General features: G+C 37.2%; 3 protein-coding genes across 3 annotated transcripts; 2 read left to right on the top strand and 1 right to left on the bottom strand.

The window, feature by feature from the left end:
* Positions 1 to 30,404: 30,404 nt before the first annotated feature.
* LOC149793684 (aminopeptidase N-like) lies at positions 30,405 to 75,893 on the top strand. Its single transcript, XM_089969039.1, has 5 exons — positions 30,405 to 30,940; positions 35,684 to 35,812; positions 36,265 to 36,547; positions 57,936 to 58,091; positions 75,728 to 75,893. The coding sequence occupies exons 3-5, from the start codon at positions 36,429 to 36,431 to the stop codon at positions 75,891 to 75,893; spliced, it is 441 nt and encodes a 146-aa protein (XP_089825165.1). The 5' UTR covers positions 30,405 to 30,940; positions 35,684 to 35,812; positions 36,265 to 36,428.
* Positions 75,894 to 78,579: 2,686 nt separating this feature from the next.
* LOC149793682 (aminopeptidase N-like) lies at positions 78,580 to 130,086 on the top strand. The gene is made up of 17 exons (XM_089967658.1): positions 78,580 to 78,696; positions 106,874 to 107,028; positions 109,825 to 109,938; positions 110,464 to 110,604; positions 112,930 to 112,995; positions 114,094 to 114,159; positions 114,481 to 114,653; positions 115,558 to 115,655; positions 116,339 to 116,472; positions 117,463 to 117,518; positions 118,252 to 118,399; positions 121,850 to 121,917; positions 123,219 to 123,329; positions 124,946 to 125,113; positions 125,914 to 126,054; positions 127,657 to 127,738; positions 128,570 to 130,086. The coding sequence occupies exons 1-17, from the start codon at positions 78,645 to 78,647 to the stop codon at positions 128,720 to 128,722; spliced, it is 1,926 nt and encodes a 641-aa protein (XP_089823784.1). The 5' UTR covers positions 78,580 to 78,644; the 3' UTR covers positions 128,723 to 130,086.
* LOC149793683 (uncharacterized) lies at positions 83,744 to 97,370 on the bottom strand. The gene is made up of 5 exons (XM_089967657.1): positions 97,306 to 97,370; positions 93,307 to 93,514; positions 89,157 to 89,284; positions 86,042 to 86,202; positions 83,744 to 85,773 (listed from the first exon to the last, which is right to left on the bottom strand). The coding sequence occupies exons 2-5, from the start codon at positions 93,502 to 93,504 to the stop codon at positions 85,220 to 85,222; spliced, it is 1,041 nt and encodes a 346-aa protein (XP_089823783.1). The 5' UTR covers positions 93,505 to 93,514; positions 97,306 to 97,370; the 3' UTR covers positions 83,744 to 85,219.
* Positions 130,087 to 133,316: the final 3,230 nt, after the last annotated feature.

Here is a 133,316-nt window from a genome sequence, read left to right as displayed (position 1 = left end):
CCCTGTTGTCATCGTTAACAACAAGCACAGATAGTATACAAACTAACGTTAACGGTCAGTTTACATGGCATATAGCATCACAACAAGGTGTTTCTGCACCACGGCATATTTTTATTGCGCTTCAGAACTATGATCGTTTAAATAGTCAAGAACGTACTCATATGATATTTGATAAACTAGGTATCACAGATATTTCCTTACGGATAAACGGACAACAAAAACCAACGGAAAATTTACAACTAAATTATGAACAAAATCATATAGGACGTGTATATTATCGTTTGATGTCATTCATGAGACGTAATCAAAATGTAGATACTGGGTTGCAAATATTACAACATGATTTCAGAGCTCTGTATCCGATTTATTATTTTTCACTGGAGCATCTTGATCTATCAAAACAATCTGTCGTTGATATACATCTTAAAGCGATGATAAATACAGGTGGTGTTGATTATAGAGCAATCGCGGTTATACTCAGTGATAAAGCAATGTTACTTGAAGGAGGTAGTGGTCGAATGAGAGTCGTTGATGCACCAGTAGAAAATCTTTAATCATTATTTGGAGCGTGGTAAGTATTTATCATAAAATGTCATACAGTCATGTTAGTGTTGTTCTGACTCCCGGTCAGGTAAAAAAATTACAATAAAAAAAACGGCAGCAAATGCGGAACAAAAATATCACAAAAGCGAGATCAAATTTCTAGTGGCGGTCCAAACAAATTATCGTTGACAAATAACCAGATTAAACATCTTAATAAAGCCCTAGAATCAAAAACCGGGGTTCAATTTCATCTTTCTCTGAGCGCCATCAAGGACATGGTTAAAACAGGTGGTATTTTTCCACTTCTCGTGGCTATTCCAGCGTTAATAGCTGCTGCCTCTCCAGCCGTAGAAAAGCAGCCGCATTAGGTGCTGTTGGAACAGCTGCTGGAATGGCTCTAAAGAAAGCAACAGGAAAGGGATACAAAAAAATGGTCGCGGCCAAAGATTGCCAGGATCTCGTTGGGGAAGAGGTCTGAGGCTTCCAGGAACACGTTAGACGTTCCAGCATCAAATTTTGATTTACTTGATGCTGCCAAACGATCAAAATAAAAACCTCATAGGTGTTTTTATGCGAGATCAATTACCGAAACAACCGAACAAACTCGAAACGGGTATTATTAATCTTGACTCAAATTCAGGACCCGGTACTCATTAGGTATCATATTCGGTTGATCCACGTGGAATCGTTTATTTTGATTCATACGGGTTAGCTCCACCCATTGAATTTATCAAGTATGTTGCACCACTTCACGCGCAAGTTTGGTATTCAACGCTACCCACACAAACAATGACAGATCTGCCAATATGCGGCCGTGAGGTAATTAATGAACTTAACGTTATATCAAAATCATCCAAACCACCACATAAAGTCGTGCATGATTATACAAGCAACCGCTTCGTTTTAAACAGATCTTAGATCTTAGATCTTATATAATGGTTGATATTTACGGAAGAAGATCTTCCTACGTTAAGAAAAAGTCCGATGACATTGATCTGTCGAAGTACGCGACTAAAGATGAACTCGCCGATATTATGAACCTGGCTGGAGTTGACCTAGATGAGGTTGTTATTTTTCAGGTTCGACATGGTAAACTAAAAACCAGCAATATCAAATGGAATGATATAATTTGACGAGTACTTGGCGCAGTTACGGATGATATCCCTGTGTTTATTGACAGCGGAAAAATCAGGGATTCGAGTATATCGTTTACAACCATCAGAGATCAAATTACAGCAAGTGTTGTAAAATCGCGTGAAAAATACCGGTGACACAATGATGGGAAAACTCAACATGAACGGGAATAAGATAGTAGTTTTAGCGGATCCAACATCCGACGACGACACAGCAACAAAAAAGTACGTTGACGTCAACTACAACACCGCAGATGGTAAATTATCCACGTTGCGGGCCGAGTATGACGTTCACGTACACGGGTTCATAAATCTTCGCAGAAACTTTAGAAAAATTAATGAAACCGCAGATGTATTTTTTGGTACTCCGCATACCGTTGACGTAAAACTCGTTGATATCAGGACGAACATCGACACGATCAAACAAACACAGCAAAACATCGTAGCGGAGATTCCTGAGATCATTAATAAAACCAGTTTGATTAAAATTCTCGGCGGGGTTACTCCCGGGCATATTACCAACATCGTATACACAGTATCATTTGGATTCGCAACATGGTCGCAGCAGAATAATACTATTAAATATACCGCAATAGTCACTGGCGTGTACAGGCTATCTGTGTTCAGTGCTGCAAAATTTGAAATATTTACAACGTATCCATGGTGTCATTCAACTGATAAGTTTTCCGGGGTTATATCTGTTGTATTAAATAGCGGAAACGAAGAAACATTTATTATGGAAGCAGCTGATAAGAAATTAACCGCAACATCTTACTGGCGGTGTTTGGAATTTGTAGCTGAAACGCCTCAATTGGTTACTGCATAAAATATAATGAGTACCTCAATCGACGTTCAGAAATTTAGTTATAATCAAGCGCGTGAATGGAAGGCATCGTTAAAAGATCGAGTCGAACAATATACGGTAAAAGTAAAGAAATATCGACGACGACTAATTTTCGTCGACGTGATCGTTTATTCAGTTTCCGCTGTTGTTGCTGAAACCGGTGTGATATTATCAGCTGTGACAATGATGGCACCAGTAGTCGTAACTATTTGTATTTCAGCAGCAACAACTATTGCAGGTGTGCTTAATATCATTGCAAGAAAAAATATGCACCTGCATGAATGAAAAATTATCCGATTACATGATACAATTACACACAGCGAAGGTCGCATACTCGAAGTTATCTTCGTTGTTATCAGCAAGCCTCAGTGATGAAACGATTTCTGATTTTGAATTTTCAGAAATGATTAAAATATACAACTGCGCTGGTATTAAAGGTACGAGTATTAATAATGACATCACAGGAGCTACTCCAGCAGATCGTGACAAACACAACCCCGCACAAGACCACGATGATCTCGGTAAACTCGACTGATCCCGAATTTAGTGTTAATTTTCCAACTGCGATTCGCACGAATGAAATCGCATTAGCACAATTACGAGTATATTACAGCTGGCCAAACATCAGATCGAAATCATTTGATGGTACACCAGCAAATAATTCACTTGTATTTGCTAATAAAAACAAACCAGATGGAACACCTGACTGGAACGTTGTTGGAATACCAACTGGCAGTTATGAAATCGAACAAATCAACGAGGAACTTGCGCGTAGAATAAAATCAATAACAGGAAAAGAATTAAAAATATCAATTAACGTTCATGAGCCGATGCTATCTTCTGCGGTTGAGATACATTCTCCTGATTACGTCGTTGATATTTATCAGTCCACGATAAGATCCGTACTAGGTTGGCCTGATATTGCGCCAGTGCATGAAGGACCACCAGAACCAAAATGAAATCAATTTTACACTGACGATGCCAAGTTTATAGCAACTCCAGAATACCGAAATTTGTATCCATGGACTGTTAAAGGGGATACTCGTGTTATTCGTGATGGAAAATTATATTCTATGGTACCGTTTTCTATCATTGATTTTGATATAAAAACTTAAAATAATATTGTTTATGAAAGAGATTTCAAATCACCAGCTAATGGAATTAAAACTGAATACACAACTACATTAACGACATTAGCACATTTATTTAAAAACTACATCCTGGAGTATCCCAATATCAATCTAAAACATCAGATCATGGCAACGATACAATATTTAAATCAAATTGTATTAGATCTTAAATACGCTAATCAGACTATTATTGAGGTAATAAATGCTAATAATTATATAGATAAAGAAGAAAAAAATAGCATCAAACAAGCATATATTGATCATTATAAAATAACTGAAGCAGATTTATTAAATTTTACACTACCAGGATTTGAAACTGGCGAATTAATAAGATCACTCAACGATCTTATCGCGAAAAACTTTTCTGAAATACTAGCTGTGTGGAGAAAAATAGCTCCACCAGCAACCGTTTTTAGATATAATAATGATCCATATGGAAGCGGCAGGCATGTATCCCCCGGAATCGTTAATATAACATCGACAATCGCGGTTAATCTTGTTTGTGACGTAATCGATGGCAGCTTTCAAATAGATCTCGGAAAATCAAATCAGGCTCAACAAGGATACATCTTATACACGTTCACACCACAAGTTCCCCCTGGCGATTTGATCGTGCAAGTACCAATCAATCCTGTTTATCTACGTACACATAATCAGTATTTGTCACGAATAAATTTCAAACTCACAGACCACATAGGACGATTAATTGACCTGCCTAATGAGGATTTGATTGTCAATCTACATGTAAGATCTTAAATACTTTTATCGTAAGATTTCTGTCTTAAAGACTTTTATCGTAATGATATTTGATCATAAATCTTTGATCATAGATCTTTGATCAGAAACATTTTATTTTATCAGAAACATTTTATTTTATCATAGATCTTTGATCTTAATATTTTATTTTTTCTGAAATATTTCGACATTTTTAGTCAAATTTGCTTTTTTTTTCAGCTATTTTAGTCTATTCGTCGAGGAAAATTTATCAAATTACAGTTTTTCGTCAGGTCAAACCTCAAGCGGTTCTCTAATTGATTTATCGATAAATCGTTAAAAATCCTCGTTTCAAAAGAAAATTACCAGAAAAATTAACCAAATCGCATGAATAATCTCATTTTTTTAGCTAATTTTACTGATTTTTGGCTATTTATCGATAAATCAAGTAGAGAACCGCTTGAGGTGTGACCTGATGATATTGGAAAATTTGATCAATTTTTCCTGAAAAATCGACTAAAATAGCTATAAAAAATAACAAATTAGACTAATGCTGGAATATTTCTGAAATATTTTATTTTTTCTGAAAATTTGATCATTTTACATAGTCTGAAGTACCAACTAGCCCATCAAAATTACGAAATTGATTGGTTTGCATGATTCTGAGTACCAATTAGCCCATCAATTTCAGAAAAATAAAATATTTCAGAAAAATAAAATATTTCTGATGAAATAAAGATCAAAGATCTAAGATAAAATAAAAATGTTTCTGAATAAAATAAAATATTACACGTGCTAGGTCGTTTCACCAACGAAGTTACTCTGGATCGTTTCACTAACGAAGTTACTCGCTAACATAATTTGTCTTAATTGTTTTATACGAGTACTAATTATTTGTTTGCCTCGTATTCGTGGGATAACTCCAATCTAATTTTTTCTACTGCGGCAGAGAGATGGGCGAGTTCCTTCACTTGATCTTCTTCTATGGTAGCTAGCGACTGAAACATCGCCGCTTGAATCTGTTTCATAAACTTGTATTCAGATGATAGTGTGTGTATTCCTTGGTTCTTACGTTCTTGTAAAATTTCAATAATTTAATAGCAACAATTACATCATTAATATTTTCGTAGTTCATTATTTAGTATATATTTATTTAAATAAAAAAATATATCCTCGTGTTAGCTCCAAATCGAGTATTTTAGCGAGCTCACGAGGATGTTTCAAGGTTTGCACAAACATATATGATGAATGATTGAACCTCTATTCAAGTGTTTTAGCAGGTTCAGTAAGTATACAATAAATGAAGGACGGCACAAACATATATGATGAATGATTGAACCTCTATTCGAGTGTTTTAGCAGGTTCAGTAAGTATACAATGAATGAATGACGACGGCACAAACATATACAATGAATGAATGAAATGAAATATAAACGATGAATGAAACATTGATTAAGGACGTCACAAACATATATGAGGCCATTTTCTACGCTCAGCAGAACACCCCCCAATAATCAGCCTGTGGATGATACAAAACATGTATCAACCACCAGTGACGTGTGGTTGGAGGGGTTCTGTTGGGCGCTGAGAGGGCTGGCGGTGCCCCAATTAATTATAAAAATCGCTAATATGCGTAACCACCGACGGTTGTCAGTCATGGGATTCGATCCTGATACCGTGAGTGTCACGGTTAGGTACGTTATCAACTGAGCTATCGAATCATATGTTTCAGAAGTTATTATATAGCTACAGATCGGTTTAAGAATAGATTGTAAATATTTCTGCATTAAAACAGCGGTTTCTGAATAGATTGTAAATATTTCTGCATTAAAACAGCGGTTTCTGAATAGATTGTAAATATTTCTGTATTAAAACAGCGGTTTGTAAATATGTAAATGAGAGCAGCGTGTTCTGCTAAGATTTCACGTAATAGATTGTAAATATCTGCATTAAAACAGCGTGTTCTGGCATGATAAAATATATTTACAATACTACCAGGGCACCATCAAACGTTTTACTACCTGCAGATCGGTTTAAATATTTCTGTATTATAACAGATTGTAAATATCTGCATTCAAACAGCGTGTTTTGCCTCGATTTCTTATAACAGGTTTAAAAATAGCTCGCTATATTGTACGATGTGAAATACGTTTATTTTTCTATTTTGTAAGTTGGAAACCATAAATATTATTCTTTGGTATAATTATTGATATTAATTACGACGTAGATAATTAATCAACTAATTACGACCATAAAAATCGGAAATCTACGAAGAAAACTATATTACAGAAGTAATCTTCCTTTCGCATGATCGAAAAATAAGTAGTATAAAAATGGTAATTTCTGCCTAAAAGGATAAATAATAAAAAAAAATAGTTAATAAATATAATTCTACGTAATTGCTTCATAGTGATGATGGTTTATCTCACTAACAAAATTGTAATATGATTTTCTGTTTATATTTACTGGAAAAAGTGGATTTGGTTATATTTTCCGCGACTTATTTTACCACACGCGAGTTAATATCAAAGTATTTTGCAGCAGAATACATTGATTGAAACGTTTTCTCTTCGCCAGTTTCTATGTTTGTGGATTTTACAGCCCTCCTTACAATTGTTCTGTCATATTTACCAGTACTTCCCCGTACAGAGTTCTCGCTCTGTGTAACAGCTCGAAGATTGGATAAATTATTGTCAATTTTCACCCCGTTGATATGATCGATCACAAGACCGTCTTTGATCAACCCCTTGTGACACTCGTATGTGAAACGATGACAAAGATAAGTTTTCTTTCTAACAGTAAACTTTAGATATCCAGTTTTACTAATAACACCAACTGATCTCTTCAACCTGCAATTTCTAATCATACCATCAATATTTGATTCGTATTTTGTTATTATAGGATGCGGGCAAATTTATTTTGCACCATTATATAATAATATCATTTGTTTAAATCATAATTTGTCTGAAAACTTAGTTAGATAATCCTCCACGGATTTTATAGCTCCGTCACTGACATCATTTTTTTTTATCATAATATCTTTTAAGCTCTCTGTATCGTTTATCACCACAACATGCACACAAAACTGTTTTACCTCGTACTCCAACACCACATCGTAGACATGGTATTGGTCCTAAGCTTCCACGGTGAACATTTTGCATGTGTTGTCCGCAAAATTCCCTTTTACAGGATTTATTGCAACGAGTCAATGAACCCACCATGAGCCATTTGCATCGAGACATTGTATACATAATATTTTAATTTAAATACTTGTTTGAAATATAATATTTTAATTTAAATACTTGTTATAAATATAATATGAACGAATTCGATAGATTATCCCGAATCAAGCCTTGGAGCGCAGATAAATTTAATCTCGACAGAATATCTCCTGATTTGCCAATAAAACATCTAGTTGATAAGAAAAACAAAAGTTTGATTAATAAAATTCACGACGCCAAGAAAGAATTTCACGCAGATGGTGCATCTCATGTCTGGTCAACGTTCAACGTTATACGCGACAAGGATATCATCGACGCTACGACGAATGACAAACGAGCAGCAATTATCATTAACTATCTTGATAATCGCAAATATCTTTTCATGGTAAAATTTGTCGTGTTGACAGAAACAGATGATTGGATTATCCATGACAAATATGATCCTGTCCACGGTGATAAAAAAACTGTCATACTAAGTAGAGATTCCAAACCAGGTCTCGTGACCGGTATTGACAAACCGTATTATGAACGAGCATATTCTGTGACCGCGGTTATTTATGGAATCTATGTGATAAATGAAAAACCTAACGTTCATAAACTGGCGCCGATGAAATTTTCAAAAATAAATTGTGTGGCTGAACGAGTAATAGAACATTTTACAAACGCGGCCCGTGGAAACGGTCTAACGGATAAAAGACGCAAAATAATAAATACGTGGGGAGAAACAGTTAAAGATACCGGGGCGTCTATCAAAGATGTCGCTGAGTTAGGAAAAAGATTAAAATTTCCAATAACCGTAGCGACGATAACAGGAGAGATTTTGTATGAATCAAAATATAAATCAAAAGGAGCTTCGATCGAAATTATTGATCATAACGCACACGCGTGGACTAACGCAGTAACAGTGTTTCCACGAGATCGAACTGTTAAATGTTATCCCGGAGATATGTTTGATTTTATTAACGAAATAAGTAAAATCGATCCTGTGTCAATATGGTTATTTCAGAGTTTTAGCGACGAATCATGCATAGAGGAAATTAATAAATTTGATCAGTTTGTAAGACCAAATGGTGTTATTTATCGAACAGATCTTCTCCACGAAAAAATGAAAAATCTTGCACTGCAATATACAGATGACACTGACGAACTACTGAGCAACTGTTTTACTGTTCCGTCACTTGCGGCTCATTTTGCTAGAAAGAAAAATTTGTGGAAGCCAACTCGGTGTGATTTTCTCAATGACATAATATCTAGTTGTGTCGAATACGGACACGGCGGACTATGGAATACTAAATACGATCATAAAGATGTTATTTCAGTTGATATGGTTGCATGTTATTCGGGAAGTTTTCTTGGATACGGAGATTGTTCTGTGTACTTTGAGCGATTCGGTCATCCGCCGCACGAGATGACACGAGTATCGATAAATGGACCATTACCGGATTTTGACCTAACTGGATTTGCTTGTATCGAGTCATTTGAAATGTCTAAAGAGCTCCATGCGATTTGTTATACCTGGTTTGAAAACATTTTTCAGAAAAAATGTGGGCACCAATAGTACTGTTACGGTATATGCTCGATTGTGCGATGTTAACACGGTTGATTGTAAGTGAAGCAATTATATCATAACGGAAACAAGCCGAAGTTTGGTTATCATAACAAAAGGAGTATTCGGATGAAACCGATTACGAGAATAAAATTACAAAAGATCTTGGTAGAAAAATAATTGGCAAGTTTACCCAAGGAGGAGCATATGATCACAGACGACATTGTACAAGATTGACCATGGACGATGCTTAGTTAGATTTTATAATCGCTGATACAACGAATAGAAATACGTTTATAAGTCAAGAAATAGCTTTCTTGTCAAATGGAACTAAATTGGGTACAATTGTAAGTTACATGGACGGTGAGTCACCGCAGTATACTCATTTAAGATCTTCAATGATCGCGTACGTTTCGATAAATCTATTATCTATGATAAATAAAGTTTCTACACTCGCTGTCAGAGTTGCTACTGATTCGTTTTATATAAGTAAAAAATATTCAATACTGTTAGAAAAATTAAGCATATGCACTTGTGCATCGTGGGGTTCGTGGAGAATAAAAAAGGAATATATACTCGATTATTCCGAATCCGCTGATGTTGCGGTTAAAGATATTTACCTGATAAAATCAGGCAGAAATAATCAGATATCTTCTGCACCATCGGTATACGATCCAATAACTAGACACAAAACGGTTTATCTAAACGGACCTGAGGGTTCTGGCAAAACCACTCGAGCGATCGAACTATTTCAGAACTCGGATATGATCGTGCTGACACCTACACACAGACTCGCGCGAGAGATGAAACAACGAGGAGTACAATCGTGTATTTATCATGGCTTCTTCCGATGGAAGGGTGATACATGGACATCTTTAAGGATGGGCGAGAAATACATTCCAAGGATTATAATATGGGATGAAATATGCACGGTGCCGTTAGAAACATTAAAAACGTTTCTAGATTGGTTGTTAACAAGAAATACTGCTGTGATAATGTGCGGCGATCACGGTCAACCACCACCGTTTGTTGGACCATCTCCACATGATTGGCTGAAAAATTTCGCTGATTACTGTGAAGAAATAACTGATGATCATAGAGCGCTTGATGCAACGTTGAAGGAATTTAAAAAATTAATCAGACTACAACCGAATAAAATTCAGTGTGAAGTAATGCGTGGAATAATTCCAGAAACACCCATGAACGACTTTCTACAAACGTGGCGACCAAATGATCTGATAGTTGCAAGTAGAAAGGTAGTTCGTGATACATTTCAACGAGAGTTATTTCAGTTACAACGAGAAATGTTTCCGACGCTGCCAGTGCCGTTGTGTTATCGACCATCAGATACGCGACGGCAAAATATTGACGTTGATATACCAGGACAGACCGAGAAACAGAATTTAGTATTAAATGATATTATCACAGTTGATGTTGATGTTGTTGAAGATGCATTATCGTTGAACAAATATCCGTGGACACTAGGATATGCAATGACAATACATTCATCTCAGGGATTAACTATTACCGATACAGTTGCTTGAATTATAGATGATCGTCTCGAGTGGTCAAACTTAGTTTATCTCGCAGTGTATAGAGTCAGAAAAATATCTCAATTGAAACGAATTGTCCTGGACGAGTCAGTGACTAGTGATGATGTTGACGGTGACATAATAAGAAAAAAATTAGCTGGTTATAAACAAAGCGATAAAAAAATAATCGAGAATTTGATCTTGATGTTGAATTTATCAACGCGCTGAAACAACAACAGAATAATCATTGTGCAAGTTGTATTTGTATAATGTTATGGCGGTATCTGAAAAATGATCCAAGTCAATTTACCGTAGACAAAAAAAATAACAATCTTGGTCATACACGAGAAAATATCATGTTGACCTGTTTTGAATGTAATCGACGTCGCGGCGCTGGCACCAGTGCTAGTTAAGTGATTTGGGTGGTAATTGTGTGTCCTCGGGAATTACTTGTAATTGTTCACGTACAAATCCACGTGGAGGAGCAGTTGAATCTAATCTGTAGATTGCGGGTCTACCTGAGGATCTTGTTATGTTAGATATCTTATGTGTGGTAACACTCCAAATAGGATCAGTCGCTCTTTTTTACCGCCTTCAAGTTCACCTCGTTCATATAAATACCTGACAGTTGTATTACTTAATACTGGTTGCGCTGAAAAATCACGTCGTTGTGTAGTTATACTTTTTTTGTGACTGCGTTAATAGGTTTCACATTGGTCGTTCGAGTTACTTTATTATTTAACGCGGCTATATCACTTGGTAATCTTGCAACCCATTCACGAGATCTCGTATCCTGAATAAATTCCTTCGCATATTGATATCCAAATAACCGCTCAGCGAGTGTTCGATTAAATCGTTTAACAATTGCCTGATCACGATGAATCGCAGTATGTCCTCGTCGTATTTTGTTATTATGTTGTTTCATCAGCGATGATACTGGACCAAGAAATTCCTTGCCAGGATCAACCTGTAGCAGCTGTGGCCATCGTAAACCACCTCGTTGATAAATTCGTTTAAAAGCATCGGCTACCTCAGATGCTGTTTTCGTTGATAGCGGTTCTGCATCTTTGTATCTACTTGCAACGTCAATGACAGTTAACGCGTATTTGTATGTTATTTGACGTCGACCAATTTTAACGGTATCATGTAGTAGAAATAATATATCAGCTTGATGAACTTCATTAGGAACACTGACATTGAAATGTGCAAATCGAATTTGCTTAGGTGGTGGTAAATAAATTTGCCATATTGCTTGTTTGGATAACCACGCTTTAGCAGTATAATGTTTAACCGCTGCTGCATCAGCAAGTTTACTAATTGCTGCTTTACCTTTCCAGTATCCAACTGGTGAATAATAAATCGATTCCATCTTATATATTACCAGTCCCTAGCGCTAATTTACCTTTCATCGCGGATCTTACTAACCAATTATCTAATTTTTCTTTGATGTTTTTTATTTTTTATAGAATTTAGCGCATGAATTAATTTCACATCTGCAATATGCCTTTGGTGTAGATCATTACTTTTATACGCAACATCATGAGCATGACATGCTTTATCAATAGCATTTATTGGTTCCTCGCCTGGTTTAGGTTGATCTTGATTATCAAGCCTGACATCGAGTCGAGTACCAGGACCGCAATAATTATATCCTGGCAGATGTTTTTCTCCTGGGTATTTAGCCCACGGAGTCCCCGGTAACTTTGTTAATCTTGCTGCAATATCACCTCCTCGTTGCTTTTTTTTAACGCTGACATTGCCCCTGAATTATCACCGGGAATAAATTTAAATTTCTTTGTACCACACCGCGTACACTTACCCGCAACCGCTGATCTGTTATTTTTTGTGGTGATAGTTGTTAGTGTATCCATCGGGGTAAGCGTCCTGCACTTCACACAATATAAATCCATGGATATTTTATACAGCATGGATATAATTGATTTCTCAGCGACAAAGAAACGAGAACCTGTCAAGCACCACCCTGCGTTACCGAATTCCATCAGAATGATAATAATAGGACCATCTGGAAGTGGAAAGACGCAGTTTTTACTTAATCTTATAATGAGATGGTTAAAGTGGGATAAATAGTATTTGGTAGCCCCGTCAGTTGATGATCAACGATGTTATGATGTACTTAAGGATTTTAATGAAAACGCGCAAATAGATAAAGATAACGATGATATCGAGTTTATAACCGATATTGATGAAGCACCATCAGCAGATTCCATAGACGGATTTATTAATAATTTAGTTGTATATGATGATGTCATGCTGGACAAACAATCAAATCCAGCCAGGATTTTTTTCTCGAGGTAGACATAAAAACACCGATGTTATTTATGTTACTCAACGATACACACAAATACCAAAAGTGATCAGAGATAACTGTAATATTTTAGTTGTGTTTAATGGAGTTGATACACACACGTTGCGAAATATTCATCAAACTTGGTGTAGCGGTGACATGGATATAATTAAATTTAAAAACTTCTTTTCACGAACGCAAGCTACTCTGCATGGATTTATAACAATAAATTTGCACGATCCTAGAACAAGATATCGTATTGGACTTGATAAAATATTTGGATAAATTAATAGCAGCACAGGGAGGGTGGGACCTCACGAAGACGTAATTTTGTAAAGCGCGTACATAATAAACTAGAAAAAATCACCAACGACAATGGAGTAATATTAACTGGAAATTCCATAGAGATTTTCTCAGTAAAGTATCAACGCTTTTTCAAAAATTCTGTCGACGCTTTTTTATATTTCGATCATTCGTAGGAAGGCTTATTTTCAACATTAGGACGTTCCTACAAAGTGGTCTGTTCGCCCTCCCTGCTGCTTCATCATCATCATCATCATCAAGTACCGCGTACCATTCAGAAATTGTGCTGTGTTTAACTGATCTTATTTCCATCGTCATTCAGTACTGCTAAACAGTCGAAATGAGACTAGGGTGCTCCAAATATGGTAACTCGAAAGTTGTTGAAGGAATACACATCTATTCAATGTGTTTGGTGATTAGATGAGGATCAAAATTAATTTTACTTTATATTATCTACATTTGTTTCTTAGTATTGAACTTTCCCTTGTGTCCAAATGAAAATAAATAATATCAAATTTTTAATTACCTTCAAAGATGGTCTCATGGTGATGTTCTTCTCACAGGTCATCCGGGTTTTTTATTTTTTATTTTTTTTTTGTTGAGAGGCTGGGCTATAGAGAGCACGTGGTAACATATTTCACTGCCAGATCATAATAAGCGTCTCATTAATCACTGCGCACGGTCGCCGAAATGCACACAGACAACCATACCGAAAAATAAAGAATTACCTTTCTTAAATCAATAATATGAATGCCTAAATCAAAACTCTTGTAGCATCGTTCCGGTGGCAAGTGTATTTGTGGACCCCCCCCCCCCCACAAACACAAAAACACACACACGCGCGCGCGCACGCACGCACGCACACACACACACTTGTATCACCAAGAATTGGAAAGAGGAAACAAATGGTCTAAAATAGCGCTGGAGGTGATGTTCTTGGAAAGGTGGGTTTCTATTGTTTCATCAAATTAGGAAGTACGTATGTCAAATTGGGTTTGGCTGGCACCACCAGGAACGGATAAGTAGAAGAACTTGAGGCTACTGGAGACGCGGTCACCGTGGCTGCATGTCGTGGTTTGCTAATGTAAGGTTGCGTTCTAGCCGAAGTGCCTCTCTTGTGGGTAGAAGCTGTTTTCTGGGTTCTTTTATGTGGAGTTTTCTTTTTCTGAGGCTGTGACCTGGTCTTGACACCGTTGATCTTTTTCTTCTTTTTCTGGGTACGTCGGGGAGTGGTTGTTTTCTTGTTTAGGACTTTGTGGGCACTGGGATCACATTTTAAGAGGGAGCGAATGTAGACACCTCCTAGAGAACCGTTACCTCCTGGTTTCAAAATGATATGCTTTTTGGTTTGCGTGTCAATGCGAGTATTGGCCAGTTGCGTAAAGGCTACTTTATTTCTGTCAAAAAAGGGTTTGGTTTCATATGGAATGTGAAGGATGCCTTGCATTAATTAACATGCTGTCACCGTAAACCATCGTAATACTTCTTTGAGGCTTCTAAGACACGACCAAGTGTATTTGTGGATTTTTTTTCGTGACTGATGCCATACAAGGTACGAACCAATTTGACGGGAAGATGAGACTGAAGGTACGTCATGTTGACGCTGTGTGCGACAGACCCAAAGTGTCCAACGATTTTGGTGAAGTCGACGGGGACGAGTACACGACAGGCCCTCCGTCTTAGCACCAGTGTCGAAACAAATTCGTACGAAATCGCAAATAATTGGAGGTGGTGGGTGTTAAATCCACGAGGCGTGTGGGGTTTGAGCGTCGTCGTCGTACGCGTGAGTCAGCTTAGGCGTTTTTAACTGTTTGGCTAAGACTTACACTTGAGATTTATCTCTGGGGCTTTTAAACAAGGCCATATAATGAGCATTGAGACTGATGGTGTTATGGGCTTTACTTTGTTGAAACAAATTGTGAGTGATGTATATGACACTGTCATTACGATAATGCTTTTTGCAGTAAACCACAGTTTAATTTCTTTTTCGTCTTTTCCTTAACATGTCGTCGAAGATGACCAGATGGGTTTGACTGAGGTCAGACACGATCGCGTCGCTTTCGCCAGGAATTGTGTAACATCGCACGATCCACTGAGGTGGACGATCGATCAAATGTTTATGTACGATCAAACGTTTGATAAATTCGATTTTACCTGAACCGCTAGTTTCGGCAATTAATATGTTAAAGGGATAGCGAAGATACAAGGCCTCCCAACGAGCACCATCTAAGTGTTCGTCGTTGACTTTGAAAGTGGAGGAAGAGGGAACCGAGGTCACCATAGTGTAAGGAATGTCACTTTGACACTAAGACAGACAAAACAAGAGTTTTTATACTTTTTCAGGACACGTTTATTGATTTTTTAAAGTGGAAGAACACGAAAGACAAAAATACATAAAAGCCAAATGGTTAAGTACAGCGATAAAATACACATGAAAACGATCAAAGTGGATGATAAACATGTCTCTATACAACATGTTTTTGGTAACCAAGGGATCATAGGGACAATGTGTAATGTTCTTACGGTCTCTATATTAGGTAGAGTCACACAGGTGACCTCCCGGAGTGGTCTTTCGGGAATGTCCACGAGAGTCCAGTCCTGAAGGGAGTGGTTTTCCTCGGTGACGGGTTCATCTTCTGACACTGTCTATAACACAGGTTTTAAAGTTACATTTTGCACTGGACGTCTGAATGCAGGATCGCAGTTCTTGGGTATAATTGGCCACTTATTTGTTCCAAGATTAGAAACCCCAACTTTTCCAATCACGTACATCGATCCAGTGAGGGTGTACGCACAAGCTATACACACATCATCGCACATATCTTCGGTACCTAAAAGTTGACAAATCTTTTTATTAACGTCGATGTCGAGAAGTATCCAGATGAAAGCGCAAGGCGTTTAACAGAATGAGTCTCTCGTGGACATCTGAAGGTAGCACTTTCATGTTTTTTGGTGGTACCTCACTGTACAGATCGTACAGAGCCCACAAGGAATCGGCTGATAAAAGAAATCCTAGAAACAAAATCACTAGGACACATGCTACACGACGACCTAAATTCATGGGATACAGTGCTCGTAAGTGTTGGTAATCCTCCACTTTCTGAATACTGTCATTGATTTCATTCCACGACAATCGTTGCATCACGAGTGATAAAGGTCGTCGCATGGCATTCCGTTTTTATACCTCTTTTTGTCGGAGGTAATAAGTGTACGTTTTGCACAAAACTGATCGTACTCCGTCGTCTTACCCAAATCGTTTAGCACTATCTAAAGGTCAAACACCGCACAGAATTTTCATCTACAGATAAAATTTGATAGCTTCAAGATTTTGTAATCCTTTAACTCTTCCGTTGTAATTCGATGTAGTATCACTACATTGTAAGTAGTAGGATGAGTAGCCAACAACGTCTTCTGGTCCTCGTCCAGTTCAACAATGTATGACCGATGGAACTTTTTCAAATGAATTAGTCTTCGTCTACCATTCAGGCACCATTAATTCCAACATCGGTGAAGTTACGAATGCAATTGTTCTTTGAGCTGGACTTGTATCTTTACCAACTCTCAGTAAATGTGTTCTCCCAGTTCCAGATGTAGATTCTAAATGTCCTTTTTTAAACTAGACATTTACGGCAATGTCATTTTTTTGATTCAGGTAATAAGTGTACTTTTGCACAGAACTGATCGTACTTTAGTAGCGAATCGAAATGTTTTAGTGACTAGTTCGAATCACATCGCAAAGAATTTTCCTCTACACACAAAATCTCATAGCGTAAAAGTAAAACATTTTGGTAATCTTTTACCTCTTACTCTGTAACTGGTTGCGGTATGGTCACCCCGTAAGTAGTAGGATGAGTAGCCAGCACTGTTTTCTGGTCCTCATACAGTTGAACAGTGTCTGACCAATGAAATATTTTCAAATGAATCAGTCCGCTTATAGCATTCAGGTACCAGTGGTTCCAACATTGATGATATAACGGATGCAATTGTTTCTTGCCTTTCACTTGCATGTTGACCAAAATCTCGGTAAATGCGTTCATTCAACTCCACAGCAAACCACGAAGGTTCTCTTGAAAAGTATCCATCCAGAGATTACTAAGGTCGTACCACTAAAGTTAGGTAATGAAAATCCGTAGACCATCGAGCATGTTCAAGGTAAGCCGAATCTTTCTGCTCCCACTGAATTTATACACCACAACTGAAATACTTGGCTTTATCCCCTTCGCCCAAATAGATAAATCCAGCTCTGTCTTATTCTTCAGGGGTACATCCTCCCATATATTTAGGCCATTTTCCTCGGAAAGTTTGGAATCAACTTTCAATGTCACATTATTCATGTAAACATAAAGGGAACAAATATTCGTCTCTAACAGGTTCACTTCGATGACAATACTGTGACAGGAGTTTACTTGGGATTGGATGACATCTGTAGGGTGGTAGCTGAATGGTTTCACGTGGAGGTTGACATCCAAAATGAAAACCATAATAAGTCTACGATAACGAGTGGCATTGCTTTCGCATCCGTCAGGATTGACACGCACATTATTACTTTCCATGGTAGGTGTATTTGTAGTAGTAGTCCTAGTAGTATTCCCTTGATGTCCTGCTGAAGTAGCCATAGCAAAGTTCCCATGATGTTGTAGTGAATCGCTGCGGTCACAGCGTACGGAATCTCTGCAATCGCAAGGTACAGCATCGTACTCGAGTTTTGTCTCGCTTGATACTTGATGTGTGAAAGTATTCATCTGTCATACTTAATGTTTGTACTCACAATGAAGTATCGGTCTTGGTAGTTTTCCTCTTTATATGCTAGCCAATATCGGGGTGTCCGTACGGTAAAGTGAAATGATTGAGAAGCCGCACTCGCTTCTGGTACACGATTTGAAACACGTTTTTCCAAAGGCCGATTGACGATTTTGGTGTGTGACTAAACTTACAATCTTGTGAGGTTCGTAGGTGGTCACTTAAAAATCTTGTTCCTTTCCAGAATGCAAGGCTTCTTTCAGTACGCCAAAGTTTACCACTTGACTGGTGCGATAACTGAGTCAATCCTTTCACTTGACACTCGGTATGCACTTCTTGTTTGTCCCGGTATTCGCAGCGTAATGTTAAGGACCACCACTAGCAAAACTTAGAATCTTGTCGTCGTGGTGCTCGTCTGTCCAGGCTCCTAAACGGTCTCCTTTGATGTTAGGGTAACAGTGACTCAGGCGATAAATGTGTGTCAAAATACAACACACGATCTCCTAACAGTTCTAAAACTTCGTACAATTTTAAGCGAGCATGGGCTGTCACGTAAGCCGCAATAATGACATTTCCAAAATTCACCAGCTTCTACAAAGCCCAGTTCTTCTTCGTAATTGACTAATTACAAGTCCTCACGAATGACGTAAACGTGTTTCATTCTTTTGTTTTTGTCGTGAATCATCTGAAAGTAACGGGAAGGTTCGGTCAAATACTCCGTCTTGGGTAAACACGGTGGTTGTGTCATTTCGCCTTGCAAGCAATGTAACATCACTTTGGCAAACGATCGCTTTCCTTTGTTTTTCTCCACGTGGTCAAAAGGGATGCATTCCTGTTCCAAGTATTTCTCTATGAATTGCTTTTGGTCTTCGGGAAGGTGACACCAGGAAAAATAGCCACTGGTTTCTTGTTTCAGTTTCATAAAAGCATCCACGTGGTATTTTTCTGTCTTGGGAAAGTGGTAAATTTCGTACACTTCTGACAGTTGGTATTCCAGATTCAGAGCCATAAACGATTCCACGCTGACCCACGTTCCCGTCAGGGAGCATTCTTCCTGGGTGTGCTGACAAAGTCGCTCCTGGCTACACGTTTCGGGACAAGTACGGTACAAGGGAAACATCAGTTTTCCTTGGCAATGGTGAGCTAAAACGGGATGGTACAAGTCCGTGGGAGGAAGACTTTGCACTTGATCAGTCCTTCGTTTTGTCGAATGTTGTCCAGATTGATGTGTTCCGTCCCCAACTAAGGTGCCCAACGGAAAAGTGACAATAGTTGCACACGTAAGGATACAGAGAACACACGTCCAAATGTTTGATTTTGTTCTTCTCGGCGTGGTACAGTAAGCAGGTAGCATTCGTCCGTCCTCCATACAAGTTATCTCGTGGCTTCAGATGGTCCACCAAAATGTAACTTTCCATGATGCGTTTAAACTCGGGATAGGTTTTCAAACGATGGTCGTACTCGTGTTCTCACATTTACACCACATGGTATCCTTGCTGTCTGTTCTAACATCAAGCGCCGCTGACAAGTGGCTTCGTACAAGACTTCCATGGTACGTTGTAAAAACTCATTTTTAGTGCAATGTTGAGGGTAGCAGATGGGACATCCGTTAAATAATCAACCATTAAACTCGTACCCGATCTTGGGGTTTTCTAAGTCTCAACCACCCACGGAATACCTTCCGATGGTCTTTTGGCATTTTCCGTTTCGGGCAAGCAGGATCCATTTGTCTTTCTTGTCGCACAAGTAATGTATTCAGCGTAGGGCTTTGACCGAATATTGACGTTTGGGAAAGTTCGTCGTTTGAGGGCATATGACAGCCAGGGTGTTTTCGGGCATGATTCGCTGGATGTACACTAAGGAACACGCTTTGGAAATGGTGCATGCTTCTTTCAAAGGATAGATCCCTTCCTGCTCAATGAATATTTCTCAAACTTTTGACAGCAATGCGGTAAAACGTCCACGTCAGAACGACAATACTTTAACATTTCTTCCTGAACGTCGAAGGGGTCTGATGCGTGAGTCTGGTACCAAGCGTAGAAAGCTTCTTGTTGTTCGGTGCGCATGTTATCGGAGCGTAGTAGTGAGCCTCGGGCGAATGTGGTAGAACGGCGTGTTGATTAGTTTCGGTATTGAAAAAGTGCAGAAAATAGCCTTTGGTCATTTCTGTAATTCCAAACGTTTTAGGCATACGACTCATAGGCATGGTCAAGTAACACATCTGATCTATCAATCGTACTTGTCCCACTTGCATGGGGATGAGTTCAGCTCCGTTCAAAGTGACTTTAGGACGTTCGGTGCCTTGTTCCATATAGTATATGAGAAGAAATTGTCTAATGTAGTCCGAGAAATTGTGAGCCACCACCGTGCTATGGCGATAACAATATCCGTAATGTTCAATGTACCTTTGACTCCACGTCTCGTCGATGAGGTCTAAGATCCATTGGGCGAAATCGGTTAGTGTGTTCGGCCCCCGAAAGATGTTTTCACTTCCTCCAGGAATCTTGCTGCAGTGAGGACAATGACTAAAGATAGGCTCTTGGAAGCACTTCTTGCACGCTCGACAAGCAACGAAGAAATTAGGAATGTGAATGCTGGTCTCTTGCATGCATTCGAAATAGAAACAGAGGAAATTGCCTTTTTTTCTGGTCACCTTTCTCATGATGTATGGAATGGTACTTTTCGAATGTACCATTCGTGTTGGTGACAAATGTGACATCGTTTATTTCCTGAACATACATGTGCCTTGGCATTGTTGGTACGTATGTCATGTCCAGAAGTAGGACACAATCTCAGGAGTTGGCAAGCACGTTTCCGCTGAGAACTTTGCGTCTTCAGATGTTGTTGGTAACAAGTAGGGCTGACAAAAGTGCGCTGACAAGTTGGGCAGTGCTCTCAATCTTGTCCTTCGTCGAGACAAGCTTGAGAATCCAAACATCCCTCACATTACGCAGTAATAACTGTATCCCACGAATACAGTGACTTGGTAATGGTATCGAAATGTTCATCGTGATAATAGACGTGAATGTATTTCCAAATTTGAAGTTTTGGGCTCGAAACAATAGAAGTCCACGTACTTCTTGAGGGTGTACTTTCAAGGTGTAGCGTGGAGCCAAGACGTCTTCCAATTTTGCATTTTAAAAATGCCATAGGGTGTGTCTTTGGATAGCCCCGCTTCCTGTAACAGGAGTTATACTTCTCTTCACTGTTTGGCTTGTTCCGATTGTTGAATAGTTTTCCAGGCTCTTTTCCATTCTACCGTGTCGTTCTTGTCGCATAGGTTCGTCCCACCACAATGGCACGTGTTTAACATATCTGGTCTTGAGGGTTGATGTTGCGAAGGTCGTCCACCAATAACTCCTAAAAGGGATTTTAAGTTTTAATATTTTTGGCAAAATGAATACTATCTCTTTGCGAGAAAAGTGGATGGTTCTTAACTCAGGAACGGGACGCATTCAGCTTTAACAGCCTTAAGCCTTTGCAACGGACTTGTTCCTGTCGATAATTTGGTAGAAATCACTAAGGCTGGTATTTCGTTTGTAGTAACAAAGGTGGGCTGTTTGGTTCGTGAAGGTCTTTTTCTCATGGGTCGTAATGAAGAAGTCTGATACATTTATTTCAGACTCCTTAATTCTGCCAAAATGTCGAAGAGTACCCTCACTGACTTTCACTGCCCTTCTTCTCTCATAAACCTTGCTTCTTCTCTACTGCTTCTTCTTCTTCCTGTCGTTTCCTTGTTCTTGCCTTTTCTTCTTCTTGATGTCGCTGTTGAGGGAGAAAAGCTTGTTCTGCTTCTTTCTGGTGCGGTAAAAAACTCTCCGATTCTTCTTTCTGTCTCTGTTTAATATCCTCGGCGTTTGATAAGGAAGGAGAAGGTGGCAAATGTGCTGTTACCGGAACAAAATCTTGCGAATTCCACTACATCCCAATTAAAATCGGTCTCTTCTGGAAGTAGGACTGTGTTGACTTTTGTAGAGCTGGTATGCCATCGCTTCTTGTCTCTAATGCCGGTTCATCCCAATTCATCGTCTTCTTAGTTTTCGTCAAGTCTGAAAGCTCTGTCACATTTTGATTGACTGCACACAGACGCTAGCGCATCTATATAGGAAATGTGACGTCGCAAGCAGCTCTCTTCGGATTGGAAGACAGACTCCGCACTGTGACTGAATTTTGTAACGCGTATTAGGATTGGTGAAAAAACTCAATCCGTTTCGATCCGCGCTTCCACTATAAACTTCATTCCCTTCACATGTTCTTGTCACAAGATGAGGACTAACGCTTAATCGTCTACTCTCAAATCGTCGATGCTGTTCCGCACGGACTAACCCATGCATGTCAGATCATCACAGCCAATCATCCGGATCACCGATACGAGCGTTTGGAAAATAAGGATGTACGTGGAGAGACAAGGTTGTCTGAAGAGAGTCCTCATCCACGGTCCAGAAGTAAGGTGAAAGTTTGAGGAAGAGAAGAAGACATATGCGAAGCCCTCTATATTAACGGAATGATATTTAAAAAAAAAATACCAAAAGCCCTTTTCAGGGTCACTCATTTGTTTCGAAATGATTTGCTCTCCTGCCATTTTATATTTTGATATTTATATTTTGTACGTTATTTTAAGTCGCTATATTGTCACATAATATAAGGGCATGATGGTTCATATACCAGAAATGACATGTAAAAACATCACCGTCATTGACTTCTGTGCGCAGTAACAACATCGGACACCAAATCACCGTTAAATGCTTAACGACTCTTTTCGCTTTTTGATCATTGGCCCGGCCATATTAAAAAGAGCCATGTGTTGCAGAATCTAAACATGTGATGGTTAATTATAAGATCGGTTGTACAGGTTTGCCCAATCCATAGACGATCGGAAGGATACGCACGAATTTCACGGAAGTGCTTGCGTTGTTGAAGAAATATTTCTCGTCCGCCATTGAGTTGTTTTCTGGGATCAAAGAAACGCCTGCGAATGAAGACCTTGACCCTGACCACAATAATCTTGGCGTGCACTATGATGTGATTCCTGATCGGTAAGACAACCACAATAGATTATTTTCACAAGAACGGCACAAAAATGCAGACTTCATCTATGTGACAAAACCATATGCCAAAGTGATCCTCGACCAGCGTAACATGCCGATGATATTTCGTGAAGATTGACACGCGTGGTCTTAAAAGCATTCATTGACCTGGTGTGCTGCCGACCGATCACAATGAGACTTTCTCCAACAACATTATTTGGAGATGTCCCCGTGTGGCTAAATCAAACATACCTTGGTCATCTTATGGGGCCAAACGAAAATACACTAACGAGATATAAAAATTATTAAAGTATACACATATAAAAGAACAGTGGCATATTTCTATTTATTGCGTCAATTGCCGTGTTCTTGGTGGCTGAAGTTCCTGTGGTTGCAAAAGCATCTGTGTTAAGAAGCGTAAGAACTACATTCAGAATGACTCTGAAAAAGGCGGTTGGTGGATATATAGCATCTCGTAGACGAATAAAATAGAAAAAGGTCTTCAAATGCTATGAAAGACTCGCACAATATCCTCAAGGAAAGGTCTATGATTACCAGAGACGACTCGCAAAGGTATGCAGTTGTAACCTCGCAGTTGACAGCATTAAAGCGCGTCCAGTGGCCAGTTTTGATTTACTCCTGAGTCATTTCCGTTTATCCAACAAAATTTCTGCTGTCGTGCGGAATAAATTTGCGTGGATTACCCACAACTAGAAAACCGGCATCGTCAGCCTAGATTGGACAACAGGACATGGGACCGTTTGGGTGGCAGACGTTTAAACATCTAGTCATCTTTCATTTATTGGCTTATACTGGCTTACACCTACAAATGAAGAGTTGATTATATTGCATCGTAATGTTTCCATTGATTTAATCACCTCTGCCGTTACCAATTCGGATGGATGACTCAATATGTGGACATGTTGTTAAAGCAATGCACTTAATCGTATATGAAACATCTGTTGACATTTACAGACGCGAGATCTCAGCGATCCGACGTGGCAGACATGTGTATTTGATCAGGCTTGCCACTAAATCAGATTGAACTGAATTTATCAGCCAGGTAATTGTTCATCTCGACACGTGTGAACAAACCGATAAACTTTCAATGTCCAACCTGGTCATTAGCAACGTTATTTTAAACCAGAATTCACAATTTCGAAAAGCATGGCAGAAATCGCCGAGAATCAGAGAATAGGAATCCCAAGATCGTGTGGGAAAGAAGGTGATTTGTACATGGGGCTACAAACTAAGACAGCAGAAATTTTATTGGATAAACGGAAATGACTCAGGGGAGAATTGATGAAACGGACCAGCCAAACCACAGAGGCAGCCAACAAATCTTCTCTGTACTGTAAAAAAAAAACAAACAGGGAAAACAGAAGAAGTTGTTAAAGCCATGGGCAGATATAGGTTGGAGACCTTAGGAATGGATGAGGTTCGATGGGCAACATCGGGCCTGATCACTTTGGCATCAAGACAACCTCTCCTTTATTCATCACTGCTTGATGAGAACGACGACCGCAGAAGTGGAGTTGGATTGACGGAGAGTAAACCAGTCAGTGAGGGGATTTTGACACGTTACTTTCGGTCAAAAATTCCCAAAGATAACCATTCTGCAGAGCCGTGCACAAATGAACTAAGCAGACCAGGAAACCAATGAGGATTTGTATGAACAAATGCAGAGCGTGTTTGATAGAGGATCATAAAGGGATGTCATGCGTGTAATGGGCGTCATGAATGAAAAAGTATACAGCAGCAATATCGTAGAAATCGATATAAATTCATCATTGGAACTGTGTATCAGCTCTAAATCAACCTGGAATCATGGCAATAGCACGCGAAAACCCCTGTCGCAGACTACACCACCAGCTGAGAAACCATCCAGGGATGTCTTCTACAACGAGAGAGTGGAATTCACCAACATATCCACTGCGACGATAATTATATTACATTACCAACATTGACTATGCTAGGAAAAGACTGATATTCATCAAAGATGCTATTGTCAGCATCAGCGCAGATGTACTCGACGGTCACAATTAGTATGGCTGAGTGTGAAATTGTGATGCATGAAATAGAAAATCACTGTCGGCTACGTGGCGCCAGCGACCCAAAACAGGCAAGCGATTTACCATCAGTAAATACCTGCAGCATTGTACTGATCTAACATGGGTGCCTCGTGGAAACTTCGTTTGGGTGCTCACACGGGTTGCAATCTTAGATACAAGTGTTTGTGAAAAATCACGAATGGGGAAAAGTGATTGGGGATATAAAAATGACTTAGGGATTAGAAACCGTGATTAGTCGACAGATCTCACACCTCTATTTTATATCTACTATACAGCACTTGCTTTCTGTTACCAGAACAGAAAAACAAGTTCAGTTTTGTTGTGAAAAATATTGGCTTTATCTACATGAGGTTAGTAATTAATACCAAATGTCGTACTTGCCTGCAAATACAATAAAATGCATACAATATAAATACACATAATACAAATATACATAACTATACAAATATGCATAACAAGAACGTCATTAGCGCGTTACTGTTCTGAATGTACATATTGATTAATCTCCCAGTACATTACATACGAGTGACATGCTACCTCTTATATTTATTTGTTTAGTTTTGTCGTAACATGAATTTATTGTGCATGAGTTTGGTAACAAATGACAAATGTTGTGTTCCTTCTGCTTTATTATACCTTTATCATATGGGGCAAATGTCAAGGTCACATTTTTTCTATGAAACTAAGTCATCAGGCACATTTCCTTCTGCAATCCTATCAAAAGCACACTTCACAAACACTCTACTGGACTCACTGTTTATCACCATTATGCTGATCATGCTATAAAGTTTATAAAGACAAGTTGTAATCTGACCAATCGGAAAGTTACTTGTCCTGTAATAGAACAAATTAGCATTAACAGTTATCAGGGTAGTCTCTTTCCTCAAAGTGATCGAAACTTGAACAGGTAATCCTGGTTTAAGGTTGCCTAATTGGCTAAAGGTGTACCAAGAAAGCAATTACTGTAACATATGGCGCTCACCGAGGGACTTATTGTGCAGAAGCCGAGGTCGTATATAGATGCAGCTTGGAAGTAAGACTGGATCAAGTGCAAGATTTAATTCTCTTCAGTGTCACACTTGCCAGTGGACGTGCACGTGTCTGAGCATTTTGAAAGATACACTGCAGATCATCTGAACCTTGTGACTGACAGTGCTATTCATCTGGTGTTTATATAAACTAATATTGATGTGTATTGACTCCGTAAGAAACTTTATAATTGGTGCCTATAACCTTGACTAAATTATACTTTCATGAAGTAGGTAAGATTGTTTAAGAAAGGTGCAAGTTGATTTAATTTGTACTTGTCACAGATACAACTATGCATAATTGAGCTTGCTATATGTTTTTATGGATTTATATCTGACGTTTATTATATAGTAACCCATCGTAACAAATACCCATAGTAATGGAATATTCTTCCTGAACAATAATTTTGTTGACTTGCTTAATTTTGTTGCCATTCGTTTTTTCTCTCTTAGTATACTTTTACTACGTTTGTCACGTTGAAAGTTGTGATCTTTTTTCATCTTAAAATCTGCATTATCTCAGGGTAAGAATACAGTTTTTGCTGGTTAACTTGATTCTACTAGAATTATTTTCCCATAGATTGCATTTTTCCAATAGTTCAATATTTTTACTATTGAAAAAATAAATGGTTCTTACAAATGAGCCTTCTTTGCAAAATTATTGCTAATGGGGCCTTCTTATTTTTTCTTTTATTTCCCCAACATTTCTTAAAATCCTGAACTTTGTGGTAAATATACTCATATTACAAGTATTACCCAATATATCTGTTTTACAAATACTATATTGCGCTCTGGTGGTGTAAATGACTGGGCGGGACTTGATGCTACATGCCTGCAGCATGATAACCTGGTACCCTGGTGCTAGACATCACTATAAACTGCCACACTGCAGATATCGTAGTGATATGACTGAATTTGTTTTATAAAAAGCTACGTTAAAAATCCACCTCTCTCTCTCTTTCTCTTTCTCTCTCTCTCTCTCTCTCTCTCTCTCACACACACACACACACGTCATCTATTGAAGAGATTCATCTAAGCAGAGCATGCTTCCTTTGACAACCATGTGCCAAAACGACAGGGCATGTACCACAATAATATTAGTGTAATATAATAAAGTCACCAAAACAAGCGCACTGTCATCTTGAAGAGTCGATGATTTCGAAGGCTCCACCACTAAAAAAGTGAAAAGAAACAAGAAAAAAAGTAGATCGGGTCTACATTGGATCCGTCGAAGTAAATGGTAAAAAAATATCCAACTCGCCAACTTTCAGTAAACGACAGTGTTTCATTTCAAAAGACAATATTGTAATTTGCAAGCTTTAAATACAATGTATTATATCCACTATGATCGCGTTACGGCGTACAAACACGCGCGTCTAAATTCTCACATTCCTATACTCTTGACTACGTGGTGATAATCACCAATCCGTCTCGTTCCATTTATATTTTCTCCATGCTTCAATTTATACATACGCATCTGTTTAAAATTTAAATGTCAATTAGAACTGACATCAGCTCGATCTTCTGACACTTCCCTCTGGTTCTCAGAATTCGAGACTAAATATGTTTTCCCTCGGCAGACTTGTTAAACTAGAAAAACGGATCCATTATTTTAAGCAAACCATCCATTTTTGACTCAAACTCCACAAGAAACAAAAAACAACAAATAAACAAAATACAACCAAAACAACAAAATCAGGGGTCCACCATGTCAATATAGTTACAAGATTAAACATTGTATGTGTTAGTCCACTAGATGCTATATAACAAGAAGTTATGGACAATCTAACTCACAGTAACCCCGATGTTTTCTTAGGGAAAACATGATGTAAATGTGCTTTAACTGCATGTTACAGCACTTTTTGTTCCCAAAAGAAATAAAAACAAGTCCAGTTTTGTTAATAAGTCCTTAATGGATGCTGTTGAACCCAGTCTCATTGCAATCCGTCAAACTTCTCCTCAAGGAACGTCGGATGGTATGAGATACATGGTCTTGTTGATATTTTTCTTCTTGTAAACTTGTAGCTTCTTATCTCCGTAAATCGTATGAAGTTTCGCTCTTCCTGTCTCCTGAAAATACCGATATCCTCAGCTCGTGTAGTAGTGTGATATATATAGGACGACGGGCAACGGATGCCGCTGTATGGGGTGCTGTCAGCTCTTCCTTGACAGGAGATGCTCCCAACAAAGCGGCCGTCCAATGTATGAACTCTTCAGGTGTGTCAACCTCAGGCTTGACCTTTAAAGCCTTAATAGCTCCTACTATCTTTTGAATAACTTCTTCTGTGAACGTCATTTCTGATTGTAAATTGCACGAGCAAAGTCACGAAATTCATGAACTTTTGTGCAATATAGTGTGTGTGTGTGTGTGTGTGTGTGTGTGTGTGTGTGTGTGATTTGGATTTAGCGTAGCTTTAACGATTTTTCAGTCATCTTGCTACGATGTCTTCTGTGTGGCAGTCCATAGTGATGTCTAGCACTGGGGCATCATGCCGCAAACATGTAGAATCATGTCCCACCCAGTCACAAGGTCGGCCAGTCCTAACACTAACCTCTTAATGCTGAGTAACAAGCGAGGCAGCTGCTAGCACCATTTTTGTAAGTCTTTGGTATGATTCACCCAAGGTTCGAACCCGCCACATCGGAGGCGGACGCTCTAACAACTTAGGCCACCGGAGGGGTATATGACTGCAAATAATATATCTAGAGTTTGCGATTCTGAAGCGATAACAAATCTTGTGAAACATTTACAACAATAATCACATTAATGTTGCTACTCAAATGAGAATGACCTCATAAATATGTAAAATAATACTTATTTCCTTTTTTAAATAAAAGTAATGACAGTTTTCTCATAATTCAACACCTCCTGTTTTTTTTAAAACGGAAATTCCAAGGTCACAATTCAATTAGCGAATTTTAAATTTTTATAACTCTTCTCTAATGCACGAAGGTAGAGACAACGGGAGGCTGTTGATGTATGCATTTATCCAGTAAAATATTGTTCCGAACAATTTTCAGCATTGACTTGGATCTAAAAAAGACTGCGTTTAAAGTTACTGTGGGGGACAGAACTAAACTTCAAATCAGGGTAAACGCAGACGAAAGAAAAGAAGAAAGAGAGATAAGAAACTAAACGTGAAAGAGTGAAATTGCTTTAAAATTATTCGAGTCTTATTTCATAATGCCGGATCTATAGCGGACTACTGGCTGTAATTGTGTCCTAATTTTGTTATCAGAGCGTTGTCTGTACATGCTTTGTCATTGTCCTCGTCAGGTGATACCAATGGAGAAAAAATAATTACCTACTGACAGTAACATTATCAGCATCAGAGTATGGTTAGATCAATTTAACGGAGAATACATTAACCAGATGGATACGCCTTTACTCCATACCATATACTACAAAAGAAACTGTTCTAGAAAAAGAATGCACGGTGTTGCTGCCAACTCTTAAAACACATGATAAATGGCACGTTTGAAAGATTTATTTCATTTTATTTTAAGCAATGTTAAATTGTCACCATACATATACTGGAAAATGAAAGAATACACTTATCTGCCATGTACATTTAACCTAACGAACTAGAGCTCTAACTTATACTTCTGAGAATTATGAATATATTGCTTGTACCGCCACATTCTTTATGTTCGTGAAATTAATATAAGTTTTGTGTTTAAAAAATATATATAGACGGGTGAAGTTGGGTCATATAATGCGCCTATTCTTGCTAAAGAAAGATACAATTTTTAAATGATTAAATAATGGAGTGGAGCAAATGTGAATTAAGTTGAATAATGGAGCGGATCCATGTGAATTAAGATTGAATAATGGAGTACTGCCATGTAAATTAAGATTAAATAATGAAGTGGAGTCATGTTAAGTAACACTGAATAATACAGTGGAACCATCTAAATACTGCGACTTTCAAACAATCTTTGTTTATCTTCGATTGTACATAGCAAAAACGTAAAAAGGAATAGAGAAATACGAGAATATAGATTAAAATGGAATATATAAGTACAAGAAAACAGATCGAGTCAGCTTCATAATATAAATTTTGCCGAGACTGTATTCATCTACAGAAACTGAGCAACATTGAAAAAAGTAATACTTTCTCCCACTTAAATACAAGTACAGATCATAACATTAATTGTTCACATTTGAGGGCATCGGTACCCTGACGCAAGCATAACTTGCCTAGAATATGTTCAGCATGAAAAAGCGTTGGTTCAGTCTATAGTTTTGCCTTTTGCTGTGGAGATTCGTCATCCTTGCATACTAAGGTCTCGTCGTTACCATACGTGCGGCTAGGACCAGTTACTTTTCACTTTACTCGAAATAATGCAACTTCTACTGCGATGTTTGACCAGACCTTTTCTTAGATGTGAGATGTGCATCATCATATAGCGGAATGTGCTGTGTACATGTGCATACTCGAATGACAGAACGTACTGTGCACACTTGCATACTCGAATGGTAGAATGGACTGGTCACATGTGCACATTCGAATGGCAGAATGTACTGTGTACATGTGCATACTCGAATGGCAGAAAGTACTGTGTAGATGTGCATACTCGTATGTCGGAAGATACTGTCTAAAAGTGCATACTCGTATGGTGGAATGTACTGTGTAATCGTGCGTAGTCGAATTACCGAACGTACTGTGTAAAAATGCCTACTCATATTGCGAGGGGAAGGGGACATATTAATTCTTTGCATATATTTTCTAATTTTGCATTTTACATTTTGTCAATGACGATCTTACAAGAGTTGATATCCTAATACATCAACGTTGCAAGTATGAGGACTTTGAATTCATTTGCATCCATTGATTAACTACGAGGAATTTTAATTAATTTGCATCCATTGATTAACAATGAGGGATTTGAATTCGTTTGCATCCATTGATTAACAATGAGGGATTTGAATTCATTTGTATCTATTGATTAACAATGAGGGATTTGAATTCGTTTGCATCCATTGATTAACAATGCGGGATTTGAATTCATTTGCATCCATTGATTAACAAAAGTAGGGTTCATTGCATCCATTGATTAACAATGAGGGATTTGAATTCATTTGCATCCATTGATTAACAATGAGGGATTTGAATTCGTTTGCATCCATTGATTAACAACGAGGAATTTGAATTCATTTGTATCTATTGATTAACAATGAGGGATTTGAATTCGTTTGCATCCATTGATTAACAATGCGGGATTTGAATTCATTTGCATCCATTGATTAACAAAAGTAGGGTTCATTGCATCCATTGATTAACAATGAGGGATTTGAATTCATTGCATCCATTGATTAACAATGTTGGATTTGAATTCATTTGCATCCATTGATTAACAATGAGGGATTTGAATTCATTGCATACATTGATTAACAATGAGGGATTTGAATACACTGCATACATTGATTAACAATGAGGGATTTTAATACATTGCATCCACTGATTAACAATGAGGGATTTGAATACATTGCATCCATTGATTAACAATGAGGGATTTTAATACATTGCATCCATTGATTAACAATGAGGGATTTGAATTCATTGCATCCATTGATTAACAATGAGGGATTTTAATACATTGCATCCACTGATTAACAATGAGGAATTTGAATACATTTGCATCCATTGATTAACAATGAGGGATTTGAATTCATTGCATCCATTGATTAACAATGAGGGATTTGAGTTCATTGCATCCACTGATTAACAATGAGGGATTTTAATACACTGCATCCATTGATTAACAATGAGGGATTTGAATTCATTTGCATCCATTGATTAACAATGAGGGATTTGAATTCATTTGCATCCATTGATTAACAATGAGGGATTTGAATTCATTGCATACATTGATTAACAATGAGGGATTTCAATACATTTGCATCCATTGATTAACAATGAGGGATTTGAATTCATTGCATCCATTGATTAACAATGAGGGATTTTAATACATTGCATCCATTGATTAACAATGAGGGATTTGAATTCATTGCATCCATTGATTAACAATGAGGGATTTGAATTCATTGCATCCATTGATTAACAATGAGGGATTTTAATACATTGCATCCATTGATTAACAATGAGGGATTTTAATACATTGCATCCATTGATTAACAATGAGAGATTTGAATACACTGCATCCATTGATTAACAATGAGGGATTTGAATTCATTGCATCCACTGATTAACAATGAGGGATTTGAATACACTGCATACATTGATTAACAATGAGGGATTTTAATACATTGCATCCACTGATTAACAATGAGGGATTTTAATACACTCCATCCATTAATTAACAATGAGGGATTTGAATGCATTGCATACATTGATTAAAAATGAGGGATTTTAATACATTACATCCAGTGATTAACAATGAGGGATTTGAATACACTGCATACATTGATTAACAATGAGGGAGTTGAATTCAATTGCATCCATTGATTAACAATGAGGGATTTGAATTCATTGCATCCATTGATTAACAATGAGGGATTTTAATACATTGCATCCATTGATTAACAATGAGGGATTTTAATACATTGCATCCATTGATTAACAATGAGAGATTTGAATACACTGCATCCATTGATTAACAATGAGGGATTTGAATTCATTGCATCCACTGATTAACAATGAGGGATTTGAATACACTGCATACATTGATTAACAATGAGGGATTTTAATACATTGCATCCACTGATTAACAATGAGGGATTTTAATACACTCCATCCATTAATTAACAATGAGGGATTTGAATGCATTGCATACATTGATTAACAATGAGGGATTTTAATACATTACATCCAGTGATTAACAATGAGGGATTTGAATACACTGCATACATTGATTAACAATGAGGGATTTGAATTCATTTGCATCCATTGATTAACAATGAGGGATTTGAATTCATTGCATCCATTGATTAACAATGAGGGATTTTAATACATTGCATCCATTGATTAACAATGAGGGATTTTAATACATTGCATCCATTGATTAACAATGAGAGATTTGAATACACTGCATCCATTGATTAACAATGAGGGATTTGAATTCATTGCATCCACTGATTAACAATGAGGGATTTGAATACACTGCATATATTGATTAACAATGAGGGATTTTAATACATTGCATCCACTGATTAACAATGAGGGATTTTAATACACTCCATCCATTAATTAACAATGAGGGATTTGAATGCATTGCATACATTGATTAACAATGAGGGATTTTAATACATTACATCCATTGATTAACAATGAGGGATTTGAATACACTGCATACATTGATTAACAATGAGGGATTTGAATACATTGCATACATTGATTAACAATGAGGGATTTTAATACATTGCATCCATTGATTAACAATGAGGGATTTGAATACACTGCATACATTGATTAACAATGAGGGATTTGAATTCATTTGCATCCATTGATTAACAATGAGGGAATTTGTTTCATTTCAAAGTCCTCATTGTTAATCATGGAATACAAATGAATTAAATTTCATCATTGATAATCAATGAATGCAAATGAATTCAAGCTTGCATGATTTTTTAAACTATGATTTGGTATTTACAGTATGCATGTTAAAAGTTAGCATCACGCAAGTTAGCATAACATAATTATCATTATGAGAATATATTGCTCTTTGATGTAGCAGCTTCCACTGGAATAGAATAATCTCTCTCTCTCTCTCTCACACACACACACACACGTAAGAGAACCAATATAAAGATACTACCAGAAACATTTCTACATATTCCCGAAACACACTCGATCTGCCAATATACTCTAAACAAACGTCTGTCCACACGCCTCTTTGAACTTTGCTATCGCTACATTCAAAGGAGAAGAAGGATGATAAAGATGTGCCACAAAAAAACATGAAACAGTAAAGTTCGCCAAGCAGTCGAGTTGAATTGTTACCCTTAAATCCATACCGTAACAATTCTTTCGCATATCATATTACAGGAGAAGATATTTAGAACTTGACAGAAAAGTTAACTGGAACCGAGTTTATCTCCCTATGCGTTCATTAACCTCTCTCGTGTCTTTCTTAATTAGCGAAAAACGTGCGTGTGTTACTCCTTATGAACAAAACAAAGTTCGAGATTGAGCAGTAAAAATAAGTTGTTACTATGGACAAGATGTTGTGGATGTTTATGTTTTATTTTAGTTACAACACAGGTCTCTCTCTCTCTCTTTCTTTCTTTCTTTCTTTCTCTCTCTCTCTCTCTCTCTCTCTCTGTTGCCTGTTGTTGTACTTCTGCCACTTTCTTGTACGAAGTTTAATTAATTAGTATAGAATAACAGTTACCTTATAAAAAAAGAGCCTATTTGGTAGATACACTCATTTGTTATTGGATGATTCTTTCATCAAATTATACTTTTTATGCTAAGATGTTTCATGTAATATTGACTTTATACTAAGATTTTGCATGTAATATTGACTTTATGCTAAGATTTTTTCATGTAATATTGACTTTATGCTAAGATTTTGCATGTAATATTGACTTTATACTAAGATTTTTCATGTAATATTGACTTTATACTAAGATTTTTTTTCATGTAATATTGACTTTATGCTAAGATTTTTCATGCAATATTGACTTTATACTAAGATTTTGCATGTAATATTGACTTTATACTAAGATTTTTTTCATGTAATATTGACTTTATACTAAGATTTTGCATGTAATATTGACTTTATACTAAGATTTTTTTCATGTAATATTGACTTTATACTAAGATTTTGCATGTAATATTGACTTTATACTAAGATTTTTTTCATGTAATATTGACTTTATGCTAAGATTTTTCATGTAATATTGACTTTATACTAAGATTTTGCATGTAATATTGACTTTATGCTAAGATTTTTCATGTAATATTGACTTTATGCTAAGATTTTTCATGTAATATTGACTTTATGCTAAGATTTTTCATGTAATATTGACTTTATGCTAAGATTTTTCATGTAATATTGACTTTATGCTAAGACTTTTCATGTAATATTGACTTTGTGCTAGGATTTTTGATGCAATAGTGACTTTATGCTCAGATCTCTATGCACTTCTTGAACCTGCGATTAGCTTTTAATATACTCTAAACAAACGGATTAACTTAGCCGATGACAAATTTCAGCAGAATGTTTGCAGTCAACGGATTTGCACCATTAATGAATCACACAGAGAAATGCGTTCAAACTGCAGCGTACGGGATGGGCCCGCATCTGTCAATCGTGAGACTACAAAAGACATGAAATATGCAGAGGATAGGGTGGGACGTTTAACTTTTACTTCTCTGGAAACCTAACTGACCTTCCTGGCACCGTTATATGTGTGTGCGTGTGTGTGTGTGTGTGTGTGTGTGTGTGTGTGTGTGTTGGTTTTCCAGGTCGGTATTTGTCTACTGATATTTAAGTCTCATATACCTTGAAAAGCACTTTACACTCTTCTAAACGTTATCTTTCTCTGGTATATAAATTAACATTACATTTTGTTTCAGAAGTTGGCGGGTCTACTGCCAGTAATAGGTATGATTCCGTGCGGTTGCCGTCATCCCTGATTCCTTTACATTACAATCTAGATATTACACCTCATATATATGGATCCAAAGAAGATTTTTCCTTCGATGGTATGTTATCTAGAGTGTATTAACGAAGTGAATGGCAATTTTGATTTATCAATTTTTTTCTAGATTCAAAAGTTTCACAACAGAGACGTAACTTTTCTTTACATATCCGTCTTGTTCTAATCATTGTTTTTTGTACATAGGAAATAAATAAAAGAAGTCATTATACAATCTATGTATACCTTGATTCAGCCATATCTTGCAAAACTGAAGGAGAACATCAGAGCCTTAAATCTTGAACATTGTATTACTGTATAGGTTGTATATGTTGATTTGGTAACTATTCTTTGAGTATATTAGTAAATATAGGTAGATTAAAAGACAATGTAGCACCACAGCCTCTGCAGCTTATCTCCGTTAAATGCTCATGGAGTTTTCTATTACTTCTCTCATCTTTCCCTCCCAATATATTCAAACTAATTTCGATTTCTTTTATGTTTTCATCATAAAAACAGGATTTGTCCGAATCAAAGTTGTGTGCAAGGAGAAAAGTGACAGTATTTGGTTACATTCTAAATCGCTAACTCACTCTGAGATCCGAATAACAGATGGCGACGACCGAATCATCCCTGTTATTAGTTGGGACTTGGAGGGCAAGAGGGAGTTCCTAATTATTGTGATGGGAGAGTCACTGAGTCCAGGAAAGACGTACTACATAGAAATTAAGTACCACGGACGAATTCTCAATGACTTGAAGGGTTTTTTCTACAATTCGTACAAAGATGGATACGTAGAAAAGTAAGTTTCAAATTATAATAAATGAATATAAAAATAGTCAAAATACGTTTCATGACAGACTCAAACGAATCTGCTATACTAATGTAATATTTGCTTCATTAGTTAGTGGTAATCACAGTTTATGGTAATACACATTTCTGCCATGGTATGGATATATGTTTGGATAAATAGTGTTTGGGTTTGAAAATAATTCTCATAAAATGTATACGCACGTTTAATGTATGTTATTACTTATACTGCGACATCTTTGAAACGGCCGGCATTCTCTGATTGAATCGCTATTACCAACCTAGCATGGTTGTCAAAAGCAATGGTCGTTAAATCTGTGGACCATCGCGACAACGAAACATCTTTTTAAAAAAATAAATGAATACGAATTCTAGAATTGTCAACTCTAAAAGTTACTAGACCATTCAGACTCAAGGGTAATATTACAAAAAATAACACTTAATTATTAAATAAATAAAAAATGTAAAATTAATGCACTAGTCAGATTAAGAAGACAAACAGAGAAGCGATAGAAGCAATATGTTGAGCTTTGAGCTTGTTTGTGTTCACATCATGAATTGTGACAGTAACTGACGTCTACTCAATGTATGCCTGAGCTGCGAAAGTGAAAGCAAAAAAGGCAGTATATATATATATATATATATATATATATATATATATAAAATTTTAGCCTTCATAAATGGAAAAGAGACAGCATATAAAAGAATATGACGATTCATCTTCATTTTGACCACCTAACATTTTCAAAGTCGCATCAGAATTTTAAGTTTTTTATTAAGGTAAAAGTCTATTTCTGGTACTGTGAATTAATCGGAATATTTTTTTGCTATATATTGGCCAATGACTTTCTGTTTACCTTTCTAAATTTTCACTTGTACTCTCTGGTGTCTCCTTCCTTTCGTTTTTCTAAAGTTTGCATTTTCTGCAATGTTTACAGTTTACAGTAACCACAATTTTTGTATTGAAAAATATTAATTTGTTGTCAAGGTCTTCACGCAGAGGAGATGTTATGAAATCCATTTATTTTATTTGAACCATTAAAATCTATTTGATTTAACTTTACAAATTATCATGAAATTTAATGAAACGAGAACAAGGCAATGAAAGTAGAAAGGCCAACAAAGAACATAAAACGTTGCCTCAGAATGTCAAAAGATCCTAATTAAAATAAACATGGCAGAGAAAATATTCCCAAGAAATCACAAATTAAAAACTGAACTTAAACAAAATTAGAAACGTCGAAGATTGTACAAAGTACAACATCACAAGTCAAAAGAAATGATACTAGTTTTACAAAGCTGGACCTTGTCGATTCTCCGACGCTTAAAAAGTCTCTCATTTGAAAGATGCTGTATCTTCTAGATGTATTTTTGAAAGAAACAAATAATTGAAAGAAAAGAAAGCAAAGGTATGTACGTGTTATAGTTGACGAAACGGCAAAACCTGTAGAAGACTTTTTCTACGTACAGACCAGTTCTTCAAATGCTTTCTTAACTCTGAGAATGTTTCCATAGTGTTAACATATGTTTACTGAAATAAAAATAAAAGACAGAAAGCGAAGTAACAACAGAAATCTAACTGTTCGCCAGGCAGTACCTAAATACAATATCACTATAGACCACATAATATGTTTGAAGTTGTTTTAAAATATGCATAGATCATCATTAAATATGGAGATTTGAAAACCTTCAAAATTAATTAACACATTTCCATACATTCAGTTCACAAGCATGAACCTGATAGAACATTGAATTTTACTTGATAACATTATCTCTTTACAAGCGACCTAAAACTTTTAATTCTCTACCATAAGACACAATATTTACGTACATGTTAATATTGATTTAAATCAAATGGCATTATTTACACAGATCACCATGCAACTTTCAACTCCGCTCTTATTTGCTCTACTGGTCATAGGCCAGAGGGGCATATGGGATGGTCTGTCGTCCGTCCGTCCGTTAGCACAAGGTTGTTATCATTGCGCACCCTAAATTACTTGGAAGATTGCCTTGAACCTTAAAAATACTGCCGATGTGATGTCCAATATAGCTGCCATGAGAGCCATCGCAAAATCAAATCTTGTGATCACAACTGTTCTGGAACTGAAAGTCCTATTCATCTTTTGAGTTTTTATCATGCCCAGTTGTTCCTAAATGAAAATGGTGCCGGTATCGCCACCACATCAGTCATCCTGAAAATCTTTTATAATGCTACTCATCCCAAATGGAAAGCCACATCCTGAAAATATTGTTATCTCTGCTCCTCTCCAAATGGATAGTATACTAACATGGGGTTTTCAAAACTAAACTTCTTACGATAGATAGTTGGTCCTCAATGAAATTGGTGCCAGTGGTACAACCAAAATGGCTGCCACGACTAACATTTGTTGTCACCACAACCTCTATATGCATGATCATTATGACAAGATGTCTTCATCAAGTGATAAATGAAAATAGTGCCAGTCATTCATCCAATATGGCTGCCACAATATCCAAAAAATCTTGTTGTCACTACCCCCAATTAATGGATGATCATTATGACATGGGGTTTTCACCAAAAGACTTCTAATGATGTCTACTTTGTCATACATGAAAATTGCTCCGAGCTGAAGTGCAATATGTGTAATACAACAGCTAACGTTATACTCTTGTTATCGCTAAAGAATATCAGAGATGTCTTCAACACTCGACGGTGAAAATAAACAAATGGTCTTATTTGTTGCCTCAACTTGTTTTGGAGGATCAAATGTCAAACACGGATATGAATTATTTCTGAATGTAATTATTCTGCTGAACAAGGTTGTTACCCAAGAGATAACGTGAATTTTACATACGAATATACTATTGAGCGTATGATGCAGCCTTTATTATGGTTGCTGCACAACACAGTACTACTTCAAAGAAAGTTACATTTATGTTTTGCAAAGCAAGCCAAAGAAAAATGTTAAAACCTTAAATCATGTCTAAACCAACGTTATCTAGAAGTACAATGCAACAGCACAGCACAGTCCGCCAAATGTGAATATTAAACATGCTACCTCTGCAAAATCTAGTCTACACCTTTATACCTATCACTGTCGAAAAACAATAATGGTATCAATTTCAGGTCGCAAATAAATTAATTACATTAGAAATAGCTCTGTTAATGAGATCAGACACTGCAAGGTAATAGAAAGAACTACAAAGTAAAATATATGGCTTTGTATTCGTTGCAAGATGTCATGGTTAAAGTCTTAGGTTGCATGCGAATAACAGAACAGAATTATATTTTGCAGCAATTGCGACTGTAGCAGTAGAAATGTCCTGTAGATGATGGATCATTCTGGGAGAAAGTTTGTATGCACGTGTCATATGACAGCTGGGAGAAACACTGCTCATTAGTTCGTTAAAATGTCTTTAGCTTTCTTTTTCAACAGGTTTGATGTATTTTCGCTCAGTTCGGTTATTTCTCCATTTCGATATTTCATAAACGTTTACATATCTATAACATTTATTTTGATACTCCTATTTTTGCCCGACATATTTCAGATCAGCTGTTGTATCTAACTTGCATTCTCGTGGTTTATCAGCAGCAGGGGGGGCGAATCCGACATTTTGTCCAAACGTCATTTGGCTTAATTAGTACTTTCTGCACTCAGCGGATCCGGTGTCGTCAGCGCCTGGTAAAAAAAAACGACGTCGTCGTCGTTGTCATCGTCGAGGGGCCAAATCGACAATTGTCCGGACGTCATTTGGTTTAATTAACACCTTCTGCGCGCCGATCCCAGCGTCGTCAGCGTCCGGTAAGCACATCGACGACCGCGTCGATGTCATCGCCCCCCCCTGCTGCTATGATCTTACAAACAGAGTGATCACTAACTCCTCCTCTTGCAGATCAATTAGGTTATTTGACTGATCGGTAATTCTAAAATTAATTCTCGTTAAAAACCGATCATGGCATCGCATATAGACCGGATTAATCGGACTCTCAACGATTAAAAATCCCGGAGGGGCTGTTGGTGAAAATGAATAAAGGATATATCCCTGTTGAGCCTGATTTGATTGCTTGGTATCCACCTGGTAACTCCCTTCGATAACATCACATACTAGATTTATTGCTATCACCGATGCAATATTTACGTTGTATGGAGCAATATGCCTACCACCATCTCCGTTATCGTATCTGAGGATAGTTGATGGGGGGGCGTCCGCGGGTGGATTCTTAGGCCATCCTAGTATGGTTCTTATTGAACTGTTATAAATATCAACCATATACCCCGGTGTGCTTATTTCAATCGTCGACGATAACGTCGGTTCATGAACCGTAATAGCGATTTTTGATTCTTTTCCTGTGATCGATTTTATCCTGCGTTGAAATTCTTTATTGATTTGCTCTATTTGGTATGACCCAGTTGGTATTGTAACCTCCTCCCAGTTTGGGGTCCCATCGGGTTTATTTGTCCGTGCAAAAACCAGCGAGTTATTAGGTTGTTGTCCGTTAAATGCGTTCGCTCGAATATTAGGCCAACTGTGATATATTCGCAATTTTGCCAGCGCTATTTCCTTCACTGGAACCGGCGACGGGAAGTTCACACTGAATTCGGGTTTCGTTGACGTTATCGATATCATATTTGTTTGTACCGGAGTGGTGTTCTCCGCGATCCGTTGAAGCAACTGAAACCCTTCGGGGTTCAGCGACATTATTATTATTCGTTGTCTTTAGTGTCTAATTTCAGCAACCAGGTGGTTCCGGCTTCCAGTTAAAAATCCTCGATTTTTGACATCGCGGAGCTATACAACTGGACCATCGTGGAGAATTCAACATCGGATACGAACAAATTATCAATCGATAATGAGATCAACCCGGATAATTTCGAGTATGCGTCGGATACTATTTGATGTTTTACTGTATACTCGTTGAGTTTTTTCTGAAAACACGATGATATCTTTCTAGTGATTGCGTTGGCGACTCCAGCAACTGTTGTCATCGCGGAGACAGCGATTGGAACAGTGATCGGGGCTATCGTGGTCACCGTGGATAAAATAACACCGGTGCCAGCTACTATACCCGACACCGAGTACACGACCGCGTCGATGGCGGTTATTTTACGACGGTATTTTTTTATTTTTGCACGGTATTGTTCGGAAAGCGTTTTTAAGTTCGCGGAGAATTCTTTTGCGGTATCGAATCGATATTGATGTGACGTCGGTGATACCTCTGATTCAATTACCCTGGTGGTCATTTTATTCTAAAAGAGCTAGTGTTTTTAATTACTTAGATTCGCTACAAATTCCACATACCATGTGATGTTTGCCCGGGCTAAATTTCCATCAACGGCATAAATTGTAAACTGTTCAGTTGCGTTCCTGTCTATAATTGTTGATATTGTATTGTTAAACCCAGATGAACTCGACGATAATATATTAAACTGCATTATTGAAACCAGTGTCAATCGATAAATGCCCTTAACAGTTGCGGTAGTATTTACTGTATTCTGTGTAGGAGTCCAATCGAATGATCCATGCCGAATTGTGTATACTGTGTTGATGATGTTCTCATGAGGAATTTTTATTTTTTCGAATTGCTCTGCTACTCTCGGTAGTCCGTCTTTAATCGCTTCAACATCAGTTCCGATTATTTCTATTCTCCGCAAATTCGCGTCTATATTATTCTTGTTCGCTGCAACCCTAGTAATGAGTATATCTATTTCCTGTATATGCGCGTCCACATTTTTTTTGTTCGCTGCAACCTTAATAATGAGTGTATCTATTTCCCGTGTATGCGCGTCCACATCTTTTTTGTTCGCTGCAACCTTAGTAATGAGTGTATCTATTTCCCGTGTATGCGCGTCCACATCTTTTTTGTTCGCTGCAACCTTAGTAATGAGTGTATCTATTTCCCGTGTATGCGCGTCCACATCTTTTTTGTTCGCTGCAACATCAGTTTTGACTGTTTCTATTCTCCATTCATGCGCGTCTATATTATTCTTGTTCGCCACAATATCAGTTTTGATCGTTCCTATTCTCTGTTCATGCACGTCTATACCTTTTTTATTCGCTACAATATCAGTTTTGATCGTTTCTATTTCCCCTGTATGCGCGTCTATATTTCTTTTGTTCGCTGCAACATCAAGTTCGATTGTTTCTATTTTCCCTGTATGCGCGTCTATATTCCTTTTGTTCGATGCAACATCAGTTTTGATTGTTTTTATTTCCTGTCCATACACGTCTATATTTCTTTTGCTCGTTGCAACATCAGTTTTGATCGTTCCTATTTCCCCTCTATACACGTCTACACCCTTTTTGTTCGCTTCAATATCAGCTCTGATTGTCATTATGTCCTGTGTATGCGCGTCTATATTCCTTTTGTTCGCTACAATATCAGTTTTGATTGTTTCTATTTTCCGTCCATGCGAGTCTACATTATTTATGATCGTTGCAACATTAGCGCCGATTATTTCTATTTCCCGTTCATGCGCGTCTACACTCCTTTTGTTTGTTGCAACATCAGTTTTGATTGTTTTTATTTCCTGTCCATACGCAGTGATATCATTTATAGTTGTTGTAATCTCATCCAGCTTGGTATTTTTTTTACCAAAGAATTTATCAAAGTTGTCATCGATCCTGTTAACATTTTTTCGCAACGTGTAAAATTGGCCCGACAGCGTTGCAAAATCCAAAATAGTATTCCTTATTGTTGTAATATTCGGTTCGGTTACCGTCGGGGTCCCGAAAAAACTAGCGGTAGTGAGCTGTATATCGGTGATAGATTTTTTCACCTCGGTGGCAGATTTTTTCACCTGCGCGTCGAGTTCGGTCACCGATCTATCCAACCTTATAAAACCGTCTTTGACTAATGTTACCGCCGATATATGTTCACCCGGTTTGAGTCGTCCGTCGCCGGTATACAACGCGATAGTGTCCTCGGCGGCATCACGCTGTCGTGTTAAAACATCATCCAGGGACACATTACTGGATTTCAATTTACCCTGGCGGTCTTGAAATACGACTATTTCACCTGGGTCAACACTGGTTAAATTCAACGTATCGGCGATTTCATCCTCGATTAGTTTTTTTATGTCATCGGTGGCGAGCGTTTCCGTGGATTCCTTCAGCGCCGAAACCGGTCGTCCCCAAATATCAATCATCGTTATTGTAAAAAAAAACGGCGTTTCTAATTAACCCGCCGGGCCTCTACGACCCCACTAGTGTATTCGTTTACAACTACATGAGGTGGTTTTCGCGATGATGAAATCGCCGCGAGTACGTTCAATGCCTCACGGCCACATATCGGTGGGTCACTTAATCGCTGTGTTGGCAACGTGGAATAAAACGCCCGGGCTGAACACGCCCGGATATACCGCATGAACTCGTTTGGCGGGGCTAACCCGTATGAATCAAAATAGACGATTGCACGCGGATCAATCGCGTATGCAACCCAATGAGTTCCCGCTCCGGAGGACCCATCGAGGTTAATTATGCCTGTTTCAATATTCCTTGGTGCCGCCGGTAATTGATCCCTCATAAAAACACCTCTGAAGTTTTTTATCGCATGCGCGTTTGCGGCGTCTATTAAATCAAAATTAGACATGGGAGTCATTGACTCCCGAGTCAATAAATGGTTCCCGGTAGTCTATAACCCTTTCCCGAGTACCATGAATACGGGGTTCCCGGTAGTCTTAGACCCTTTCCGGCCACGGATCGTTTTTTTTTATAGCCTTTCCCGGTTGCCTTCTTCAATGCCATCCCCGCCGCGGTACCAACGGCTCCTAACGCCGCCGCCTTCGCCACTGCTGGTGCGGCCGCGGCAATCAACGCTGGAATCGCAGCTAACAACGGAAATATCCCGCCGGTCTTTTCCATGTTTTTAATCGCTGCGGCCGAGAAATCTACCTGAACACCCTTTTTATTCTTCATCGCATCATTGAAATGTTTTATTTGACGCGCCGTTAACGATATCTTATGATTACCACCCGCCATCTGTGACGGCTTCAGCGTTATTGTGGTCCCGCACTGTTTAGCCGACTTTGATCGTAATTTCTTGACTTGACCATCAGTCAACTCTACACTGACGACACTATACGACATTTTATTGTAAACGTGTTTGTGCTTTCAATTACATGTTTTCCACTGGTGCATCAACGATTCTCATTCGTCCACCAACGCCTTCTAGCAGCATTGATTTATCGCTGAGAATGACAGCAACCGCTCTATAATTAACACCAGCCGGGTCTATACGAGCTCGGAAGTGTATATCAACGACGGATTGTCTCGTTAAATCAAGATGTTCCAACGAAAAATAATAAATCGAATACAGCTTTTTAAAATCAAGTTGTGATATTTGCAAACCGGTGTCGACGTTTTGATCACGACCCATGTATGACAGCAATCGATGATACACACGTGCGACATGGTTGTCGCCGTAATTAAGCTGTATATCCTCGGATGGTTCCTGTTGTCCGTTTATTCTCAGCGAAACATCCCTGACTCCTAATTTATCAAATATCATATGGCTGCGTTCTTGACTGCCCAATCGTTCCCTATTCTGTAGCGCTATAAAAATATGACGCGGGGCTGAAACACCCTGTTTTGATGCCAGGTGCCATGTAAACGTATCGGCGACGTTATCCTCTTTAGCATCAGTTGTTACCGCTAGCCAACTCAACAACGATTTTCCTCCCTGTTCCATAAATGCTAACAATCGTGCTTCCGTGGTAACTGATGGAGTCAGCACCGGCATCCACAATGCCATTTTAGTTAAAATGACTTTACCGGCAGCGACGCCAGCAGCATGCCATATTGCATTGTTATCATCGCCCCTTCGCGTCAGCGCGATTGTATGCTTAGCCCCATAGATAACCCTCCTGACATTTCTGCAGAATCCAAATATGTGATGGAGTGGAATCGCGCATGAAAACTGTCGGCGTGGTCTTTGCAACATTGTTACTCGTGCTGCGAATCCCATATTGTAATTATCGTTAAGACTTTTTATAACAGTGAAATTAGCGTCTGGTCTTGCTCTGCGGTCTGGGTTATTTGCTTCAGCCTGTGGGTCAACTGCGGTATCTCTTTCCACCAGCACGTTAACGTATTGAAGATGATCAGCGTTATCGGTGGTGTCCTTCGCAAACATCATAGATGGGCCCGTCGATCTCGTATAATCGTCCGAGTATCTCGCTAACCCAATTATCGTCGTTGCAACATCAACCTCGCGTTCTATTGATTCAATTTCTCGCCCGTCAATAAGATATCTGGCGCTCTCAAATAACGCCATGATACCGTTGTTAACGAAGCCAACTCGAACACGATCGTTATCTGCGTATGGTGCATTATCGGCGGCATTTGTCACGAGTTCTCCCTCAATTTCGATAAACGCTTCACATGGCAGAAAGTATCTACTGGTATCTTGGACTTGAAGTTCAATTCGCGATCGTAGGTCGGGTTGCGCTGCATAATAAGAATAATATTGATAATCACGGACAGAATCATCCCTGCGAACTGGGGCATCCATATCAAACGCGGGATCAGCGGTTCGCGCAAACATTTTATTATTTATCATGTTGATGTTTTCAATTGCGATTTTCTTTGAATTCTGTTTAAGACCACTCCCCCGCTATTGTGTTCATGGGCGCGCTGGTGGATGACTGAGCCGCCAACGACTCTAGTTTTTCTTCCACGGCGTTATTTATTACTTTACTGACATTTGCAGGCATCACCGTCGTTGATGGCATCACCGGTGGTTTCTGTTTTTTTTCTTGAAAATCTCTTGGATTTCACCAACGACATTAGTTTGTCCTTTGCTGCAGAAAGCGCCTTTCCGGCAACATCTCCAATAGCACTAATACCCTTATCACGAATAACATCAATAGCCTTCATTCCTAATTGTTTGGCTAACGGCGCTACTTTTGGAGCCATTCTTGTAAATAACCCCGCAATGGTGCTACCGAGACCATCTCCATAGTACGCGCGGTAAACAGGCAATCGCGAGTTTACCACGTAGACGAGTACTGGTTTATCGTGGTTGTAGTGTATGATCATCTTTATTATAAAAACACCGGTTTTTCAATTAGTGATTGTGATCACCAGTGATTGTGATCACCCTTTCCCCTTTCCCACCGCCGTGTGGAAAACCGGAATAAATTTTATCAAAATTTCCTGAGGTTTTTGCCCTCGATAAAAATCCGGTTTTTTTCCGGTTTTTTCCTGATTTCTAGTCATTTTTGGTCGTTTTTTGTTGCCTATAGTCGTTTTTTTTCGATTTTTCAGCAAAAACATCGATTTTCTCTAAATGATTTCCTGGGGTTTTTGCCCTCGAAAAACGGTCAAAAATGGCCAAAAAACGGTTAAAAACAGTCAAAAAATGGCAAAAAATGGCCAAAAATAGTCAAAAACGATAATAATTTTATAATTTTATAATTTTTTTAATCATCCACGAGTTCGTCTATGAGCGTTCGATACGCACTAACGTCCATGATACCGCCCGTAAATAACCGCTTGCAAATATCAGCGGCCTCATTGATTATTTCCGTAGAGTTATTTCCGGCTCGTTTTCCTCCGATTAGTACCTCTAGCCGTGATATATCACTGAGAACACTGCCAGGACAAGTAACGCCGTAGGATTCTTTACCAACAGAGTATCCTTTTCCTTTTTTTGGTATTCTACTTTTTACTTTATTGTGGAATGCGTCGTAATCGGGGCCATCACCACGTAGTAATGCATTCTCGTGTTCACTCGCTAAATACACTATTCTTGTCCAATCCTTTAACGACTTTATACTTTTCTTGTAACCGCTATTGATATGCTCCTTATCTCGTATGCTCTTAGCAAAATTGGAGGCAGTAAAATCAATTAATTCTTCCCTCCTGTCCCTGAGGTCTCTAATTTGATCTATTGTGCTCTTCTTAAGTACATTACGGGGTATATTCCTCTCTTTTTCTTCTTCTGGTATTTCTTCTTCCGGTGTTTCTTCCGGTATTTCTTCTTCTGGTTCTCTTGCGGTAGCACCTAGTTCTTCTTCGTCGGCCATTGTAACATAAGGTTCTTGTGGTTCGGTTATAGCGAGTGGCGGTGGCCTCCGTGTTGTAGCAGCCGCTAGTGTTTCTAAAGACCTTTTTGTTTGTTCGGTCTGAGCCGCTATCTTTTCAAGCGCATCGAGGACGGGTACAGTTGCCTCCGTAACATCTTTGGTCGCTTTAGTTACCGGGGCAAAGAGTTGTTCGCTTCCAACAGTAAAATCGGTTTGTAGTTGCTGCCGCGTTTGAAGTTGCTCTCGGACCCTGTCTCGTAACGGTATGAACTTTTTAAGCGCCGCTAGCCGCTCTCTGGCTAGCCGAGTAGTAAGTGATTCGCCTACCATTATTGCAATTGCGAAGCAATTTCTAATTTCTCGCCGGAGTTTTCGTCTATAATCCTTCTAATGTTTTTGATCTTGCTAGAAATCTCCCGGCGTCGTTCATAAACACGTCCGAGTTTTTTTCGTATTATTTCAACGGCAGTAAATAGTCCAATGAATGCATTTGCGTCATTGTGGTACAAGTTTTCATTAATCGTATGTTGTAATCGTTTTACAAAAAAGTACTCGCGGGCCAGGGTAAAACGTCCCCGTTTTGATTGCTCGTTAATAATTTCATAATCGGATAATATTTTTTCACTGTCGAGACCATCAGATAATTCAATTCCTTGATTTTTTAATTTTGAAATCTCGGCTAATATATTATTGATGTCTTCGATATTCATTATTTCTATAAAACATCTTGTTTTTAAATAAAAAAAAATGAAAAACCCGCGTATCAATTCCGAAGGTGTTTAATAATTCGTTTTCTTCCGGAATGGACAATTTATTGTCATGGCGACTTCGTCAGCGCCATAGGCGCCGGTGACTTCGTATCTACATATGAAAATCGAATTCTATGCCCGGTCTTTTTTGAGATTGCTGTTTGATATACTCGTTCTGCTACTTTTCGTATTGAGGCGATACAAATGTCAAAGTATCTACTGGCTTCATTCATCGACTGAAATATTTTTTCCTCGTGAGTTGTTGTATCAAATGACTTTACGGGTTTTGCTTTCTTTGGGTATTTACCGGTTTGGCCTTTTTTGGTATTTTGACTCTGCGAGACAGCTTGCAAGTTTATAAGAGAATTATCAGTCTTATTATTATTAATATGATCAATCACAAGTCCATTTTCGATTAATCCGTTGAATACCTCAAATACCGCCCTATGAACATGGTACTTCTTCTTTCCGGCACCAAACACCAGATACCCCTGATTACTTACGGTACCAACCGGCTTCTTCAGTTTGCGGTTTCTAACAATGCCGTCGCGAGAAGCCTCGTAATTGACGAGCACAGGATGCGGCTGAAATTCTTGGTCCATTTGTATAATAATACTATTTGTCTAATTTATTATTTGGTTTAATTATAAATCTTTCAACGTAGTCTTGGGGGGTTTTGATGACGAAGTCGGCGGTGGGGTCAATGACGGCGTTTTTAATTCGCTTGTCATAATAGCGTTTTAGTTCCCTGTATCGCTTTCCGCCACAATTGATACACAACTGCGATTTTCCTCTTACACCGACGTGGCAAACCAAGCACGGGAGGGGACCAAGAGAACCATTACGAACGCTTTGTAAATGGTACCCGCAGAATTCACCTCTACATGATTTATTGCACGGGGTTGTCGACCCAATCATCAACCATTTGCATTTATTCATTATACTATATTCTTTCATTTAAATACTTGTTTTAATTATATGGATGAGTTCGAGAGATTAGCAGCAATTAAGCCCCGGAAAAATATTAAGTTCAATTTCGATAGAGTCCTCAAGGACACACCAAAAGCGTTAATAAACGATAGAACCCTGTTGAGTAAAATACGCGATTGTATCGATGAATTCAAGCGTGATGGTGCATCTCATAGTTGGTCAACATTTCGAATTGATGGCGTTGTTGATGCTACCATGAACGACAACCGCGCAGCAACGATAATATCACAACTTGACGGTAAAAGGTATTTCTTCAGAGTAAAATTCATTGTCCGGGTGGAATCAGGTGATTGGATCATACGTGATAAATTTGAACCAGTTCTCAGCGAAAAGAAAACAGTCATTGTTAGCCGCGACTCCAAGCCGGGGTTGTTAACCGGAATTGACAGACCATACTATGAACGAGCGTATCCTGAAACAGCAGTTGTTTATGGAATATACCCGTTAAATAAGAAACCTGATATCGGAAAACTAGCGCCGATGAAACAGTCAACGGGGATAAATTGTGTAGCAGAACGAGTAACAGAGCATTTTACAAATGCGTGTCGAGGAAACAAGTTGACTGATTTACGACGTAGCAAAATCAACCGGTGGGAGGAGACAGTGCGCGAGCGTGGAGCAACCATCAGCGACATAGCGAGATTAGAAACGTCGTTGAGATTTCCAATAACCGTTACAACGATAACCGGTGAAGTATTATACGAATCAAAGTACAAATCAAATGGGGCCCCAATCAAAATTATTGATCATAACGAACATGCGTGGACGCCCGCGATCACAGTGTTTCCACGGGATAGAACGGTAAAGTATATCCCGGGGGAATTCCTGGAAGAGAACGGGTTTCTCGCGGAGAGTAAACTATTTGATGCTATCGCTTATTTATGTAAAAACGACCCTGTATCAGTGTGGTTACTTCGCAGCGCTGATACCTTTGATCAGTTTGTAAGACCAAACGGCGAATTATATCGCACTGAAGCGTTTCACAACAGGATGAAAAAAACCGCCATAGAATTTGAAGAGCATGATGAACAACTGCTAACAAATTGTTTTATGATTCCATCGGTTGCGGCTCATGTTGCAGCGAGGAAAAATGCGTGGAGTCCAACACGCAAGGAATTTCTACCGGATGTACAATCCAGTTGTTTGGAATACTATCACGGTGGACTATGGAACACTGAATACAACCGCGACGCTATGATCTCGGTTGATATGGTTGCCTGTTATCCAGCGAGTTTTCTCGGGTATGGATCCGCCGCTGAGTACTTTAGACGATTTGGACACCCCAGACATGAAATGACTCGTGTTGCTATTAATGGACCACTGCCTGATTTTGATTTAACCGGATTCGCTCGCATAGTATCATTTGAGTTCGCGGCAGGACTTCATCGCTGTTGCTATATTTGGATCGGTAGACACATGAATGAAAAGAAGTGGTTGCCAATAGCGCTGCTACGGTATATGATTGATTGTAAGATGCTAGTTTCGTTGATTGTCAGTGACGCGATTATATCATACCTAGCGCAGACTGAAGTCTGGTTACCAGAACCGGAGCGTCTAGATAGCATAATTGACGAGTCCAAAAAACACATTGATGCCGACGAGGAATATATCGTCGAATGGTCCAGGAGGATATTCAACCAACGAAACCGCGAGGCAAAAGATCTCGGTAGAAGAATAATCGGTAAGTTCACACAAGGTGGAAAAAACTGCGATTACAAACGATATTGCTCACGGCTGATTATAGATGACGCAGAATATAATTTCGTAATCAAGGACGCAGTGGCGAAAAATAGATACGTGAACTGCGAAACAGCTTTCTTGTCCAATGGAACAAGGTTGGGTACAGTTGTTACCTACAGCGATGGAGACAGCCCAGCATACCCGCATTTGAGGGCGTCTATGCTGGGTTACGCCGCTATCAATTTATTCTCGATGATAAATAGATTCCCCGACACTGCGGTTAGAGTAGCCGTTGATTCGTTTTATGTTGACGTAGCGTATAAGGAAAACGTAGCTGGGTTTACTAGTCCGGACGAGAGTTGGGGTACATGGAGAATTAAAAATGAAATACGACGCGATTATTCCCCGTCAGCAGATGTCACCGTTGAAAACAATTATCTACGCGGCGATAAATTGTCAGAATGGTCTAATGCACCACCGTGTTCTGATCCAATTTGTAGACACAAAACAGTTTATTTAAGCGGTTGTGGCGGGTCAGGAAAGACGACTCGGGCAATTGAATTATTTCGAACGCGGGCAAGTATAATCGTGCTTACACCGACCCATAGACTAGCGCGAGAGATAAAACACCGAAATGTTGACGCCGTTACTTATCACAGCTTTTTTCGATACAGCGGCGGCGAGTGGACTCCTGATCGAATGGGTGAAAAATTTATTCCTGAAGTTATCATCTGGGACGAAATATGTACTGTTTCGTTAGATGTTTTACAAATGTTTCTTGAGTGGTTACTGCGCGCGAATACAGCGGTGATCATGTGTGGCGACCATGGCCAACCACCACCATTTGTCGGCGAGGGTCCACATAATTGGTTGAGCGGGTTCGTGGACTATTATGAAGAAACCGATACTGATTACCGGGCACTTGATGAACAACTGCGCGGGGTTAAAAAATTAATCAGATTACAGCCGGATAGAATTCAATGTGAAATAATCCGCGAGGTGATTCCGGAAACGCCGTTAAATGAATTCTGGGAAACATGGAAACCAAACGATTTGATTGTAGCGAGTAGAAAGATAGTCAGGGACACACTTCAGCGGAGGTTGTTTACGTTGCATAAGGAAAGGTTTCCAACGCGTCCAGTGCCGTTATGCTATAGACCCGCGGATACACGGCGGCAGAACATTGAAGTTGAAATCCCGGGCCCGACAGCGTCGGGGACAAAAAAACAAATTCTCGTGCTGAATGATATCGTGCTCGTCGATATCAGCGTCGTCGAGGACGCGCTACGTGCTGATAAATCCCCGTGGACGCTAGGATACGCAACGACAATACATTCCTCGCAGGGACTAACTATCACGGACACAATTGTTTGGATGGTTGATAATCGCATCGAATGGTCAAATCTAGTCTATCTTGCGGTGTCCCGAGTACGGAGGATAAATCAGCTTCGAAGAATTGTTATTGACGGAGTCAGTGACGGAGTCACCGACGGAGTCACCATCGATGCAAGCGTCATTGATAGAAAACTCTCGGGTTACCGCCAACAGGATAAAAAAAAACAACGGCGTTTTGATATTGATGCCGAATTAATAATTGCGTTACGACAACAACAGAATAATCACTGCGCGAGTTGCAATTGTATAATGAGTTGGCGTTATTCGGATAAAGACGCTCGCCAATTTACCGTGGACAGGATCGATAACAGTCTCGGTCATGTCAAAAACAATGTGAGGTTGACCTGTCTTGAGTGCAATAGACGCAACGGCGCTAGTTAAGACCACGCGGGGGTAATTGAGTATCGTCAGGTATCACTTGTAGTTGCTCGCGTGTAAACCCCCGCTGTGGGGCAGTTGGATCCAGTCTATAGATCGGTGGTCTATTAGTTGATCGTGTTATCGTTGATATGTTATGTGTGGTAACACTCCAGATAGGATCAGTAGCTCTTTTTTTACCGCCTTCAAGCTCTCCTGGTTCATACAGATATCTAACAGTAACATCGCCGAGAATCGGCTTGGAAACGCTATCTATTTTTGATCTTCCGGGTACATACTTTTCTTTAATCGCGTCGCTGGGCTTCATGTTGATTGCTCGGGTAATCTCGTTATTTAACGCTGCAATTACGCCTGGCAACCTTTTGACCCATTCACGAGATCGTTTTTCTTGGATGAATTCCTTCGCGTATTGATATCCAAATAACCGTTCAGCAAGAGTCCGATTGAATCGTTCAACAATTGCCTGATCACGATGTAGCGCAGTATGACCTCGTCGTATCGCGACGCTATGATGTTTCAGCGTTGATAAAACAGCGCCGCGAAATTCACTACCAGGATCAACTTGTAATAGATTTGGCCAGCGCAGAGGACCTCTTCGATAAATTCTTTCAAACGCAGCGGCTACTTCAGTTGCTGACTTTGTTTTTAACGGCTCCGCTTGTTTGTATCGACTCGCAACATCAACTACGGTTAGCGCGTATTTGTAACCGTTGTCATGCGGCAGAAATAGTATATCAGCCTGATGAACTTCATTAGGTACGCTGATATCAAAGCGCGAGAAGTTGATTTGTTTAGGCGGTGGTAGATAGATTTGCCATATAGCCTGTTTGGATAACCAATTAGCCGCAGTGGCCCTCGTTACTTTTGCAGCGCTTGCAAGCTTACCAATTGCGGCCTTCCCCTTCCAGTATCCTCTCGGAGAATAATAGATGGATTCCATGTTGTTATTATAAACGCTAGCGTTTTCAATTACCAGCGCGAGAAGCTCCGCTTCCAATCATTAATTTACCTTTCATAGCCGATTTTACCAACCATGAGGCCAATTTTTCTTTGACGGATTTATCAGGAATAGCATTTAACGCGTGAATTAATTTTACGTCCGCGATATGACGCTGTTGCAGATCGCTACTTTTGTAGTAGGCAACATCATGAGCATGACACGCCTTATCGATAGCGTTTATTGGGTACTCACCGGGTTTGGGCTGATTTTGATCATCGAGTCTAATATCTAATCGCGTTCCGGGGCCACAGTAGCTATATCCTGGAAGGTGTTTTTCTCCTGGATACTTTGCCCACGGGGTTCCGGGGAGTTTTGATAACTTGGCTGCAATATCACCTCCTCGCTTTTTTTTAAAACATCTCCGGGTCTAATAGAAAAAAATCTAAATTTCTTTATACCGCATTGTGCACACTTGCCAGTAAGCGCCGATCTGTTATTTCTTGTTGTAACGGTTGTCATATCATTTGTGCCAGTACGCACTCTACACTTTACACAATATAGATCCATAATTTATGTATAGAGACATGAATATAATTGACTTTTCAGCGACTAAAACAAGAGAACCAGTTAAGCATGTTGCAGCGTTACCAAACTCGATCCGGATGATTATCATCGGACCATCTGGATCCGGCAAGACGCAATTGTTACTCAATTTAATAATGAGATGGATGAAGTGGGATAAGTTGTATTTGGTTGCTCCTAGCGTAGATGATCAACGATGCTACGAGGTGTTGAAAGATTTCAACGAGAATGCATCAGCGATCGCTAAAAAAAATGTCATCGAGTTTATTACAGATATCAATGATGCACCAGGTATCGATGATATTGATGGCGACGTTAACAATCTAGTCGTGTACGATGATGTTATGTTAGACAATCAAAAAAACCCAGCTAGGATATTTTCCAGAGGCAGGCATAAAAACACTGACGTGATATATGTCACTCAACGATACACTCAGATTCCAAAAGTAATCAGAGACAACTGTAATATTCTTGCTGTATTCAACGGCGTTGATACACACACGCTACGAAATATTTGGCAGACATGGTGCGGCGGTGACATGGACTTTAATGTTTTTCGAAACTTTTTTAGTCATGCTCAGTCGACCCCACATGGATTTGTAACGATAAATTTACATGACCCTCGGACACGATATCGTATCGGACTTGACCAAATATTCGGTTAAATTTAAGCAGCAGGGGGGGGCGATGACATCGACGCGGTCGTCGATGTGCTTACCGGACGCTGACGACGCTGGGATCGGCGCGCAGAAGGTGTTAATTAAACCAAATGACGTCCGGACAATTGTCGATTTGGCCCCTCGACGATGACAACGACGACGACGTCGTTTTTTTTTACCAGGCGCTGACGACACCGGATCCGCTGAGTGCAGAAAGTACTAATTAAGCCAAATGACGTTTGGACAAAATGTCGGATTCGCCCCCCCTGCTGCTTTATCTACATGATCACATGGTGTGTTGAAGACATATTTCACAGTTTTATCTAAATTGTATTTTCATGGTCTGTGTACACAATCAGAGAGCGTGTTCAACATAGATTTCACAGCACAAAAATCTTTGTTTCACATTGATGCAAATTTATTTTTTGTTTTAGTTTCTTCCGTTGTGTTCCTAATCTATTCAGGCAAATCTATGCATGAACTTAATCTTTTCAGTTGATAATTATGTAAAATATTAAAGCCTGGTAAACATTCATTGTGTACTTTTGCTAATTTTCGGTCCAAATTTCTATTGAAGTACTTCAAAGCAGGTTTTATTGTACTTTGAATTTTACAATTATTCAATATATTTAAATACCATGTTCTGTGGTAAATATAAGTTTGTACTTAGCTTGATATACTTCCTTGGTCGGGTCTCTTCATAAGAGGAATTGTTATATCTACCTGTAACGTTAGAGAACCAAACTTATCAAATGATAATCTTCAAAATTTGGATCATTGCCATTGAAGAATTGTCAGAAAACGTAAATTTTATCCCAATAAAATATGCACTAATTGGGCGATTTACGAAATGAATCTCTGAGTATTTAATTCTGTTTAAATTACGTCTGTTTGCATGTTATTTGTTTTCTTGTTCAATGATATGTAAACGGGGGTTGTAATTTGTATCTTGCGTTTTGTTTTCCTTTCACTTTTAGGTAGGAGCATTCGTGCAACAATTATGAAATTATTTCTTGTTATTTATTGAACTCAAAAAGATAAAAAATATATTGAACTGTTATGTATGTTCAGTGTTTTACATCATTGTTAAATGTGAACATGTCATCAATTATTGTGGGGTCCCGAGTTGCCGAGTGGTCTAAAGCGCTCACCGTTCAGGATCACTGCCATCTCACCTCTGTCTGCGTTGGTTCGAGTCCAAGGCTCGGCTAGCGTGGGTACGTGGGAAAGCCTGTCAGCAACTTCTCGTGGGTCGGTGGTTCTTCCCTGGGTTATCCAGGGTTCTTCCTCCACCAGTTATACTGGCCGCCATGTATAGCCTATCTTGTGCTGAAAAATGGCGTTAAACCCTAGAACAACAACAACAAAAATCAATTATTGTGTACATATACGTGATCGTTAAATGAGCAGATCTCATGAACACGCGTCAATGGACAAAAGAATTCTTCGGAAATATACTAACGCTTTTATCTAAAGAAAGTTTTATACTTTTTGTCGAGTTTCAAACCACATACATTTCGAGCTGTATTTCTACGACTTCCGTCCACACCACGTGTCATTGCTATCTAACACATGTGATAACCAATATCTATTGACTATAGAACATGTACGACAACTTATGAAAATTTTAATTTTAATTTTCAATATTCTCCTATCTCATGACAACACGAAAATCTGACAGGCCTATACATTTCATTGTGGTATTCATTATATAGTTCATAATGAAATTTTGAAATATATCAGTGGAAGAAAAATGATATCGATGCACTTTTGTAACTACTTTATTTTCCTATTAAGAAAATATATCTGCCTTTATGTAGGTTATTCAAGCTAGTACTTCCATATTTAGACCTATTTCATTTTCTTCTTTAACTCCCCCCACCCCCATCTCTCCATGCGGATGGGGATAGATCTTACAATATATTTGAAAAGTGTAAAACCCCTAGTATGCATATATGTAATCGATGAAGAGACGCCAGTAAGAAATGCTAAAAATTGAACCCAGGATAGCAAACTGAAGACTTAGTGTTACCCATGTGTATATTTAGTTTCCATATGAATCGTGCAAATTGTCAGAGACTGAACTTGTATGATATCTTGAATAAATATAATGATCAAATTGTTTAAGTAGTGATTTTAACCCTCATCACAACGATAATCATGCTTGAAAATGATGGAGAAATCGAAGATAGTTGTGTGATTACTGCAAAGCGATATTAGGTGACAATCGAAATAAACAAACTTGCCAAGGTATCATGATTTACGTTTAAGTGCAGAAAGAAACAAAATTAAGCACCAAATTACTTACGAGCAAACTCACAGTCTCTAAAAGTTTGTTGTTTAAAGATGTTACGTTCCAAAGTCGGATGAATACAACTGCTCTGTTATGTTTCTACAAAACCCACTCACCAACAATGTTCAATGTATCGATCCGCGCTAGTGATGTGTTGGCAAATTTAAAAAATATCTTTTTTTGCATGAGAACAGTCATAAATTTAACAAAATCTACAATCTGATGTACTATATTTACGATATAAATTTATTAGAAGTCAAAATTCTGAACTTTTAAAACCGATGTAATCATGCATCCGTTAAATTCAATGGCACAGAATGGAGAGAAAAAATCTATGCATATTGACGGTTTTTGCCCTAAAATATATAATAAAATCGAAATCTACATTGGTTTTTTTCTGTTGATATAATGAAACATTTCACTCGCGAAGTGGGAACATTTTGTATTGTCAATTGCGACAATACATTGTGTCCACCTCACTCGTGAAATATTTCCTTATATCTCCTCAAAACTCGTAGATATCCTCTGTATATTTTAGTAGTTCTAGAATTAGAATTTGTCAGTGTACTATTTCATTTATGAAAGATGTCAAGTCGCATTAAATTTTGTTATGGTCCATAACTGTGATAATTGTTCCATACCACTTCAAAGGTAGGCATGCCCTTAGACAGTATTTAATTATCGAATTTTATTTCCTCTTTCCAGGTATATATTCTCTACTCAGATGCAGCCTACAGATGCTCGTAAGGTGCTCCCATGCTTCGACGAGCCAGCACTGAAGGCGACGTTTAACGTAACGATTGTCAGGCGTAAAGATTTGACGTCATTATCCAATATGCCCATTTTGCGGTCTGAAGAAAGGTATGTAAGGTTACTAGTGGGGGGACTGATGAAGGACTGATGTGGAATACATTCTGCTACCGAATACAAAGAGGAAGGAAAGGAAGAAGATACACCAGATAGCAGTATCTCTCATGTTTTAATTTTGCCAACTCCATATTCCATGGATTAGGCATTTTATCACATACCCATATAATCTTACATAGTTGACTTGGCTTGATGTGAATATGCAATCCCATGTGTCGTTATCACATACTCATACTACGACTATTTATTTATTGTCGATATTTGTTGATTCAAAGAAATCAAGCTTTATGAATCCGAGTTTATTTTTAAATCCATGAAACAGAACAGCAGCAGAGAGGGCGAACAGACCCAAGAATTCCGACAAAAAAAAAAAATAAATAAAACCTTCATGGAAATCTAATCCGCAGAAAGGTCCAGATTTTTACAAATAAACGCTTCCTGGGATGTTCTATTTTTGTAATGGCCGATTATATTAATAAAACCTTAGTTCGAAATAGTAACTGAAAAATAAAGTACTCTACATGTTTATTTATTTTTGTTTTTTCCACCAGACGACCAACATTGGTAGGCGCCCTCTCTGCTGCTATCAATTAAAAAATTGTTATATTAAAAAATAATGGTACATCCGGAATCTAATACTGCAAGAATAGCACGAGAACGATTAGAAGCAATTAAAAAATTTCTTCCTGTCAGAGACTCATTCAGAAAAAATTTACAAGCGCAGCAAGAAGCACAAGTTGAGTACGAAGAAGACACTAAAAAACTGTTTAAACCCGTCACTGCAGCTACTGAAAAAGTTACAACTGTCATCAAAGAAGATCTTCTTCCGGTATCAAAACAAACAGCAGAACAAGCTGAAAAAATAGCAAGAAGAACTAAACAGACAAAGAAGATTTTACGAGATCTTCCAGCTGATATAGCTGCGGCTCAACCTCTACCTGCTGGTGAGGAAATACTTAAAGATATTGGAAAACTTTATACTGAAGTCACCGGCGTGAAGAAAGAACATACACCTGAACCCTGGCCAGTAAAAGAAAATATAAAATTAATTGCAAGATTCAAAGAAGGGGTTGTTGAAGAAATTAGAAATACTGAAGGAGAAAAATTACCCGAAAAAATATTAGATTATATATCTGACAAATCTGGTATTTTAAACCCCCCTTATGAAAAAACAAAAAATGATGATCTTATTAAATGGATATATCGTGTATATGCAAACAAAAAACATGCTAAAAGTGATGATTTGGAATACAACACTCTTCATGAAGAAGTAGAAATACTTCATAGAGAGAGAGAGAGACAGATAGACAGACAGACAGAAACAAAAAGAACTTTCCCAGTATCAACTTCCTCCACCTCTGCAACGAACAGAACAAGCACAATCTTATTCACCGATGATATCGAAAATTAAGATGTTTGGAATGACACCACCTGACAAATCAAAAAAAGAAAAAGAAGTATGGGGGAGTGGTCTGGGAAATAATTTTGTTTGTCCTGATATCATTAATGATGTGTCACGGTTAGAAGTTCTCATAGGAGGAAAACGTGCCGGAAATAATTCACCAGAAATAATTAATGAAGCATCTGATATTTGTCGACGATTATTTCAATTCGGCATCATGGATATCGGCGTTTACCGAGAACTTATCGATGAACTTATTGATGACTAGTTGTTAGATAAATAGTAAATAAAATAAGATGATAGTACACAATAATCTTTGTAAATCCGTATCGGTCAGAGTGGTAAACTCGCGATTACCAACCTATAGAGCAATTTACGGAGATGGACTTGGTGATGTTATTCAGGGGTTGTTTAGACGGTTAGCCCCCAAAGTAGCGCCTGTTGCAAAACAATTATCGATGAAAGCTATTGATGTTGTTCGTGAAAAAGCTCCAGGTGCAATTGTTAATGTTGCTGGTAAGGCTTTCTCGGCAATCAAAGAAAGACCAGCACGATTATTGCGACGAAGATCACAACCGGTAAAATTACCAAGTACTGAAATTATGCCCGCAGATGTCAGTAGAATAATAAATCAGGCTGCAAATAAAAAACTAGCGGCGTTAGCAGATCAAGGATTAGGTGAATCAGGGAATAATATTTCAAGCATGATATCAGGAAGTGGAGTTTCCAAACCGGGTAATCTTCGTGTTAGACGAAAATAATTATAATAAATGTTCAAGCGCATGTCCGACACAGCATTTGACATGGAAGCACCTGTCCTTAAAGATGAATCGGTACGTGATTATCAGTTTTATTCTTATGACGCACGAACACCAGATCAACGTGGAAGAATTGAACTACAAGTTCATGACACAAGTAGATACTTTTTACCCGCTGAGGCGTTTATTGAAGTAGAAGGTACAATTGTAATAACGGATAATACTAATTATGCAGATGCAGTAAAAGTTGGTTTTGTCAACAACGGGATCATGGCATTATTTAATAGCGCCACATATATGATCGATGGAAAAAATATTGAATCAATTCAGAATGATGTCGACGTTGATACAACAATAACTGGTCTAGCAAGATATTCTGATGATTATACAAGATTATTTTTGGAGCTAGACACACGGTGGTTCTGGTGAGAAAGGGTGATGATAACGATGCTCTGTGGAGACCTTTTGGTGATGCTGGTAAAGTAGTATTATCGAAACTTTCACTGTGGATGCCGGTAATGACTCCAACGATCGCAGAAGAACAAAAGTTGATCTCTTCCATGGACACTAGTGGTAAATCCTTGTTGTCATGGTTAACAACAAACACGGACAGTATACAAGCTGACGTTAATGGTCAGTTTACATGGCATATAGCATCACAACAAGGTGTTTCTGCACCACGACATATTTTTATTGCGTTTCAGAACCATGATCGATTAGGTGATCAAACTCGCTCTCATATGATATTTGATAAACTAGGTGTCACAAATATTTTTTTGCGGACAAACGGACAACAAGAACCAACTGAAGATATACAACTAAATTATGAACAAAATAGTATAGAACGTGTATGTCATCGTTTAATGTCATTCATGGGACGTAGTCAAAATGTTGAAACGGGATTGCAAATATCACAACATGATTTTAGAACTTTATATCCGATTTATTATTTTTCGCTGGAACATCTTGATCTATCAAAACAATCTGTCGTTGATACACATATTAAAGCAACATTAAATACAGGTGGTGTTGATTATAGAGCAATCGCGGTAATACTTAGCGATAAAGCCATGTTACTTGAAGGTGGTAGTGGTCGAATGAGAATCGTTGATGCACCAGGGAAAATATTTAATTATGTTATTTAGAAAAATATATTTTATATAAAAATGTCGTATGGTCATGTTAATGTTACTCTGACTCCTGGTCAGGTCAAAAAACTTCAATCAAAAACCGCCAACAAATGTGGAACTAAAATATCATTAAAACGAGATCAGATTGGTGGTGGTCCAAACAAATTATCGTTGACAAATAATCAGATTAAACATTTCAATAAAGCCCTAGAATCAAAAACCGGAGTTCAATTCCATCTTTCTCCGAGCGCCATCAAGGACATGGTTAAAACCGGTGGTATATTTCCAATTCTTGCGGCTATTCCAGCGTTAATAGCTGCTGCTGCTCCAGCCGTAGCAAAAGCAGCCGCATTAGGTGCTGTTGGAACAGCTGCTGCAATGGCTCTAAAGAAAGCAACTGGAAATGGATACAAAAAAAGGGACGCGGTCTAAGATTACCGGGATCTCGTTGGGGAAGAGGTCTAAGGCTTCCACGTTAGATACTCCAGTATCAAATTTTGATTTACTTGATGTTGCTAAAAAATTAAAAATAAAAGCCTTTAGAGGTGTTTTTATGCGAGATCAATTGCCGGACCGAGCAAACAAACTCGAAACAGGTATTATTAATCTAGACTCGAATTCAGGACCCGGTACTCATTGGGTATCATACGCGGTTGATCCACGTGGGATCGTTTATTTTGATTCATACGGGTTATCTCCACCTGTTGAATTTATCAAGTATGTCGAACCACTTCACGCGCAGGTTTGGTATTCAACGCCACCCACACAAACAATGACAGATCCGCCAATATGTGGCCGTGAGGCAATTAATGTACTTAACGCTATATCAAAATCATCCAAACCGCCACATAAAGTCGTGCATGATTATACAAGCAACCGCTTCGTTGCGCGTAAAGCGTTTTAAACAGATCTTTAGATCTTAGATCCTCTATAATGGTTGATATTTACGGAAGATCTTCTTCTACCAGTAAGAAAAAACCCGGCGACGTTGATCTGTCAAAGTACGCGACTAAAAATGAACTCGCTGATATCATGAATCTTGCTGGAGTTGACCCAGATGAGGTTGTTATTTTTCAGGATCGATACGGAAAACTAAAACACGAGCAACATCAGATGGAATGATATAGTTCGACGAGTACTCGGTGCAGTTACGGATAGTATCCCTGTATTTACTGACAGTGGCAAAATCAGGGATTCAAGTATATCGTTTACAACCATCAGAGATGAAATTGCAAGAAGTGTTGCTAATCGCGTGAAAAACACCGGCGACACAATGACGGGTGAACTCAGCATGAACGGAAATAAAATAGTAGTTTTAAGGGGTCCAACATCCGACGAAGACGCAGCAACAAAAAAAAAATACGTCGACACCGTAGATGGTAAATTATCCACGTTGTGGGCCGAGTATGACGTTCACGTAGGCGCTTTTGCAAGACTTCGAAGAAACTTTCAAAAAACCGATGAATCCATAGATAAGTTCTTTGGAACTCCTCCCGTCATCGACATAAAACTCGTTGATATCAAAACTAACCTAGACACGATCAAACGAACACAGCAAAACATCGTAGCGGAGATTCCTGAGTTCGTTAATAAAACCAATTTGATTAAAATTACAGCCGGAATAATTCCTGGGCATATCACAAACATCGTATACACAGTATCATCGAGATTCGCAACATGGTCGCAGCAAAATAAAACTATCAAATATACCGCAACAGTCACTGGCGTGTACAGTCTATCTGTGTTTAGTGCTGCAAAATTTGAAATATTTACAACATATCCATGGCGTCATTCAACGGATAAGTTTTCCGGGGTTGTATCTGTTATATTAAATAGCGGAACCGAAGAAATATTTATTCTGGAAGCAGCTGATAAGAAATTAACCGCAACATCTTACTGGTGGTGTTTGGAATTTGTAGCTGAAACACCTCAATTGGTTACTGCATAAAAATATATGGATGGTGCACAATACAGGTATAATCAAGCGCGTGAATGGCAGGCAGCATTAAAAGCACGAACAGTATACAGTAAAAGTAAAGAAATATCGACGACGATTAGTTATCTTTGATGTGATTGTTTATTCAGTATCCGCTGTTGTTGCTGGAACGGGTGTTATATTATCAGCGGTGACAATGATGGCACCAGTAGCCGTAACTATTTGTATTTCAGCAGCAACAACAATTGCAGGTGTGCTCAATATCATTGCAAAAAAATATGTACTTGCACGAATGAAAAAGTTATCCGACTGCATGATAAGATTACACACAACGACGGTAGCATACTCGAAATTGTCTTCGTTGTTATCAGCGAGCGTCAGTGATGGAATATCTGATTTTGAATTTTTCAATGATAACTAAAATATATCACGAAGGTATCGGTATTAAAGATACAAGTACTAATAATGACAGAATTACTCCAGCAGATCGTGAATAATATAACTCCGTCAAAGATAACGATGATCTCGGTAAGTTCAACTAATCCTGGATTTAGTATTAACTTTCCTACTGCAATTCCAGTGAAGGAAATAGCACTAGCGCAATTACGAGTATATTACAGCTGGCCAAACATCAGATCAAAATCATTTAATGGTACACCAGCAAATAATTTGCTTGTATTTGCTAACAATAACAAACCAGATGGTACTCCTGACTGGATAGATGTTGGAATACCCACTGGTAGTTATGAGATTGAAGAAATCAATGAGGAATTTCAACGTAGAATAAAATCAATAACCGGAAGAGAAGCGAAAATATCAATTAACGTTCATGAACCGACGCTGTCCTCGACGGTTGAAATACATTCTCCTGATTATGCCGCTGATATCTATCAATCCACGATAAGATCCGTACTAGGTTGGCCGGATGTTTCTCCAGTGTATGAAGGATCACCAGAACCGAAAAAGTCTGATTATGTCACGGACAATAAATCATACCACGGAGTTTTACCATTATACGAGGAAAATTTAATTCAGCTAAAAAACGCAACGTTGGGTAGTATATTTGAATTTCATAGTAAGGATAATATCATATGGTTTTTTTACTTATGAGCGAAATCTCCAAAGAGGAACAGTTAAATACTTTGATGTACGCCTAGATGAGATCAATGATTACTTCAAATTCATTGATCAAGAGCATAGAAGACAACTACAGCGACTGCGGAAACTTTTCCAAGAACATCTTTTTGATATAGCTTTACGCAGTGAAATTATTAAACAAACTGAGATATTAAATCAGCTCGCATATGACATGGAATATTTTAACCAGCGATTAATTCAGGCGATAATCGATCATGTTGACAGCGATGAAAATAAATATAAGCAGCAATTTTTAGATTTCTTTAGAATACCAGAGACGAATGTACAGAATTTTAAACTTCCTTGGTATAACGTAACCGAGTTAAGAAAATCAGTCAATGATGTCACTGATGAATATTTTCCTAAAATACTCGATGCCTGGAGAAAACTAGCTCCACCTCCAACTGTTCTCAGACATAATAATGATCCACACGGCGGCGGCAGACACGTATCTCCCGGAATCGTTAATATAACCAGCACGATCGTGGTCAATCTGGTTTGTGACGTAATTGATGGTAGCTATCAAATAGATCTCGGAAGATCAAATCAGGCTCAACAGGGATATATTTTATATACATTTACACCACAAGTATCCCCTGGAAGTTTAATCGTGCAAGAACCAACTAATCCTGTGTATCTGCGGTGTCACAATAATATGTTAACACGAATAAATTTTAAGCTCACAGATCACCTTAATCGCTTAATTGACATACGTGAAGAGCATGTAATAAATCTGTATGTGAAATCTTAATTAATCCAGTAAATATTATATAATGTACCAGCACGTGATGGTTTTTATACATAACAAAGTACTTGAAAACGCCATCAGAACAGCGTTTTCACAACCTCCAAACATGGAGCAATTTAACGTTAATTTAGTTATTGATGAATACGGAAACGAGGATTTCTTATTAACACAAGAACAGTTAGATCAGCTCCGTCGAAAACATATTATCGAGATCATCTGTAGCAGAGATCAGAGTCTAAATTATGCACACTCCTGTATTAAACTCGATCAACTTAACAAAATAATATTTCAGAATAAATAAATAAAAATATTTTTTATTATTGATACAAATCAGTTTTGTAATTCTGATGGGGTGATTAGATCTTTGATCATAGATCCTTGATCTTAATATTTTATTTTATTTTATTTTATCAGAAATATTTTATTTTATTTTATTTTGTCTTGTTTTATCAGAAATATTTTTATTTTATCAGAAATATTTCAACATTTTTAGTCAAATTTGTTATTTTTTTCAGCTATTTTAGTCGATTTGTCAAGGAAAATTTGTCAAATTACAGTTTTTCGTCAGGTCAAACCTCGAGCGATTCTCTAATTGTTTCATTGATAAATCGTTAAAATCCTCCTTTTTTTAAAGAAAAATTACCAGAAAAATTAACAAAAATCGCATGAAAAATCTCATTTTTTGAGCTAATTTTACTGATTTTTGACGATTTATCGATGAAACAATTAGAGAACCGCTCGAGGTTTGGCCCAACAAAATTACGAAATTGATTGGTTTGCATGATTCTGAGTACCAACTAGCCCATCAAAATTACGAAATTGATTGGTTTGCATGATTCTGAGTACCAACTAACCCATCAATTTCAGAAAAAATAAAATATTTCAGAATAAATATAATATTTCAGAATAAATATATAATATTTCAGAAAAAATATATTTCAGAAAAAATAAAATATTTCAGAATAAATATATAATATTTCAGAATAAATATATAATATTTCAGAAAAAATAAAATATTTCAGAATAAATATATAATATTTCAGAAAAAATAAAATATTTCAGAATAAATATATAATATTTCAGAATAAATATATATTTCAGAATAAATATAATCTCAGAATAACATTTCTGATCAAAGATCTACCCAGTTACCGAAACTTTCATTTTCATTTTCACCAGAATTTTTTTGTGCTACTCGAGGTTACTCGCCGACATAATTTTTCGTAAGTAACTTATGAGGGTACTGATTGTTTTTTTCGTTTCGTACTCGCTGGATAATCCCAATCTGACTTTTTCTACTGCAACAGAAAGAGGAATAAATTCATTTACTTGATCATCGCTCACCATAGCTAGTGACTGAAACATAGCTGCCTGAATTCGCTTTATGAACTTATATTGAGATGATAGAACATACTTATTTTCATTTTTAAGTTCTTCTAACGTTCAAAATCAGATATTATTTTTTTAGGATTTAGTTCATCAGATATATTAATTCCATTTTCTTCTAGTTTTTTAATAGCAAAAATAATGTCTTTGATATTTTCAAGGTTCATTATATAAATATATAAATATTTAAAATAAAAAAAAATTATCCCTATAGAACCCCTATCGAGTGTTTAGCGAGTTCGTCGGGATGTTTCATGGACGACACAACATATACAATGAATATATATAATGAGATGGATATATACAATGAAATGGATATATACAATGAATGACGAGTGTTTTAGCGAGCTCAGATTACATATACAATGAATGAATGACGGCACAACATATATTATGAAATGAACTTCTATTCGAGTGTTTTAGCAAGTTCATTAAATATGAAATGAATGAATGACGGCACAACATATATTATGAATGACGAGCCCCTATCGAGTGTTTTAGCGAGCTCAGATTATATATACAATGAATGAATGACGGCACAACATATATTATGAAATGAACTTCTATTCGAGTGTTTTAGCAAGTTCATTAAATATACAATGAATGAGTATATACAATGAAATGGATATATACAATAAATGAAATGAATGAATGAATGAATGAAATGGATATATACAATGAATGAAGGACAGTACAAGCATACACGCTCAGCAGAACCCACCCCCAATAATCAGCCCGTGGGTGATACAAAACATGTGTCAACCACCAGTTGATATGTGGTTGGAGGGTTCTGCTGAGCGGGGGGTTTCGCGGTACCCCCCCCCAATTATTATAAAAATCGCAATTATGCGTAAACCACCGACAGTTGTCAGCCATGGGGATTCGATCCTGGACCGCGAGCGTCACAGTCCAATACGATACCGATTAAGCTATCGAACCTTCTTACAAACATGTTTCAGAAATTAATATATAGCTAATAATCATTGAAAAGGAACTAATATCAAATATTTTTGCTCAAAATACAATTCTGAATTCAAGAAATACGTTTTCACCAAACAAGTTAGATTTATAAAGCTGGATTAAGGAATTTCCTATTTACTATACCGCTTATGATCCACGCCATCTATGATAGAACAATCCAGTCCCGATCATCTAACTGCTAGATTTTTCCATCCTCTCTATAACAAAACTGCTAGATTTTTCCATCCTCTCTATAACATAACTGCTAGATTTTTCCATCCTCTCTATAATTGTTCAATGGAGAAATATATATTACGAGACTCGATAAAAAAAGAAAAATAATCACACATACGTACAAAAATATATATCATATATATTTGTGTACTGAACAAGAAAAATGCAACTAATTTTTAATTTCAAACATTATTATACACATATTTCTGTAATCGAGTAAATACATGTAGGATCCCTGTACTGTACTGTAGATCTAAAATTAACCCGATGCGATCGATACAGACTAGACGCTGGATTCTACACTCAGTAAGCTAAATATACATGTCGGTTTTCTGTGTTTACATGTATTTTATGTGCTGTCTATGTCTAGTGTGCTGTTATAAATATTTCACGAACAGAGCAGAAAATACACGAACCGTATATTTTTGTAAGTTAGAAACCATAAACGGGTATGTAGATAATTATGACCATATACCAAGAATCATAAAATTACCTCCCTTTCGTATGGTCAAAAAATAAGAAGCATAATAACGATAATTTCTGACAAAAAAAATAAATAATTAAATAAATATAATTCGAGGTATTGATGATAATTATTGATATTGGAAGGTGATTTTTTGTTTATATTTTTTTGAGAAAGCAGTTTTGTATATATTTTCTGCAACTTTTTGTACTGAATACGGATGAATATCAAAGTATTTCGCAGCAGCACATATCGAACGAAATATTATTTTTTTCACCTGTTTCTATATTTGTAGAATTTACCGCCCTTCTAGAAACTGTCTTACATCTTCCAGTATTACCACGTGCAGAGTTTTCGCTTTGTGTGGCAACTCGAAGGTTGGATAAACTATTATTTTGTGGATCTCCGTCAGTATGATCAATAACAAAACCATCTTTGATCAAACCCTTGTGACACTCGTAAATTAAACGATGACAGAGATAATGTTTCTTTTCAGCAGTAAACATTAGATAACCAGTATTAGTAACAACACCAACCGGTCTTTTTAACCTACAATTTCTGATCACACCATTACGATCTGATTCGTAATTCTTGATGACAGGATGTGGGATAAATTTATTTTGCTCCATTATACAATAATATTATTTGTTTAAATCATTGTTTGTCTGAAATCTTGATATATAATCCTCCACGGATTTTATAGCGTTTTCACTACTATTATTTTTTCTGTCATAATATCTTTTAAGTTCTCTGAACCGTTTTCCACCGAACTTTCCACATGATCCTGTTTTTCCTCGCACTCCAATACCACATCGCAGACACGGTATTGGTCCTAGATTTACTCGCCATATACTTTGTAAGTGCATCCAACAAAATTCCTTTCTGCAGGATTTGTTGCATCGATTTACTGAACCGATCATGAGCCAAGTACAATGATTCATCATGTGTATATAATATTCTTTATTTAAATACTTGTTTTAATTATATGAACGAGTTTGAGAGATTATCCCAAACTAGGCCTTCTAAATATAAATTTAATCTCCACAGATTATTTTCTGACTTACCAGTACGAGATCTGGTTGATCCGAAAAATAAAAGTTTGATCAGTAAAATTCATGACGCCAAGAAAGAATTTTATACAGATGGTGCATCTCATGTATGGTCAACGTTCAAGATTATTCGCAACACTGTCAAGGACGCTACAATAATGACAAACCAGCGGCAACTATCATTAACTACATCACTGAGTACGAGGGCAATCAAAAATATTTCTTCAGTGTAAAATTTATTGTGTTAACAGAAACAGGTAGTTGGATTATCCGTGATAAATATGATCCTGTCCTTGGTAATAATAAAATTGCCATATTAAGTGAAAATTCCAGACCGGGTCTATTGACTGGCATTGATAAACCGTATTATGAGCGAGCGTACCCTGTAACAGCAGTTATTTATGGAATCTATGAGATAAATAAAAAAAACCAGCGTTGACAACCTGGCACCCATGAAATTTTCAAGGTTAAATTGTGTAGCCGAACAAGTAATAGAACACTTTACAAACGCAATGAGTGGAAACGGATTAACTGATTTAAGACGTGAAAAAATAAACTCGTGCACTGATTCAGTTAAGGATACCGGTGCTATAATAAAAGATGCTGCTGAATTAGGAAATATATTAAAATTTTCAATACAAATATCAATGATAACGGGAGAAGTACTGTACGAATCAAAATATAAATCGAAAGGAGCTCCAATAAATATTATTGATCATAATGCGCATGCATGGACCAGCGCAGTAACAATATTTCCACGTGATCGAACTGTTAGATTTTACCCCTGAGATATGGGAGGAGGCATGTTTGATTTTATCAACGAAATAAGTAAAAACCATCCTGTATCGGTATGGTTATTTAAAAGTGATGAGGAAGGTGAATTTGATCAGTTTGTTAAACCGAATGGTGAAATATATCGAACAGAATATCTCCTCGACGAGATGAAAAGTCTCGCGGAGAAGTTTTTCACGGAAAACACTAACAAGTTACTAACTAATTGTTTTACCGTTCCATCTGTTGCGGCTCATTTTGCTAGAGAAAAAAAATTCATGGAAACCAACACGATTTGATTTACTCGAGGACGTACGCGCAAGTTGCGTCGAATACGGACACGGCGCATTGTGGAATACCAAATATAATTACAATGATGTTATTTCGGTTGATATGGTTGCATGTTATCCGGGAAGTTTTCTTGGATACGGAGATTGTTCTGTGTACTTTAAAAGATTCGGTCACCCTACAAACGAGATGACGCGAGTGGCAATTAATGGACCATTACCTGATTTTGATCTGACTGGATTCGCTTGTGTTGAATCATTCGAGTTTAACAAAAAACTCCACCAAATTTATTATGTTTGGTTTGGCAGACATTTTTGTGAAAAACGTTGGGCGCCTATAGTTTTATTACGATATATGCTAGATTGTGCGGTACTGACATCGTTGGTTGTCAGTGAAGCAATTATATCATATCACGCGCAGACCGAAGTTTGGTTACCCATGCCAGATTCTATCAGTTTTGATGAAGTCATTAAGGAATTTAAGGAAAAATGTCCTGGTGTTTCCGAAGATGATATTATCAAAGAAGCTCCTAAAATTCTTGAGATTAAACTTAAAAATAACGAAAAAACCGCAAAAGATCTAGGTAGAAAAATTATAGGTAAATTTACTCAGGGTGGTGCATATGATCATAAAAGACATCACGCATGATTAATTCTAGATGACGCCGAGTACGATTGTATAATTGCTGATACAACAGCGAGAAATATATTTGTAAATCGAGAAAGTGTTTATTTATCCGACGGAACAAAATTAGGTACGATTGTTAGTTACATAAATGATGTCTCCCCACAGTATACTCATCTAAGATCTTCTATGTTGGCTTATGTTTCTATAAATTTATTATCGATGATTAATAGATTTCCTGAGACCGCAGTCAGAGTCGCAACAGATTCGTTTTACATTTCGAGTAAATATTTAGAATCTGTTATGGAATTTATAAGTAATGATGAACGATGGAGTTCGTGGAGAATAAAAAAAAGAAATATTACACAATTATATAGAATCAGCAGATGTTCCGATGAGAAATTTTTATCGTAAGTGTAATAAAATATCAGAAATATCGAAAGCGCCGTCAGTGAGTGATCCATTAACTAGATATAAGACAGTATATCTCAATGGACCTGGTGGATACGGCAAGACGACTCGAGCAATTAATGTTTTTAGAAATTCAGATATGATCGTGCTGACACCCACACACAGACTTTGCTCGAGAGATGAAACAATGGCAAGTACAATCGTGCACGTATCATAGTTTCTTTCGGTGACGCGGGGATACATGGACTCCTGAACGAATGGGAGAAAAATATATACCTAAAATAATTATTTGGGACGAGATATGTACGGTGTCATTGAATACATTAAAAACGTTTCTTGATTGGTTGCTGACGAAAAATACCGCTATAATAATGTGTGGCGATCATGGTCAACCGCCGCCTTTTGTTGGACCATCTCCACATGATTGGTTAAAAATTTCGTTGATTATTACTAAGAAATAGATGATGATCATAGAGCTCTCGATGCAAATTTAATGGAATTTAAAAAATTAATCAGATTACAATCAAACAAAATTCAGTGTGAAATAATACGCGGAGTAATCTCAGAGACCTTAATGAACGATTTTTTTAATTTATGGAGACCCAACGATTTGATAGTAGCAAGCAGAAAAATAATCAGAGACGCTTTACAACAGCAGTTATTTCAGCTGCATAAAGAAAAATAATTGCCTGTACCGTTATGTTATAGACCATCAGATACAAGAAAATAGAATATTAATGTTGATATTCCAGGACAGACTGAGAAACAAAATCTCGTATTGAATGATATTGTCACTGTTGATATCAGTGTGGTCGAAGATGCATTACGCGCTGACAAATCTCCATGGGTGTTGGGATACGCTATGACGATCCACTCGTCTCAAGGATTAACTATTTCTGATACACGAGTCTGGATTGTAGACGATCGTATTGAGTGGTCAAATTTAGTCTATTTAGCGGTATCGAGGGCCAGAATAATATCTCAATTACGTAGAATTATAATTCCTGAAATCGTCAATAAATTCAACATCATCATCGACGGTGATATAATAAGAAAAAAATTAATCGGATACAATCTGATAAAAAAAAATAAACGCGACTTTGATCTTGATGTTGAATTTATTATCGAGTTAAAACAGCAGCAGAATAATAATTGCGCAAGTTGTAATTGTATAATGCTGTGGAGGTATTCGAATAATGATTCAAGACAATTTACCGTAGACAGAAAAGATAGTAGTCGCGGTCATACACGAGAAAATGTGATGTTGACCTGTCTCGAGTGTAATCGGCGTAGATGCGCTAGTCAAGTGATCGCGGTGGTAATTGTGTATCCTCTGGAATTATTTGTAGTTGTTCACGTGTAAATCCACGTTAAGGAGCAGCCGAATCTAGTCTGTAGATTGCAGGTCAACCTGGAGATCTTGTCACGGTGGATATTGTGTGTGGTAACACTCCAAATAGGATCAGTCGCTCTTTTTTTACCACCTTCAAGTTCACCAGGCTCGTATAAATACCTTACAGTAATATTACCTAATACTGGCTGTGTTAAATCACGTCGTTGTATTGGTATATTTTTTGTAATTATATTAATAGGTTTCATGTTGATTGTTCGTGTAATCTCATTATTTAATGCAGCTATCACACCTGGTAATCTTGCAACCCATTCACGAGATCTCGTATCCTGAATAAATTCCTTTGCATATTGATATCCAAATAACCGCTCAGCAAGTGTTCGATTAAATCGTTCAACAATTGCCTGATCACGATGAATTGCAGTATGTCCTCATCGTATTTTGGTATTATGTTGCGTCATCAACGATGATAGTGGACCAAGAAATTCCTTGCCAGGATCAACCTGTAATAGATTTGGCCATCGCAATGGTCCTCGTTGATAAATTCGTTCAAACGCATCGGCTACTTCAGATGATGTTTTCGCTGATAGTGGTTCTGCATCTTTATATCTACTTGCAACATCAACAACAGTTAACGCGTACTTGTATGTTTTTCTACGTACAGTATCATGTGGTAAAAATAAAATATCTGCTTGATGAACTTCATTAGGAACACTAACATCGAAATATGCGTACTGAATTTGTTTCGGTGGTGGTAGGTAAATTTGCCATATCGCTTGCCTGGATAACCACGCTTTAGCAGTAGAATGTTTAACCGCTGCTGCATCAGCAAGTTTACCAATTGCTGCTTTACCTTTCCAGTATCCTCTTGGACTATAATAAATCGATTCCATTATATATTACCAGACCCAAACGCTAATTTACCTTTCATTGCAGATCTTACCAACCAATTAGCTAATTTTTCTTTAATATTCTTTTTTTTTTTTTTATAGAATCTAGCGCATGAATTAATTTCACATCTGCAATATGCCTATCTTGTAGATTTTTACTTTTATAAGCTACATCATGAGGGTGACAAACTCGATCAATAGCGTTTATTGGTTCCTCGCCTGGTTTTGGGTGATCCTGATTATCAAGTCTGATATCAAGTCTGGTACCAGGACCGCAATAATTATATCCTGGTAGATCTTTTTCTCCTGATTATTTAGCCCATGGATTACCTGGAAACTTTGACATCAAATTAGCAATATCACCACCGCGCTTATTAGGTAAAAATGAAAATTTCTTTCTACCGCATACAGAACATTTTCCACCATACGCTATTTTTTTATTTTTTGTTGTAACCGTAGCTAAATCAGTAGTTGGAGTTTTAGATCTGCAACGTAAACAATATAAATTCATGATATAAAATATATGGATATAATTGATTTCTCAGCAACTCGGCGACGAGAGCCAGTTAAACACCACCCTGCGTTACCAAATTCCATCAGAATGATTATCATAGGACCATCTGGATCGGGTAAGACGCAATTATTACTCAATTTGATAATGAGATGGTTAAAATGGGATAAATTGTATTTGGTAGCACCATCCGTTGATGATCAGAGGTGTTATGAAGTGTTAAAAGATTTTAACGAAAATGCAAGATTACTGGACGAAGATAATGATGTTATAGAGTTTATAACCGATATTGATGAAGCGCCGAGCGTTGATGTTTTAGACGGATTTATTAATAATTTAGTTGTGTATGATGATGTGATGCTAGATAAACAAATAAATCCAGCCAGGATATTTTCTCGCGGCAGACATAAAAATACAGATGTGATCTACGTTACTCAACGGTATACACAAATACCAAAAGTGATCAGAGACAACTGCAATATTTTATTTGTTTTTAATGGAGTTGATACACACACGATGAAAAATATTCATCAAACTTGGTGCAGCGGTGACATGGATATAATTAAATTTAAAAACTTCTTTTCACGAGCGCAAGCTACTCCGCATGGATTTATAACAATAAATTTGCACGATCCAAGAACAAGATATCGTGTAGGTCTTGATAAAATCTTTTAACGTTTCTGATTTTTTAAAAAATTTAAAATTAATAGCAGCAGAGAGGGCGCCTACCAATGTTGGTCGTCTGGTGGAAAAAACAAAAATAAATAAACACGAAGAGTACTTTATTTTTCAGTTACTATTTCGAACTAAGGTTTTATTAATATAATCGGCCATTACAAAAATAAAACATCACAGGAAGCGTTTATTTGTAAAAATCTGGACCTTTCTGCGGATTAGATTTCCATGAAGGTTTTATTTTTTTTTTGTCGGAATTCTTGGGTCTGTTCGCCCTCTCTGCTGCTAGAACTGCTAAAATATTCAGAAAAGCGGAATAGAGACGGTTTCGAAGAAGTACAAAACCGCATTCGCTTTTCGGTTGCTTTTTTCTGAGTTGCGAGACTGAACTTCTTTGTCGACTGGTCGTGGTCGTGGTCTAACGGCATGACGTATTATCTCTCCTCCATATCAAACTCGTTCTTTCAATCGACTCATAACAAAAGCACGTAAGTACTTGAGTGTTTGCTTTAAGTTGTTTAAAATGTCTGTTACACATTGTCCCGTCTGTTACACATTTCGTTCCTGTTCAAGAACTTCACAAATTGAAATCAAATTTAAACTGCGCTATTACATTACTAAAGTCGAGTTTAAGTTTCCCCCTTCACTAATGTGAAAGACACATAGTGTTACCATTATCCATCTGTAAATCCAATTAAGTTTTAGTTTATGTCATTAAATTCGTAAACTGCAAAAGAGTGGAGGGGCATTCGTGTTTTGAAAGCACATGTTTATAACATGTTCCATACTTATTTAGTTTGTTCCAATATCATACAATGCACGAGCTTGTAACAAAGTCGACTCAAATTTTTTGTGGTATAGAAATGAGGATATCGAGGATTAACGAATGATTTATTTTTCCTGCAGGGATCAAGAGCTGGTGACAGATGTGTACGAAACAACACCCATTATGTCAACCTATCTTCTAGCTTTCGCACTGGGGGATATTGATTACCTGCAGAATTTCACTGAAAGTAATATCAAGGTATTCTTTGTCTCAACGAGTCTAAATTTAGAGCCCTGGGTCAAATAATTTTATTTCTGACAATTATTAATAAATAATCTGCATATAGTGAATCAAGAAGAAAATTATTTGCTGACAATATAAAAACAAGCATAATCCCCAACAAACAAACAACAGCAACAAAACCAAACCATCCACTCAGCAAATATCAAGCAAAACATATATAACAAAATAAAAAAACTACAAATATGAAAAGCATCTGAGTGCAATAGCGCTTCAAAGAGGTTTAAAATTTACGACTGTCTTAGGGTCTAATTGAACTTAATTTAATATCAATAAATCGAAGTCAATGAAATTCTACCCGTCTAACAGAAAAGAGAGGTGCATCATGATGGACGATCCTGAAAACAATATTGAAGTTGTTAGAGTAGATCAAGAAATAGATCGGGAAATATTTATTGAATATGAGTTTAACATTGTCAGTCCACACAAGCGTGTAGAAAAGACTAATACAATTTTTGGACTAATTCAAATAATTCACATTTATTGACAAGAAAATGTGTCTTCAGTTGCATCTGTCATCAATTTGAGGTCCAATATATGGCCATCTTAAAAATATTTTGCAACTGCTCTTAACTGGAAAGTTATTTTGACTTTCGCGAGAAGAGTTTTTATGATATTTAGTTGGTGTTCAATGAAAATGACTAACTGTTAATATGGCCACCATGGCAGACATCTTGAAAATATTATATCAACTCTTCCAAATGGATGGGGCTTACACCAATAGACTTCTTATGATATCTAGTTGGTCCTAAATGGAAATGGTGCTAGTCGTACATCCTATATGGCTGACACAATGGCTCTTGAAAATCTCGTTGCTTCTACTGCCCCTGAATGGATCATTATGATCTGGGGTGTGTGCACCAAAAAGACCGTTAATGGTATCCTCCACTTTGTCCTAAACGAAAAGGCTACCAAGAATACATCCAACATGTGTACGACAGCAGCTAATTTGAAAATCTTGTTATTGCTGAAGAATATCAGAGATGGTTTCAATATTGAGCAATTAAAAGGAAGCGACGGTCTTATGTTGAATTCCTAGAGATTCTTTCCGACCAGTCAATACCTTCTAGGAACTCTCCTTGGAAAAAGTTCAGAGATGAGAAAACATATTATTTACGAATATTCCAAACAAAGATATTCAGAAATATTCAATGATCTTGTTTACAGTATACACGACTCTGGAAATAAATAAAGCCTTAGTCACAAAGATGGCATCAATAAATACAAAATTACTTGTGTTATCAAAAGACCAGACGTTATAAAAAAAGGGTTGTAACAGCGAATTAAAATATGTCTCACACAGCGTGACGAATCCTAGGACAGTTTACCAATTATAACGCCACTGCAAAAATACAGAATGAGTCCAAACGGAAGATGTAATATATACCAACTGAATTTTTTCCGATTGCTATGGAGTTCAAAAAACGTATGAGTTAATCTGGAAACCATATCAGTTTTAATACAATGACACAATTATTAAATAAACGTCTTCAGAAGTTTTTAAACTTACAAGTGAACTGGGATCGAGTAAGAAATCAAGTAGGAACTATTGACAAGCAAAGTGCCATTTGCACTAGCAATCGTTCAATACTGTTAAAAAGGAAAGGTGGTCAGTGTACGTAATAGGAAATGACACCAAAGCATACTGGAAAGAAGAGCCGATTCATGGATTTTGCCGTTTAATCTTTTGCTCTAAAATCAGTTTACAACTTAAATAGTAATTCCTGTACATTGAAATATGGACTGAAAAAAAAAAGGAAAGAAGAAGAAAAAAAAAAAAATGATAGAACTATCTTTCAAACATGTTTAGCCTGTAACATTATAAATCTCAATCAAGATGGCTAAAGTTAGTTGAACTGAAGGAATGATAAATAATCTCTGAAAATCTCGCATGGGTATAACCTAAGTTTTAGAACTTTAGAAACACCTTTTTAATTGTATTTTGGACTTCTTTGGAATAGTAACGACATTAAGTCAAAATCAACTCGATGGACCCGATATTCTTGGTTTCAATTGATCTTTAATAAACCATTGTTATAGAGATACTCTGCGTATATGTCTAACAATTCATAAATTCCTTTGCAAATATTTTAAAACATTATTATTATTATTACTACTACTGTTAGTAGTAGTATTAGTAGAAGTTGTAGTAGTAGTAGTAGCAGTAGTAGTTGTAGTAGTAGTAATTGTAGTAGTAGTGGTAATGGTAGTATTCGTCAACTGTACAGTATTCTGTAGTTGCGAGTCTTTGTTTAGTTTGTATCACTTTTTCATATCAATACAATTAGTGACAATAAAGGCAATGATTTGCAATGTCATATTATAAAAGAAATAATAGTAGAACCTTTGTTTATTCACACCAGTCAAAACGATTGATAACGTAGTTTTACCCCCCCCCCCCTTCAGAAAATCATAACCTTATAAACGAAAGTAAAAACATATAATACACTTTGTACCGTTTTTAGTAAAAAGGGAAGCCAGAAAATATACATTATTCAACATTCGTCTATAACTTTCCCTTGTTCTTATTTAGGTCTATAACATTTTATTTCGGAGTGGGTTCGTTATACCGAGTTATATTACTCACACCCGTTTTCTTTCTTTACTAATAAGAGACACAAGAGTACTAACTCCATTGAACGAAACTTTTTTCAGTTAGAGAATTTTACGAAATCATCCTAATTTCAGATGCGAACATGGAGCCGATCCAACGCCGTTGAGCAAACTAAGTTTGCACTCGAGTTAGGATGTAAGACCATGACATTTTTTGAAGATTATTTCCAGATCAAGTACATTCTTCCTAAAGAAGGTCAGTAATATATCTTTAAATCATTTTTCTTAATGCAGGTACGTATGAAGTATAATCCTTATGTAAATACGCTTCAAGAATTCTTTCCTCAAGTAATTTTTAATCTAAATGTTTTCCATGCATGTGAACTCTTTAACTTTTCAATGTCACACGACCACACAAGTCATTTCATATAAATTAAGCTTCATCGCTTGCCTTTGATTGTCATCGGCTGTTGAAAAGATAAATGACGTTAATGAAATTTATCTTCTGTTTTTATTTCCCCAAATTAATTTATCAAGTTATCAAGGAATCAGAAGACATAGATGATATAACTATCGGGATTACGTCAACCCAGTTTACCTTTGTTTTTAGTAAGACCGCACCCCCCCCCCCCCCGGCAAACAATTTGTCTCATGATGATCAATTGTGAAAGAAAATTTTATAAAGGAATTTGATTTGTTTTTTTATTATAGAGGAAACTAATTTTAATTATGTATTGCCTTTTTGATGCAACTGCGGTGTTATATTTTTCCCTTGCGTTAATCCCTGGTCAAGAGACATTATTTCCTCCTCCAATTAGTAATTCGATGCCTAGAATACAAAAACATGATCTCAGTCTGCTACTTCAACCAACGTCCGACAATCGGAATATCATCCATCATTGATTTAAGGCCTAAGACTAAAGAGCATCAGAAAGGGCAGTGAGCAGAGAATTGGGCAATAATAGCAAGCCCGGTTGGAGGCTGATGGTCCAAGAAAAACTGTTATGTGAACTTACTTGCGTTGTCAGTAGGGTGTTGTGATGTGGAATGGAGGATGACTTGACTTGTTGGCTGATCCACTTGTGCCCAAGACATATACTTCCACTCTGAGGCAACAATGATCTAAAGCAAAACGGAAAATTTAAGTGGGGTGCCATAAGTCAACATCATCCAAAACCACAAAATGATTACAAAATGGCCCAAGATGCAACAATAGTTCTTTCCACATGAGCTTTGATTTTCATGAGATATTTTGCAGTGAGACGGTGGCTGCAAGAATATCAGAAGTACCTCTTAGAGCGAAGAAAAGACGGTTATGAATCAGTCTTTTCCCTTATGCTTTAGGAAGTTAGAACCATAAGGATATAACTGGGCATAGCATGCTTACCTTGATCAGATACGACTAAGGATTTCAATCGAAACATGATCTACTGAGCGTTGCCGATTCTTGGTCAGTAATAGTGGTTGTCAAAGAAATGAGAACTACTCATAATAACAAGTGAAAAAGACACTGATAAAACACGAATTTCACTCCTCGCCAGTGTTAAGGAGGTGTGTGTGTGTGTGTGTGTGTGAAAAGGATTTTTAACGCAGCTTTAACAATTTTTAAGTCATATCGCTACGATGTCTGCAGTGTGGCAAGTTATAGTGATGTCTATCCTAACACCATGCCGACCAGTCCTAACACTAACCTCCTAATGCTGAGCGCCACGCGAAGAACTGTTAGTACCACTTTTTATAAGTCTTTGGTATGATTCGGTCGGGGTTCGAACCCACAACCTTCCGCATCCGAGGTGGACGCTCTAACCAATAGAAGAGATGTAAGACTAATATAAGGACATGGTCTTCGACGAAAGCTTCACTCAAAAGTTCATTATAAGGTTTAGATAACGACCAAAGAATACACAGGCTGTTTTTCTAGCGCTTCATAGGTTTATCAACCGCATTAGACATCACTGTGTCATGGCTAATGCGGAAAAACACGTCGGTCATATCGTACCTCCGACGTCAAAGGGGCCATCATCCATTTCTCTATGCTTAGAAGTCTTGAACCTCTTAATCAGATATCACTATCAGGTGAGCAGATTGTCCAGACAGGTTTAGATAACGACCAAATAACACTTGGTCTGATGTGGAGCGAAGACCTTCCCCGCGACCGTCCACCCTGCAAAATTAATACATTGGGCTCTAGGTGAGCCCCCCTCCCCATTCCATGAATTTGAGGCGTCAGTGGAAAGGAATAAGTGAGGTTCTGGACCCTGAATGGGAACTTCGGTTACAACGAAGTCCTGGTTATTTCACGAGTTTGGATCAAAATTTGCTTCTGCGGAAATCCAAGTCATTAGGAAGGTCCTTGTGAGGTCCTCAGTTTTCTAGAAGCAAGAATTTGACGACTGTATATGAACCCTTCTGTGGTTAATTATATCTGCTACCGCGGTTATATTCTCCAGAAGAGAGTAAGGTGGAGACGAGCAGACAGCCAAGTCTCCTCAACCAGTCTTGCTGAGGGATAAGTATTTTAGAGATTCTGTCAGGAGAAATAAGGACTGTTTTTTTTTGTCGGTTGAGAAAGTTCATCCAGGCGTAAACGAAATCTGAGAAGGAAGCAAATCCGACTTCACCAGATTGGGGATCATGACTACATGAGTCATCGTCTTCCAAAACAAAGACAGGTCCATCAGAAGAGCAAATCCGAAGACTCTGTGCATCAACCAGTCGTCAGTGTACTAGAAGATGGGGCCACATACAGTCTTTAAATGAGTCGCTCTGACACCCATTACCTTGGTGAAGGATTGGGAACAGAAGATAGGCTGAAAAGAAGAACCCGAAAATGGAAGATCTCATGTTCCCAGCCATACTGCAGGAATTTCCCGTGGCCAAAGAAAGTGAGAATATGAAGAAAAATATCCAGAAGGTCTTTGGAGACCAGCCAGACGTTCGCATCAATTGTATTTCTGGTTGAATCCAATGTATTCATCTTGAACCGGTCTTCCAGAAGGAATTGTTCGAAGGGGAAAGATTAGTTACGAGTTGCAAATTTGTCTCTTTCTCTTACAAAAAATCCCGGACTTTGTATGTCCTTCACTTTTTATACTGTAATTTCCTTACACAGGTGTATTGGTGGAATAAAGGGGTCCTTGACAGATATGGAGGATCTAGAAAGAGATCTGACCAAACCTCTGAAAAGGCCTAATCTAACACCTACTGGAATGCTGTGAAGAAGTAGAATTGCCAGAGGAAAGCACAATTTCTTAGGGCCAATTCAACCCCCCCCAGCAGATAAGCGGGAGTGGACAGTAAACTTCATCTACTGGCCCGAATCTTCATCATGAGAAATATGGGTGGAAAAAGTTTTAAACAAGGACTTATTTCAGTTCTGATGGTTTCTCCATTTAAAACTTTTGATGGGGAACCTTGGACTTTTTGGGGTGAATGCATTTGTGAGCTGCCATAGTCAGGTCCATTACAGCGTCCAGTGGCAGATGTTGTTGATCCATCAAATCTTGTAAGGCCACTGTACGAAGTTGGCATGTAAAAGGCTTTTGCTGGGTTCCTGCGAGACTGTCCATGTATCCAAGATAGTATGCCAACAGACAGGCCCAACTCACTGCCCAATCATGACCTGGGAGACACACAAGTCCATGCTGGGTCAGTGGGTAGGAGCGGCTTTAGGGACCAATATCGTTTATGATCCTGGAGCCACTAGTTGCTGCCAGGGGCCAAAGAAAAGAGGTACAAACCACCACTTTTGCTGTCTGGCCCCCTTTATGTCTACATAATTTCTAAATCAGCTCCTACACCATTCTTTAAGGAGGAATAAATAGTAGGTCCCACTTGAACTGTGCCAGGATGTTCTTTCGAAACTAGAAAATGAACCAAATCACTGATGGTAAGGAAGGTTTTGTGACACTGATCTGGGGCATGTAGGCTGTTAACCTCACCTATCACCTTATCAAAAGTCCTCCACCAATGGTTCTGTACAAAATAAACGAAAAGGAATTGTTGCAACTGGATCTTCTGTGAACTCGTCCATGTCCCCCTAAAAAAAAGAATCAACAGTTTGTTCTCCTGTTTTCGCTTTTGAGGTGAGGGAATACTATTTCATCTAATTTCCCTCATATGAGAAGGAAACTTTCTGAATGTGGGCTTGCTGTCCCCACTCCACTCAGGGACCGACTGGAAACAGAGATAGTTGTGTTATCAAACTATTCCATTTCCCAAGATTCCTAATTCACCCCTCCCACTCCAATTTGATGTCATCAGTCTGATTTGGACTACCTGTGTTATTTCTGTGATACAAGATGTATGTCATCCACTGAAAATGTTAATAAAGATGCATAATTTATATAATTCTTCTGCTAGATTCCATTCCAATCCAGAAAATTAATTCTTGCTAATAAACTCACACCAACTTGTGAAACACCAAAGGATATGAACTGTTACTGACTATAAAGTACATACAGACATCAGATTATAACAAGAACGGAAATTGGTACAGGAGGTCAGTGGTATTGACCTCGTAATGTACTTGAGATGAATTCAACCTCATAATGTCCCTGAGATGAACAAATGAACAGGTGCATATAACTGTCTGAATTCAGTTTGGCAGTAAACCATTCAATTTCATAGGTAAAGCAGGATCTCTATAAAAACAGTGGAATCACTCTCTATGGGAAGAAGAAAAAAATAGAATAAAACCAATATTAACTGAAAATTTCATTTAAAACCATGGCTTTGCACTACTGCAGAGCAAAAACAGGTATGTTTGATTATAATGGCAGATTCCTCCCCTTCCCAACTTAAATGGGTCAGCAACAATACAGCTATACATGTCTCTTTAGTGTTACAATGACAGGTATTTTGTATATATGGAATCGGTTTGAAGTGATTAAGATGGAAGGAGGGTATGTAGCTATGACAAATCTGTTTCTGATGCTTTGGGCAAAAAACTTATTTAAACAGGTGTGTATGTTGGCAGAGCAGCCAATGGCAATATATTTAATTTGCCTAAAGTAAGTGGGTAGATCAACTGCTTTTTATTAATTAAAGTGAGAAACATTTTAGACCACATCAATATTTAGTGCTTGGATAAGTACGCCAGACAACTGTGCAACATCTATTGGTTTATGTTTAAAATGGATTGAACAAAGATTGTACACAGAATGTATTGAAGACAAACAAAGCAATGATTGTATACAGAATGCACTGAAAACAAACACAAAGCAATGACTGTACACAGAATGCATTGAAGACAAACACAAAGCAATGATTGTACACAGGATGCATTGAAGACAAACACAAAGAAGACTTAATGGCTTTATTGCTGATGGTTCAGTCATAATTAGATTATCAGTTGTCAGCTTTTTATGAAGCTAACATCTTTTTAAAAAATAAGCAGCCAGCAGATAATTGTTCTCTTCATGAATACAACACATCTTGCCAAATTATCAAATCAAACTCTGGTAAATTTCTAATACTCCAAGAAATTGGTGAAACTGCAAAATTCGGGGAGACATTGCAGTCCGTGCTAAATCTGAATTCTTGTTAAAACAAAGTGTGTTAAAACAGGGTTTCATTGCAATACTAACTTTAACCTTGAATCAGTACAAGCATTGGTTAAAACAGTGTTACTTTAATCTTGAATAAATACAAGTATTGGTTAAAAATTGTGTTACTTTAATGATAAATATGTACAAGTACTGGTTAAAACAGTGTAACTTTAATTCTGAATAAGTACAAGTATTAGTTAAAATAGTGTTATTTAATGATGAATACATTTAAGTACTGGTTAAAAGAGTGCTACTTTAAGATTCAATAAGATCAAGCATGTGGTTAAAACAGTGTTAAGTTAGTGTCAAATGGTTACATGTATAGTTTAAATTAGTTTTATGTTAATGTTAAATCAGTACAAGTACTGGTTATACTATTGTTATTTTAATGTTAAATCAGTACAAGTACTGGTTATACCAGTGTTACTTTAATGTTAAATCAGTACAAGTACTGGTTATACCAATGGTATTTTAATGTTAAATCAATACAAGTACCATTTATACTATTGTTATTTTAATGTTAAATCAGTACAAGTACTGGTTATACTATTATTTTAATGTTAAATCAGTACAAGTACTGGTTATACCAGTGTTACTTTAATGTTAAATCAGTACAAGTACTGGTTATACTATTGTTATTTTAATGTTCAATCAGTACAAGTACTGGTTATACCAGTGTTACTTTCTGATGACTCAGTACAAGTAATATTTATATCAGTGCTATTTTAATGTGAAATCAGTAAAAGTACTGGTTATACCAGTGCTATTTGAATGTTAAATCAGTACAAGTACTGCTTATACAAGTATTATTTTAATGTGAAATTGCTACAAGTACTGGTTATACCAGGGTTATTTTAATGTTAAATCAGTACAAGCATTGGTGAAATGAGCACTATTTTAATGTTGAAACAGTATTGGTTACTTGAAATCACTGTTAACCTAATCTACTTCAATCAGCTGATAGCTGCTAAATAGCTTTTGCAATATCCAGAATATTTTTTAAAATAAATATCCTAATTAGCAAAAGCAAACCATTTTACAAATGACCCACAGATGACTTTATTCCATGACAACTAAGAGTTAAATATGATCTATAAGATAAAAATAGAATCTATCTGACATTAAATTGGCTGTTCCTGCAAAATTAGTTTTCATAAACATAATATATATTGTATTAAGGGGATATTACATACAAGTGTAATATTTTCATCCATAATATTATGATGGGTTTCATTTTGTAATGAAAGTTGTATTCTGACTGGCCAGTTCTGCATGTATTTCCCGTAACCAGATTCCAATCTCCGTTGACTGGTCAAACTTGTCAATGATTCCCAGGTCTTTACAAAACAGTCCTTCATCTGTCTGTTGTGAGACAAGAAAGTCTGCTATGGTTGTAGCAAGGTTGTGGTATTTCTCAAGTTTGGTTTCTGATGCCACTAATGCAGCACCATAAGCAACTTTGTGACTTAGGAAAAAGCTGTATAAGCTTTTATCACAACCCAAAGCAAAGTCAAGTACTTTCTGAGCATATTCAATGTACTTTCTCTCTTGTGTAACTTTGTAAAGCTTTGTCATGAAGATAGCATAATATCCAATGTAGAAATACAGTTGGTACGGTTGATTTTTTCTGATGACAAAGTGGGGAGCAAGGCTGTCCGGTATTTGATTTGTAATCAGTTCCCCCGTCTTTGCTGACATACGCTGATAAAATATTGTGTCAAAATCTGGCTGCCTGTCTACAAATGATATCAATGTCTCACCACAGGCCTTTGCCATTTCAAGATCTGAAATTTAAAACAGAACCTGACACTTTGCCAACAAACTGATTGCATTGTATTATTTGTATAGTTATTATACTGAAGGTAAGTAATGTGTTTCAGTTGAATAAAACAAAGTGTCCTGGAAGCAAGCTGATTATGTGTTTAGTGCAAAAACTTGGCATGTACATTCTGCTGTTTATAAGGTTACAAAAAGTTTCATATTTTTAATCTCATAGATAATCTCAGAATTAATAATGATATCTATGAAATCAGACCCACAGTTACAACTTACCACCAAAGAAAAGCAGCAAGAGGCCCAAGTGGGCTGTGTTGAGAGTATCTACCGTCTGCTCATTATTATGGGGGTCATATGGGTCGGTTACACAGCAAGCATTTACAGCTCGACTGTAGAACGTTTTGCTGTAGGCAAAAATCCTCGATGACACGTCAAACCTTAAAGAAATTAAGCAATTTTCAAGAATCTGTATCAAAGCTTCAATGTACACAGGCATTTTACTCTTTCTGGCACCATATATTTTCTTGTGAACATTTTTTTAATGCATATAAAGATTTTGTAAAGTTTTGGTCTGTAACTTTATTCTTTATCCTAATTTCAGACATACTAAAATAAAATAGTTACAGTGTGCATGGTAATAGGTAATCTGATGAAACACAGCAGAGATTATATGGAAAATAAATCCACAGTGATGCAAATTAGCTAAAAATAACTGTCAAGATTTGCCATTTTATTATTAACAAGCATAGTTTTATGGTATATCTCATGTAAATACTTTGGAAAAATTACTATTTCTAAAACTTTATACAGTAAATATATTTATTTGTTTTCAAGTTAACATCAGTGAATGGATATGATAGAGAAATTTGTTTCAGTTGTGCTCAGAAAATTCGATGAAGTGTTAAATATAAGTGAAATTGACCTACTTTTGCTGACAGGATGTTGCACTCAATCAGTGGTATCTATACACAACACATTATGACCCTGCAACCAACAGTGCATGTGAAACTGATCATAATGCAAGATGTAACTAAGATGAATAAACAGACAGATGGAAAAAAGAATAGACAAAGAAAACATTAATTATCCCATCCACATTAGTGGGGGGTTTAACAACAATAAAATTCCATCAGCTATTTAGGCAGTGTACAACTTTATTATCCTGTGAGTAATTTAACCGTAAGTTAAAATCTAATTAATCTGGGAGTACTAAAACTACAGGTGAGTGACTGAAAATGGTCTGAAGTAATTTTTCCTCACTCTGACAGGTACCAAACTGATGAAAGATTTTTCCTCACTTACAGGTACCATAGAGATGTTAAGATTATTTCTCACTGTGACAGATACCAAACTGATGACAGATTATTCTTTAGTGATAGGTACCAAACTGATGAAAGATTATCTCTTACTCAGACAGGTAACAAACTGATAAAAGATTTTTCCTCATTTGGACTGGTAGCAAACTGAAGTAAGATTATTCCTGACTTTGACAGGTACCAAACTGAAGAAAGATTATTCTATATTCTGACAAGTACCAAACTGATGTCATATTATTCCACACGTGGACAGTTCGTGTTGGTGTTGTAGGGTTTAACGCCTTTTTTCAGCACACGATAGGCTATACATGGCGGCCAGTATAAGTGGTGGAGGAAGAACCCGGAAAAACCCCGGAAAGAACCACTGACCCATGAGAAGCTACTGGCAAACTTTCTCACATACCCACATTGGTCAAATCCGAGACTCGAACCCATGCAGACAGAGATGAGAAGGCAGTGATCCGTAATGGAGAGCGCTTTAGACCACTCGGCCACTCTGGGCCCCCGTGGACAGTTGCCAAACTGATATAAGATTGTTCATGACTCTAACAGGTAGCAAACTGATGGAAGATTTTTTCTCACTCTGGCATGTACCAAAATGGTGCAAGATTATTTCTTGCTTGAAAAGGTACCAACTGATTTAAGATTATTCTTTAATTTTGTTTGTCCTGGAGAAAGATGGTATCAGTTGTACATGCTTTATGGCTGCCATTGTAGATGTCTTGAAAAAAAACTTGTCAATACCCCACCCCCAAAATTATGATAATTACGACATCAGGTTTTCACCAAAAGACTTATAATGTTTACTTTGTCCTATATGAAATTGGTATCAATCTGACATCCAACTTGTCCACCACAGCAGCTAATCTAAAAGTATTGTTATTGCGTTAGAATGTACAATATGGTTTCAATATTCACCATTTAAAAGGAAGAAATGGTATTATCTTGAATTCCGGGAATCTCTTTTTCCCAGTAAAGCACCATTCCTTTCAAGGGATTTTTAATGTAGCTTTAAAACAAATTCAGTCACATCGCTAAGATGCCTGCAGTGTGACAGTTTATACTGATGTCTAATACTGGGGCATCATGCCGCAGACATGTAGCACGATGTCCCACCCAGTCACATTATCCTGACACCAGGCCAACCAGTCCTAACACTAACCTCTTAATGCTGAGCACCTAGCGAGGCAGCTGTTAGTACCATTTTTGTAAGTCTTTGGTATGACTCAGCCGGGGATCGAACCCACTACCTTCCATATAGGCCACCAGAGTGGCGCGGATGCTTTCTGTAAAATCTGGTCAAATACTGTTCAGAAGTTGTTTTCCACCTGTATATATGGTGGGAAAAGCTGATCGTGGATTGGCATTATCTGAACAAATCTGAAAGAGCTTTAAACCACAATGATTTTCATCAAATTTTGTCAAATTCTGTCGAGATGATTTTGGAAACAAGTCATTTTATGTTTTTTCTTCAAATTTTGAGCAATGGCTGCCATATTTAATGGCTGATTAGCATTATGTGGAACAAACTAAGAAGACCTTCAGCGAGGATGCTTCTGTTTAAATATGGTCAAATTTTGTAGAGAAGCTGTTTAATGGTTTTTCTGCTTTAGTAATTGCGGCAGATTAGCATTATGTAACAAATTAGAAAGAGCTTCATGTCACGATATTTTCTGTCAAATTTGGTCAAATTCCGCTGAACGTTTTTTTATACAGAATAAGTGAACAATCCATGACAGACAATGGAAAACATACAAAGGATCGTACCACTCACTTGGTCTTGTAGCCAGGTAATCTAGTAAAACAGAAATTGATCATAAACCCTTTCCAAGAATTCAGATTCCACCATAATTGCATGTACATAGAAAAATTGCTTCCAATTATTGCTGGTGTGATCAGTTTTTTCATCAAGTTTGATACATACACCCAAAGAATGATCAAGAGAAAATGTAGTATTTGGAATAAATAATAAACAATGGCCATGTCCAAACAGTGTTTCTTTACATCCACTATTCTACTATGAAATATTAAAATAAGTCAAAACCACGAGACTCAAGTGAACAGGCTTCACTCACCTGCCAAGCCTCTGAGCCCCCATGGCTATCCAAACATTGAGATAGTTCCAGTGGTGGGACATGGCATCACTGCTGCTCTTACGGTCTCTTCCCGACTTATCTGGAAATGACACAACATCTCCATTGACCTGTAAAATACATATGCCATATGACTCTGAGTAGCTAATTAGCATACCAACCTAAGTGTAGGTGTTGAAGTAGGTGTTTCTCTGCCTGAGCACCCTTCACTTTGGACATGGGGCAACCATAATTTGTGTTATGTGGGATATACAATGCTATTATGGTGGACAGATGATTAAGCATTTATTCATGGTAGGCAAGGTATGATTTGCAAAAATACTCTGAATGGCATTGAAAAAAACTGATGATTTTTTAAAAACTGCACCTTGTATGTATTATATCAAGATTTCTGTACTGTGTATGTGACATCAGTGACAATATATTGTCACAGCACTATAATATGTATCACAACAAGATCTCTGTACAGTGATCCCCCCTTGAACAGCCATCCCTGACCCAGTCACCTTCTTTTTATGGCCAGAATCCCATGGCACCAATGAGTTTGTGTTGAAAAGTACCCTTCAAGAATGGCCAACCTTCTAACGTGACCAGTAGCAAGCATATTAGTTGTTGTTGTTGTTGTTGTGGGGTTTAATGCCATTTTTCAGCACACGATAGGCTATACATGGCGGCCAGTATTAATGGTGGAGGAAGAAACCTGGAAATCCCCGGAAAGAACCACCGACCCTCGAGAAGCTACTGGCAAGCTTTCTCACATACCCACATTGGCTGAATCCTAGACTCGAATCGGCGCAGACAGAGGTGAGATGGCAGTGATCCATAACGGAGAGTGCTTTAGACCGCTTGGCCACTCGGGGCCCCAAGCATATTAGTACAAAAGTGTAAAATGTTCACAAGCAGCCACATTTTACTTCAAATGTGTCCAGACCCAATATATATTTCATATGGTAAGTAATCCAATTATTTCTACCGATACCTGTCTCCCAATGTCAGGTCTCCATTACTGAAAGTTGTTGTTGTTGTTGTAGGGCTTAACGCCATTTTTCAGCACACGATAGGCTGTACATGGCGGCCAGTATTAATGGTGGAGGAAGAACCCAGGAAAACCCCAGAAAGAAAAACCGACCCTCAAGAAGCTACTGGTAAGCTTTCTCACATACCCACATTGACCGAATCCGAGACTCGAACCTACGCAGACAGAGGTGAGATGGCAGTGATCCATAACGGAGAGCGCTTTAGACCACTCGGCCACTTGGGGCACCCATTACTGAAAGAAGAATTGGCTAAAGTACATGTAACACCAAGATTAATCCATCATCATTATCAATAAAAGCCAGCTTTTACAGGAATTGGCTCAACAATGTTGTGATAGAGTTTTGGTCTTCACACAGCTGTCGAGTTCTTCTCTTTGATGATTGTTGTTGTTGTTGTGGGGTTTAACGCCATTTTTCAGCACACGATAGGCTATACATGGCGGCCAGTATTAATGGTGGAGGAAGAACCCGGGAAAACCCCGGAAAGAACCACCAACTCACGAGAAGCTACTGGCAAGCTTTCTCACATACCCACACTGGCTGAATCTTAGACTCGAACTGCCGCAGACAGAGGTGAGATGGCAGTGATCCATAACGAAGAGCACTTTAGACCACTCGGCCACTCAGGGCCCCTCTTTGATGATTACAACTGGATGTAACTGTCAAGATCATAACATGGTCAGCATTGGCTCAACATAGATTTTGAAGATTAACGCAGTCAAAGAAAAATTAACCTTGAACAAAACGGTAACAGACAAAGACCCAAAAATCACGTAACAGTACATGAATCACTTCCTTTATCAAGAAGGCATTTTCTTCCGCTCTATAAAAGTGTCATCTGCATAACTAAATCGCCTCATTGCAAAACTTTAACATGTCATCACATACATGGAGACTTATTACTTTAGAAGAAAGACAAAGTTATTCGACTCAACAACATTGGGGGAACTTGCCAAACCATTTTTATGTTGAAAGGACTTGAATAAACATCATAACCAATATGGAGAATATTCAGCTGCAATGGGAAAATGGAGCAAACAGAAAGAGAATTATGTATGTACCACAATGAAAATGACATTTTTTGAATTGATTTGCAATGTGCATGACAACAATACCCCACTCACATTTCATGCTTACACTGAGAATAAAAACTATGTTCAGTTGAAAAAAGTCTATTCTAAAAACAAGAAGAACCATTTTATAATTAATATTACTTTCAAATGAATATATTAAATGAGGATATTAAAAGCTCTGAAGCATATAGCTTTCTTATTATGAACATTACATATACTTCTTACAAAAGATTTAGCCCCCTCTGGAAAGGTCACCCATCTTATGAGGCCACTTTCCCGTTGCAGAAGGGGTGGCCGTATAAGAAGGGGACCACTGTATTGTAAACATGATATTAGTGTTGTAACACCGTTACATTACAAAAATGTATCACATCGAGACCTCTGCATTGTGATGGTGATCAGTGGCAATACACTGTTAGAATATGTCAAATCAAGACCTCTGCAGACCCTGATGAGTCCATCTCAGTAAGGCAGTTGATTTTTTTTCCATAAGTTTGACCAGTTTTTGGTAAGGTGTTAAAAATATTATAAACTGCTATTTTGTAAAGCTGGAAAACGTAATTAAAAGTTCAGTATTTGAAACATGCAGCTAAGATAAACATTATGTTTAAATGAAAAGTTTCTAAAGTACGCATAGTCTTTATTTACCACTAGTACAGTTGCACAAAACTCTAGTTCCAAACCCTATGCAGCTCAATGGCTTAATGCTATCTCTCAATTTGACGTAATTCTTGGATTTTCTTTTTCCATTTCATGTGATGACGGCAATCACATCTCCTGCCACGAGCCATGCTCAAATTGGCACGTGATGGCCAATAAGCATAATTGTGTCCCTTCCAGCTATTATTCACAAGATTCTGAATATTCCTTTTCATTCTTCTGTGCTGATTAGTAACTCTTTTCAAGAAGCTTATTTTCCCTTTCATCTTAAACATGCATCACTTGCTAGACACCATTTTAACAAAGTTATATAATCAACAGTTTAATCATGCAGATGCTTCGCATGAACAAATAGGTGCAGTTTAAAGTGTCTGATGTGCTGCTGTAAAGTTAGTCTGGTTCTCTGATTAATTTCACTAATTCTAATATGAAACCCAGATCCAAATTAAGCACGGATGAAAAAAAATTCCAGATTTTTTGGCAATGATCATTTTTTGTAGTTTTTGCCTTTATGTCATATGTTCATATTTTAAGGGTGATTTTCATAAGACTTACAGCAAAATTGTATGGGTTGGCAGGTCTGCCTCTGTATTATGACTGACATCAGTGGCAATACACTGTTAGAATGTGTCACATCAAAACCTCTGTATTGTGACTGTGACATCAGTGGCAATACACTGACATATCAGTATAATATGTTTCAAAAAACCTCTGCATTGTGCTAGTGACATCAGTGGCAATATGCTGTCACAGCACTAGAATTTACCAGCAAAGCCAACCAGTTTGATACCACATCACCACTAACTGATGGTGCCTTGATAATTTTCTGTCTTTAGTCCATGCAAATTTGCTGATGGGAGACCCTGAATAAAACTGATCACATGCACTGGATATTATGGCATTGTACATAGAAATTTAACTTTACATAAACAGGCTTTCTTATCTGACAATAAATCTTATGATCATATGCATGCAAAGATATTCCCATGCTTTATTTTATGGTTGAGCAATAAAGGAGCGCAACAAAGAGAGTAAACAAAGCGGGGCACTAGTTAATGCATGTGCTCGATGTATACATGATGCCACCCCTCGTCCAATGCATTGGATATTAAATAAATCCTGATCACATCATGCGAATCCTTTGCGTAAAAAAACCTCACGGCAACAAAATATGTGTCAATTTTCTCCAGCGTGAGTCCCTGACGCACAAATGTGTGTAAAGGGAAACACTGAGTCAAGTAAGCTAAGGTTTTGTTATATGATGATACGATTTTCAAATTATTAATGTATTAACTCAACCCCTGCATGAGATATAAAAATATCAAGTCCACTGTTACATCATGTTGTTAAAGTGTTCAGTACCTGCATGAAGTCTTTCTTGATTCTGTTTAAGAGCCTTTGAGCCTCCATGATTTTGCCACTTATGAGAAGAAGAGTTGTCAGTTTGTACATGGCTGCCACGTCTTGGTTAGCTTCAGAGTTGGCCAAGGTGCCATCTTCTTGGATTTGACTGGCCAGGTAATTGGCCGCCCTGTCACTTGCCGCTAGGTACCTATCCATCAAGCAATAGCTGCAAATGTAATTATGGACAGATGTATTTTAATAATAAAACCATAAGTCTACAGTGAAGTAGGATACACACCCCCCAGCCTGCTTTTCCCTGTCATCTTTAACCACACACCACCAAGGATTCCCAATAGCCTAGAACCCCTGGTATTTCATGCATGATTTAATTTCAAAATGAAAATTGTCATTGTCCAGCAACAGGTTTTCAAGGGTAAGGATATTTTCAAGGATGTATCTTCCATGTATGTGTTACTGACTGTACACACAAGAAGGTAGAAACCGTAAAGATTTAGTTCACCTATGAAGTAACAATCTCTGCTTTATAAAGTCAGGTATACAGTATCTGATATGGTCAAAGTCAAACTTGTTTTTTTTAATAATGTAGTTTTTTGTACACAAATTTCCCAAATTCATAATTCATGTTGAGGTAGAACAGCTGTTTGAGGCTTTTCTTCAGCTGATTTGCATAAAATTATTAAAATATTATGAAAAATAATCTTTGCCCTGGTGTTTCTTCACAAAAATGTTACCAAGTATCATATATGGGTGCAATGTGGGCCATCTAAATTAGGCGTGATGAATTGTAACTCAGCCATTTTTAATTTATTTTATCACACTATTTATGAACTGCAACAAGATTTTAACAAGTAACCCTCTTAACAAAATATATTAATGCATGAAAATTTATCAAAATACAGATTCACATACAACATTCACGGAAACACGACACAGTTGGTAGCAGAGAGTAAAATCTAATATAATTGACTTTTGGGGGAATTTCTTAAAAAAATATTCAAATAGATTTCTTACTTTATCACACTATTTATGAACTGCAATAAGATTTTAACAAGTAACCCTCTAAACAAATATATTAATGCATGCAAATTTATGAAAACATAGGTTCATATACAACATTCACGTAAACACGGGACATGTTGTTGTTGTGGGGTTTAACGCCATTTTTCAGCACAATAGGCTATACATGGCAGCCAGTATTAATGGTGGAGGAAGAACCCGGAAAACCCCGGAAAGAACCACCGACCCACGAGAAGCTACTGGCAGGCTTTCTCACATGCCCACATTGGCTGAATCTTAGACTCGAACCACCGCAGACAGAGGTGAGATGGCAGTGATCCGTAACGAAGAGCGCTTTAGACCACTCGGCCACTCGGGGCCCCGAAACACGGGACAGTTGGTAGCATAGAGTAAAATTTGATATAACTGACCTTTTTGGGGGGATTTCTTTAACAAAATATTCAAATAAATTTCTTACTTGTATATCCACTTTAGCCAGTTAAAAGGTATGCCAATGGTGGCATTTTACAACCAAATTATATTACTGTGGTAATGGTGTTATCATTCCATTGGGTTAAAGAGTATACAACTTTGCTGGATTGGTGTAATTTGGGTTACAAAGTACTTGGATAGGCCTTACTTCACATGTGCACCTGTCAAAAGACTGCTAGCTCTACATGGTCTTGTTCACTTCCTGGACATCAAGTTCAAAGATAATTTGGAAAAAAAATAGAAAATAACTTCTTCTTGTTTTTTATTTTTATAATTCATTTATTGTTATTTCCGATATTAGTATTGTCTGTTCTTGCAAAGTTCATTTTGCCTATTTTTTAATAATGGCTAAAATTTGTGTACTTTGAACTAGTTTAGGTTAATTTCTTGAGCACATGGTAGCAACCATTTGAATCATCAGTCTGCTTCCCCAATACTAAATACAAAAAAATTTCAGTTAAGGTAACTGAAAGTAACATAGAAGTATGCCAACATTCTCTCTAATGTGCTTGTTGCAAATGCAGACAACTTCACCTTGAAGCTGTCACACTTTCAAAAGTACTTAATAACTGTGGAATAGAACCTAAGGTGTCAGATCTGACCATTCAGACCACCTTATCTACTTCTGGGACACAAAAGTATGCCTCAGATGTATGTCACTACAGTAATTTACAGAAAAATCATACATTGCATTTGCTGGAAATTTCTTTGCAAAAAATGAACTGCAATCTATTCAGACCACCTAGGCTATTTCTTGGATCAGGTTGACCATAGGAATGACAGAAATTGCGAATTATGTTGTTGTTGTTGTTGGGGGTTTAACACCATTTTTCAGCACACAACTGGCTATATACATGGTGGGCCAGTATAACTGGTGGAGGAAGAACCCGGGAAAAGCCCGATAAGAACCACCAATCCAGAGAAGTTCCTGGCAAGCTTTTTCACACACCCACAATGGCTGAGCCCAAGACTCAAATCAGCACAGAAAGAGGTGGGATAGCAATGATTGGTAAAAGTGTCAGACCACTTAGCCAACCTAGGCCTCTGTTGTGAATGAAAAAATAATTTGATGTATTTGCAACACTTCTGTTAATCCTTGTTTCACACAGGTAGTCAGAATTGCAGTTACTGGTACATTCAGAACATCCTTTTCTCTTTCTGATGTGATCTGAATAACTCTGAATTTTGGAACGTGATTCAGACATAATAGTGATAGTATTTAATAAATTGGAAACGTTATGGCAGATAAATATCTGGCTACATGTAGATGTGTGAAGTACAGATTATTATAAAATGATACGAGTTTAAAATAACACTTACTGAAGATTCAACAATAAATGAAATACATGCACTTTTAATTTTTAATTTTATTTCTGCAACTTTCTCTTGAAAAAAAATTGAAAAAATCATTTGGTTTCAATGGCTTGAATTTATTGCTTATGTTACTATTAGTGATAAGATGTCATCTTGTCACTGTGATGTCAGTGAAGTCATACCGACGTTATAGGCAACAGGTGGATGGCAGTTCAAAATTGCCATAAGTTACATTAGTATATTTAGCATGCAATGGAAAAGAATGAGGAGGTTCTGAATGCTCTCAGAATACAGCTGAGGTGGCAGGAATGCTCTCTGAATGTATTTGAGGTGGCAGGAATGCTCTCTGAATACATCTGAGGTGGCAGGAATGCACTTGGAATACAGTTAAGGTGGCAGGGGACAGTTCTGTAATTTAGCCCCTGGCAAATTTCTTAGCATAAGGCTATGGTGTGACTTTTTGGGCTATTACTGTGTAATAATTAAATATATCGATATATTTGTGAATTTAGTCTCTCCGGCTTGTGTTGTTCTTGCAACTGATGTGAGGCATGTACACCTCATGTAGTCACTGCACAGTTAGTAAGCAGTGAAACAACCATAGGTGGTTAGGAAGCAGAGCTAGCCACCTATAGCAGTATACATGTTTTTTCAAGGCAGGTAGAATATCTCAAAAACTGCCTGGATGACAACCATTTTGAACTGCATCAATCTATAAAGTACACAATGTTTTTCAAAATTATCACAGGTTGGGAAATGACTTGTGTTTGCACAGTGAGCATCATGTGTTCTCAAAAATGGACTTCAGACATGAAAAATGCATGTATAAATTGGGGGTGGGGTGCATCAACTTTGTATTCTATGAATTTCCACTGACTTGTCAAGTGAATGAGACTGATAGTGTTATCTTTTGCTTTTACATTTCCAAAAATATGGACCTTTTTGACCTAACTCAAGTATTTTATTTTTTTTAATGAATTTTTATATTAGGCAGGTGTATGCAACATTAAGTGAATGCATAAAAACTGTCCTTTGCACCCTCATTATTTTTTTGCATGCTCTCGGAATACATTCGAGGTATGATGACCTCGAAGTTGCCACTGGAATCTAACTACAAAAATGTCTTCAACTAAAATGTATTTTGTATAATATAATGTGGTTCCAAATAAAGTAGACATATTTTAAAGAACCCACCAAAACCAAACAAAATGACACAGATCGAAGTTATTGCTATGGATCCGAGTATCACAAACCAAAGATGCTGCATCTCTCGCTAGCTTGTACATTCCGAACACCTCGGCTATTTCTGCGAGACAACAAAATGCTTCGCATGATGGATCCCAAAAAGTTGCGACTGGGTACTGTTGTGTGTATTGGACTGCGACTCGTCCTTGGCCCACTTACAGATTGGTAGGGGCATAGTAAACCGTTCTGGTAAATTAATAATAATAATAATAATACATTGTTTTTTTTTTAATTATGTCCACACAAACGAAGCTGGAAAGAGACATAGCAGTTTGCCAATATGTTTGTCGAATGTTGGCTTTCGTCCGTGCGTTCTTTGTTCCTTGATATTCTGATCTCTGTTTCACGAAGACTTATGAAATTTGGTATGTGGTTGCATTCATGTCAAGGAAAGTAACTGGGCCGGATCAAAATTAGGCTACTGTGGCCTCATTTTCACACTTAAAAGTTACTTTTGTATCTGTTCATTACACCCTCAGTATATTTGACTCCGTTTAACCTACAGTCATGAAAATCGATCGGTTGATGCATCTCAAGAATAATTACTGAACTAACACAATTAAGTCACTGAGATACGTCTCATGCTTCAGTTACTGTTTCATTTTCAGCAATCCGTTTAATTAGCAACCACGAATATATTCGACCGTATTTCATCTGCTACATACAAATGTATATGCAGATGCACATCAAGGGCACAAAAACTCAAACACACCAAAACTTGGCCACTGTGACCTAATTTTAAGAGTCTGTACTTTTTTCTTCTTCTTTTCATCTATATGTTTGGTACAGCTTCAGTATCTTGGAACCCGTTAAAATTACACTCATGAAAATTGGTATGTTGATGTATCCCAGGAAGAGTAACTCAATCGTATGAAAACTAGACAATTTTAGATGATATTTTCACGCTTCAGTGACCTTTCCGTTTTCAGGTAACCGTTTGCTACAGCCTCTATCACTTGCATCCTGTTTGAACTGCCCCTATGAAAAGTGGGATGTGGGTGCATCTCAACGAGTGTTACTGAACCATACAAAAACTTTGTCATTTTGATTGATATATTTACGCCTGAGTGACTGTTTATTTGCATCTGTCTCAGTGTCACACCTTCATTATCTTAGCCTCTATACCACCTAAACTCAAGATAATTCATGTGTGGATATATCACAGTGAGAGGAATTTATCCATAACAAACTCGGTCACTGCGATCTAATTTTCAAGCTAAAATGAGTTTAAAAGAAACACCAGACATTTATTCGTTACATCCTCTTTATCTTTACCCGTGTTACATCTAGACTACTCCAACTTTGTATGTTGATGCGTCTGCGTGAGTAACATATTCCGTTGTGGCCTAGTTGTTAGGTTAGACTTACAACCATTACGTACCTTTAGAATCCTGCTCAGGCAAGTCTGGGCCGGGTGTGCTTGGGTAACTCCTATAAAGGGCTGTGATTGGGAAACTCTTATAACAAAAGGCTGTGATTGGGTAATTCTTATTGCTTCGATACATTTTGCAATATGCAGATAATTATATAAGACAAAAATCGTTTAAAGGTGGGTTAGTCCTGTAGAAACAAACTTTATAATATAAAAACAATGTTCTTACATTCAACAATAATTGGGTACTGGTAGACATTCTGATTTTATAATATTATAAAACATTTGCTCACATTAAAAGTGTCAACAGATACGGGTTAATCAACATGTCTTTTTTGGTTCTTTTCTTCAAAGCTATGATTTTTCGTTGTTGTTTTCAGCCCACACTGGTCATATACCAGAAGGACTTATGTGGCGATGATCTTTAGCCCCGTCGTCCGTCCTTCGTTCGCCTGTTAACACAAGTTTTGTTATCGCTACTCCCCATAAACTACTTGTAGGACTGCTATGAAACTTTTTCACACATATTCATCCCAAGGTCTAGTTGTTCATAAATTAAAATAGCGCTGCTCGGAAATCCAATATGATCGCTAAAGCGGCCATCTTGAAATTTTTGTTATCGCTAGTCATCCTAAATCGATTGCCATATCGGCAGGGGTTTTCACTGAAAGACGTATGATGTTTTGCTGTTTCTCAATAAAAACGGTACCGCTCTGACATCCTATATGGCCGTCACGGCAACCATCTTCAAAATGTTATCACAACTCCACTTGAACAGGAAGTCATACTGACGTCGGGTTTTCACCACAAGACGTATTATGAAGTCCAGTTGGCCTTAACTGAAAGTGGCGCCGATCTGACATCCAATGTGGCTACCACTAAGCGGCCGTCTTGAAAAGTTTGCAATCGCTACTCTTCCTGAATCTATGGCTGTATCTACATGAGGTTTTCGCTAAAAGACCTCCTATGATGTCTACCTGGACGTTTATGAAAATGGTGCCGATCTCACGTCTAACACGGTCTCAACGGCAGCTTACAAAATTAGTTTATCACTACTAACCCTGAACGGAAAGCCATAATGATATAAAGTTTTCACCCCACCCCCCCAATTTTTTTTTTTTGTGTGGAGTCTAGTTGGTCCTAAATAAAAATGGTGACGATGTGAGTCGGATATGGCTGACATATTCGTCATCTTGAAGTTCTTGTTATCAGTTCTCTTCCTGAATGGAAAGTCATATTGGCATGGGGTTTACACCAGACGACTTCTCTTAATAACTGATTTGTCCAAATGAAAATGGTGCCGATTTGATATCTTATGCGTCTGACACGGTGGCAAGCTTGAAAATCTCCTGAATCAATGATGATATCATCATCGGGTTTTCACTAAAAAATATCTAATAATGTTTTGTAAACATTAAATTAAAATGTTGCTTGCTGATCTGACATCCAGTATATGACCGTTTTGAAAATATTGTTTTCCCTACTCCTTTTTGAATGGTAAATCATTTTGACATGACTATTTTTTATTATCAGTGCCATATTTTCACGTGATGGTGACTTCTTGCTGTTTTCAATATCACGCTAAATGTGTCAAAGGTAGTTAGGGAGCGCCGGAATCGCGTTAGGATGCTAGAACCAGGATCACGAAAATGTCAGATGAATACAGTGAACAAGAGTTAGATGTTTATGAGCATTAAAACTAAAAGTTCGATCTGACACGAGACTAAAAAAAAATGTTTCTGCCGTTGACATCCTGAAATTATTTTGTTTCAATATTATAATAAATGAGGATAGCGGTAAACCTCATTTACACAATACAAATGCAGTAACGTATATAATTCCGTTTGAGTTCATTTTGTAAAAGTTGTCGATTGAAAGAAAGTTTCGAATTAGTGATGTGCAGTATAAGTTACAAACTCTGACAATGACCTAGAAATTTTAGCAGTTCTAAGCGCTTACAAAAATTTCATATATGTCTCCTTGATTTGTTTCTCATCCATCCTTTACTATTTTTATCTGTTAAGGACTTGATATAATATGTTCTATAGTGTTTAATATATATTAGTTGCCTGTTATAATATTAATCTCTTTATCTGAGAAAAAAAAAAACTTTTTCCACATGGTCCTGCAAAATGTGATCTGGTGTGTTTCCTCCATCACACATAGGGCAGTTGTCAATGCATACATATTTTTAAGGATATTTATTGAATACTTTCTAAGGGGTCAATTATAGTATGTACAATAAACCCGAATTTTGACATTTTTCTCTCTTTCTCATCGCAAATCTTATTTTTTTCATGGGCACGCTCCGTGTTAGCTGGCATGGAGCCATGTCTCCTCCATGTCCCACATGTTGGTTATCAGTGTTTCAGGCTTTCGAAATCATTATATAGTCCGTTCTATATGGACGATTACTTGTATTTGAAAACATCGTAACCCAACTTTTGAAATGTAACTGTTCTTCTGTTTGCGTGCAGTGTGAATATTTTTGTGATTGTCAGAATTAATCATTTTAAGTTCTTTCTACGGTCCCTTATAAAGGGTCTATTTAATTATATAGCATGTACCCGACGTTTTACAATAACATATTTTCTGGAAGGTTTGATTATTTGTTTCTATAGGCACACACGGCGTGAGGAATGGGGTCATTTCGCACCAATATTTTAGGCTATTAACGACGTTGAGTAATGATCTACATTTTTAACAATCCTTTATTTTTCTGACAAACCCGAGCTCGGCCCCTGTATCTTCATGCCTCGTATTCGGCCCCTGTATCTTCATGCCTCGTATTCGGCCCCTGTATCCTCATGCCTCGTATGAGGCCCCTGTATCTTCATGCCTCGTATGAGGCCCATGTATCTTCATGCCTCGTACTCGGCCCCTGTATCTTCATGCCTCGTATGAGGCCCATGTATCTTCATACCTCGTATGAGGCCCCTGTATCTTCATGCCTCGTACTCGGCCCCTGTATCTTCATGCCTCGTACTCGGCCCCTGTATCTTCATGCCTCCTATTCGGCCCATATATCTTCATGCCTCGTATTCAGCCCCTGTATCGTCATGCCTCGTATTCGGCCCTTGTATCTTCATGCCTCTTATTCGGCCCCTGTATCTTCATGCCTCTTATTCGGTCCCTGTATCTTCATGCCTCTTATTCGGCCCCTGTATCTTAATGCCTCGTATTCGGCCCCTGTATCCTCATGCCTCGTATTCGACACCTGTATCTTCATGCCTCGTATGAGACCCCTGTATCTTCATGCCTCGTATGTGGCCCCTGTATCTTCATGCCTCGTATTCGACCCCTGTATCCTCATGCCTCGTATGAGGCATCTGTACCCTCATGCCTCGTATGAAGCCCCTGCATCTTCATGCATCGTATGAGGCCCCTGTATCTTCATGCCTCGTATGAGGCCGTTGTATCTTCATGCCTCGTATTCGACCCCTCTATCCTCATACCTCGTATGTGGCCCCTGTATCTTCATGCCTCGTATGAGGCCCCTGTATCTTCATGTCTCGTATGAGGCCCCTGTATCTTCATGCCTCGTATGTGGCCCCTGTATATTTATGCCTAGTATGTGACCCCTGTATCTTTATGCCTCGTATGAGGCCCCTGTATCTTCATGCCTCGTATGGTTCTTGTCAGTGTCCTAGCCTTTAATGTCTCTTTGCTTTTCATATCTGCTGCATTTAGTAGAAGCGGGTACCGAGCAGCCAATGCTGGTACACTGCTAAGTTCACGTTCATCCAAAATTACATATCTTCTTGACTTAGTATTTAGCATCATCAGTACCAAGGCTTATTGTATTTGTCGGAAGTTAATTTGCTGTTTGACTTTAATGAGCACTTTGATCTTTTTATTGGTCATAGGCCATTAGATCTTATGTGATGGCCTTTCGTCCGTAATCCGTCGGTCCGTTATCACGGGTTTGCTATCGCTCCTTCATCTAAACTGCTTGGTGGATTGCCATGAAACTTTACACACACACACACACACACACACACACACACACCTCTTAGTATAGTTGGTCCTATGGCGGACATCTTGAAATTTTTATTGCTGCTCCTGTAAAATGGACGGCTATATAAAACGGGGATTTCACTCAAAGACTTATTATGATATCTACTTGATCTTTCATGAAAATGGTGCCGATTTGGTATCAAGTATGGCCGCCACTGCATCCAACTTGAAAATGGAGTTATCGCTACTCCTTCTGAAAGGATAGTCGTATAAACATGGCGTTTTCATTAAAAGACTGAAGACTTCATATCATGTTTTGTTGTTCTTAAATGAAAATCATGCTAATCTGATGGCTATTATTGCTGTCATAGCGATCATCTTATAATTTTTGTTTTGTCTACTCCTACCACATGGATTGCCATATCAACATAAAGTTTTCACCAAGTATTTCTTATGTCATCTAGTTGGTCCTAAAGGAAAATGGGGGAGATCTTGACGTCTAATATGTTCGCATCTTGAAATTCTTGTTACCGCTACTCCCCCTACATGGAGGTTTATATCAACAAGCAGTTACACTAAAAGTCTTCTTATGATGTCTAGCTGCTCATAAATAAAAACGGTACCAATCTGATATCCAATATGACCTTCACGGCAGCCATTTTGAAAATTATCTCCAGCTAATTCGTAAGTTCTAATGACGAGTGTATTTCACCAAAAGACGTAAAATGTTGTCTAGTTGATCATAAGTCAAAATAAGACCGATCAGACGTCCATTATAGATGACACTCAGCTGCCGTCTTGAAAATCTAGTTATCATCGCTACTCCTCCTGAACGAATGGTCCTATCAATATTAGGTTTTCGCTGAAGACGTATTGTGATATCTAGTTGGGTGTAAATGATAATTATGCTGATCTGACGTCCAATATGACCAGCTTAAAAATCGTGTTATCGCTACTCCTCCTGAACAGAAAGTTACACTGACTTAGTTTTCACCACAATACTTCTTATGATGTTGAGTTGGTTCTAAATTTATGCCAGTTTATTACAGGGGCATCGGAAACATTTTTTGTTTATAAAAATGAGATTGTCAGATTTTGTTACAGTCTTTATTGTCATTCAGTGAGATTGCCAGATTTTTTGTAGTCATTATTGCCATTTAGTGAGACTGTCAGATTTTGTTATAGTTATTATTGTCATTCAGTGAGACTGCAAGATTTTGTAATAGTTTTTTTTTAAAATAGTAAATCACTGAATTTGCCAGATTTAGTTACATTTTTTAAAATTACCATTGAGTGATATTACAAGATTTTGTTATTGTTTTTATAGTAATTCATTGAATTCGCCCGATTTTATTATAGTCTTTGTTTTTATTCAATGAGATTGCTAGATTTTGTTATGGTCTTTATTGCCAGATTTTATTATGGTCGTTATTACCAGAATTTATTATAGTCTTTATTGTCATTCAATGAGATTGCCTTATTTTGTTGAAGTAGTTACTGCCAGATTTTATTATAGTCGTTATTGTCATTAAATGAGATTGCCAGATTTAGTTATCGTCTTTATTATCGTTCATTGAGATTGTCAGATTTTGTTATAGTCTTTAATCGCATTCAGTGAATTTGCCAGAATTTTTTGCAATTGTCTTTATTATTATTCAGTGAGATTGTCAGATTTTGTTCTAGCTTTTATTGTCATTTAATAAATATGCCAGGCGTCCTAAACTTGGGCGCACAATCTTCAACATTGTCAAACTCCAACAGCCTTCCACCCAGCTCAATTTCCAGAAGAGAATAGATGACAAGCTGTCCACCAACGGAACTATACGTGGAAATGCCTCCGAGAAATGGAGCAAGCTCAGGAACATGATAAAAGAAACAGCTATGGCGACTCTGGGCCCCAAGAAGCGAACCCATTAAGTTTGGTTCGACGAGAACAACGGTGCCATCGAAGATCTGCTTGCCAGAAAGAACAAAGCATTCATGGGGTGGCAGAATGACACAAACCCCCCCCAAAGAAAAGACCGCTTTAAATCCTATCAAACTGAGGCTCAGGGAGAAATTTGCTAGATGCACGACCATTGGTGGGAAAGGAAAGCTAATGAAGTGCAACACTATGCCGACACTAACAACTTCAAAGAGTTCTACAACGCCATCAAGTCAATCTCCAGCCCTTCAAAGTCTGGCTCTGCCCCCTTGCTTGCTGGGGAAGATGGCAGTACACTAATAAAGGACAAGGCTGGCATTAAGGACTGACGGAAATAAAAATTTAGTCAGCTTCTAAGCCTGCCCTCATTTGTCAGCCAATCTGTTCTTGACCAGATACCCCAAAAGCCAACGCACGACCAACTGGATGTTCTGCTAACGACAGAGGAGTTAAGGACTGCCATTAAACAAATGAACTATGGCAGGGCACCTGTAAAGGATGGTATCGCGTCGGAGGTGTACAAGACTCTCAGTGAACAAACTCTGGAGGCATTCCACGATGTGCTAATCAGCATCTGGACGGAAGAGGAGATGTGAGACGACCTCCGCGACGCATCACTTGTGACCCTCTATAACAATAAAGGCACACGTGCGGCCTGCAGTAACTGCAGAGGCATCTCCTTTCTCTCCATAGCTGGCAACATACTTGCTCGCATCATTCTCAACAGGCTTATTGCGGCAGTGTCACAAAATAACCTACCCGAGTCACAGTGTAGTTTTCGCCCAGACCGCAGAACTGTTGACATGATCTTCGCAGGTAGACAAGTCCAAGAAAAATGCATTGAGATGACAAAGACTTTTGATACAGTCAATAGAGATGCACTGTGGGTAGTAATCAAGAAGCTTGGGTGTCCTCAGAAGTTTACCAACCTCATCTGGCTCTTCCACGATGACATGACTAGAGAGATTCTCTCAGACGGTGAACTCTCTGAGAAATTCCCCATATCTAACGGTGTCAAACAGGGCTGTGTACTCGCTCCGGTACTCTTCAACCTCTTCTTCACGCAGGTACTGCTCCATGCCATCCGTGATCTTGACATTGGTATCTGCATTAGATATCGCCTGGATGGATCAATGTTTGATCTCCATCGCCTAGCTGAAACAACCAAGACGTTAGAAAGACTTCTACACTGAAGCGGTCTTTGCAGATGTATGCGCCCTCATGGCACATGAAGAGACTACAGCCTATTTGGACTCACAATTAGACTAGGAAAAACAGAAGTCCCCTTCCAGCCCACCCCAACCACAGTCCCATCACAACCCTGCATCACCATTAGCGACACTCAGCTGAAGAATATGGACAGTTTCAAATACCTTGGCAGCACAATATCCAGTGATGGGTCCCTGGACAAAGAGATCACTGCGGATATCCAAAAAGCCAGTCTAGTACTCGGACGACTCCGAACCAAGGTCTTTCAGCACAAGGACATACGCCTGTAAACAAAGATGAAAGTCTACAATGCAGTTGTCCTCAGGTCTCTCTTGTATGGCTGTGAAAGGCGGACTGTCTACCGAAGGCATATCAGTCAGTTGGAACAATTCCAACATCGCTCCCTAAGATCCATCATGCGGATCAAGTGGAAAGACCGAATCACTAACCAGGAAGTCCTTGATAAAGCCAACACAACAAGCATTGAAGCCAAACTAATTCAGGCCCAGCTTCGTTGGACTGGTCATGTCATCCGCATGGATCAAAACAGAATCCCAAAGCATCTGTTCTGTGGCGAGCTAGCCCAGTGCAACCGAAACCACGGCCGCTCTCGCAAGAGGTACAAAGACAATCTCAAAACCCACATCAAATAGACAGACCTTCAACCCCACCAGCTCGAGCTCGCTGCTTCAGACAGAAGCCACTGGCAAGCCCTGACCAAAAAAGCCTGTTCCACCTTCGAGGCTTACCACCGCCAGAGTCTAGCTGCAGCCCGCGAGAGACGTCACATATCTGTATCCCAGCCTCCCCCAACCACCTGTGTCCCTTGCCCCACCTGCAACCGCCTGTGTACATCGGAATTTGGACTCCTGAGCCACATGCGCGTCCACCGTCAATGAGATCGCACAACTTGTATTCCTCGGCTCGAGAGACTACCAAGAGATAAGAATGAGATTGCCATATTTTGTTATAGTCTTTATTGTCATTCGTTGACATTACGTGATTTTGGTATAGTCAAGTGTATGGGGTTTATGAAGGCATGTGTTCCTTTTCAGATATGATCGCTGTGCCGGAGCACATTTTTAATGCCATGGAAAACTGGGGACTCATCACATATTCAGAGAACGGGATGTTGTACCAGGAAGGGGTGACCTCGGAAGTGAGCAAGAATTTTGCCGCTATTCTTATAGCACATGAAATTTCTCATCAGGTCAGTTTGTGTTGATATGCTTATCCATTTATTTTGACTATTTTGGTGTGTGTGTTTGTTTGTGTGCGTGTGTGTGTGTGTGTGTGTGTTGAGATATATGGACGGGGAGGTATAAATAGCAGAGTTTTCCTTCGAAGGCAACGTAACCATTGCTGCCATTCTAGATATCATTTACTTTAATGAGATAAACGCTTGTGTGTACTTGTCTGTGTGTCTGTCTGTGAGGTTTATGTGGGTGCTGTTTGTATACATATGTGATTTTTTATGCTTGCTTGGATGTTTACGTGAATAGTGATGTCCTCTGCGGCTATTATAAATTGTATTAGCTGTACTGGATATAGACCGGTAGTACGTATGGGATGGTCTGTTGTCTGTCTTCCATCGTTCGTGCGTCCGTAAATTTTTTTATCGCTACTCCTTCTAAATAGTTTGGAGGATGGTCATTAAAATTTACACACACACACACACACACACACACACACACACACACACACACACACACACACATTCATCACATGGTCTAATTGGTCTTAAATATCCTATACAAAAAAGATGATGCTCAGAAATTTTGTTGTCGCTGCTCCTCCTTAATGGATGATCACATCAATACGGGGCTTTCGCTGAAATACGTCTTCTGATGTCTAGCTGATCCTAAATGAAAATGGTACCAGCCTGTTGTCCAGAATGGCATCACTAACGAATTCTTGGAAAGCTTGTTATCACTACACGTCCTACATGGATGGCAATATAAACATGTTATTTTCCACTAAAAGACTTCTTATGATGTTAAATGGGCCTTAAATGAAAATGGTGCCATTCTGACTTCAAGTATGTCCGCCATATCAGCCGTTCTTGAACTTTTATTATCACTACTCCTCGTGAACTGATGGTCATACCAATATGGAATTCACACTTAAAGAATTCTTACAATGTCTAGCTGGTCCAAAATGACATTGGTGTCGATATTATTTCCAATATGGCGATCATTGCGGCCATCTTTAACATCTTACTGTTGTCCCTCATGAATGGATGGTGATGTCAATTTGGCGTTGTCACAAAAAGACTTCATATGATGTCTATCGTCCTAACTAAAGATGGTGCCGATCTGATATCCAATATGGTCACAATGGCGGTCATCTTAAAAATATTGTCATATTGAACAAAAACAGTCATACTGACGTGGGTTTCATCAAAAGACTTTTTATTATCTCCATCTCGTCTTAAATGGAAATGGTGCCGATGTGACCGCCAAATTTTTATAATTACTGCTCGTGCTGAATGGAATTTCTTATCTTGAAAAAAAAAAGTTTTCTTTACTCTTCTTGAACGGCAGGGTTTCCGGGGTGGCCAAGTGGTCTAAATCGCTCGCCTTTACCGATCACTGCCATCCAACCTCTGCACGCGCGGGTTCGAGTCCAGGGCTCGGCCAATGTGGATATGTGAGAACGCTGCCAGTAGCTTCCTGTGGGTCGGTAGTTCTTACCGATGTTTTATTCGGGTTCTTCCTTCACCAGTTGCAATGGCCCACCATGTATAGCAGTATAGCCTATCTTGAACTGAGAAATGACGTTAAAACCAACACAGCACAACAACAACAGCTTCACATGGATCGCTATATCAACGTTTGATTTTTTACCAACAGACTTGTTAGGATATCTAGCTGGTCCTAAATGAAAATGGCGCCATTCTGACATAAAAGAAACTGTATGTATGTAGGTATGTATGTGTGTGTGTGTGTGTATATATATATATATATATATATATATATATATATATATATATATATATATATATATATATATATATATATATATATATATATATATGTGTGTGTGTGTGTATGCGTATGTATGTAGGTATGTATGTGTGTGTATATATATATATGTGTGTATATGTATGTATGTATGTGTGTGGATATATGTGTATGTATGTATGCATGCATGTATTCATGGTTGCATATATATATATATATATATAGAGAGAGAGAGAGAGAGAGAGAGAGAGAGAGAGACTTGGTATATGGGGAAGTGTGGGAAATGTTGGAACCGTCTGTTTCCGTCAATTGCTTGTAGCTACGCTTACTAAAGAACACTATTTATTTTATATGGAATGCAATATCAGCAGTTTCAAACCAATTTGTGATTATTATTAGTGTCTTCCCATAAGCCAATGCGAGCACGGGTTACACAGCATTGACTGTTCAGGCTTAATTCCCTATGGTAAGAACATATGTTATTGACCGTGTAACTAATTGTTTTAACTTATTTAAAAAGACTGTATTATACGGGATTTCTGACTTTTCCCCCCATAATATAGTATGCTTCAGTCTGATGCAAACGAGCTGCATTATTTTGGATTTAAACCATCCACCCCGAACACACACACACACACACTATACGAAATATACCGAAAGAAAAGCCAATCCACCAAATATAATTATATAGGACTTTAACGATTTTTCTGGCACAAAATATGAAATATTCTAGCAGTTAGTCTATATCGAAAGAACGAAAGTGAAAAAGTCAACTCGCTGAAGTCTTGCTTGTTCGGAAATAATTTGTAATTTCCAAAGGTGATAATTCATTTCTCAGAGTGAGCAATATTCCTCTAGGGAGCGTAGATCGAAGTAAGTTAGCAGATATGCTGGCAGAGGCCAAATGCATGACATAGATAACTGAATTAGAGCATTCTTTAATGATCACAGGGAAGTAGTGCATGTCATGTCGACTATCTTGGTATCTGGTCCATCGTTTCAACCAATAAATGAGACTTTGTACATGTGTCTTTTTCTTGCAGTGGTTTGGTAACCTAGTTACACCTGAATGGTGGGATGACCTGTGGCTCAACGAAGGCTTCGCCACTTACATGATGTTCCTGGGGGTGGATGCTGTCATACCGGAATGGAAGATGGTAGTATAGACGTAGAAATTTCATCTGATGTACACCAGACATATATTATGCATAAATAAAGCGAACAGTCCTTCTGTTAGTTCCGTATTGGGGGTGAAAACTAAGGCCTTCAGTGACTTTGCCGTGTCTTTATTCCCCACTGACTTCTACGGATCATTGTATCTGATATTAAATAATGCACTTTTCGACAAGGTAAATGGTAAATTTAATTATGTGCAGGAACCTCAAATAATTTTCATTTTGCGTTGTAGCAAATATATTTTGAAGATATTACATACTTTCATCCTGATGATTGTTTATTTTTCTGCTATGGTTTTCTTGACTTCATAGAAAAAAAAAACTGGTTCCACGTGCCTTCAATTAAAAATGAAGTTAATTCGCACATAACATATATTATATTTGTATCTGTGTAGTTTCCACCAATAATATATATATATATATATATATATATATATATATATATATATATATATATATATATATATATATATATATATATCAACGGGCATTCCTTCACTTCTTCAGATGGACATGTTCATAATTCACAATCGTGGTCTCCAGAGTGCTCTGGCCTTTGATGATAGCTTGACCACTCATCCAGTCTATGTGCCTGTCAACGATCCCGCTGAGATCAATGAGATTTTTGATCTCATATCTTATGCCAAGGTAAGGGATTTTCTAGGAATTCGGGTTTTCTGGTGGTCATAACTGTCATGGGTAAACGCTTACCAATGAAGATTGCACGGCACAGGAAGAGGGTGCCGTACAAGTAAGAGACCGCGGTACAGAAAAAAATTCAACATACAGAAGCTCGGACCAGAATGTTTTCATGACAGTCTTTGGCCATACTTTGAGTGCCCGAAATGGCAACTTGTTTTTGTATTCGCAGTCAATTGCTGAAAATTAGTTTGCATACTATGAGCTAAAGCGATTGACAGTCTACGTAGAGTGGGTAAAATCACAGTCACCGCAGTGTATTAATATTGGGCTATTTGACAGTCTACATAGAGTGGGTAAAATCAGTCACCGCATTGTATTAATATTGGGCTATTTGACAGAATACGTAGAGTGAGTAAAATCACAGTCACCGCAGTGTATTAATATTGGGCTATTTGACAGTCTACGTAGAGTGGGTAAAATCACAGTCACCGCAGTGTATTAATATTGGGCTATTTGACAGTCTACGTAGAGCGGGTAAAATCTCATTCACCACAATTTATTAATATTGTGCCATATTATGCGAAAGTCACAGAATGTCAACGAAGACTCGTATGCAATCAGAGAAAAAAATATAGGATAATTTTAACAATTTCTGTCTACAGCAGTCACTCCGGTCGAGTCGTGGGGGAAACGTATGTTTACCTGATATAAGAAAAGACCTTAAACCCAGAACCAATTGTTTCTGTTTGTATACTAATTTGCTAGACAATAGTCATACCTAATCATCTAATGTTACGATATTTTGCACATCTCATTTAGGTTAAATTGGTCGTGTAATTTAAGCAGTTTCAAGGGGGGAGAATGCGGATGAGTTAATGATGCAACATCTCACACACAAAATACGTTTTCATTCGCCGAGTAGAGTCAGCTGACTTCCTGATTTAAAAGAAAAATCACATCGGACAGCTGCTCTACTAATATAGCCTTCCGCTAGGGGAGGAAATGTGACACATTTCTTTGATTGCTAAAACAAGGGTTTTCATAAAAGGAAACTAAACTATAAATAGTTTAATTTTCTCAGACAAAAATATATTCCTTGCCAAAGGGGGGAAAGCTCCCTTACTCAGATCTCATATTGTTTTTACCTTACTTTAACAACTTATATGCGTGTGAAAATTTCATTTTTAACGTAGCTTTAATAATTTTTCAGTCGTATCGCTACTATGTCTGCAGTGTGGTAGATTAAAGTGATGTCTGGCACTGGGGCATCATGTCGCAGACATATAGCATCATGTCCCACCCAGTCACATTATCCTGACACCAGGCTGACCACACCTAACACTAACCGCATAATGCTGAGCGCCAAGCGAGGCAGCTGTTAGTGCCATTTTTGTAAGTCTTTGGTATGACTCGGCCGGGGATTGAACTCACGACCTCCCACATGCGACCACTAGGCCACAGGAGTTGTATATATATATATATATATCTATCTATCTATATATATATCTATCTATATATATATATATATATATATATATATATATATATATATATATATATATATAGTAAAAGTTAAATATAAAAGGAAGTACAGTTTAAATAATAATAATAATAATAATAATAATAATAATAATAATAATAATTCCGAGATTTAAAATTTTAAGATGCCTGTCTTTAGGGTACTTATAATGAACAGCCCGGTAGATATATAGTCTTGGCCTTATAATGCCATATGAGGTACAAATATATCGTCTTCAATAGAAGAAATACGTTATATTATGTGTTAGTAATACAAACTGTTAATTTATTGTGTTCAGAAGCTCAGACACAAAAGCTATTTCAGACTAAATGCCAGGTTGTAGAGTATTACATATGACTTGCAGTTTGCAATTTCGTTTCTTCAAGTTACAAATTATGACTTGCAGTTTGAAACGTCGCTTCTTCATATTGCAAATTATGGTTTACAGTCTGTGATTTCGTTTCTTCAGGTTACAAGTTATAGGTTGCAGCTTGCAAAATCGTTCCTTCAGGTTATAAACTAAACAGATAGTAAACTTTTTCTTTAGAATAAGCGCAAGTAAACACATGATTTATAATTTTTCTGTATCATACGTTTCAGGGGGCTCCAGTTTTACGTAAAATAAAGCACTAGTAAATCAGACCATGCATTATTTTTCTCTACTGTTAGTTTCAGGAGGCCGCAGTATTGCGTAGAATGAAGTACTGACAAACAGACCATGCGTTACTTTTCTTTTTGAGGTGGGGGCGAGGCTCATTACAGTAGGCATTTACAAATAGACTATGCATTATTGTCTAAATCATATTTTTCAGGGGGCTGCAGTATTGCGTATGATGAACTTCTTTCTAGGAGAGATGACATTCAGGAATGGAATTACGGTAAAATGATAAATCGTTGATGTATATTTTATTTTTCGCATCCTCAGTATTCAGATGAGCGTATATCTTGTCACTGGTCAGTTTTCCACTCCAACAATGTTTAGATGAACATATATCTTGTCAGCGGTCAATTATCCCTCCAGCAATATTCGGATGAACATATATCTTGTTAGAGGTCAATTATCCCTCTAACAATATTCAGAGTATATATAGTCAGCGGTCAATTATCCCTCTAACAATATTCAGAGCATATATAGTTAGCGGTCAATTATCCCTCTAACAATATTCAGAGTATATATAGTCAGCGGTCAATTATCCCTCTAACAATATTCAGAGTATATATAGTCAGCGGTCAATTATCCCTCTAACAATATTCAGAGTATATATAGTTAGCGGTCACTTATCCCTCTAACAATATTCAGAGTATATATAGTTAGCGGTCAGTTATCCCTCTAACAATATTCAGAGCATATATAGTTAGCGGTCAATTATCCCTCTAACAATATTCAGAGTATATATAGTCAGCTGTCAATTATCCCTCTAACAATATTCAGAGCATATATAGTCAGCGGTCAATTATCCCTTTAACAATATTCAGATGAACATATATCATGCTAGTGTGTCAGTTACCCCCTCCACCAATATTCAGATGAGCATATATGTTGCCAGTGGGTCAGTTATAGTACACACCTATATTTGCTGATAAATATAAGTTTATGTCATCTGGTTCGTTTAAAAAATTGGCTATACTTTGAATGAGACAAGTTTGTTGGTCAACATACATATTTTATCTTCCATAAATGGACAAGCAACACAATGAAATCGGTTTCATCGAAGTTATTTCAAATATTTCAATTTATTTAGTCAAATAAATATTTAGTCAAATATATATATATATATATATATATACTATTTTTCGATTGATACATTCTACCATATTGATGTGTGTTGTAAGGGAAAGAAAGTTTCAGTGCTCACGATTTATGGTGTTCCTGTTTGTTATTTGTAATTCGATTACAACCTATACAAATTTGTCCATAAAGACGATAGGACATGTATATGAATTCAAAATGAAAAATAATTGTCCCTCTTTTTCAGAATTACCTTACCAGTCAAAGTTACAAGGCCGCCACTCACAATGAACTCTGGTACGCCATGGCCAATGTAAGCTAAGTATCTCTTTTTTGTGCTAACCAAACATTAACGATTAAATTTATCATAAGTTAAATAAGGAAGCAGAATTTACTGTTTTGTGTTACAAAAGAATAATAAATACGTCCGGTCATGATAAAATATGTTTTAATTTATGAAAACCTCTTTTGCATGCTTCCTTTCTTTTGAGGTGGGTGGGTGGATGGGACGGGACGGTTAGAGAGCTGTCTGTAGTATTCGAATAACATTTCGATTACTTAATCTAGATACAACTACTATTCTAAGCTGTCATGCTCAGTTTTGAATATATTTGTTTTTTTGTAACCATGGCAGCAATCTTTGGCCGAGGGCAAGGCGGTGATCGATGTAAAGAAGATTATGGACACCTGGATTCGACAGAAGAACTACCCGGTTGTGACTGTCACACTAGTTAATGGCGACAAAATAAAGGTGGAACAAGCAAGATTTCTGATAAACGAGGAACATCGCAAGAATGCCGAACCGATGTTCGTATTTCGGAGAAATCTTTCCGTTTTTATATGTGAATGGTTAATTCTTCTAATAGCCTTATGCAGTACAGTCTGTCATTTCTTTTCATGTATTCTTTTCATGAATGAATACTGCATACACTCATTATTTTATGTATACATTATTCGTAATCTCTAAAAGATGCATACATATTGGACGGTTGACAAGGTCTGTGCCTCGCAGATTATTTTTCGGATCAGGGTACATTATACCGAATCATTGAAATGTGTGTAAATATTCATAGGAACCTATACTTATTCAGATAGGGCATACCTTTTTAGATGCTTAATAATGGCTTTATGATCAACAATGATGAGAAGAAATTCTACGTCTGCATTTTTTTTCTTCATTCATTTACATAAAGAAGCCAATTACAAATATATCGCTCCTCGTTTACCTTCTAACTCCAGTAATCTATTGTATCTATTGATCTGTCCAATGGCCTACCGGATCAGCTTAGTGTTTTAATACATATTTTCGAATCTTCTTTACATTGTTTTTGTGATACCTACACTAAGCAGTGAAAAGAAACAAAGTCATTGATAACCGCTCCGGTGGCCTAGTGGTTAGAGCGTCCGCCTCGGATGCGGGAGGTCGTGGGTTCGATCCCCGGCCGAGTCATACCAAAGACTTACAAAAACGGTACTAACAGCTGCCTCGCTTGGCGCTCAGCATTAAGAGGTTAGTGTTAGGACTGGTCGGCCCGGTGTCAGGATAATGTGACTGGGTGGGACAACATGCTACATGTCTGCGGCATGATGCCCCAGTGCTAGACATCACTATAAACTGCCACATTGCAGACATCGTAGCCATATGACTGAAAAATTGTTAAAGCTACGTTAAAAAGTCCAAATCACAAAGTCATTGATGCTATTTTTTCAGTTATTGGGAAATTCCCTTTGCATACACTACATCTGATAACCCGAACTTTGAAAAAACCGACGGGGACATTCGCTGGCTTCACGCTGATGGAAATCCGAGTAAGATTAGTTGTTCCAAACTTTAAAATTTCTTTAACATTATATGCGAATTAATTCATAGCATGTGGTTAAAACAAAACATTAATTAATGATATGAATCACAACGCTCGACCTAATTGTTATATTATTTTGCTAATTTGTTGTACATGAATGTTTGGTTTGATAAAAAGAGTGCAAACTTTATACAGAGGTTATAATGTTGAGGCTGCTTCATTTAATTAAGTATGATGTTGCCTTTACTACAACGAAAAAAAGTTTATCTTTCTCACATCAATCAGGTTGAGACTACTCAATATCTGACATAATTTGACATATTTAGTAGGTCATCATACGGGGAGAATGTAAAAAGTGTAGCTGAAGTAAAAGTAATCCTTAATCAGACATACTTAATATATATGTTTAGCATATTTGACTAAAAAGTCCAAGTTCTTTGACTATTGAGATACAATTCATATTTAGCCCGTAATTCTGGTTGTGGAAACATTATTGTATAGTTGTTAGCGGTAAGACTATTTTGTTGCAGACACGAACATATATAATTGAATTTGTCTTTATAATGTCTAGCTATGGCATACTTTTACCGTAGTTATGGAATGTTTGCTCTCTTAAAGTTTTGCTGAAAAAAGGGTAAAGTAATTTTGTATATATTTTGTGAAGATCATTAGGTATATTTGCTCCTGCAGTATACATCAAAGATGACAGCCTGGTGAAAAGTACCTGGTTGGTTGGAAATCCTCAACAGATCGGCTATTACAGGGTCAACTACGAAGAAAAGACATGGAAATCCATTATAGATCAGTTGAAGAGAAACCATAAGGTGTGATATGCCTTTCATTTTTTTAGAGAGACGACTGCTAAGTAAGATGGGATGATGGATTGTTATTAACATTAGCAAGGAAAATAAAAAATCCCCTTCTTCAAAACTCCGAAGCCGTCCTTACATAGCTAGATATTTGAATAGAAAGCAATGAATATCTGTATTACTTATATCTTTCTTCAAAATTCAGAAAGCGTCTTCACGTATCAGGATATTATATTAAAAATCAATATATATATATATATATATATATATATATATATATATATATATATATATATATATATATATATATATATATATGTGTGTGTGTGTGTGTGTGTGTGTGTGTTTGTGTGTGTGTGTGTGTGTGTGTGTGTGTGTGTTAATTTTATCCCTTTCAATGTCCAAAGCCACGTAGCAGGATATTTAGATTAAAAATCAACAAATATATGTTTTGCTTTTATTCTTCTTGATATTTCAAGGCGTCTTCACGTAGCAGGATGTTATATTCAAAATAAACAAATATATGTATTGGTTTTACCTCTCTTCAGATTCCAAAGCATCTTCACATTTCATGATATTAGATTCGAAATAAGCAAATAAATATATGTATTGTTTTTATCCCTTTTCAAAGTCCAAAGCCATGTAGCAGGATATTTAGATTAAAAATCTCAAATATATGTTTTGCTTTTATTCGTCTTCATATTCCAAGGCGTCTTCACGTAGCAGGATATTATATTTAAACTCAAAAATTATATGTATGGCTCATATCCCTCATCAAATTCCAAAGCGTCTTCACGTAGCAGGATATTAGATCGAGAATCAACAAATATATGTATTGCTTAATATCTAGATGTTAAAATGTGCAGACTCAGTTATCATTATCAGTTGAGAGACAAGGTGTTGTACTGCTTAAGGACCATTCTAAAGATAATAGAAAAAATGAAAACATCAGATGAATTTTCAGTACAGGAAATAATGATTTACACATGTACTTATTTGTCACAGGTCATTCATGTCGCCAACAGAGCTCAGATAATCAACGATGCATGGAACCTTGCAAGGTAATGTTATTTTTTAATGATGTGTATGGGTATACAGTAATCATCTCGTTTAATGACATGAATGGGTATAAAATAATCATCTCGTTTGATGACATGAATGGGTATAAAGTAATCATATCATTTAATGACATGAATGGGTATAAAGTAATCATCTCATTTAATGACATGAATGGGTATAAGTAATCATCTCGTTTAATGACATGAATGGGCATACAGTAATCATCTTATTTAATGACATGAATGGGTATAAAGTAATTATCTCATTTAATGACATGAATGGGTGTAAAGTAATCATCTCATTTAATGACATGAATGGGTATAAAGTAATTATCTCATATAATGATATGCATAGATATACAATAATCATCTCACCAATAATTCTCGTTTCAAACATCATCTGTAAAATATATCATGTGCAGATTATTCCCTTAGTTTCTATAAACCCACTTTAAAAAATTTCATTTCTTGCCTCGAAGTTTCACACATATTGGCAAATGCATTTGTATACTGTTGTTGGATGGATGGGAGAAGGTAAATTTGATTTCTCGTGTTCTCGGATTCTCTCTAGTTCTCTAATAGTCATTTGATTCTGATCAAGGCATGTGTTATTTTGCACGTGTTTAAGTGAACTGTTGGTTACAGGAGAAGCATACTGCATCTATGAGAGAGATATATATTTTTTAAATAAAGAAAAAGAGGATATGGTCTAAAATATGTACCTGTGTGTTTCCAGTTCTGGCCTGGTCAGCATGGAAATTGCCCTTGGGACTCTTGAGTATCTGACGGAGGAAACCGACCTTGTGCCCTGGGTGGCAGCTCTTCAGGAACTTAATAAACTGGGGCTAGCTCTGCAGCTTACCCCGGCCTATGGACACCTGCAGGTAAATCTTGAAAAGCCAAATCATAGCCACACTGTTCCCAATTGAATCTTTTTGTCGAGGCAGTGCTTGTTGCCATCCCTTTATTCAGCATGCCAGTTCGTGATCCGACCTAATAACAAGTTAGTGTATAGAGTGGATGTACCGGTTCTGCATCAAATTGTTAAGCGATCTATTTGTCATAAAATAGTTTATAGTTAGAAACTTAAATACTACTTGTTTCCAAAAATCTAAAATATGATTGAAATTGTTGTAATAGCACACATATGTAAATATCCTAAAGTGATGTGAATTTGATTTTTAACGTAGCTTTAACAACTTTTCAGTCATATCGCTACGATGTCTGCAGTGTGCCAGTTTATAGTGATGTCTAGCACTGGGGCATCATGCTGAACGCCAAGCGAGGCCGCTGTTAGTACCATTTTTGTAAGTCCCTGATATGACTCGGCCGGGGATCGAACCCACGACCTCCCGCATCCGAGGCGGACGCTCTAATCACTAGGCCACCGGAGCGGTAAATAACCTAAAGTGTATACAGACTTAAGGATCGCCACGTCGTGGATGGCATTCTCACACTAAACATGGGCTGCGAAAAGTCCTCTTTTTAAATCAAACTTCAGCAAAATGAAGGGTATTATATATCAGAAGCTTTAATTGAACGTCGACATAATACAGCATATTTTGCGCCAGCTGAAAAATAAGTTTCAAAAAAGAAAATGGTACAAAAGTCGCGAACAAGAAGATAAACCCTTCCAAAAAGGTTCTACAAAATAAAAAGATCAGAAGTAAAAATGTTACATTTCTTTTAAAGGGATACCGAATAAAAGAAAGCTGGAAAACATAGGAAATACTTAAGATATAAATTTTAAGAAAAATTGTTATATAAACAACAAATTTTATAAAAAATCTAAGACGTTTTCTAGGGGCACATAAACTTCGTAATTTACTTCCTATGCAAAATATAATCTTGCTATGTGGAAGTCGGTGCACTGGACAAGAATGTTATCTACTGTATGCGGAGTCTGGCAATGTGTGTACAAGTTCGTGAATCTTTTTAAATGAGTGCACATAAATAACTCCTATCTATCTGGAGATACTTCCATAAACTCTACAAGAACATCTACTATCAGTGGAGTCTGGCAAGGTTTGTACTCTGGTGAGGAATGCATGGATCTGAAATGTGTGTGTGAAATATGCGATAGGCACAATATGACTTCAACTCACTGAATTGTTATAAATGAGATATCCACACTTCTATAATCGGTTTGATATTCAAAAGCTTGCTTTGAAGGTTTCGTTTCACGCAGTTTGCCATCCATGCTGAAAATGACGATTTATGTAACATTAGAAGACATTACATGGAATATTCTATTTAAAAATGGGTGATTGCAGCTTTAAGGTTGTAATATCCGGTAACCGGATGGAGGTGTGAATTGTTACGACAGTAGCGGCAACGTTATCTCTATCTTTCCAACCGTTTATAGATAGGGATGAATTGCTACGATAAGACCGTTTCTATACAGGGATGAATGACTACGACACGACCGTTTTTATATAGTGATGAATGACCATAATACGACCGTTTATAAACAGGGATGAATGACTACGATATGAACGTTTATATAAAAGGATGAATGGCTATGATAAGACTGTTTGTATACAGGAATGAATGACTAAGATGAGCTCGTTTATATACAGAGATGAATGACTACGATACGACCGTTTATGTACAGGGATGAATGACTACGATATGATCGTTTGTATACAGAAATGAATGGCTATTATAAGACCGTTTACATACAGCGATAAACGATTACGATACGACCGTTTATATACAGGGGTGAATGACTACAATACGACCATTTCTATACAGGTATGAATGACTACGATACGACATTATATATACAGGGATGAATGACTACGATACGACCGTTTACATACAGGTATGAATGGCTATGATAAGACCGTTTACATACAGGGATGAATGGCTATGATAAGACCGTTTACATATAGGGATGAATGACTACGATAAGACCGTTTACATACAAGGATGAATGACTACGATAAGACCGTTTAAAGACAGGGATGAATGGCTATGATAAGACCGTTTACATACAAGAATGAATGACTACGATAAGACCGTTTAAATATAGGGATGAATGATTTCGATTAGACGCTCTTATTTTGTGGATTTACTGAACGTCAGGAGGCTTGGTAGAGGACTTTTCTCAAATGGCAAAGATCAACTAGTACTTAGGGAGATTTAATAAACAAGGTGGCAACTTGGGATCACGTATCTTGATGTATTGGCAAGATTTCGCAGGTGCAAGATCAGGACGAAATAAAAATGTTTGAAGATTGGTGACCTGCATCCATCCCATGACATTACCAGCTATATTGTACCCCAAGTTAACATAAATGTCATCGTTTCCAGTACATCACGCAGTTGACTGGTACTTCTAAGGCCTTCATCATGTTCTACTGATTTATTTAGAAATTTAATATTATGAGTTCAAGGTTGAAGCTTTATTTACAAACTTAGAAGAAAATTCTGTAAGCAAACGTGTGACGTACATCCGGGTCATTTTATTGTGTCTTAAGTTTTGAAATAAGGTCATGGTAAACAAAATTATTCATTTCCTTTTTACGTTCAGTATGTGGAATCATTTTTTACTGTTGTGTTCAGATATTATTTTAGAAGAATCATTTATTTAAATTATTGGTTGGCATTGTAGAGAGCTCGTTGACTTTTTGGACTAAAATACTATTTTGGAATTATTGTGATTTCATTCAAAGACATTCTGGTTTATATGTCATTGTGATACATCACGACTATTGGTATATCGATCTATTGAAGACTACTGGTACACCAGCACATTAAATTCATTCTGAACACTCCTCACTAATGTATTTGTGATAGAACATTTAGGATTGTTTGGGATTTAATTCAGAATACTTTACGGACTTTTTAAATTTTCTCTTTGTATTTTAAGAAAATGAATTGATTGTTGAATTTTACTAAACTTGTTACTTTCGCTTCTTTCTGTTAGTTAAGACCAGTGTGTGTGTGTGTGATTAGGATTTTTAACGTAGCTTTAACAATTTTTCAGTCATATCGCTACGATGTCTGCAGTGTGGCAGTTTATAGTGATGTCTAGCACTGGGGCATCATGCCGCAGACACGTAGCATGATGTCCCACCCAGTCACATTATCCTAACACCAGGCCAACCAGTCCTAACACTAACCTCTTAATGCTGTGCTCTAAGCGAGGCAGCTGTTATTACCATTTTTGTAAGTCTCTGTTAAGACCAGGGAATCGTAACACACTGTTTGGGAGAATTTGTTTTTGCAATAAATAAAAAATAACATTGTTGAAAATGGAATCAGTGTATGGAACGATTTTATTATTACGTCTGATATGTACTATCATGAGGGTGTTGTTGTACTTTCAGATATTCATGCAAAAATTGCTGGCTACCGTATTCAGAAAAGTTTTGACAGGAAGTACGCACCATGACAAGTAAGATTTATTTTCATTCTACATAAACACTTATTCCAAATCGTCCTCCTGCTTAAACCAACACTCGTTCCGAATCTTCCTTCTGTTACGCAATTAATCTTTCACTCGTCCTCCTACTACACAAACACTCGTTCCAAATCTTCATTCTACTACATCACTAATCGTTCCAAATTGTCCTCCTGCAACACTATCACCCATTCTAATTCGTGCTCCTACTAGAGAACTGCTCGTTTCAAATCTTCCTTCTTCTACACAACTAACCCTTCTAAATAGTCATCCTACTACACAATCACTCGTTCCAAATCTTCTTTCTATACACATTGCACTCCTACTAAACTATCACCCGTTCCAAATCGTCTTCCTACTACACAACTACTGTTCCAGATCGTCCTACTACGACTACTACACAATCACTCATTCCAAATCTTCCCTCTAATACACAACTGCTCATTACAAATCGACCGTGTACGAAACAACCGCTTGTTCCAAAGTGTCTTACTACCACACAACTACTCGCTCCGAATTGTCCTACCACACAACCATTTGTTCCAAATCTAATTAAAATGAAAACTGAATAACCTTTATCACTTTTGACATTTTCTTTTAATTGTCTTTTAAAAAAACTTGCCATCATACGATTTGCATTTGTTTTGTTTGGTAAAATATTTAGAATCGTTTGCAAGACTGCCATTTTCATCAATAATTTTGCGTCGTTGTACAGCAATGTAATATTGTTTGCATAGCAAAACACAAGAATTCAACTATTAAATGAATGAAAGGAAATCAAAGCAAACGAGTCAGTGTCAAATGTCAACGACACGGATATGTTTCCAAAATGTATATCCTTTATAATATGAGACTTTAAATTTATTGTCAAGCCAAAAATCTCTTCATCATGTATTGGAATTCCGTTCAATGTTTTGTGTAATATGTATGATTATACATCATTATTTAACCGTAAATGTTTTGTGTCTTTCACGAGGCTTTCATTTTGATAAAACAAAATTGAATTATTAAAGTATTGTACAGCTATCTAGTACTGGTTGCATAGTGATTCACAGTGTATACAATCCTAAATTAGTCAAAACAAATATAAAATTCCATTAACAAAAGTTTCCTTAGATTGTCATGAGTAGCCACAATCCATTTCAAAATGAGCGGAAGCAATCTTATATTAAATAGATGGATCCTGTAGGGACTTTTACCTTAACGACACAACATCAATAGCTTTGAATAGTAATTCACCTTGATAAGTAAGAAACCAGCCTCGTACACACAAATATTGAATTATGTCTTTTAAGGATTATGAAGTCAATGATATCATCTGCAGCATGTTCGTCTGGCTTACCGTCTTGCCTACATTTAGCCCGACAGATGTTCGACAAATGGCTAGAGGACTCTTCATTGTTTCCGTAAGTAGAAACTAAAAATATCATTGAATCATTTTCTTCAGTACCTATATTTCAAGATTTACAAACCGCAATAAATAACTTTACCAAAACTTTCACCCACCCCTGCAGCCTAATATGATTCTTACAGGAAAAGAAATCCATATACATTATGGATAAAAAAATATGTGACTTTTGATCGTGTATTGTCTGCATTGGTGTTGTAAGAACGCAGCTTCTTTTGTTGATAATTATTGTAAAGTTATGCGTGCGTTCACCTTATATTTCGATTCAACATTTATCGTTTTGATTTTAGCTGACCATCTTTTATAAAAATTTTAAGTCCTGAGGTCGAAGAAAATCTTCTTTATTATGATCCACTTCTGAAGAAGAAATTTATGGAAAGAAATTAATCGGAATGTTCTTGCCCGCCATTTTAGTAAACTATGGTTTGACTATGTGATAGGATGGAAGGCATAACAAATAATTGAATTAAACTAGCTCCCATGAGCTGTCTGCATATGTTTAGTACACTGTGGGTGGTGGTGGTGCTCTATGGGAATGGGGAGTTAGGACTGAGATTTTGTATGGTTTATAACAACATTTCTTCGTGTGACATGGTGCTGCGATTAATAATAATAATAATAATAATAATAATAATAATAAACATATACCTATTATATATTAAATAAACACTTATTTCGTAATATTTTCCACTTTCAGTTTTAAAGGTACATATAATCTCTATCAGAGTGACCTCATTGAGTGCATTTATGTTAAGGATACAGGTAAATGGAATTTAACCTCATTAAGTGGATTTGTTTTAAGGATACAGGTAAATGGAGCTTAACTTCATTAAGTGGATTTGTTTTAAGGATACAGGTAAATGGAGTTTAACCTTATTAAGTGGATTTGTTTTAAAAATGCAGGTAAATGGAGCTTAACCTTATTAAGTGGATTTGTTTTAAAAATGCAGGTAAATGGAGTTTAACCTCATGAAGCGCATTTGTTTTAAGGATACAGGTAAATAGAGTTTAACCTCATTAAGGGCATTTGTTTATAGGATACAGGTAAATGGAGTTTAACCTCATTAAGTGCATTTGTTTCAAGGATACAGGTAAATGGAGTTTAACTTCATTAAGTGGATTTGTTTTAAGGATACAGGTAAATGGAGTTTAACCTCATTAAGTGGATTTGTTTCAAGGATACAGGTAAATGGAGTTTAACCTCATTAAGGGCATTTGTTTCAAGGATACAGGTAAATGGAGTTTAACCTCATTAAGTGGATTTGTTTCAAGGATACAGGTAAATGGAGTTTAACCTCATTAAGTGCATTTGTTTCAAGGATACAGGTAAATGGAGTTTAACTTCATTATGTGGATTTGTTTTAAAAATGCAGGTAAATGGAGTTTAACCTCATGAAGCGCATTTGTTTTAAGGATACAGGTAAATGGAGTTTAACCTCATTAAGGGCATTTGTTTATAGGATACAGGTAAATGGAATTTAACCTCATCAGTATGACATCATTTTCTCATGTTTTTTGGCTTTTTCCCAAGAAACAGTTATATACGTGTAAGTAATTATTTATACCAAAGAGCTGGTAACATGTAACTGAAAAATACCTTGAAATGTGATCTAGGGTTGACAACGATTTCAAGCTATCTGTGTATTGTGCGGGAATCCGTGAAAATGATTTGAGGACTTGGGATATCGTGTACGGCCAGTATAAAAAGTCGGATTCCGCCAGCGAGAGACGATCCATACTACATGGCCTGTCCTGCACCAGGGAACCATGGATCATATCCAGGTTGGTCTTAATGTGATATTCTACCATGTGAGCTAGGTTTGAATAGAATTCAGGTTGCCATGGTTGCCATATTTAAATGCCACAAAAATTGGCACTGGGTAAGAACTATTTCTAGGTTTTTTTCCCATTATAATACGTTACTGTTAAAAAAGGTACATTTACAAACAAATTTTAATTACTATTGAGAATTTAAGAAATATGTAATTTTATTTAAGATGTAATATGATCTTGAATAAATTTTACCGAAATCTTGGTAGAAAAGAAAAAAGCAAACTTAATAGCACATCAAAACATAATAAGAATGCCTCTAATCCATAATAACATTTATGGTTAGGTGTTTGTTTATAGAATGAAGGACAGCAAGACCGAGGAGACAGATATAATTGAATTAAGAATGAAACTGAAAGTCGAGGGTCCATACAGTTCAGAATAAGGGCAGCATAAATATCATACTCAGTGATTGTTTCTGCAGGCCAGTTTTAGTGACTTAAAAAAGACTGCATATAGATATAAACAATTCAAAAGGAATACAAAGGCATAGTAAAGTTACTGCTATAATGGCATAACATTTCTTTGAACATTTCATACATTCTCTAATAGTACAAACTTAATGGAGCTAAAGTGCTTGCTATTTTGTCCTAAGAATGCATTAGACATAGTGAAACCATCCGTGTCAACAATATGAATATAAGAACAATCAAAAGGTCAACAATATCATACAAACAACACAGTGAAATGGCAAGTCATCCAGTAAATTCAATCTATCAACAGTTACAGACAGACGTTTTTGTATTTCAAAGGTTCTTGCAGCTGACAAAGAATTCTAGTGAAATACAACAAACCGAGTCCATTGATGCCCTGATATATATTGCCCAGAACCCGGTTGGTAGGCTCTTAGTTTGGGACTTTTTGGCAGAACATTGGAAACACTTCTTTGATGCGTGAGTATTATTTATTATTGCATACAGTAATCAAGGTTCGAAAATATTATATTCCTGTATCATATAGCCTGTCATGCATTTCTTTATGCATATTGCATTCAAGATGGAACAGTGTGAAATATCTGCATCATGAGTTACTTTATCAATGTTGCATACAAGATAGATTAATATAATGAATCAGGTGCAGTCATATTTCCAATGCATCATTCACATGATTGCATGTTTCTATCTCTCATGTTTCGTCGAACAATACTGCAGTAGTTTCATTTCCATGATGAAGTTTGTCGTTCTAACAGATTAAAATGTTCAGCAAGACTTTGATTAAGAAACCCATTTTTGATATTAAGTCAGCGTCCCTGACTCTGTAAACGACTGCTTCTGAAGCCTCGGCATCGATGGAGGCTCGTGATCATTAGCGCACCTGATAACCACACATGACTTAATAAACGACATCCCATGCTTTTTTCTTTCTATTTGTAGTGGAATCATACTAACGTCAACTTCATATTTCTCAATACCTTTAAATATTTACCAGTGTTCTTTGGTACACAATATAGTCTTTCCTTAAATATGAAAAAGTAAAGAAAATTGAAGAAGAAATTGTATTTTTCGTCTTATTTAAAATTCAGTGTTCCATTTGAATTGTTGGGAAGGAGACCATATCCACGGTAAAGGCCTGCTCTATAATTAGCTTTAAAGGCCTGCTCTGTAATTAACTCTAAAGGCCTGCTCTGTAATTAACTTTAAAGGCCTGCTCTGTAATTAACTCTAAATTCCTGCTCTGTAATTAACTTTAAAGGCCTGCTCTGTAATTAACTCTACAGGCCTGCTCTATAATTATACATCAGAAAGACCGACTTGGTTTTATTGATTTTTTTATTATCGTCAGCTGATTCAGTAAGTCATTTTGTACTGGTTACTACGGTGCTCCATATATTCTTAAATTTACAATACAAGCTAACTTACAAAATTGATGATATTCTGCCGAAGAGAAATACCATTTTTTTAAAAACAAAGGTATATCAGATCTCACATTTGGTGATAAATATATTTCACGGATGAATATATATATATATATATATATATATATATATATATATATATATATATATATATATATATATAATTTTTTTGTTTCAAAACCTTTTTCATGTCAGAAATTTTCAGGTTTAATAATAATGTCAATCATGTCACTTTTTAGGGCGAAAACCAATCTATTTATATGCTGTAATCAAGCCCAGTCATTGTTTTAGAAAATCATTTTATTCCTATTGAGCAATTAAGTCCCTCTCATTGTTTTTTTTTCTTTCTCCAGCCATGTGGACATAATTAAATAAACTATATCACTGCGTCTCATTGTTTTCACCACTTATTCCTTAAGTGTGTAGCGAGTGGAGAGAAAAGTTCTAATATAACATATGTATTTGTGTAAAGTGCAAATTCAATGTATAATTGTGCACGTGATGACACCATATTAAAACACATCAAATCCCTCAATATCAACCACCCGTGACCCATATATATATATATATATATATATATATATATATATATATATATATATATATATATATATATATATATAGTATTTTGTCTTTGTAGGTTTGGAGCAGGTTTAAATCATATGCCAAATCTGGTAAAAGGAGTGACAGGATCCTTCAATACATATGGTGAACTTATTAAGGTCTGTCGTAAGTTAAACATCATTATAAAGAAATCTTTCATTTTAATACTCGACTTCATCAGTCGAGATTTCATTGTATCTATAAACATCTTAATTGATTATTCATATGTTTACATAATACGATACAACTAAGAGTAAACTCGCCAAGAACAGTTACATGTATGTTTAATACCCATTAACACACGTTTCGACGATAAACTCGCAAATTTCATGACAACTTGATCTGTATAAAAGTTAGATATACAGATATATCGGAAGAAAAATATAACGGAAGAAAGAGAGAAGAAAGATATATCGGAAGAAAGATATATCAGAAGAAAGGAAACAGTTTTGACTGTCCTGAACTTTCGAATATCTCCTGAAGAACAAAAACTAGATATGATGTGCTGTTCTTTTACCTTAACAGTTAAAGAATCACAAATTTGTAAAATTACAATTTTGATTTATAGTTTCGCAACTGATTGACAGTGACACAATTGATTTACCGTGACCCAACTGATTTACAGTGACCCAACTGATTTGCAGTGACCCAATTGATTTACAATGACCCATTCGATTGAGCATGAGCCAATTGATTTACAATAACCCATTTGATTTACAATGACCAAGTTGATTTACCATGACCCTATTGATTTATAGTGACCCAATTGATTTACCATGATCCAATCGATTTACAGTGACCCAATTGATTCACAATGACCCAAATGAGGCGTTTCTTTGCTTTGTGAATGTTATGTTTTAGAAATATTATGTGCAGCCTGTTGATAAATAATGAATGTAACTCAAGTGGTTTGGACGAAAATTAATGCAGTTTTTATTTCTTTTCTTCAGCTACAGCACTTTGGGGAAAGACATGCTGACCTTGGGACAGCTACAAGGGCATACAACCATGCTGTAGCCACTATTCAACTTAACATCCGGTGGACTAAAAAATATTACGTCGTTGTTGAAGACTGGTTAATGAAACAGAATGGAACTTTGTAAACGACGTGCATGCTTTATATGATGTCTAGTGTTATTTACAATCTTTTTCATGCTATAAGGTATACTTTTGACTAAAATATATAGCTTGTAACCATCCATTTTATATTTGTAATATGATTGAAGACACAAGATTTTAGAATATGTAGAATATGTATTTAGAACTTCGTTTTGATTTTTATTGCCTAATTCTGATAATTAATAATAAAATATTTAAGATTATCAGATCCTTTACATCGTGCAAAATAATGTTGTGAATAAGGACCAAACTGACATCTTTGTTTTTGACCTTTCAGTATATAACATTTTGCATCAGCCTTGAGCCGATTTTATCATTCATTGTTATATTATGCCTTCAATGAAAACCGTATACTCTGTACACTGAAAAGGGGCATTTATAGCAAAGAAGCTGTACTCACTGTACAACGAAAGGGGGCATTTATGGCAATGAAAACTACTCTCTGTACAATGAAAGGGGAAATTTATAGCAAAGAAAAATGTTCTCTCTGTACAATGAAAGGGAGCATTTATATAAATGAAAACTGTACACTGTACAATGAAAGGGGGCATTTATAGCAGGATATGTATGTGTACCCTTTCATGTAGTTACGTAGGCATGTATAGACATAAATGCGATTAGTCAGCAATATTATATGAATGAAATTTAGTTGCATCATATTCAGTTGGTTCGTTTTCTTACAATATGTATATAGCAAGGTACTCAGTTACTTCAAGTGAAGGACTGAAGGCTGTACAGTATGCATATAGCAAGATACTCAGTTACTTCTAGTGAAGTACCGAAGCCTGTACAGTATGCATATAGCAAGATACTCAATTACTTCAAGTGAAGGACCGAAGCCTGTACAGTATGCATATAGCAAGATACTCAATTACTTCAAGTGAAGGACCGAAGCCTGTACAGTATGCATATAGCAAGATACTCAATTACTTCAAGTGAAGGACTGAAGGCTGTACAGTATGCATATATTAAGATACTCAGTTACCTCTACTGAAGTACCGAAGCCTGTACAGTATGCATATAGCAAGATACTCAATTACTTCAAGTGAAGGACCGAAGCCTGTACAGTACGCATATAGCAAGATACTCAATTACTTCAAGTGAAGGACTGAAGGCTGTACAGTATGCATATAGCAAAATACTCAGTTACTTCAAGTGAAGGACTGAAGGCTGTACAGTATGCATATAGCAAGGAACTCAATTACTTCAAGCGAAGGACCGAGGGCTGCACAGTATGCATTTAGCAAAGTACTCAAATACTACAAATGAACAATAAAAGACATTTGTATGGGGTCATATGAAATCCTCGATTTTTGTAACAAAAAGTAATAAATATTTGCAGCAATGATTTGTAGATTGTTTTGTTTAGTATACGAGATTCTGATAAGTATTGTCGTTTGTTTTCAAGCCTTCATAATGTATGTATATATCTATGTCTGTCTCTATGTCTGTCTGTCTGTATGCATGCATGCATGCATGCATGCATGCATGTATGCATGCATGCATGTATGTATGTATGTATGTATGTAGGGTCATCAGGCGTTCGATACAGATATTCAATCCGTAATTCTGTGTCACACATTTCCATATCGCACATCTACCATTTCCATATCGCGCACCCAGCCTGGAACTACTTTTACAAGTCTAAATATTAAACAATGTTCAATAAATGTCAATACGGTTTGCAATTCAAAGAAATGTAGTTTTATTGGAGAAAATGACGTTTTTTTGTTTTTGCTGGGGATAATGACAGAGTACCGTAAGTAGCGACGAGAAGTTAATGTGCATATCATGGTATTTAGGCTGAGAAATTAGAGTTTCTTAAGTGGTTAACAATATCTTGGACAGAAGGTTTAACGATTAGATGTCATATGAAGCTGGTGTGCAAAGTGACATTAAACGCGAGAGAGAGAGAGAGAGCAAGTACGTTGTCGCTGAAATCTTGTTTTTAAATTTTGTATAAATCCAAATTAAGAAAGACTTATTGAATAATTTCAAGATTCAAAGCACGTGTAAAGGTAGACGTTTCACAGAGAGCAGCGGCTGTTTTGTTTGTGACTCAAATTAGAAGTATTACATCAGTTATGTTATGTACAGTGTTAGTAAGCTCACTGGGGGACAATTAGGGAAACGTATGCTTACATTATACATTCTTACCACTGTTCAAGCAAAAAAAAAAAAAAAAAAGAGAAGAAAACAGATCAGCACTGTAATATTGTTTAGAATTTTCTTGTTAAAATATATCCAAATGAATATTAAAAATCTAGTCCACATGTTAGAAAGAGGCTGATCTTTAAAAATTTCTTATCCATATTCTTTAATTATCACCTTAAGTTCAATTCATCAATAATTTCTTGCATTAATTGAAAAAAAGAATTTAAATTTACTTCAAATGAATAGCTTTTCTGTATAAGCTTGAATGAATATAATTACTCATAGTCTGTAATATGCGCCCTGAAATTTACTTGGAAGTAGAGTGTATCTACAGTAAATAGAGTGTACTAGATGGGGCCACTGTTTTGTTTAAGAAGTATCGAAAACATTGACTTGCTTGTGACTAGTACATATTAAAAATCTATTCAAATGTCCTAGACAAAATGTTTTAAAATTCCAAGCTAGAGAGTAAATCCATATTAGAAATACAGACAGACCAATGATGCAACCGGTTGGTGTATATAGGCTTAGGCACGGTTAAATAAATACATGTACATGTTTACGGTTGTTCACTATATTTCATATAACGTCGAAATGCCAAATTTATATTTTTAAGCATGTATTACATTTTTAAAAGAATATTTGAATAGAGAGAGGATATGCAATAAGTAAACAACAACATAAGCGTTTTGTTTCTAGTCGGGGGAGAGAACTCGTTTGATACGGCGGATGAATATGGTCTATAGCTTGATGACCTTGACATTCCTACGCCTTATCAAGCTTGTTCTTTCCACCTGTTCGGAACAACAACAACAAAAAAAAAAACGTTTGTAGTTTTGTCTATATACCGATGCAAAACTGGAATAAGAGAAACATTTCCCGCCATCTTTATTTTGTCTTTTTCGGGCTATAATTGCTGTTTCGTCTCACTCAGTTTACGTGCCACTCTTGCACTTACTAGTATTTCCTATGTTCTCTATTGGCCGCCAAAGCGATCACAATTATAGGTTGTCCGGTATCAAATGATTAAGTGATATACCAATCCGTCTAGTTAAATCTCTTCGTTCCGTATCGTCCTTTATGAATCCTTTCATTGCATTAAACCATATCGCAAATTAAAGGGCCAAACAGTTTATTGGAAACAGGAACCATACTGTATTGGATAAAACAGTTTAAACCAATGGCCAATGATTGGTACTAGTGAATGAAAACTGGAGTCGTTTAGTCACGTACTATTTATATACAGCAATATTTTCCATTACTTGCTCTTATCACGAGAAATGTGAATTCCAATACGCACAAAGCGTACACAACTTTAAAACCTAATAAATCGACCGTTACTGCGAGACGTAATTGTTATACAGTGAGTCCTCTATTGCAGTCCGTTCCGACTTTACATCCCAGCTATGATTGTTACCACGAAAAACAAATATAATTATCACATAGATGGTGTCCTTACATACAGTGTGTCTGGTTTAACATGTTTGATATGTCTCCCAGTTAACTTTATATGAATTGGTCGAAATAAAAGCATGAAATTCGGAGCGGTGTTCTCATTGCAAATTGGCACATTGGTCATGACCTAATGTTCAGTTTGTGAAACTCGCAAAATAGTTTGTATTTGTTTAAAACAAATTTATATAAAATGGTCTGCAAGATTTTTTTTCAACTGCTCTATTCAAGACAGAATGGTTCTTGTTTTCAATAAATGGTTTGCCCTATTGATCAGCAGTATTCTTAAATGCGCTGAACGGTTTGAAGAAGAAGTGAAGAGATAATTAACATTACGAACTGATCTTTTGTTAAATCGTTAGATATTGGATACAATTTGATGTGATAAAGTTAATTGCGATGGCTTTTGTAGCTCATAATTCTAATTTTTCCGAGAATAATCACGAACATATTAATAGAAAATTTACACACAACTGGGAAACTTCAAGCACCACCTTTTATATTCGCTTAGTTCTCTTATCGGTACTTATCTAGTACATAAATATACATACACAGTAATATGTATTCTCTAAATACCAGGTGCTTATCGAGTGCATATACATTACACACTACAATATATTCTCACAATACCAGAAGCGTATCGAGTGCATATACATTGCACAGTATTATGTACTTTCGAAATCCCAGATGCTTTTCGAATACATATACAGACACAGTACTATGTATTCTCGAAATACCAGGTGCTTATCGATTGCATATACATTACACACTACAATATATTCTCAAAATACCAGATGCGTATCGAATGCATATACACTACACAGTATTATATATTCTCGAAATCTCAGATACTTTTCGAATGTATATACAGACACAGTACTTTGTGTTCTCGAAATACCAGGTGTTATTGAGTGCATATACATACACAGTACTATGTATTCTTCACATCCGATGTGCTCTTACTTAAGAGTT

This window comes from Sinohyriopsis cumingii, chromosome 8 (genome assembly GCF_028554795.1).
Source record: "Sinohyriopsis cumingii isolate HCF-2022 chromosome 8, ASM2855479v2, whole genome shotgun sequence".
Taxonomy (NCBI): domain Eukaryota; kingdom Metazoa; phylum Mollusca; class Bivalvia; order Unionida; family Unionidae; genus Sinohyriopsis; species Sinohyriopsis cumingii.
Note: the sequence above shows the minus strand (reverse complement) of the source record. Positions and strands in the feature narration are given on the sequence as shown.

Bases quoted from the DNA above. Each gene is read 5' to 3' on its own strand.
- LOC149793684 (XM_089969039.1), top strand. From the start codon at position 36,429: ATGGGAGAGTCACTGAGTCCAGGAAAGACGTACTACATAGAAATTAAG. The intron at 36,548-57,935 runs GTAAGTTTCAAA...TCCTCTTTCCAG, and splicing joins AAAGATGGATACGTAGAAAA to GTATATATTCTCTACTCAGA. The intron at 58,092-75,727 runs GTATGTAAGGTT...TTTTTCCTGCAG, and splicing joins ATTTTGCGGTCTGAAGAAAG to GGATCAAGAGCTGGTGACAG.
- LOC149793682 (XM_089967658.1), top strand. From the start codon at position 78,645: ATGACATTTTTTGAAGATTATTTCCAGATCAAGTACATTCTTCCTAAA. The intron at 116,473-117,462 runs GTGTGATATGCC...TATTTGTCACAG, and splicing joins AGTTGAAGAGAAACCATAAG to GTCATTCATGTCGCCAACAG. The intron at 127,739-128,569 runs GTCTGTCGTAAG...TCTTTTCTTCAG, and splicing joins CATATGGTGAACTTATTAAG to CTACAGCACTTTGGGGAAAG.
- LOC149793683 (XM_089967657.1), bottom strand. From the start codon at position 93,504: ATGGATAGGTACCTAGCGGCAAGTGACAGGGCGGCCAATTACCTGGCC. The intron at 86,203-89,156 runs GTGAGTGAAGCC...AATTTCTTTAAG, and splicing joins GGGGCTCAGAGGCTTGGCAG to GTTTGACGTGTCATCGAGGA. The intron at 85,774-86,041 runs GTAAGTTGTAAC...TTTAAATTTCAG, and splicing joins CTTGCTGCTTTTCTTTGGTG to ATCTTGAAATGGCAAAGGCC.